The sequence below is a fragment of the Lontra canadensis genome, unplaced genomic scaffold (genome assembly GCF_010015895.1).
Source record: "Lontra canadensis isolate GAN:19392208 unplaced genomic scaffold, GSC_riverotter_1.0 scaffold5, whole genome shotgun sequence".
NCBI lineage: Eukaryota > Metazoa > Chordata > Mammalia > Carnivora > Mustelidae > Lontra > Lontra canadensis.
Genome location: NW_022630999.1, coordinates 18,546,224 through 18,690,402, shown reverse-complemented (window position 1 = coordinate 18,690,402; position 144,179 = coordinate 18,546,224).

Below are 144,179 nucleotides of genomic sequence, written 5' to 3'. Positions count from 1 at the left end.
GTGTATTTTTTTCCACATGGATTAAATGTCTCTATATTCTCTACCTTGTCAAAGTATACCTATCCCTAAAAAGCCCTATTACTAATCACCTTCTGCCATGAACTTTATTGATACTTGCTATCTGTGTAGTGTGTCACATGTCCTTATGGAGTCATGTTATGACAGATGGATTGTGTGAATAGTAATTGCCCTGGCCTAGTTTTTGGCTCTGAGATTTCTTCCAATGCTCACAACTATGTTGTGAGCATGTAGCATAGCATTTGTCATTCACTACTCCTTTACCTGAGGTTCAGCAGTCCCTGTTCTTAAATCTGTTGATATGGAAGATTTGAATTTTATGATAAAATATTCCAAGATTTCACAACACCAGGATGAAATTATAGGCATAAAATATTTGAGCTGAAAGGAACTTAGTTTATTGGAATTGGAGTCTAGTCTCTTGAATTTACAGAATGTTTATGTATTCCTGCAATTCCTTTATCCTTTCAGAATTTCCTCTGGCCAGCCAATCAACATTTATGCTTCCCCCCATCCACACAATTAAACATATTATTCATAATATATAGTTACTTTATTAATTGATACCTCCACTAAAATGTAAGCCCATGAGAATGAACATTTTTGTTCTGATTTCCTCCCTATTATGGGAGAAGACCATTTTGCATCCATTTACAGATTCATTTATATTTGATTGCTAAATGTGCCTGTTCTTAGGCTCTACCTTTGAAATGGTTTAATATATGCTTGGCTCTTCATTAATGAGTTAAATAAAATCCTTAATATATGCACATTTTATACCTATATATGAAAGTCCTAATTTTACCTTCTTTTGGTAAGTTATTGTTTCTTAATTTATTTTTTAAAGATTTATTTATTTTAGAGGGAGTGAGCAAGTGAGGGGAGGGGCAAAGGAAGAGGGAGGGAGAGAATCTCAAGGAGATTCTACACTGAATACAGAGCCTGACATGACCAATGGCTAGATCTCATGACAGATAACATGACCTGAATCAAAACCAAGAGTCAGATACTTAACTGACTGAGCTACCCAGGTGCCCTCGGAAGTTATTCTTTAAAATTCACTTCTGTGTCTTCAGAGTCAGAATCCTACTTGTTACATAGTAGGCCTAAATAAGTTATTTATAAAACATAGGAACATTTTTAATCAGCAACTTTGACTAAGAATGTACGTCCGTCCCAGGTGGGCTTAGGGCTGACCTGAGCCACATTGTGTGAAGCACAGATGTTCCTCTTTGAAACCTCTTTTCCTACCTTGCAAGTTCCCCTCCCATCAGTGTCTAGGAAGAAAACTTCCTTTTTTGGTCAATGGTTCAAACTCCCACTTAAATACATGCAAACTTTACATCAAGATATTAATAACTGATGAAAGGCTAATGTATTAACCTTCAAGGGGCTTTATATTTTTCAAAAAAAAAATGAAATCTGTGGATTTGTTAGATTATTCAGCACTTACCACCCTGAACTTGAAGCTGTTAATAGAAGGGAGAATTACTTCTGGGATGGACCAGCTGCTGCTAGAAAAGTTTTTGGTAAGCTCTTACTCCCTCACACTTCAGTAGCATTTTACAAAGGACTTGTATTTTAGATTTTTATGTTTTTAATCTCAAGACTCTTATGAGCTATCTGCTCTCAACCCCATTTCATAGATGAGAGAAATTATCCTGGGGGATAAATCATTTTTCCAAAGTGGTACAACTAGAATTTGAATCTTGGAATCACTTTATATTTGTACACACAACCAGCTTGTGACAAGCATGAGTTTTCTAATTTCTCGCCCAGAAATGGATGTCCAAAGCTCTTTCATGATAGTCCAAAGTACTTTCATGATCTTGACACTTCCTTTCAGGATGGTGCTTTTGGAAAAATAGAATTAAAGAACGAAATTTGGATCAAAGGCATACTTTGATATAACCTTAGCTGATATTGAGAAATTTTGTGAGTATAACCAAAGCACTAAAAAGTTATGTGGTCCTTCAAACATGAACTTCAAAGAGATGTCCTAAAGTAATTCAGTAGCCTTTTTATATCTGAGCATGTTAATAAATCTGGGTTCTGGCACATCCCGCCTTTTACATGATTCTAGAATTCCATCATTATGGGGATATCTCTTGTCTCTTCTATTACAAGCAAAAGAGTGATCTTCATGTGGTCATCCAGTTCTTCCAAACTGTAGAATTCTGCATAACTGAATGTTAATAGGGGCTCCTGCTTCCAGGAGGATAGAAGTAATTTCCTCTATCCCTCCCACTGTGTACAATAGAAAAACCTGGGCATTATATATAAGACAAACATAAGACTCTGAGATGTGGAGAGAAGCAGGCAGATCAGCTAGAGAGCCTGCTCAACAAATCAACAAATGGTGCTGGAATAATTAGACATCCATAGGCAAAATGACAAACAACAACAACAAAACTACTCTGTCACATACTGTAACACATTAAATCAAAATGGATCATAAAATTATTTGAAATACATAAAACAATGAAACTTTTAGAAACAAAGGAGAATCTTCAGTATCTAGGGCTGGCAAACAAATCCTCAGACTTACTACTGAAAGTGTAATCCCTAAAAGAAAAAAAAATGAGAATTGGACTTTATTGACCTTAAAACTTTTGCTCTTTGAAAGGCTGTTAAGAGGATGAAAATAAACTACAGATGAGGAGAAAACATTTGCAGACCATATACCAACAAGCAACTAGTCTCTAGAATATTTAAAGAATTCTTGAAACTCAACCTATGAAAGGAAACAATTTAATTAGACAGTGGGAAAAAGATAAAGAGAGTTTTCACTGAAGAGAGCATACAAATGGCAAATAAGCCCCGTGAAAAGATGTTTAATGTCAGCAGCCATAAGGGAAACACAAATAAATTCACAACGAGATGCCATTATACACTTACCAGGATGACTTAGAGAGAGAAAAGAGGCAGCACCAAGTGCTGATAACAATGTGGAGACATTGGATCACTCATACACTGCTGGTGGGAACGTAAAATAGCATAGCTACCCTGAGAAATAGTTTGGAGGAGTTTTGGTTTTGTTTTTAAATAATCATCCAACTACCGTATGACCCAACAGGTACACTCGTGGGGATTATCTCAGAGACATAAATAATTATGTTCATACAAAAACCTGTATACATTGCATTATTGCAGCTTTATTCAAGATAACCCCAAATTGGAAGCAACCCAGATTCAGTGGCTGAGTCAACTGTGGCATATACAGACCATGGACTGCTACTCAGCAATGAAAAGGAGCACATTATTGATACATGCAAAAATCTAGATGAATCTACAGAAATGTATTGACCTTGGGGGGGGATGGAAAAATCCCAACAACAATCCCAAGAGGTCACATTTTATATGGTTCCATTTATTATCACATTACTGAATGACACAATATTAGAAATAGAGAACACATAATTGGTTGCCAAGGCTTAAGGAGGAGTAGGGGTGGGAGGGAGTGGGTATGTCTATAAAAGTGTAACATGAGTGATCTTGTGATGAGGAAAGGTTTTATATCTTGATTTTTGTCAATGCCAATCTCTTAATTGATGTACTATAGTTTTGTGAGATGTTCTAATTAGAGAAAACTAGATAAAAGGTACATAGAATCTTTTTGTATTATTAAAATGCATGTAACTTAACAATGATCTAAATTTATCAAGTGTCTTATTCAGATGTTTAGAAACAAAGTAATGGTGCCAAATAAAGTGTTAAAGGATCATGAATGTTTGGTAAGTGGCAGGTTAAATAATAGTTTTTTGCATTACAGATCTTCTGAGAGAACTTAGGTGATTTGTGTGTCTCATGGAGGAAACCATCACGTGCGGCACTTCCCAAGTATATTTAACATGGAACATTTTATGTAAGAATATTATTGACATCTTGTTGAAACAGCATCCTGAGAAACCTACATCTGCATATATTAAGAGTTCCCATGTTCCATATATCCATGTTCTGCATATATTAAGAGTTCCCATGTTTCAGGGACCTGTGTAAGTGTGTTTTATATGGCAAGACCATGGAATGCTTACAAGAATTCTATGGTGAGGAAACTGGAATCCTGATGTCTGGATCCTACCCGGGGATTGTGATGCAATAAGTCTGGCATGTGGCCAGAGTACTGCAAGTTTTAGAAGCCTCCTTAGTGATGGCAATGTGAAGCCAAGGTTGAGTGAGGAAGGCTCTAGTGAAAGTCTTTGGTCTGTGGACTAGCAGTAGTGGCATCTCCTGACACAGGAAATGCAGAATATCAGGCCCTAATCCAGACCTACTGAATCATAACCTGTGCTTTAACAGGTCCTCCAGACCATTCATAGACCTATTAAAAAGTAGTGCTCAAAATAATAGCCAGTAAAGTGAGGAGATTTGCACTTAGATAGTCTCTATGGTACCTGTGGTCTTGAAACCATGGTATAGAACTTGTGTTTTTATCGAGTGCATTGGGAATAAATAAATGCAAAGCAAGTATACTAAGTATTGCACTGAATTGACATGGAATAGTAGCTCCAACGTGAGAACTGGTTTTCCTATTTGGTCCTGAGCTGTGGTGTCTTTATTGGATTGGTGCCTTTAGTGTGGGCACCATGCATAACAAAGACCCTTAATGACACGAGGGGTCTGCATGCCATCATTCTGAGAGGACAGTGGAGAAGGAAGCCAGGGAAGCTCTTTAAATGAGAAATGAGCAGAAGATGAGTATATAAAGGTTGCTACATAGGACAGGGTGTGGCCAGAACTCAGCACAGAGGACAGGAGAGAATACAGAGTAACTGCAGTGTTAGTGGTGACCCACATCATTATTGGATGGCCATACTGGCAGGTCATTACTGGAATATCAAGTACAGGCTGACTGGCACTTGGTGTGAAAACCTTTTGAGGAGAGTAAGAATTTGGTGACTATAGAGTCCTAACTATGATTCTTTGTGGCAAGTTAAATTAGATGGGGTCTCTGTCCACTAGGAGCCCATAACCGAAAAGAAAATTTCTGTCTCCTTGCCTTTCTTCCACTCTTCACATCTTCCCAACTTTGTATGGGATATTAAATTAGATATTTGCAAGATACAGAAATGAATGAGACCATTTCTATGCATCAGGAACATAAAACCAGTAGAGAAGACTGGTACAGAAAAACCATTGTGTAGATTATAAAGCCAAATAAAACAACTAGTAGAGATGGAAATTCTTTGAGAATGTAGGAAAAGGAATAATTTTTATATATATATATTGCATCTCCGCCTTCACGCAAGAATGGTGCAGTTGTTACGAGTCTTCCTAAGATTGCAGAGGGTTGGAAAGAGTGTTGTCCTATTGATGAGTGCACTTGACCAAAGCCAAAATTGAAGGCAGTGTCAAACACATGGGACATTTAATGAGGTTTGGGAAGGGTAGGAAGGAGCAACATTGTGGGAGCTTTTGGATGTTGAACGATGAACACACAACTTTCTGCCTGCACTGCAGGGGAAGGGGGGGCTGGATGATGAAAGCCATAAGTCAGCCCAGGACACACACTGCCTGTGCTGATATTCCAGCTCTGCCACTTGCTTGCCACAAGCCATGGAAAAAAGCCCTTACCTATCAAAGCCTCAGTTTAACCCATTTGTGAAGTAGGGATAACTCCCAGGGTTGCTGTAAGGTGTAAAAAAAAAAGAAAAAAGAAAAAAATGAAAATCCATGTAAAGCACTGAGCATGGCACTTGGCAGGTAGTAAACTCCTGATGAGCACTTCAGTGGTGGGGGAAGACATCTGTGGTAGTGGTGAAATAGGTATGAGGAAATAGAACTTGCAAGGAGGCACAAAGACAGTCAGGACCCTTGTCTGTCTGGCTTTCCAAGAACCTAAATAATGCCATCCATGAGCTTCAGGTTCACATCAGAAATTATTTTGTGCTATTCTGCTGTTATGCTGGCACCGTACATCAGTTAGGCTCCCAAGGGCTCATTGATTACGGTAGAGTGCAGATGTGATAGTGATAGAGCCTATTTTATTACATAAAAGAAATGAAAGATTTGCTACTTTAGCAATTCTGAAGTCGTGCAATCACAGCTTGTAGAGCAAGTGGGTTTACATGTAACGGGAGGTGTTTCTTTGTCAGAGAAAAGTAAAAACAGATTGAAATTTGGAGGTAAATCGGGATAAGGCTACTAGAGATTCTACAAGAAGATACTTTCTTATGTCAAAACTGAGTGTTTACGCACAGGGCTGCTGTTAGCCTTCTGGAAGGACCCTTTCGACCTTGGAGAACTGCACGAAGAGCTGAGATTATTTTGAGTCCTGCCAGGCTTATTAAATTCCAGGATCATTCCTGAGCCCTTTTGTTGACCAAATATGACCTCCCATCACTCTGAAACATAGAACACAAGTTTTCAAGGGTCCTTAGTCGGTGGCAGGTGGGTAGATGCATAACTGAGCCTTGTGATAAAGTGTTCACTTAGAGAAAAGGCTCAGTGTCCACTCTGCTTGACCATGGCTTATTCAGCAAGTAGCGGCTGAATTTAGCAGTCTGACCTTGAACAAGAAAGTTACTCCTCTGATGTCTCAGTCTCTAGTCTATGAAATTTTAAAAAAAAAAAAAAAAAAAAAAAGGAAGTACTTAATATAAACCTTTCCAGGTCTTACCATGCAGGGGCATAAGAAGTTTTTATGTGACAGCTGGCTCTTGGCATCCTTTCTGTTACGTGATAAGTGCCTAATAAATAGTAAGTGTATTTTACAAACTATAATGAAGTCTAAGATGCTATGGACTGTAAAATGCACCATCACTTCACATATATTACAAAAGAAAAGCTGTCAATTACATAGTCACACACTGCTCTCATTATTTAGAATATCTGTGTCATTATATATACTTAAGATTTACTTGGGATATTTTTATCCTATTTTACTTCTGCACATATTTAAAAAAAAATGGACAAATAAGCTCTTCCTAAAACTTGACAATCGGAATTAAGCTGTTATGACTCACCTTTAACTCAGCCATTACTGGTGCTTTACAATCTCTGTCAGCCAAGCCAGGCTTGTGTTTTACCAAATTTTTACTACCCCAAATCATCCTTTCTGCCACTAAGAGCAATTGAGATGAAGTGTTCTTGAAGAATATGTACCTGACTAAAAGCCATAGGTGCTGGACTCTGAGACGGCTTTGCAGCTATATACAGCAAGCCTACTTGTAAGAACTGCTTCAGGAATATTGAGAAACCACTGATTACCTCTGCTCCCACACCCCCACCCTGCCTCACCACCACTCCCCTGCTCCCCCCCCCCGCCACCCGCCATTTGCCTCCTTCTCCTCGAAAGAATTTCTCTCTCTTGCCTTCAGGATTGTCTTCTAAGCTGCTAATACCCATTCTGCCCTTTTGATGCTGCCCTCTTGATGTTTCCACATGCCCAGGCAGTGATAACTTGAGTCCAATCTCAAGCCTGGTTTGGTTGACAGAGATTATAGAGGAGTAAGGATTGCAAATTTCAGAGATGTTAAAAGATACAAGTTACATTTGTGAAAAGATGAAATATGTAATAAAAATACACATTAGTAGAGGGTGTTATGCTAAGCAAGATAGGTCAGTCAGAGAAAGACAGTTATCATATGATCTCACTGATACGTGGAATTTAAGAAACAAGGCAGAGGATCGTAGGGGAAGAGAAGAAAAAAATAAAACATGAAACCAGAGAGGGAGACAAAGCATAAGAGACTCTTGGTCATAGGAAGAGAGGGTTGCTGGGGGAGAGAGGGTGGAGGGATGGGGTAACTGTGTGATGGGCATTAAGGAGGGCATGTGCTGTAATGAGCACTCGGTATTATAGGACTGTTGAATCACTGACCTCTACCTCTGAAACCAATAATACATTATAGGTTAATTAAAAAATAGTAATAAAAAATCCTCATAATAACAAAATATGCATTTAGTGAAAGAAAAAGGCATGCATGAGTCCTCCTGCAAGTGAGAACTCGTCGTCTAACTCCCTGTTTCAGTGTCCCCTACAGACCAGCACCTGGGAACCTGTTAGAAATTGCAGACTCTGTCGCCATCCAGGTTTACTAAATTAGAACTTGAATTTTAACAAGAGCTCCAACTGATTGACACATTAAAGTAAAGAAATACTGCTCTTATTTGTAATATCAAATATATTACTTGACAGGTCTGCTTACATTGGGTTTCCCTGTATGCACAGGCTCCCCGTCCCAGCCTATGCTCCCTGTCCTACTCTGCTAATTCAGGTCACACCTAAGAACACATCTTACTGGAATATCCTTTTGTGTCAGTAACGAAAACTGAGATTTCATTACGTTTATCCTCTTCACCTGTCTTACCACACTTAATGGGGAAAGGCAGGAGGCACTGCTTTACCAAAAAGTCACCCACAGCTATATCCTTTTCTAGAAGGCACAAGACCAGCAGGAGGGCTAGATTCTTCAATAACCGCCTGCTTGAAGGCCTGCTTTTCTTTACCCCCCCCACCCTTCCAGTGTTTACAAACCTGTTCCAAACATACATCCTAACGACACTGGGCTTATAAATTGCTTTCCTGCTTCAGTGTTCACCGTTTGACAGTTGCATTGGCTTAAAATTGAAGGTTGGGAGGAAGTAGCTCCAGAGACACGTAGAGGAAAGCCTGAGAGCATCATTCCAGAAAGTGTGTATCTCTACCTCATTTAGCACCATGTTTGGAAACTCAACTCCATGCCCTGAAAACAGGCCGTGGCCTTCACTTATGCTTCTCTCCCTCTCCCAAGGCCAGTTTTCAGCTTAGTTAGTAGAATCAGAGGACTCAGCCCTTTTGTTTTGCAAATATCAAGTGTCAGCTAATGGCCCACTTAAGAGCCTTACCTCCGGGTTCTTCTGCAGGCAAAGTGGGGTCATGGTGGATCAGTCAGGCCCAGGAGAGGTGGAGGAAGGGTGGTGCTGGGGAGCAGGGAACAGAGCTTTGGCTTCTGAATTTCCCTAAGAATTTAGCTATCCGTCTAAGGCACTGAGCTTGTCATGTTGTTTGTGAAGCTATTTCTGGCATTTATCAACCTTCACTCTTCTAGAAAAGAATTCTCTTTGTAATATTTCTACTGCAATCACGTTTCCTCGGATAGTTGCCATATAGAATCTTCATTTTTCTTTTGTTCAGTCTTTTCATTCATGTTGGAGTATTTCTTGGGTGCCAAGTATTGGGACGGCAGAGAAGGAGACCAACTCCATCCTGACCCATAGAAGTGTTTTGATGAACTTTTGTGATCTGTCTAAACTTAGAAGCCCAAAGTGCCCAATATGTACTTAAAAGTGGAAGAACAATGGTTAAAACATCATGAATAGAGTTTTTGGGGGAGTAATATGATGAATGTTTTCTTCTCATTAAATGTGCAGTCTCTTTCAGAACTTAGGCTTGTGGTTGAACAGGCTTTCTGCAGTCCCCATACTTTACAACAGGCCAGGGAAGAGACTCTTTCTCTCTAACCCACTCGTGGATGGCAGCAAAGCCTCCCCAGAGGACATGATCTCCAGATGAGAATGCATGATGTGCACTTTCTACTGAAGCTAGGCCACAGGCAGAGGGAGATGGGCATGGGAGGATGCTCAATGGTGAAAGGAAAGGAATGGCTTTCACGGCTCCTAAAATGAGCATTAACAGCACCTGAGAGTTTAATGCATCTGCAAGTGTATCTGTTTCTTATGACTACTGTAACAAAGTAGCACACTGGGTAGCCTAAAACAGAAATGTATATTCTTTTGGTTGTGGAGGCTAGAATTCCAAAATCTTGCTCACTCTCCTGCTTCTGGTCATTGTTGCCAATCCTTGGCATTCCTTGATTTAGAGTTCATAACCTCCATGTCTGCGTCCATGGTCACATGGCCGTCTTTCTTCTGCCTGTGTATGTGTTTCCCATGGTGGTCTCTTCTGAGTGTGTCTGTCTCCGTGCCTTGTCTTATTCTCTTAATATGGTCACAAGTCATACTGGATTAAGGGCCCACCATACTGTAGTATGACCTCATTTTGCATCTTAATTACATCTGTAAGGACCCAATTTCTAAATAAGGCCACGTTCATCGGTACCAGAGTTTAGGATTTCACCATCTCTTTTGTGGGAATGCTATGCAACCTCCAGTAACAAGCTTCTGGTTAGACCTACTACATCAGTAGTTCTGCTAAGGATTCAAACATGTCCTGAGTACTGGGTATAAGATTTATGTTTTAAGAGAGGTGGGAGAAAGTGTTCAGAGTTCAAAGTCATGGACCCATGGACCCATGGATGGAGTGAATGGGAACAAGAAAAGGTCAAAGACATGCCATTACCAGAACTTAAATAGGGCTTAAAAGGAGGTAGAAATTTTGTTTCTTTTCCTTTCCTGTGTTTCACATGCTTCAGTTACAAGGTTCAGGAGTTTTTCAACTCTTATGACTGTTTTATAACATCTTGTAGAATAATTACTGTTGTACAAGGTGAAATACGAAATGTTTTATGTCAGCTATTATCCCTATTTTTAAGCTATGGAAATATCTACTGTTTATCTTTTTAATTCTATCTAACTCTTTACCTTACATGGTAAAATCATTTGCTCCAGCATTGTAGGCTCCCAAACTTAGTTGTTAAGAAAGACTTTGGTTTGACTCTAGACTCTGCCACTTACTGGTAAATATAGTCTTGAAGGCTGATTCTAGTCTTTAAAAATTAATGAAGAATAGTAATTAGGAAGAAATAACATCAGAAAGAAACCATGAACTTAAAATAGAGTCAAAAACATTTTAGATAGGGGCTCCTGGGTGGCTCAGTTGGTTAAGGAACTGCCTTAGGCTCAGGTCATGATCCTGGAGTCCCAGGATTGAGTCCCGCATCAGGCTCCCAGCTCCACAGGGAGTCTGCTTCTCCCTCGGACCTTCTCTCTTCTCATGCTCTGTCTCGCTGTCTCCTTCTCAAATAAATAAATAAAATCTTAAAAAAAAAAATTTTTAGATAAACTGTTTGAGGAGACATTTGTCTGTTAAGGGCAGTTGAGAATTTTACAATGATGCCACCAACACTTGCAGAGGCCAGTGCCCTACATAATACTTCCATTTGAATGGGACTTAGTACTTTATCCACAGATTATCTATTATTTTAGTGAAGATAATGCATTAGATTGTTCCCATGTATTTGGATTTCAAGAGGGAAAATTCAAAACTGAAGATAAAGGAAATCCCTGCTATGGAGTCACCAAATATTTTCCCCCAGAAATGAAAGTTTAACTAAAATAAAAACCTACCTCCTATAATCACTATGATTTTTATAAGAGGAAGGCTATTTTAACACCCCAAATATAGGAAGTACATGAGCTCAAAATGAAGGATACTAATTAAAAGGGAGTATTTAGTTTTCTGTTTAACTCTGTCATTATTTTCCAAGTTTTATTCCAGGGGATGAAAATTTTAGGATGGACCAACGTTGTCCCTGACCAAATTTTAGAAACCAATTAGCTCCCCTCCCCAGGGAACATGTTGCAGTAACCTGGTGAACTTTCCCCAAATCATATGCTTCTTCCTCCCTGGAAGGGAGTGTGCTTCCTTTTCTTTTTCTTCATATCACATGGAGTTTGTGACCCTTACGAACCACTCTACAGGCATGTGTCATATCTGCCAAGCAGTGTGTTGCTATAGCAAAAGAAAACAAGACCCTCAAAACAAATCTGTTGATGATCTAATCCAGGGGTTATGGGTAAAAATCCATTCCACTGGAGCCTATAGTTCTGTATAGAATTTGCCTGGTGCATTGATTGGATATTCTAAACAAGAATAGAATGGCAGGATGGGAAGGAAAAGCAATGGAGTCACTTAGTGCAGTCTTCCATCCCCTGCACACATTCCTTCTATCTTTAGGTACTAGACAGAATCCTAAAATCCTCCTCATCAGATTCAGGCTGAGTAGATTTACCAGGTACCTGCCTATGCCAGGAACTGTGCTAGGTGCTTCTTAGCTGCTCTTTCCTTATCATGCATGGAGCTATTGTGACCCTCTTCTCCCTGTCCCAGATGACATGAGAGAGGTTTTGAAAGGCTCATGACTGTGTCCACAGCCACTTTCCCCCTGCAGATTCTCTTAGCTTCTCTTTTTCTTGAGAAGATGTTGATACTTTGTAAGCCCGGGACCACATCAGTGCCCTTCTCTTACATGTGCCGAGCTTCTATTCATCCTATTGAAACATTCTTTTCCCTGTTTCTGCCGGTATTCATCATCAGTGTAGAGTACCTGGTGGCAAGCAGGGCACTCTGACACAGTGGTTCCTCCTGGAGGCTATGGAGTGGCCTTGGGCAGTTTCCTTCTCTGCGTCCTCATTTGCAGACTGTAAAATAAGTGTTGTGTTCGCACCGACCTCTTGAGAGGCAAAGCAAGTACAAACACTTAGTCCATTCCTTGACATGTCTTAATCATCTTTATTATAAGCTCTTAGTGTTACATAAAATAGGAATTAAAATACTAATTTATAGATTTATAGATCAATTAAATTAACTTACTGCATATTACATCCAATTTCCTCAAAACATCTGACAGCCTATCTTGTACTAGCCTCACTTCTCTTCAGAGAAGTGAGCATGGTGAGGTAGAGATAGTCGATGCTGTATGGCTGGCCAGGGCCTTGAGGATAGTAAGCACCTGGATTTTGAGTAAGTGGATAACAAAATTATGCACAAATGAGGAGGTCTGGTTCAAGGAATTGTACATGGAGCTCAGTGTATGCAACACAGTTCTTTTTGTTGTTGTTAGAACATGTTAATACTTGCTGATTAAAACTCTCGAAAGAGTGGCTAAAAACAGAAGTAAAAGCCATAGATTCCCTGCTTTTTTTTCCTTTGTATAAGTCCTTTCCTACTTAATAAATGTTTATAGAAATAAAATGTTACAGAAAATGTATCTACATACCTAAGTCATTTTCATTGGCAGAACTTTCAAAAGCATGAAAGATCGTTTCACATCTTCCCCCCACCCCATGGCTTCCAAAATGGAATGGGCCCATGGTAGTAGCTCAATATATGAGTAGAGGGAGATTTTCTCTGAAAACAAATGTTTATCCAACTGCAAAACTTTGTATCAAATGTTAAAATGCAGACTTCAGAGTGGGGCAGAAACTGCTCTGACAGTGACTAATTCTGTGATTGTGGTTCCATATTCTTTGAATCTCTTTTGTCCCATTTGCAAAACTCTAATAATCTATAGAGTTGATGTGAACACTAAATGGATGTAAAGATTATTTGAAGCATGTAGCACGATGCCAGAAACATAGAATATAGCTACTTCAGAGCATCTAATGAAAGGCATGCTTGCCCATCTTCCACTAGATTGATTCTTTTCCTGTCACTCTGAACCTACAACCATGACCAATGAAATTTAATGCGTTCTTAGTTCATCTGTTTTGAAACAGAGAAGCTAATATTTAATACTTCACAAATCTTATAGGAATTCTTTAGATAAAATGAAAGAACATTTTAAAAAGAAAAGTTAATTTGGAAATAATTTAGAGTTGTAGCCCAACTCCTAATGACTTGCAGGTGACAGTCATTCTCTATCAATTACAAAATCTCAGCATTCCTTTCTCAGCTTTTAATCCACATCTTGACTATCTCCCAGCTGCATAGTGGGTAGAAATTAATTTAAATCAAAGTTAAATAATTGGGAAAGACCACAAATAGGTCCCTAGAACTAATATTCCTTGGCAACTAATGCGGATTTGGTTTGAATTTAGAAGACTTGGTGGCAGAATAGATTCTTGGTTGTATGACGATGACTGCACTGAATGAATGAATGAATGAGTAAGAGGAGTTTCTTAGATCTTAGGTTAGTTGACAATTGAGGTCTCTACTAAGTCTGAGAATCTGAATTCTCTACTTTTTAAAAATTTGCTTAAGTTTCTGGAAAAAATAAAAAAAATCAATAGATGAAATAAAGAACATGTGATTTCCCTTTCTTTATCTAAAAGGTGGGAGCAATGTTTTCCTCCTTGCACCTGACAAAGTCAGAGGAAGAAGTAGTAAATTCTCTGCAGGGCAAATTGGTCTCACTTTTCTGTGCCAAGGCACATTAATTCCCCACAGGATCTCTGTTTTTTCCACTGGTGTACATTTGCACAGTTGGATTCATATTTTGCTTTCAAGTGCAATGGTGCACACAGCAATGCTAATACAGCTGGAACTGACATGCTGCTCCCTGGAACTTCCTTCCTATGTTTTGGCATTTATTTATCTCGAGTGCCTTCAACCTGTTACCCAGGTTGGACACAGAGGAACCCTGAGTCCACAGTTTACAAAAGGATATTTGCATATGAAGATAAGCTCTTGAATTTGTTTCTGGTCTTAAGATTCCTAACCCCAGTCCTGCCCATGTGTTTTTAATTACTCTTTTTTCTTGAGAAAGTTAGTGTTAACATTTTCTGTCACTGGCAACTCAAGCTTTCTGATAAAAGTGCTGTCTAGGTGTGGGGCCCTGGCTGAGGCTCTGAGAATTTTACGCAGAGCAACCACTGTTGCAGGTCTCCATGGAGTAGATGGCTTACAGAAGCAGGCACGTTAATTGGGGAAGCACATTAATGACTGAGAATTTCCAAAACAGATCTACTCTAACAAATAACACACAGTCCAATCAGAGCAGACAACAGATTGGAAGAGGACAGTGGAGAACAATTCCCTGAGAAGGAAATCTATGACCTTAAATATGGAGAATGACTAGAAAGTAAGTAGGGGAGCAGAAAAGGCAAAAGAATTCCAAAGAGGGGGAAAAAAAAAGATTTTTAAATAATAAATACTTTTGGTATTTATTGGTAAAAAAATGGTAAAAAGAAACAAAATTCCAAAGAGAGAAAATAGCACTGGTAAAAGAAAACATGGCATAAATGCCCTGTGGCAGGAGGAACAAGAAAAGAAAAGAAAGGAAAGAAAAGAGGTCCGAGTAGCAGGCTGTGAGAACAAGCAGGAGTGGCTAAGGTGATGGCTGGAGAGACAAGTCAGGCAAATTATGGAAGGGTCTTGAAAGCCATTTTAAGGAGTATTGTATTTTAGTGTAAAAATAATGAAAAGCCATGTAGTCAGTGGTCTTAGGGTATAAATTCAAGGCTCATCAAGGCAAAATAGATTTGTCTAAGGTTGCATATTGCCCATGAGGCAAAGTTGGGTCCAGAACCCATGCCTCGGATTCCTAGGTGACCTACAGAAACAATTTCTGGTAGTCCTTAGTGTTCTGAATATCCCAAAGAGACAAAGACCTTAAATGGACTTAGAAAATAATAAAGTTGCTATATTCCCAACATAGCACCAATTATACCTGTGAGAAGTTTATATGTGAACTTAATGTAATTACACATAGGATGTGCTATGACTTCAAGAAACACCTATCTACCAGCAGTTTAAAAAGTGATACCCTTACAACTTCACACCCATGAAGATGGTTATTAAGGAGAGAAAAAAACCAAACCAGAAAATAGGTGTTGAGAGAGATGTAGAGAAATGAGAACTCCAGTGCATTGCAGATGGGGATATAAAATGACGTAGCTGCTTTAGAAAAGAGTATGGTGGCCCATTGAAAATTAAACATAGAATTCCTTTGTGATACCCACAGGAAGTGAAAGCAGGGATTTTAATAGCTATGTATACACTAATGTTGATAATGACATTATTTAAAGTAGCCAAAAAGTGGGAATAATTCAGGGCACACCAGCAGATCAGTGAATAAACAGAATGGAATAATATTCAGGTTTATAAAGGAAAAAAATCTAATACATGCTACGACATGAATGAACCTTGAAAACATGCTAATTGGAATAAACGAGATTAAAAGGAAAAAAATAGTGTATAGTTCCACTTATGTAAGATACCTAGAGTGATCACATTCATAGAGACAGAAAGTAGGATGGTGGTTACTAGGGGCTGGGGGGAACTGGGAAGCTGTTGTTGAATGTTGAAACAGATTTTACTTTGGGATGATGAAAAAGTTCTGAATATAGACGGTTGTAATAGTTGTACAACGATGTGAATGTAACTTTAGGCTACTGAACTGTTAAAATATAAATTTTATACTAAGCCACCACACACACACAAATATTAAAAAGCTGTAATGTTAACTGTTGTCTCCTCATATTTTAATATTATAAGTGAATTTATAATACAGGTAAAATGATACTTTATTACTTGATAAAATATAAGGAACAATTATATATCATTTCTTCAGCTAGTTTTTGCATATAAAGGATGCCCTTTCTCCTGTAAAGAAGCCAGTACTATTAAAAGCTTTTTTTTTGTTTTAACAAGAGAAGGCTTGAAAGAATAAAAGCGGTCATGAACTTACATTAATGTGTGTTTAATCCAGCACAAAAAGAAGTTCTGCCTTAGGAATGTTTCTGCAGTTCTACATTTTTGTTAAAGAGTTTGTAAATAAGTATGGCATGTAATTTTAGATTTCTGTAACTCTGAGATCATCTTCATACAAATAACTTAAAATTAAAAGCTTTGTTTGAATACTTACCATTTCCCTAGGTCAGAAGTATGTTTTCAGTTTAAATTATTTAGATCACCAGATAAATTTCCAAAATAAGTCTTTTCTTAGAATGTTTCATACTGAGTCTTTGATTTTTGTGTCCTATACCTGAGGGTTAGACTCTTGGAGAGGAATAGACCCATGGAAGCAGCAAAATGCACAAATGGTATTTCTGGGCAGGGTGTCTGTCCTCTGAGATGACCAGAAATCTGGACAGTCCTTCAAATGTTAGAAGTTAATGATTGTGTTTCCCATGCACTTTCTTCCTTAGGAAATATTTTTTATTTGTTCAATTGTTTCTGATAGAACATGGGATCTAAACCTCTAACCAGACTGGACATTCTAGTCAACTCACATGCTATCCTGGTGCCCCTTAGGCCTCCCCTCTTGGAAACAAACACACCCCTCCAACTGTAATTGAGTAAGCATGGAGAACAGTTTTAACTTTCTTTGTTTCAGGCACTATATTTTTCTAAACAATAACCTTTAAGTTTTATGGAAGCCAGTGCTCATTGTGCTTATTTCTCACTTAAATTAAAACTTAAATTAGATCTTCTGATTCCCCTGCTGAAATCCCTTCCATTGTCTATCCATTGTTTTTGGGAAAAAAATAGAAAATGCTTAATGTAGTTTCCAGGGAAAGAATTTGGGATAATGGAAAAGATGGCATATATATATATATATATATATATATATATATATACACACACACACACACAATTTTTTTTTTTTTTTAACCATCTCCTTTACCCTTCCTACCCTACTTTATGTGCTTGGCATCTTTCAGCCTTCATTACTCTCTGTAAAATCTTTCACATTAAGATGCTGAAAATGTATATTTTGAATCAAAATCAAAATATGCCTAACAAAGCATTTCAGAATCTAATTTTGTCCTTAGGGGGCATTCCACCTCTGTGACTTAATTCTCTGTCTGAAGATTATAATATTGGGGAAAAATAGGATATTTTAACGAAGTACATTATATTCCTTTTCCCCTCTGTCCTTCTGTTAAAAATAGTTAAGCCCATTAATATCTCTGGGGATATCCATCTGATAATAAACATCTATGGCAATGAAAGAATTATGTGAACTCCCAGTGGAAACCATATCATTTAAAATTTTGAATTCAAGTACTGATTTGTTTTCAGAGTCTGTTGCCCAGATCTCTGTTAGATTCAGTAGTGAAATGGGACTTACCACACTATTTTTGCTCCCAGTAATAAATTCCCTGTTACATAACAAGAATATTACAGGTTTGTATATAGTTTAACAAGTTCTTTGGTGTACAATATATCTCTAATCCTTTCAGCCATTCTTTTGAGGCTATTAAGAATCAACACTGTCACTTTTTTCTTTCTTAATTTTACTTCTTTTCTTTTCATTAACATAAAATATTTGTTTCAGGGTTACATGTCTGTGATTCATCAGTCTTAACACAATTAACAAGACTCATCATAGCACGTACCCTCCCCAGTGTCCATCACCCAGCCACCCTATCCCTCCCCCCTACCCCCAGCAACCCTGTTTGTTTCCTGAGATTGAGTCTCTTATAATTTGTCTTCCTTCCTGGTGTCATCCTGTTTCATTTTTTCCCTCCCTTCCCCCCAGGAACCCCCACCCTGCCTCTCAAATTAGTCACATCAGAGAGATCATATGACAGTGGTCTTTCTCTGATTGACTTATTTATACATTCATCTGTTGACGGACATCTGTGTTCTTTCCAGAGTTTGGCTATTGTGGACAGTGCTGCTGTAAACATTTGGATGTACGTGCCCCTTCGGATCTCTGCATTTGTATCTTTAGGGTAAATAACCAGTAGTGCGATTGCTGGGTTGTAGGGTAGCTCTATTTTCAACTTTTGGAGGACCTCCATATGGCTTTCCAGAGTGGCTGCACCAGCTTGCATTCCCACCAACAGTGTAGGAGGGTTCCCTTTTGTCCGCATCCTCGCCAATACCCGTCATTTCCTGACCGGTTAATTTTAGCCATTCTGACTGGTGTGAGGTGGTATTTTATAGTTGAAGACTCTTAGAGTCATCAAAGTGGTTTGTTCCAAAATGTGTTGTGACAGCAGGAATAAGGGTAAGGACTTAGATCCAGCTCTTCTCAGTCCATTGTGATTTTTGGAAGTGGTATTTAATACTTTGTTTTTATCAGTTATGAAAGCACCATGTTCATTGTAGAAAATAAAGAGAAAATAGTAAAGTATAAAGATGAAAATTAGAAATACTTTCATTCCCACCATTTGGTTAGTCACTGTTCACATTTTATTGTATTTTCTTCCAGGTTTCTTATATGTGGATGCGTGTGTGTGTGTGTGTGTATCTGTGTGTGCACGCATACAGTTATATGTATGTGAATTCTCACAAAATAAGGATCCTATTGCATTGTAACTGACTTAGGACAGGTGTGCAGCAATGATAATGGAACTATTTCAGTGTGTATGTAATGTAACCTGGGTCTCATTTTCTCCTCCTATCTGCTAAGAATGAAGAGACAAAATAGTGCCAGAGGAAATGCCCCACTCCAAGTAAATCCCTTTTTATTTTCTTCAGTTTCAGATAACATATTCCTGGGGACCTGAAACCAGAGAGAGAAAGATCATATCTATCAGGGCCACATAGATATAATAGAAACCAGACAGATAGGTCTGACTTGGAACTATGAAATGTCACAGTTGGTGATTTCATATAGTCTTTCAGATGCTGCACAGTCTCCTGTCCAACTGAGGAGTAGACCACCCAGGCACAGAACAAGGAGAGGGAGGCAGTATTGTATAGACTTAAGTCATTGGCTATGGAGATGGACAGATGAGGGTCTGAAGCTCTGCTTTGCAGCCTAACTAGCCATGTGACATTACCAGAGGCTCTGGTCCTCAGCTATCTCCTCTGTTAAATGGAAATAAATACATAGTTTATGTAAAACATCTTTATAATACCTGGCATATAGAATGCACTTAACAGATGGAAACTTTACACACATGGGATCATCCTACTGCTTAGTGATATGACATGATCGGGCTCCCTTTTGGGGCACTTGGCAGAAGACCCTCCTCTTACTTGGTTTATTGGTGAAATTCCTGGATTCTGGCAGTGCCTGTTCTTATTATGCAGACTTTGCTCTCTTGGAGATGGTATTTGCCCCCACCACTCCCACATCTACCTGGCCACATCTGCTAATTCAGCTCAGAGCATCTTTATGTAGGCCCTATGGTGTGTTACTTGATGTGGTAGGCACTTTGGGTTCAAAAGGATAAATAAGAACATGACTTTCCCATCAGCAGTGCTAACAGAGAAGTAAACAAAAAAAAAAAAAAATGATGTGGTGTATACTCAAATGGAAGATCTGAAGTGTAGTGTGTGTGTCCACTGCAAGGTCACAAGATTTTATAAGGACTCAGACTTCATGCAAATGGGGCAGGAACATCCCTTCATGTCCCTCCAGAAATATTCAGAAAGTTTGGAAATAGGCATACTAACTATTCTCAAAAGCTGATTAAAAGCCTGAGCACAACATTTTTTTTCCCCTTGGGGGCAGGTGGGTGTTGGGGGTTAGGGAAAAAGCTTGTCTGCTATCCTACATTGATTCCTTCCTTCCACCCCAGAACCCCATGTAAACCAGATTCTGGTGGCACAGTGAGGACAGTACACATTTTGCCCTCCTCAAGTTTCTGGTCTACAATTAGATTCAGAGAAATAGTTACAAAGTAATAATCTTGCCTAGTTGAGGTTAAATACAGAGTCCCATGAGAGAACACAGAAGGGTCACCTCCCACCAACCTGGTGAGTCAGTGAGGGTTTCCCTGAGGACAGGACATCCAAGCTGAGAACTAAGCAGTGAGTAGGGCTTAACCACCATGGGGACAGAAAGAGAGCTATTCCAGTCTGGGGAACAGCATGTGCACAGGCCTGGAGCTGAGAGAGAATGACAGGCCATCTGTATGGTTAGACAGCGAGGTACTTCCAAGAATACAGGCTTGCGGTGTACTTTTTGTGGATGGAGCGCACTAAGTTGATGCAGTGCTAGGCTTTGGGTGAGCTGCACTTTCTGTTCTGGCTTTGCCTCACTCCATGAGTGTATCTGAGTCTGCCTTTATTTTCTAGTAGAAAATGAGTGGCATCAAAGCAGACTGAGAAGGACCCCATGGAAAGGTTTAGGCATAAAATCTTTTAGTATGTAATTACTAAGGGCTTCATTTTTATGCTAATGCAGGAACTTCCCTTACTTTGAAGCTCTTAAAAATAACGGGCCATATCATTTTTCCTCTGTGATGGTCCAGAGGAGACTGATTCCTCCCATTGGAGGGGACTTTCTCCAGAATCTAGTGTCAAATTAGCCAGAGAATTACGTCTGGAAGGAAGGATGGCTCCAGCTTTTGATAGACTGTGGAGTCACAATGTGGGAATGAATCCAGGCTCTGCCATTATCCAGCAGTATACCTTTAGGCAAGTTACGGAACCTTTCTGAGTCATCCTATAAATCATAAACCATTTCCCACAGTGTAGGTTTGTTGTGAGGCACAAGGAAGATGATGCTCTAGGTGAGTGGTGTATAGGAAGCTGCACAGAAGAGCTTGTTTTAGAGGAGGTGATTATTCAGTTCCATTGAGTTTCCAACCAATGGGCGGGTGGGGAAGACACTAGATTTCAGGTCTCTGTGTAAAGGGATATTTGAGTGTCTCAGCTCTCTGAGTAGGGAAGTTGAGGAAGAATATCTTCTTCTTTTGCATTTATTTGCTCGTCAGTGACCCCAAAATAAAAAGTGCCTCCTCGAATGGTCATGTGAGAGTATGTATCTTGGTCATTGAAAATCTCTATCAAAATCCTTTCATTTCCATGGGGCCCTCTCCGTTTGTAAGGGCAGCATTTAGCTACCAAGATCTGCACCATTGCATAGCTCAGCAGTTCTCAAAGTGCGGTTTGTAGTAACACCAGGAGCTTGTTTTTTGTTTTGTTTTGTTTTCTCTTTTTTCACCACGTTGATTTTGACTGATGATGGAAAAGCAATGATGCGAAAATCCTGTGGTACCTAAGCACATAAGTCAAGGCAATGGCAGCAAACCGTGCTAGAATTCATTGCAGTTCTCATTAGCACATGCTTGCAGTGTTAAAAAAAAAAAAAAAAAGGCTAATTTGACCTTGTAATGTCCTTCATGAAGTAGTAAAAATTGATATTATTCAATCTAGACCTTTGAGTACACATCTTTTTTATATTCTTTGTGATAGGATTGGGAGTATATATAAAACACCCGCACGGTTGTCTCAGGAAAAATAACTGACTGTTGCTTGAACTACAAGCCAGACTAGCAGCTTTTTTTTGTGGAACTCCATTTAATTGGGGGTGGGGGGAGCAAATTGTGGTTATGCAAACTAGGGTATTTGCTTGACCTTTGCTCAAAAATGAACAAAGCGAGCTTGTCACCTGAGGAAAACAATTTGATAGTATTTGTTCCCAATGATAAAATCTTGACCTTGAAGCAAAATGTAGTTTTAGAAAATTCAAACCTGCCCCTGCAGTAAGCTTAATAGTTTCTTTGATTTCAGATTGTTCTGATGAGATTGGTGGTAGTATTAACAAATGGTTTTCTTTTGTAACAAAACCTGCTGACATTTACAGGATTTGCATTCGTCAGATAAACATGACTTTTCAAATACTTGATGTTACAAAATCATGATGCATGAGTAAAAGATAATTCAAGGTATAATACGACCAAAGGACTTTAATAAAGTACCAATTTTCATTAATTTAGTTTCATACTTTACATTGCAATAACCCCTAAATATTTACCACTTGTTGAGTTTAGTGTCAGATTAAAGAATATCCATGATTACCTTGAAAAGGATCCCATAAAATATTGTTTCCTTTAACAACTATGTGTATTTGTGAGATAGGATTTTATTTATGTATTTCAATAAAAATAACTTATCACAACAAATAGAAAAATACAGCTGTTTTTCTTAAGCCTAACATTAAAGAGTCTGGCAAAAATGCAACTGACACATTCAGTAAAATTTTTTAATGTAGAAGTTTTTTTAAAAATTTGATATTGGCATATAACAGATTGAATATAATTTTAAATGAATTAATGTATAATTCTGTCTTAATTCCTAATACTGACCTATTAATATAACCCGCATAAACAAAAGGTATTTGGGATCCACATTGATTTTTGAGTATAAAATGGTCTTGAATCCACAGAGTTTGAAAATCACTAGTGTAGGGTGCCTGGGTGGCTCAGTTGGTTAGGCCCAATGCCTTTGTCTCAGGTCATGATCCCAGAGTTCCAGGATTGAGTCCCACATCTGGCTTCCAGCTCTGTAGGTAGTCTGCATCTCCCTCTGATCTTCTTCCCTCTCACGCTTTCTCTCTCTCTAATTAAAAAAAAAAAAAAATTACTAGTGTAGCTAAAGATACTTTCTCTATAAAAGGGATTCAGAAGTTCTTTCTCTTAAATGCATACCAGGATCAGAAAAACATGGATGGGGTGAGGTGGGGTAGACTTTTGTTAAGTGTATATGTTGTGTGGGGTTTTTTTAACTGCTAAGTTCCCTTCCAAACTTAATATCCTATAATTCTGAGGAACTCACTTTTAGGTATGATTTTGTGGATTGAGGAAAAAAACAACAACAACAAGACTACAGAGAAAGAAAGAAAATGAGAGAGGGTGGGAGTAGTGTGGGGAGGTAGGTTGAAGGATTACTAACTTAGACAAGTCTCAGTACCTACTGGAGCATTAATTTTTGTTTTTTTATGAGGTTTAGTGTAGATGGTGTATAATCCTCTTCCCCAACTTCTGATAATTCCTTAGATCAATGAAACTATTAAAATAAGAAGGAAACTCCAAGGAAAATGGCCCTCTAAATTCCTTTGGGGAAATTGGAAAGGAAAACTTCAACATCTGGACTAAAGCTTAGAAAAATCTGGTAAATTTTGATGAGCTTGAACTTAATAAATCTCTTAGTTTACCAAATAATTTAACAATTTGGTGAGTTTTCCCCTGGAAGGTGATAGTCCTTTCTGGTTGAACAAAACGCTGCTCTGGACCTTTGAAGGACCTGTGCTTGGATGATAACTTTCTGTGAATCCCTTCCTACATAGGTGTGTGTTCAAAACACTTTTCACCTTTAACATCAATTGTTATATCCATGCAGTCCTGTGTGGTGGAAGAGAGAGTATCATGCTCATATTACACTTGAGGAAATGCAAGTGCGGAATGGTTAAGTGACTTCCTCAAGGTCTCGATGTGGCCTAATGGCCTGCCTGCTAAGTTCTTTGATTCCTAACTTTGATGAGCTTGTATTTCACTGCGAAATAAACATTGCACATGTGATCCCTTTTGACAGTATGGCAGAAAAAAATGGGCACAAATAAGGACAGATTGTTTTCTATTTTCAGAGCTTTTGCTCAATTGGTGCACATCACTTATCTTCACTGAAAGTGTATATGTCCCCCCCCCACCACCACCGCTTCATAAAATAGTGCTGGTATCTCTCAGGTCGAAATGTGAGAATTAGAGGAATAAATAAGAGGTTAGCGGAGCACACACACAGCATGTCTTAGTTGGTCAGTCAGCATGCCTTGCTGTCCTCATTGGTAAGGGAGTTGGAGGCAGGGAAGCTAACTGTGAGTTGGTATCTGCCAGTTGCCTGTCTGCCCCTAAAATATTCATGGATTTGTGAAGGCTAGAAGCAATGTTTTGGGGAGGCAGGTGTTTGATGGACTAGGTCCAGGATGAGCAAAATGAAGTAAAAATGTGCATGGAACATGGAGGGAGGGGAACAAGCCTACTTCAGGCTCTAGCAGTTGTATTGGTATAACATGGGTATTCCTGCACAGGTCTCTTATCTAGGCTTTCTCCAGTTTTGTCTATGCTCTTTCTACGTGATTTCACCTAAACTTGTGGCTTGAACTACCCACATGCTGGTTCCCAACTTAACACCTACAAGCATGCTCTCCCCTTTCAACTCAGCACCTGTCTTTCCAATTGCCTTCTTGACATCCATTTTCCCTTGGAACTTTGATGGAGTCTTGGATTCAGCCTATGGAAAAGAGGACTCTTGATTTCTCCTTGCAAACCTGGTTCACTATTTCAATGAAGTGCACTACAACTCACCCTACTGTGCAATTCAAATGCCTAGATTTCTACCTTTCTTCTTCTTCCCCTTCCATCTAGCATCTAGACAACCATCAGGTTCATATAGCAAAACCTACAGAATATACCCAGGAACTGTTCACCTCTCTTCTCTGTGGCCTTCTGGTACAGGTCTCTATAGTATTTTACAAGGACTATGGTAATGGTCTCCTAAACTTTTCTCTCTTATTATACTCTTGTTCCCCAACCCAATCTATCTTCCACTCATCAGTCAGAGCATGCATTTGAAACATAAACCACATCCTGTCATTCCCATAGTTAAAATTACAGTCACCTTCCAATGACTTTGGACTAAAACTTAAGTTCTCTGTTGCCTCCTCCTGTAACCTGTATATAATTGATCCTTGCCCTCCTCTAGAATTTATCTCAAGACATGACCCATGCCTCCTCACCTACTGATCTCTAGCTCCACTACCTTCTTCCTGTTCTTAGAAAATGGCCAAGTTTAATCCTGCCTCAGGGCCTTTGCTTTTGTTGCTCCCCTTTTCTGAAATGCTCTTCTTACAAGAGCATTCCATGGATGTCTTCTAACCAGTAGAGCTGGTTAACTCACCCGTGTGGACGTCAGTGCTGGCATTGCTCTACTTCCATTACGTTCCCGCACAACATCCTAACACTAAATGAGGGCTTCCAAATACTTCTCTCTGTGCACACACAGGAGGATAGACCTGGCTCTGGAAAAAATCACAGTATGCATGCATTGCTGGTGCTCTTGCTGCTGGAACCCATTCTCTTCTCTTCCTCTTTATTCTATAGTTCTATGTGCCTGCTTGCTTGTTTAAGGAACTTTGATTTGTTCATCATCCCTTTTTAAAAGATAATATTTATTGAGCCTCACTATTTAGTGGACGCTTTATATGTGTTATGTTATTCAATCTCTACATCCAACCTGAGACCTGGGTACTAGGATTCTCCTCATTTTACAGTTGTGCCCAAAGCTACATAGCTAGGATTCAAACCCATGTCTAATTCTAAAGCCCATTATAATATCAGATTTAATATACTTATGAGGTAAACTGATTCTACAAGTAAACCCCCAAATCTCTTATCCCTTTTAATGAAAGTCTCCATCTCTACTGCCTAAATAAATAATCATATCAGTAAATGCAACACAAAAGATTGTTTTCATTGGGAGGGGGAAAAGGACTTGTCTCTTCCACATTCTTTTATTTTTTTTTCCCCTTGGGCTGCCTACTGCTAAATGGTTTTTAAATAGCAATTTAACCACCCACAGAGAGACCTTGGTTTATAAATTTTCTTAGTGCACATCAGTGCTGTTACTCTTCCCCTGGTTTTGGAGGTTTGGTTTAGTTTGTGCTTAAAATAATAAATGGATAGAATTTGTAAGCATAACACAAGTGACTAAATTTGAAAAGGAAAATGTGTTTATACACATATTTTCCTTTCAGTCTGTTTCTGTAGAGATGAAAAAATATCTGGCACCTGAAGCTGCAGTTGTAGCAGAGAGAAATCTCTTAAAATATATGGCATCACAGAATGCTGTAGCTGGAAGGGACGCTGTCTGGGAGTTGGTGACAGAGAACACAGGTCTCATTCTATCCGTGATCACGTAACAAGGGAGCGGCTGTGTGGTTTGTTATGAATCACAGTTTATTCGGTCAAGGGAGGGAGACTTACTTTCTCAGCCTAATTTTCCTTCATTTGTAAAATGTGAGCAGTAATAGTGCTTACCCCAGAGGGTAGTTGTTGCATGCTTCATGTATAAATTGTTTATCATTGTGCCTGACCCACATGTGCTCAAGACATGCCAGCTGTCCTGCTCTTCTCTTTCCTCCTTTCTCTGTTGTGTTGCATATCATTGTCTTCAATGACAGATTTTTTTTTTAAGCCTTCTGGATTTGTGTACTGTTTTCTCAATGCTAGAGAATTGTAATTTTTATTTGGAAAACAGATGATTATTGCTTTTTTTTCTAGGTTCCAATAGATGTCACTTGCCCCTTCACTTCCAAACAAAACTTTGTTCTGATACCTTCATGAATCCAGACTGTTCTTTCCTCCCATCATTCCCACAACAAACCATGGAATGTTTACTAGAGGTCAAATACTGCACTTGAAGTTTACGTGCACTTAATTACTTTATTCACCTCACGCAGAAAAGCTAAGGTCAGCAGTACCACTACTCTTCAGTAGAATACATTGACTGAGGGAGGCTAGGTAACTTATCCCAAGTTATGTGGCTTTTAAGAGAGCCATGATTTGAAATCAGGGCCATTTTAACTCCAAGCACAATTAACTTACCATCTGTCATTCATAACTATCATGGAGTTGGTTACCTGTTCATGACATAGATTTTAAAATCTTCCATGATTAAGGATTAATCCAATGGAGAAGACCCAGACCCATCCTCACTACTGGGCTGCCTCTTTCAATCAGAGCTGTCAAATTAGAACTATACAAAAGCCTATAGCCTATAATTACCTATATAATTCCTAATCAGACCCATGTACCATGAGTTCCTAGGTTCTACCTCTTGGGTGGAGATATTGTTGGATAGCAGTTGCTGTCAACCTCAAATGTTAAATATACTCTCAGAGTTATAGAATTCCAAGTTTTTATAACTAAACCTGAAGAGCAAGAATTCTCATTTCTATGAAGGAAGATTATGCTTTTTCAGTGTGAATATCTTTGTGCTCCTACTTGATAAGGTTAAATTATCCCTTTGGACAGCTAGTTTCTGTTCATTAAAGAAAAAAACTTAAAGTTTTTTTAGAAAATTAAAAAAATTCCTCAGTAATCCATTACATCTTTGTCATCCATGACTTTATTTCACAAGACTTACATTTTCTTATCTTTACATCTTGCTGCTTATTTATTATCTACCTACAACAAGTGCATCATCTTTGCCTGTTAAAATTTTACCCACCATTCAGATTTCATTTCAAAAGCTATCTCTCAGGCTTGAAGTCTTTCCTGATTCTTTCATTTACTCTGTCCCTCCACTTCCCCACCAAGATAGACAAAACAACTTGTTGTCTTGTGACAATGAACATTGCCTACTTCATCCAGTAAGTTTTTCTGTACCTATCTTCATTCTCTAGAGTCTGAGCTTTAGCAAGGTATGGATTATTGTGTAATTAAGATGCTTAGAGTTTACAAAAAAAAAAAAAAATACCCAACAAAAATTGACTTACATGGTAAATTTTTATCTCTTTTAACAGTCCTGAGTTCCAGAGTTCCAGAATTGCTTACTTTAACTACTCAACAATTCTGAGAGTGGAATTTTTTTTTTCTTTCTGTGAATCTCTTGGTTTTCTCCTCATGGGCACAGGATGGCTGCCACAGCTGCAAACAGCACCTCCTCAGAGGTCAGCATTTCAGGAGGGAAGGGAAAAAGTAGATCTATTGCCTCTACAAGCCTGCTTCTATCTAGGAAGAAAATATTTCCCCAAAGTTCTCCATTAGAATTCCTGTGTGTCTCATTAGCCAGAGCCGGTTCACACGCTTGCTCCAAATCAACGACTGACAAAGGGAAATGGGATTATCACCATTGGTTTATATCAATTTAAGTTTAGATCAGTCAAAATGTATCCTCTGGGGTTGGGGGAAGGGTCCATCTTTGCTGAGCATGCTGCCATCTGCCTGACTGATGAATAAAATTGGAGTTCTGTTAGTAATCAGGGAGGAAACGGCTTCATTAAATAGAATCAAGACTTTTGAATATACTGAATTTATACTCAGTAGGTAAAATAATATTTGCCATACCTTAGACTTAGCTATCACTGCATTTTTCACACAGACTGGCAAGATCTCAATAAATGTTTATTGGACATAGTTAATATTTGTTGGATTAAAAAAAAGTATTATCTACTATATGACAGGTATGGTTCTAGAGGTTAGATATACAATGGTAAGTAAAATCATATTGAATCTCTGCCATAAGTATAAAGATAATAACTAAGCTTACTATGTGGAAAGTATGGTGCTAAAATTTTTACATGTAATCACTTTACTTCTTAATCCTATGCTATAGGATTAAGTATAGGTTCTATTAAAATCACCATTTTTTTTTTCTGTCAAGAAAACTGTGGCACACAAAGTTAAGAATCTTGACAAAGGTAAAATTCAAGCCAAGTTTCATTTGAATCCTTTTTGTTTGTTTGTTTGTTTGTTTGTTTAAGAGAGGGAGAGAGTGTACCTGCAAGCCAGTGCAACCAGGGGGAGGGGCAAAGGGAGAGGAAGGGAAAACAATCTCAACAGACTCCCACAGAGCAAGGAACTGCCATGGAACTTGATCCCAAGACCTTGAGTTCATGACTTGAGCTGAAATCAAGAGTTGGAGTTTAATAGACAGAGCCACCCAGGTGCTCCTCATTTGAATCCTTTCAAATGGTGTGTGTGTTTGTGTGTGTGTACATGGTGTAATAAACTTAACTTACTTGTTAGAGTAGTAAGTTCTCTGACTTTATTCTTACTTGAAGGACAACTTTTATTATGTTCTCCAAGTATTTATTAAATTCCTTGAAAGACCTCTTCATCTTAAGTTCAGGATTCAGGGGACAAGACTACTTACCTGTGTGGCATTTTAGATGATGCTCCCCTTCTCTTATCCTGTGACTTTACCTGAAGACTAACCTCTGGCTTTTGAGGAAACCCACTTGTAGACTGGGAGAGTATAATATAGTGGTCTGTTCAACTCCTTCTAGCTTTGAGCCACCTTATGTATATATCAACAAACAGTACCAGAGGGGTGCCTGGGTGGCTTAGTGGGTTAAGCCTCTGCCTTCGGCTCAGGTCATGATATCATGGTCCTGGGATCAAGCTCTCTGCTCAGCAGGGAGCCTGCTTCCCCCTCTCTCTCTGCCTGCCTCTCTGCCTACTTGTAATCTCTCTCTCTCTCTCTCTGTCAAATAAACAAATAAACTCTTAAAAAAAAAAACAGAAAATAATAACCGTGTTTAATGATAAGCAAAGATTTAGACAATAGACATCTTTTATTTTCCTAGTATAATATCTTAAAAATTGTTACCCATGCTTTAAAATGGAGATGTCTTGTACAAAATGTGAATTTGTACCTAGTGTTGGAAAACAGGGAGACTGGAGGCACTGGGGATGCATGCTGGCAGGTGGGTGCATGCTCACAGGGCTATAGCTGGTAGGACTGAGTAACTGCTGCCTGTCTTGGATGGGGTCAAGGCCTCCAGTTTGACACAATAACTTACTAATTTTAGGTGTCTGCTGTATTATTCAGCATCTGCTACAGCAAGTGACTCCAAAATTTTAGTGATGGCTTGAAAACTTGAGTGCAACAGCAAGCATTTATTTCTTGTTCACATCATGCGAGACCGGTGGTTCAGCTGGAGCTCTGCCAACCAGGGCTGTCTTCATGGATGTGCGACCTGGATGGTCATATAGGGTCTTATGCTAAGAAAGGTCCCGACTTTGATTGAATGTTATATTGCCACTCTCTAAAAAATCTTAATTTTTGAACAAGGGGCACTAGATTTTCATTTTTCAGCATGTCTCATACATTACGTAGCTTGTTCCACGGCTAGGTTCTACCTGTCTTCTCATTTAGGGCTCAAACTGAAAGAATATCCACAACCAGAGCATGCTGTTCTCATGGCAGGGGACAGGAAATCATGGGGCTGGGTTAAGGCCCCAGGAAGTCTCTTAAAGACTCCACCATGAACTGGAACAAAGCTACTTTCTGTGAGTCAGGTAAATCCCATGGCTCAGCCCAAAGTCATAGTCATGAGGAAGTATGCATGCTTCCCCCCAAGAAAGCACTTACCACACCAGTCTCATCCTACACTGGAGTTTGTCACTCTTGAGGAAGTCACAAATTCCTTTCCTACATATCTGGTATTCTGTCTAGAGCCAATGTTCAAGATTTAGTTGGATGGAGTGGCCAGTTGATAATATCATGGGATCTGTAAGATAATATCAAATGGCAGGTAATCAGTTTCCCAAAAGTTAATTGTTTATTCTTTAAAAAGTATGAAACAAAATATGCTGGCTATATTTTTCCTAACTAATTTTTCCTTGTTCAAATTAAAGACCAATTTGAGTCTTACTTGAAATGTGCCTTGAGTCATTTTACTCTGTTTAAGTGTTAATTTGTCTTCATCACGGGTATAGTTTTTTTCCACTTGGTTTTTCAAGCAGAGATGATAAATAAATCAATAGACTATTTAGCTTTAATATTGAGATTTTTTGGTGGAATATTATTGCTCCCTAATTAATTGAGTATTCCCTGGTGACTTAGAGAAGCTTCAGTCATGACATATAACCCATCTGCAATGTCAGAACCGAATTTCAGGCTTCATTATTATGATTGAGATGAAGATTGTGGGTTTATGAATCTTTATAAAAAGAACATATAGAGATTTCTAAAATCCTGTGCCTGTCACATGGAAATTCTCTTAGAGATTGTCAAGTAATTCCTCTGTTACAGAAAAATCTATAGTTTACACGTGAGACATGTTTCTGAATCTGACTTTACATTGCTGTTGTCAGTAACTAAGCTCAGAATTGAGGTCTGTGGTTTGAGAACATGCATCTAGTGTATCACTTCTCCTATGACAGAGGAGAATGGGCCCTGATGGGGTTGGAGTGTATTGCTTCTCTTATGACAGAGGAGAATGGGCCTGATGGGGTTGGAGCCTGTGCAAAAGTGGCACAATAGCAGTAGGGTTAATGGATTGAAAATCCAGTTAGGAATTTGTACTGAACCATAATTCCATACATTTACCCTCTCATGTGCTCATTACACCAATGAGGTATCATAGATAGCCCCAGTATGACTATTACTGATATTTTACATGCAAGAAATGAGAACTGAGGTTCATATAGGAGGCAAGGACCAAAAAAGAACGGAGATAGACTTCCTGAATCATGACTTTTGCTTTTGTTCTGCTGAAGTCTAGATTATCGCTGGTAGAAACCAGAGAACTTCCTCTTCTGTACAACCAGTGCAGCTAGGTGTGTAGTTGTCAGATCTAGAAAGACATGGGTTTGACTCCTGTAACTCTGCCATTTACTAGCTGGGAGACCTTGAGTAGTTACATCAACTACCTCAATTTCTCCAATCCCATGAGATGATAATACATACTTTAGGGGTTGTTACGTGCATTACATGTAATAACTCATGAAAAATATTTAGTGTGGCTCCTAGAATGTATTAGTCATGGAGATCCTGGAGCAACCTCCTACATAATTTTGAATAGGTTGAGAAATGAAAGAAACAATAGAGACCAAAATGTCACCTTATTTACTGATACAGGCCAGGTTGGAGAATATGGCTTTAGATCCAATTGCCAAATGGACTTGCAAGCTCAGAATTAGTCCCCAGTCATGGCAGTGCTTGTCCAAGGCAGTTCCCTTCACAGGGGAGCCCCATGTACCAAGGATGACATGAGAGATCAGAGAGGGATTTCTGTTCTTTAAAAAGGGAAAGCGGGAGCTGGATGGAATATTCTTATTACTCTAGTCAAATTTGTCAATCAGAAAAATCTCTCCACTACCCCCAGGGACAAAAGTGAATCAAAGGAGTGAAGATAAAGCCACTAATTGAGCTTCCATTATAAGGAATGAATATTAAGAGTGGAGAAATATTCACCACTAACAGAATATCTCAATATGTCTTAGCAATTATTGGAGTTAAATTAGGTGATTTAGAAGTTTATTGAAAAATCCATGACCGGGGTGCCTGGGTGGCTCAGTGGGTTAAAGCCTCTGCCTTAGGCGTAGGTCATGATCCCAGGTTCCTGGGATCGAGCCCCGTATCAGGCTCTCTGCTCAGCGGGGAGCCTGCTTCCCCCTCTCTCTCCGCTGCCTCTCGGCCTACTTGTGATCTCTCTCTGTCAAATAAATAAATAAAATCTTTAAAAAAAAAAAAAAGAAAGAAAAATCCATGACCAAAATGTCTCAAGTTACACGATGCCCCCAGTCCTCTCTTGGGTGAGCAGTATTCCAAGATGAGGCTGCCTAGATGGTGTTTAGAATAAGCTTAGCACCAGGAAGGGACTACATGAACAAGCTAATCTGTGTCCACAACTTCACCTCTATCAAACTGTAGATTCCTTTAGAAGCAAAAGCTATGCCTTATATATTTCCCACACTACTTTGTGGAGTCTTTGACAATAATTATTACTTTTTGCTCATCTAGCTATGAATTTTACAGCTTACAAAGCACTTTTGTGTTGATGATCTCATTTGGTCTTTTCACCATTCCTGAGCGGGAGGGAGGAAGGGAGGAAAGGAAGAGGTTATTCACCTCATTTCACATCTGAGGGTGTTGAGGCTCAGAGCAGCTGTGTGAGCTGTCCAGCTAATGAAGCAGAGTGCCAACATTTGATTCTGGAACTGGAATGTAGATCACTGACTCTGGATGCAGTGTTCTTCCATTAATATTTGTAATTTTACCTGAATGAAGTTGGTTTCTCTGAAACTAGTTGACCTAAACTATGTCATCCTAGGAGTCCCAGCAGTGTTCATAAGGCAAGGTTAATGCCTCAGATTTGTAGCATTTGGAGGCTTGCTTCTCTCAGGGTTTTGCTGATACCTCTACCATCAGCAGGAGGCATAGGTGGTGGGAGTGGGAGAGGTTGGGCTGGAGGAGAATTACAAAAATGTTGTCTGATGGGATAGAATCAAATGTGGAGATGAATAAGATTGTTGTAATGGGAGAAGTCATTATAGAGTCAGTGACGTGTCTTTATGTGTCTGGGTACCTGAATTGTCTGCCAGAGATCCAAAGCCATTCCAAGGTGATTTTAGCAGTAAGACTAAATTATTACATTTATCATGGGCATCACTAATTAGAACCATATCACTCTCTCACCAATCAATATCATACTCTCTAACATAGTGGAAAAAGACAATATAGTAGGCTGAATAATGCACTCAATCCCACCTCCCCCCAAATTTGTCCACAGTCTAATCATTGGAACATGTGACTATGTTACCACCCATGACAAAAGGGACTTTGAAGATTTGAGTAAGGTAAAGGTCTTGAAAGGGGGAGATTATTTTAGATTATCTATGTGGGCCCAGTGTAGTAACAATTATATAAGTGAAAGGAGACAAGAGATTCCTAGAAGAAAGTTGTAATAAAAGTAGAGGTTGAAGTGATAGAGTTGCTGGCTAGGAGCCATGAGCCAAGGAATGTAGGCTACTTCTAGGATTAAGAAACAGCAAGAAAATAGATTCTTCCCTCAGCTCAACCAAAGAAAAACAGAAGGTATGCAGCACAGACTTCAATTTGATCTTAGCCTGGAGAGAGGCTCTTGAACTGTAAGCTACATTTGTGTTGTATTTGCTACTAAGTGTCCAGCAATTCTTCACAGCAGCAATAGGAAACTAACACAGATGGAGTAAGGTTTAAATTTTGGTTCCTGCATTTAGTTGCCTTGTACTTGGTACAAGTTATGCTTGAGCACCAGTTAACTAATACTTATTTATAAGCAGAGGCTTTAACCCACTGAGCCACCCAGGCGCCCCGGTTTTATTTCTCTTAAACATAAGCAGATGAGTAACTGATCTGATAGACCTCGGTAATGGGAAGGGGGTTTTAGGTACGGTTATGGGTTACTTAAGAGAATACAGGTCGGGCGTGGGGATGGATTAGTCAGTTAAGCATCTGCCTTCGGCTCAGGTCGTGGTCCCGGGGTCCTGGGATCGAGCCCCACATTGGGCTCCTTCCTCAGCTGGGAGACTGTTTATCCCTCTGCCTGCTGCTCCTCCTGCTTGTGTGCTCTGTTTCTCTCTCTCTGTCAAATAAATAAATAAAATCTTTAAAAAAGAGAATGCAGGAAGAGGCTCAGAAATATGATCAGGACTAACTGTAGGTTTGTGACAAGATGGTTAAACTTTTCCAGCAAAAACTTCATTTTGAGGAAATCCCCAATTTACTAATTTATATAAACATGATACTAAAAAATGTCTGAACTTTACTTGGAACCCTACCCCCTTCACACCTTCAGCTAGTGGACAACTACTACACATCCTTTAGGCCTCTACTCATTATCCTTTCTGAAAAGTGTGTCCTATCCCCCCACCTTCTACAACTTTTCCAGCCCTTTCTGGGCTATTTGGCTTGTCCTTCCCTTCTTAGAACATCTTGGAACCAATAACTACCACTTTGCTACCCAGGGATACAAATTCCTATGTGTGGATTAAAAAAATGGTATCCAGTGGGGTTTTTCCACCTTCTAATCATACAGGAAGATGTTGATAGAACCACATCATTTTGCTTTATGTTTTCCCCTCTCCTTAAATTCCACAAAAGAAGGGGCTGTGTCCTTTTGTTCACCATGATCCCATCTCAGCACGGTCTTCAGTATATATATGAGGAAAGGAAGGATGTAGCTGCTAGGGTGAGTGCTATCTTGGATATTATAAGCCTAGTGAATTGCTCAAACCTGTAAACCTCTGTTTCCTAATTTGTAAACTATAATGCCTTTTCTACCCATCTCACAGGGTGAGGTTCAAGGATGGGAAAGAAGATCCAAGAATGCATGGTGGGTTATGTAAGCAACATGGCTTTACTTCAGATCCACACCATGACCATATTTCATTCCCTGGATGTTTACTGGGCTACACCTACACTGAGTACTGCATTCAGACTTCAAGTTTACAGCATGAGCAGAACGGTCTTTGTTCTCGTATAAAAGTCTAGTGGCCAGTCCAACAAGATTACAGCAAAGACTACCTCCTTTATCTAAGTTAAAGGTCCTCTTTTCACTACCCAAGAAGAAACATTTCCAAAGGCTATGTGCCAGCCCGTATGAGGAGTCAGGGAGTGAAAGACAGCATTAGTACCCTACAGAAGTCCAATCCCAACAGTGGGTAAATCATATGCAAATAGCTCAGAGGTAAGGCCACCTCTCTCTACCATTGACTCCACCATTGCTTTTGGGAGTCTGAGAGAGTGGGAAGACTGTGGGATATTACTTTGTAGAAAGAGATGTAATCTGAGTTGAGTAGAGCTTTCTACATAATTTGGTTATCTTTATAAATTAAGCATTTTTGTATGCAATCTGTGTAGTTGCCTGAATGGAGGTTGGAAAGGAAACTTTACTGGGGAAACAGAAGCCTGGTGACATGATGTGGTATTTTTCACAAAGAAGGGTAGCAAAGAAGGGAAAATGGAAAAGAAAACTGTAAAATATATATTCCATATATATATATGGAGAGAGAGAGAGTATATATTCCCCATGTGTTAGAGCTTCTGAGCTTCTTCAAATACCCACTTAGGTGGAGACTTGATTTTCATGATAGAGAGCCAATACAGGATTGTGAATGGGTTTTGCCATGACACCTCCTCCCACCCACCCCCACCCCCATACAAATGTAGGGAATACAGGAAGGTAATGGTTTGTTGCTTCCAACCAGTTAGTGGCTCAAGTTGTCGTTCTATCATCTTCCTGTGTGATTTGAAGGTGGAAAAACCCTGCTGGATACCATTTTTTATCCACACATCGGAATTTTTATCCCTGGGTAGGCACATTTCTTTCTGCTGGTAGTGTTATTTTTCCTGTAGTTAACTTTAGAGTTGCTTGCAGTATTTCAATGAATTTTCTCCTCTCTCTCTTTCTTCTTCCCATCCTTCCTTCACTGAGCTGTAATTAACAAATAATAAACTGCACATATTTAAAGGATGCAATTGCACTTGGGATATGTATACCTATAAAATCTTCATCAAATCAAGATAATTAACCTATCCATCACCTACAAAGATTCCTCCCTGCCTTTGGTTATGTCTCCTTCCCTTCACTCACCATTCCCTGAAACCAGGCAACAACTCCTAAACTTTCTTCACTATAGATGCATTCATATTTTATAGAATAACATTAATGAAATTACACATTACGTACTTTTTTTACTTGCTTTCTGTAACTCGGCACTATCTTGAGGATTATTTCTTACATGTGTTAGTTTCTTCCTATTTATGCTCAGTGGTGTTCTGTGGTATGGGTATACTACAATTTGTTTATGCATTTGCTTTTGATATTTGAGTTGTTTTCAATTTTTGATGATTACAAATAAGCTGCTGTGAACATTTGTGTATAAGTCATTGTATGGCCTTAGGCTTTCTTTTCTCTTGGTCTTTTCATTTTTCTGCCTTCACTTATTTTCTCTGTAGAGTTACACTAATGTAAGTGGAAGCCACAGGTTGTGGGTAAGTACCAGAAGGATTTGATTCTATGTTTCCATAAATTTTCTTTCATGAGCAATCAAATAATAGGAAGAGGCTATCAGGAGCTTGCCTGGATGTTGTGGGGGTTCTAAATAATGAAACAAAGTAATGATACATAAAGATTGCAATACATGAGTCTAAAAAGTGAAAATTAGAACTATCTAAGTGTTTGAACTATTTGAGTGGATTTGGATTACATTAGAGCAAATGAGCTTCAAGTTAGGAAAGGCATGCAAAAAGAACCTGGGCAAATGCTCATAAGAGATATTAATCTTTAGTTCATCTCAGGCCGTAAGTATGTACTGAATGTGCACTGTGTGCCAGATACTAAGGCTATGATGTCAGGTAAATCACAATAAGCTTGCAGCCTAGTGGGGGAGACTGGCAGGTGAGCGGGCAATTGCAATACAGTGTAAAAAGCACTTGTAATCAATGTGTGCAAAAATGTTCTTAGAAACATTTGGCCCAGGGTGAGGGATGGAGCAGTCAGCGGAAGCTTCCAGGAGGAGGTGCTTCCAATATAAATGAGGGAAAGCTAGGAAAGAGAGGGATGAGGAACCACAGAGAGCTAGAAGGTACAGACAATGAGAGCAGCATGTACAAAGGTCTGGAGTTCCAAAAGAGTATGAAATGATGGAGAAATGAAGTTCAGTGTGCTGGGAACAGGTGAGGAGATAGCATTCCAGAGGATGAAATATGAAGAGTTGATGTGTTCTTGCTAAGAAGTTTGGCACTGGGCATCTATAGAAAGGGCTGTAGGTGGATCCAAACCTAGGTTGGTTTTAGAAAAGCAAATTCGCTGGGATGGTAGAGAACATAGCCTGTGGGAAAGACCTTGAGCAAGAGGGAGCAGGAGAGACTGAACTAATGGTAGCAGGAAAGAGAAACACGACAGTTTTGGGAGGTCTCTAACCTCCCAAAGGTTAACCTCTAACCTCCCACTGAGGTCCAGTGACCTCAACCCAAGTCTTTCACCTAGAGATTCAGTGAATCCATAAGCTGAATTTGCCACAGAAAATACCTGGATGGCAAATGAAGAATCCAGTCCACACTCCTATAGAGCGACCATAATAACTGAGGTGTTAGTAGACTGCAATAGCCAGACCTGGGGCTTCTAGGTGAGTGTTTTCCCTACTGGCTCCTAGACGCCAGGAGTCTTGGTGGTAGCCTCCTCTTTCAGGGAATTTTTGATAAATGCCAATCCCCCGTTGTTTACTTTCCATTTTTCTACCTTTAATGTAGCATACATAGATTTTTATGGGCCCCTATTTTATCCACGTAACTCTTTTGTTGCCATGGAAATCAGCTTCAATTTTCTCGCATTCTGGCAATTGTGTTTTTATAGTCTTCTGCTCTCAAAAAGATAAGCTGCCTTATATTTATTTCACATGGATGCCAAAAGTTGACCTCGCTCGAGACACAGCCAACCTTTACTTCAGGACTACACTGCAGTTATTTATTGTAGCTGATGTCATTTTGATTTCTGCCTGTGAGATCGGTTTCCAATAAAATTCTTTTGGCTTTTACATACCTCTGCTATCTGGGGGCTGGAGCTCTGCAAGCCTGCAAGATTAGATTCTAGGAGGACTCAGAGGCTATGAGTACTGAGACTAAGCCACAAACTGTCTATTAAAGATGAGGAAAACCTGTTTGGATCAAAGAAGGAAGCTGAAAGCACTGAGTTCTATTCCTAGGTCAGCTGCTAATTGGCTCTCTAACATTGGTCACATCAATTCCATCCAAATTTGCATTTCCTTATCTCTAAAACCAGGAAGGGAGAGTAGATTAGAAAAATTTAAGTGAAGCAGTACATTAAAAAGATAAATGTACAACTTGATTGAGGCAGAGAAGAAATTACTATTTTAAGTGATTTCTTATTTTTTAATTCAGTAGGATTTCCTATAGCTATGAAAAGCTTACAATTATGAGCATTTTTTTATTGTCTTATGTCTGGTTATCATACTAACAATTTTAAATAATTAACTCACTTCGGGAATTCTCCAATTTGGTATATCTTGAGTTACCTATGTCTGCGTCCGGTTCCTTCATCCATCAATTCTACCTTTTTAGTCTTTTAGTTTGGACTACAGGGCACAGAAAAATATCATGTTGGCCAAAGGGCTCCATCTACAAGGAAGCTGAAGTCTAAAAGGGTCAAAAACATGGAAGACCAATGTGATACAGTGTGATCAGTACACCTCTAACAGAAGGAAGTGCATTACCCAGACATGGTCTTTACCTAGCATGGTAGGGGTGATAATGGTCGTTGCAATGGCCCTCAGAGTTTCTCCAGAGAGAAGAATACTGAACTGAATCAGTGTTTGCCTGATGAAGAGGGTGGAATGGTATCCCAGGCCAGTGTAGGAGGGGATTAGGGAGGAGAAGACGCGACTGAGGTAGGTGAGGGACAAATCTTGAAAGGTCCTCTATGTGGCTTTGTATATGGGCAGTAATTCTTGTCTTTATTGCTGAGGCAGTAAGGAAATAGATCAGAGTTCTAAAGTGGCTATTAACAGTAATCAGCTCCTGATGGCTTATCTTAAATAGTTTGTTATTTTATTATAAAAGGGTATATCACTAAAACTTAAGAGTCAGGATGAAACTGGCCCTCAAAAAAGAGAATGAAAATAGGAAGATGTCAAGAGCTCAAATATTCCCTCTCTGTGCCTCTCAGGGCTCCCAGGATTCTCTCTGTCTGCCTCATTCTTCATTCCCATTGACGGCTGCTACTTCCAAATACACAATTTCTGATTCCAACTATTCAAAGACTCTCATATGTAATATCTCAGGCACATATGAGTTCACATTTACAAGGGAGAGAATCAGATCAGCCTAGGCCATGTCAAACAACTGCTTCTGGTCAGAGAAGCTATAGTCAAAAGTTCAGTCCCAAGGTACAAACACAATTTTAAAGACTATTCTGTTTGTCTTTGTCTATGAGAGAAAGGAGTGTGAGGAGGTAGACTAGTTAACTATGGAATGGAGAATATCATTGTAATGTTTAAAGGGACTTATAGAGCCTTTGAAGTGTATAATCATTTCAATTGTTTTTCTATTATTATTCTAAATTTAGTACACGCTTATGTTAACAAAATATAAATATAAAAATATAAAAATATAAAGAAAGCCTCCTGATGTTCCTCCCTTCTCATTTTTGCTCAATTACCTCTTCATTCATTTTCAAGAAATATTAAAATGGTGCATTATATATGCAAAGCAGACTGCTGGGCACAGCAAACAATTAGTATAAGACAGAGCCCCTGCTTTGTCAAAACTTAGCTTCTAAAGTATTTTTAAAACATTTTCTGTGCAACTTTCTAAAAATACTGTATGCATTTATAGGAAACATGTATATAGATTTATTTTTAATCTATAGTTAATTTCAAATCCATTACAGAGTGTGTTGAAACTAGCTTTTTAAAATCTAAAATACATATTTTGGATATATCTTTATATTAGTATGTGTAGAGCTGCTTCTTTTAAATACTTGATAGAATCATGGCAGTGTTGAAGATTTCTTTCTCCTAATGTCGGATGCATTGTATGTTGGAGCTGTTTTTAGTTTCCGTAAGCCATCTCATTTTCCAATACATTCTTTCCTGATTGTGCTTGGTAGATGGAGTGGTGGGGTTGGAGGAAAGGACAGAAAACTTAAACATTTGTCAATTCACTAATGAGCTGTCCCTTCCTGATTGAAGATATTTCTCTTAGTTTTAAAAAGTCTCTCTTTGATGAACCCTATTTCATTGGGTGGATGCTTAGTCTTTTAGGGTTTCTCCTTTTTGTTCCTCAGGATAGCTTCTGGTGTATCAGTGAGACAGAGGGGTCCTTCTGCTGTTTTCTGGATTCTTGTAGGCTACATTGTGAGGAGGTAGGCTAGTCTGGTTCCTGGGTATGTGCTGGTGTTGAAAAAGGTTCATCCAGCGATACCAAGACCCAGTTAGACATTCTTGCTATCTTGGACCATCTCCATTCTAGCTGGTACAATACATCTTATGTCTGGTTACATTCTCTAGCCAGCCCCTGAATTTGACTGCCTATTCCCCAGACCCCGCCTCAACCAAGACTCTGTGGCAGGGTCTATTCAACTCTCACAAAGAGTCGGTGGAGGAGCACAAGACCCGATGTAAAGGACCAATTGGCCCTCAGCTCAGTGATCCTCTGTATTCCTGTAAGTTATGTGGAAACTTGTTAATCTTGTCTGTGCTGCAGTCAGTTCTCATTACTTGCAGTGGTTATGATCTATAAAGTTGCCATGAGTAGTGACTTAGCAATGGAACCATTACTCCTAGGGGAACTACAGGGTTAAGTTCCTGAGAGCCTCTGCTCACATTTTCATCAACTGATCAATATATAACCTTGTTTTATGTGTGCTTCTGTTCAAAGACTTCTTATTTAATATATATTGTAAATTTATTAACTTTGAATTCACAGCCAACAGCACTGTAACTCAAGCCTGAACAAAACTTATCTTAGGCACTTATTTTCTCCATAAGGCACATCACAGCCTTTGTGTGCTTAGGAAAGGCAGACAGCACTTCAGGATTGTGCTTAGGGGGGCTATTTTAAACAGTAATATCCAACCCAAAGCACAAACATGTGGAAACGTGGCACTAAATAAGCTGCAAAAAGGAACTTGTTTACAGTATGAGAAGTGAAACAAGAAGGCAGAGTATTCTCATGGGTAGCATCAGCTGGGAGCATATGTGTTGGGGGTTCAAATTTTTACAGCTGTGTATGGTCCACAGATGACAATAAAACACCATCAGGCTTGATGTCGTTGTGGAAGAAACCAGGAGTGCTGAATGGCTCTCTAACTTACATCTCCAGAGTCATTCCTTTTATTTCTGTGTGGCCACTCCCATGCTGTGGCTCCACCTAACACTGTAGTCTCTGTCTGGAATTCCATAGGGAGCTGATGAGGAGGGACCTCCGCGCTGTGGGAAAACTTGAGAGCAGAGGTGGCTCCACAACTAGTTCAACCAGGAAAGAACCTGAATTGCCAGAGGAATGTTGAAAAAGGAAAACAAAGCTGCTGGCATCACAATTCTGGACTTCAAGCTCTATTACAAAGCTGTCGTCATCAAGACAGCATGGTACTGGCACAAAAACAGACACATAGATCAATGGAACAGAGTAGAGAACCCAGAAATGGACCCTCAACTCTATGCTCAACTAATCTTCGATAAAGCAGAAAAGAATGCCCAATGGAAAAAAGACAATCTCTTCAACAAATTGTGTTGGGAAAATTGGACAGCCACATGCGGAAGAATGAAACTGGACCATTTCCTTACACCACATACAAAAATGGACTCAAAATGGATGAAAGACCTCAATGTGAGTCAGGAATCCATCAAAATCCTTGAGGAAAACACAGGCAGCAACCTCTTTGACCTCAGCTGCAGCAACTTCTTCCTAGAAACATCACCAAAGGCAAGGGAAGCAAGGCCAAAAATGAACTATTGGCACTTCATCAAGATAAAAAGCTTTTGCACAGTAAAGGAAACAGTCAACAAAACCAAAAGACAACCGACAGAATGGGAGAAGATATTTGCAAATGTCTTTGCAAATGTCTTTGCAAATGTCTTATCAGATAAAGTGCTAAAATTTATAAAGAGCTTACCAAACTCAACACCCAAAGAACAAATAACCTAGTCACAAAACGGGCAGAAGACATGAACAGGCAATTTTGCAAATAAGACAGCCAAATGGCCAACAGACACATGAAAAAGTGCTCCACCTCACTTGGCATCAGGGAAATACAAATCAAAACCACAATGAGATACCGCCGCACACCAGTCAGAATGCCTAAAATTAATAAGTCAGGAAATGATAGATGTTGGCGAGGATGCAAAGAAAGTGGAACCCTCCTACACTGTTGGTGGGAATCCAAGCTGGTGCAGCCACTCTGGAAAACAGTATGGAGGTTCCTCAAAAAAAGTTGAAAATAGAGCTACCCTATGACTCAGCAATTGCACTACTCAGTATTTACCCCGAAAATACAAATGTAGTGATCCAAAGGGACATGTGTACCTGAATGTTTATAGCAGCATTGTCCACAATGGCCAAACTATGGAAAGAATATAGATGTCCATCAACAGATGAATGTATAAAGAATATGTGATAAAGAATATGTGGCGCATATATATATATATATATATATATATATATATATATATATATAATGGAATACTATGCAGTCATCAAAAAACAAAATCATGACATTTGCGACGATGTGGATGGAACTAGAGGGTATTAGGCTAAGCAAAATAAGTCAATCAGAGAAAGACAATTATCATATGATCTCTCTGATATGGGGAATTTGAGAGGGAAAAAAATGAAACAAAATGGGATTGGGAGGGAGATAAACCATAAAAGACTCAATCTCACAAAACAAACTGAGGGTTGCTGGGGGGTTGGGGGTAGGGATAGGGTGACTGGGTTATGGACATTGGGGAGGGTATGTGCTATGGTGAGTGCTGTGAAATGTATAAGCCTGATGATTCACAGACCTGTACCCCTGGGGCTAATAATACATTATATGTTAATTTTAAAAAGTTATCACCACAGGTACATATCACTATAATTATTCTAGGAATAGTTTTTTTATTTCCACCTTACAGATCAGAAAATGCTCAGAAGAAGGAACATATAAGACTCACTTAGTAAGGGGTGGAGTCTAGAGTCAACTTTTTTTGTTTTTTTTCAAATTTCCAAATCGAGTTGTTTGAACCAAAGTAGAGTATCTGATCTAACTAACCACATCGTAAATTTTCCAAGGCAGAGATATTCATTCTTTCTTTCTTTCTTTCTTTCTTTCTTTCTTTCTTTCTTTCTTTCTTTCTTTCTTTCACTTACTTTTTCCACTGCCACATCATTTGAGTCACCATCATAGGGCTAGCTTGCCCCTTGGTGGAAGCAGAAGCATTGTATTTCAGAGAATGGCTACATCTTTCTCTTATACTTTGAGCCATAGTTGATTAAATTCACAACTTTTCTAAACTTCAGCAACAAATGCAAAAATCAACCTACATCAGATTGACCAGACATTCTATTTTTATTCTTCATTGTTATATATAAGATGCTTCTCATTGTTGTATGTTTGGGGACTGACATTTGGATTTTTTAATATTTTAAGTGGTGTTCATATATTGTATTTGAGGCTTCAGGCTATGTTAACAACTGGTACAATTTTAGAAATCTGAAAAAAATATGTAATGCCATGTGGTAAGAGAATAAAATGTTAAAATATAGATTCTCAATATAGAAGTACTGTTTTTCTTCTAAAAAAAGCTACTGGTAACAATTATCACTATCAATAACCACTAATACTTATAAGGAGCTTAGTATCTTCTAAGAACTAGGCATTTTAATGCAATATCTCCTATAATTCTCACAGTAATCCTATGTTTATTTTTCCCATTTTATAGATGAAGAAAGCAACTTTCAGAGATTAAATTGCCCAAAGTGACAGAGTCTATAAATTACACCTCCAGGGGGGCGCCTGGGTGGCTCAGTGGGTTAAAGCCTCTGCCTTCGGCTCAGGTCATGATCCCAGAGTCCTGGGATCGAGCCTTGCATCGGGCTCTCTGCTCAGCGGGGAGCCTGCTTCCTCCTCTCTCTCTCTGCCTGCCTCTCTGCCTACTTGTGATCTCTGTCTGTCAAATAAATAAATAAAATCTTTAAAAAAAAAATTACACCTCCTACACTACTCCAGTGGTTGGATCTAAACCCTCATATGACATGGCTTCTCAAAGCAATGACTTCTATTGTCCTGTCCATGCCCTGATAGCTCCTCTTTGGAGCCCAAATATGTAGGCTAATAAAGTGAAGTCCCACAATCTGACCATACCATAAGACTTTCCAGATTTATTTCATGCATATTTCTTTTAGGCCATTGCTGTGCAAATCAACCCATCATTCCATACATATTAGTTATATCCCAACTCCAGGGAGTTTTCTTCTCCCATCTCAGCCTGCTACAGCCAGTTCTATTCAGTTCATGGAAGAATATTCAATTGTGATAACAATAATAAAAATAATCACCCTGAACTGTGGTGCTGTGGTGAGGATGTGAATGCATTCTCAGTAGTCTGAATTATATCTAGGAAAGCCAGCAGTGGCAGCATGGATTTTCACCAGCTGCCCTCTGGTTCCTGATCCTGGAGCTGCTTTTATGTGCCCCAAATGGTAGGAACTTTGTGGGATGGACATGACTGAGGTAGTCACACAGTATGGTAATGGTATAACAAAAGGGCTGCCAATGTAGGCAGACGATGGCGTACAAACCCAGTCTATAAAGAGTGGCACAAATTATATTTTCAGATTCTGTGCTGAAGTTTCTCTTGAATGTCCATAGTTCTGGTTTCTACCATTTAACCAATATTTATTATCTTGTGTGGTTGACATCTCCCCTCTTACATGTATATATTATAGCTCATTTTAAAATTTAGTTTCATAGATAGAATTTAGTGATTCATCAGTTGCATATAACACCCAGTGCTGATTTCATCTAGTTCTTTCTCAATGCCCATCACCCAATTATCCCTTCTCCATAGCCCACCTCCTCTCCAGCAACTCTCATTTGTTTCCTAGAGTTCAGCATCTCTTGTGCTTTGCCTCCCTCTCCGTTTTCACCTTATTTTATTTTTCCTTCCCTTCCTCTACATTCCTCTGTTTTGTTTCTTAAATTATTTGTCTATCTTTGACTTATTTTGCTTAGTATAATACCCTCTAGTTCCATCCATGTTTTGCAAATGGCAAGGTTTCATTGTTTTGATGGCTGAGTAATATTACACACACACACACACACCCATTCTTTATCCATTCAACTGTTGATGGACATCTGGGCTCTTTCCACAGTTTAGCTGTTGTGGACACTGCTACTATAAACATTGGGGTACATGTAACCCTTTGAATCACTGTGTATCCTTTGGATAAATAGGGCAATTGCTAGTAGGGCAATTGCTGGGTCATAGGGTGGCTCTATTTTCAACTTTTGGAGGAACCTCCATACTGTTTTCCAGCATGGCTGCACCAGCTTCCATTCCCACCAACAATATAAGAGGGTTCCTCTTTTTCTGCATAGCTAAGTTCTTAAACTAAATATGAGGAAAAAAAGAAATACTTTAATATAGAAAAAAGTCTCTTAGAAACTGGCAATTGGGCAAGTAGGAGAATGGGCAAATAGAGTTCAAAGAGAGCCAAATAACATGAAGAAAAAAATGCTCAACCTCCACTGAATTTGAAGAAAATTAGAAAGATGGCTTGACATGTTCCACCTATATAATTGGTAAAATAATTTAAAATTTAGAGTACTCACAGTTGGCAAAACTGTGAGATATGGAGATATATATATATATACATATACACACACACACACACACACACTCAGGATTAGAGTATATTAATATCACCCATAGGTAATATTAGTACATTTTTGCATTTTACTCTACATATTTTTATCCCAAAATAGACACAACAGTACAGAGGATGATTTCCCAATATTTGTCAAAATTTTAAATGCATGTATTCTTTAATCCAGTAGTTAATGTGCTAGTAATTTTCCTATGGTTCTCTTCCCACAAAGATGCTAAACCTTAAAAGAAATGCTCAGTGAAAAGTGTTTTTAATAGTTGAAACCTGGAAATAATCTATATATTCATCTATAGATAACTGATTATATACTAAGTACCTAGCTAAATCCCTCTTCCAGAAAAGTTTTTTCTGTAAAGATGAACATTTAAAAAGATTCTAAAAAAGGAATTGATAAGAAGTTGGTTGAAAAAAAAAAAAAAAAGAGGAAAGAATGTGATCAGGCTGGAGACTGGAACAAAGCCATGAGCTAGATTTAGGGTATATTTTGATCTATTAGAAGAAATATATCCTAAAATTTTAAAGAAAAAAACCTATATGTATACAAAAAGTAAGTTTAAATACAATGAAGGGATAAAATATGACTATAACAATGAAAATTTTAAAAGATTTTAAAAAAGGTTTTATAGTTTAAAAATGCTAAAATAGGAAAGAGGAAAAACTAAAAAAAATAGAGTAAGAAAAAAAATTTTAAATGTAACTTTGAAAGACTAAAGGATCATGGGGAAAAAGGCATGAATTCTATGTGTTGCTTTCCCCTAGCTCTGGAGTTCCACAGTTCTCACTGATTGGTGAAATTGGCCTTGGCTGGATGTTCTTGCTGATATTCTGGGGGAGAGGCCTGTTGCCGTAATTCTCAAATGTCTTTGCCTGAGGTGGAATTGCCTTGCCCTTGCCAGGGGTCAAGCTAAGTAATCTGGATTTGCTTTTAGGAGCTTTTGTTTCCTGAATGCTTTCTGTAGAGCTCTAGAGGACAGGAATGAAAATGGTGGCCTCCCAATCACCGGCCCAGAGGAGCCGAGAGCTCAGGCCCCACTCCTTAGGGTGCCCTCAGAGAAAAGCAGTCAATCCCTCCTGTCTCCCTGATCTCCAGCTGCACTCCATGCTCACCTGGCCTGTGACCGAGCATTTCTGTCTCTGGTGTATGGCCCTGTTTGGAGTCTCCAAACTCAGCAGATTTCTGCAGCACACCCTGTGCCACTCCCCTGGATCTGCCACTTATGGGGTTGCTGCTTGAAGAGCAGTGGCCCGACTGTGTCTCAGATCACAGTTTAAGGTAACCCCAAGCTGAGAGCCTCTCCTCGGCTCTGTCTTTGCAGCCAGCTTCCCTGCTCTGATACCTGGGAGCTCTGCCACACTCAGGCACTCCCAGTCTTTCTGTGACCCCACAGTCCTGAGACCACACTGTCCCTGTGAGGGCTCCACCCCCACTTAGCCTCTGGAGCAATGTCCCTCAGTGGAGCAGACTTCTAAAAGTTCTGATTTTGTGCTCCACTGCTCTACCACTTGCTGGGAGGCGGACCCTCCCACCACGGTCTATCTTCCTGTATATTGCCTTGGATTCACTTCTCCACACGTCCTACCTTCTGGAAGTGGTCAATTTTCTGTTCCTAGAGTTGCTGCTCCTCTTCTCTTCGATCCCTTTTGAGTTTATAGGTGTTCAGAATGGTTTGATAACTATCTAGCTGAACTTCTGGGACCTTATGATATTTCGGTCTCCTACTCCTCCACCATCTTCCTCCTCCTCGTGTGGTGATAATTAAATAGGTACCTGGTATAATTCTTGTGCCTCATGTAAATATAATATTTTTAGGATTGTATAAAGAATGGAAGAAATGCTGAATCAATCAGATGAATGTGTTTTGCCTATTCTTGGAGTTCAATAATAGCATCTCATTTTCTTCTCTGGGCCTGTTTATTCATCAGTAAAACAAGATTGAACTGAATCAATGGTTCTCACACTTCAGCATGCAACAGAATTACTTGGAATCTATTTCAAACATGGATTTCTGGGCTCTGACTCAGTAACCTGAGAATTTGCATTCCTGTCATTTTGACATGTTCTAACAAGACCCCAGGTGATCCTCTTGGTCCAGTGGCTTCTTTTTTTTTTGAGAATTACTGGACTAAATCACTTGTTGCCAATTTTTTTCATGTATGAAGGGACTTTTTTGTTTAACATCAAATTTGAGTTCCCGATCTTGTCTTTGTCATCACGATTATTGTACTTTTATTATCCTTTGACTAAGTAGACCTACAATGATAAAAATCAATGAATTTAGTAAAATGCAAATGAATTTTTATTTTATTTCAACACAGTCCACATGTGTTAAAAAGAGCTGCTGTGTCTTTGCATTGTACTGGTCAGCCTCTCGCTGATTGCTGTATTGTCAGACAGTACGTAGAAAAGCATTAGCAATTAGCAAAGCAAAATTGCAAATCTTGCAGAAGATGCAGGATTTTATTGTCTGCAAAAGTGATGCTGGAATATTTTGCAAATTCATGGACAAATAAAGGCTCCGACAGGGTGAGCCCAGTCAATTGAAGAGGGCGGAATCATCAAGGATGTTGAATAATAGGGCCTTTGGGAAAGGATCACTTGAGTATCAAAGGTAAAACAGAGGCTCTTAGATAAACTGATAAGGATCATAAGTAATGTTGCAAAAAACATGTTTAATTCTAAAATAGTAAGCATGAAGTAAAAGATGTTATTTTCATGCTATCTTACTCTTTTTCCTGAAAAATCCTACCATTTTCATCCCCAGTCTTTGACTCTTGCATTCATTACTCTAAACATTAATGGATAGCCGTAAAAATCTAAATGTTGATTAACATATAAAGTATGGGCATTGAGATAAATTCCCAATTATATGTATTGTTGTTTATAGTTTACTACAAAACTTTAGTCTTACTTTTTTTTCAAGATTTTATTCATTTATTGAGAGAGATCATGAGAAGAGGGGAAGGATAGAGGGTGAAGCAGGATGCCCACTGAGCAAGAAGCCTGATGTGGAGCTTGATCCCAAGACCCTGATCATGACCTTAGCCAAAGGCAGATGCTTAATCAACTGAGCCACCCAAGTGCCCACTTTAGTCTTATTTTTTTTATTTATATTTTTTAAATTTTTAAAAAATTTTTTTAGTCTTATTTTTAAACATAGCTTCTGATATATCCTTTTCTAAGATAATGATTTTTTTTTTTTAAATAGATGACAAAGGTATTCATTGCATGGGTGACAGATAAATCCTAAAAAGAATTCAGAATGAGGGGAGAAGCCACTAACAAGTGGAGTGGTCAAGGAAAAATAAGTTAGTAGATTGTTAACTGGGCCTTAAGGAATTTAATCAAAAGATTAAGAGAATAAGGGATGGTTTGGTGCTTCATGTTGACCTTATGAAGTATCCTGGTGAAGAGTTGGATGTGATGCCATTATCACTGGTTCTAATGAAAATGCACTCAGACAATTGAAAAGTCTTCATCTACAGCAGAATGAACTATAAGTTTAGATACCTATGTGCCTCCTATGATTCATCCAATAGATGGATATCCAAAGAATAATCAAATGGTTATTTTGAGAATAAAGAATAATCAATGGTTTGATAACTATCTAACTGTACCTAGTGTATTTAGACAAGCAAGTAATGCAGTGAAAACTTATTTGGTTCCAAATCAAATGCCTTAACCAGTGACTTTATTATCTGGTCCGAATGTTGAAAGGAAAGACCTCTGGGATCTTACTCATAAATGCCATTGGCACCCTTTTGCATAACCTTGCTGACAACAATCTGGCACTGTCTTAGTTGGGAAATAGCTTGTTAGTAGGGGATCTTTGAAAGAGATGCCATGTGTTACTTCTTCTAGCATGGAATTAGCACTATTAATATCTGCCCCAGTGATATGAATCTGTGCTCCTATAGGTATCTCCAGAGTTTGGTTGGGCACTTTTTGTGGTGAAATCAATGGACAAGATCCCCCTGATTAGATAAAAATCTTACCTCTTATTTTATCTGTTGGAATGACAGGTGACATGAAGCAAACAACTGCTCATAAGAATTAGATGCGTTTCTACAGGCCTATTTACTTGATCAAATAATTGTATGCATTTTCAGTACATAATCTCTTGAAGAATCCAAATAGGAATCAACATGCATAAGAAGCTCTGAGAAAGCTAGGGAAAAAATGCTAAAAGAAATTTTAAGTAATAGATTGAGATCAAAATAGAGAATCATGATGACTAATATGGACAAAGAGTAAAATGAAATAAAAATAATAGGTGCAAATACTTAAACAGCATTAATCAAAATATAAAAGCAGAGTACAGAAAATGTGAGTTAACTGAGAAAGGGCTGTAGTGCTTGCTTCGGCAGCACATATACTATGAAAGTGCTATAATTTGAGATACTAGGGAAAGAGTCCACATATCTAATACATTCAATAATATTTTGTGAATGCGTCAGCTCTGTCAGAATAGGGGTGATTCGCCTGGTGTAGCTACCTGTTACTGAGTTCAGGGTCACAAACTCAAAGACTTATTGGGTCCACACAGTTAACCAAGCTAAGGAATACGAGCTGGGGACTGGAGTGGACTGAAGTGGGCACATGCTTTTACATTGGGCAGCCACTATAGAGCTCCTTGGATTATCATGTGGGGTTATTAATCCAGTTGGTTAGGTCTTCCAGTTTTTAGAAGAAGTCAGAATATTTGTGTGAAGTCAGTTAATTATAAAGTTGGAAACTAATAAAGGCAAACTAACATTGTACAGGTAAGAGGAAATACTGTTTTTAGAGACAATAATATTGAGGCTTAGAGAGAAGGTATTTGCCTAAAGTGGCCAAGTCAACCAGAGTTGGCAGAACCACAGAGTGAAACATGGGGTCCTAAAACTCACGATTACCTCTTGTGAAGAGATAGTCCATGTTCCGCTTTCTCCCTTGCCCCATCAAAAATGTGGAGAGGTATTTAGATGCTAGATAAGGCCATGTAGGAAGACATCTATAGGTTCAAGAGCAGTCAGTATCAACATTATATACATACAATTTTGAGCCTAATTAAATGTTGGCTCAGTTATTTCTTATGTCTTTAAAGAAAGGATGCCACTTTTACTGCATCAACTTTCCAAGCAACAGAATGGGCTAGAGGTTGCTTGTCAAAGCAAAAACCTCATTTTCTAGACTGTCAGAGGACATAGAAAGGTTCAGGGAAATTTTGTCATAGTTTTCTCTCATCCCTTTTATTAAAGTTATCTTCTGAGGCACTGGATAAGTTCTAGAATGCATTTCAATGGCGAAAAGAAGCAGCCAGCAAGAAAAATTGAAAGCTTTGATGATTCTAAACCCCAGACACCCTCTCAGAGATGACATTGCTCTTGCTACTTGTTACCAGTTTGTTGTTGATGCCAGAGAAGAGATTTCCAGAGGTTTGGCAGAACCTGCTGTGAAGGGGCTCATGCCAGAGAATGTTGTTAATTATTCTGAGTATCTTTTTCTTTTTCCTTTATTCTGTGCCAACAACTACTAGCTCCTGAAGTAACATAATAGCGGTTACCTGTTGCCCAATGGCAGGGAAATAACTTGGGAAAAGAAAATGATTTGTGCAATGTGGATTCAAAAAAAGAAGATCCAAGAGAAGAAATCATAGATGGAAGATCTGGGTTCTGGTCTTGGATCTGTCACTCCCAGGATGTGTGACTTTGGACATGTCATTTCCTCTCTTTGGGTTTGAATTGCTTCAAAGATAAGCTCAGGTTGGAATAGGTCAAAGTTCTATTTAAATGAAAAAAATGTTTCTTTTCCTTTATGATCACTGAATGCTTAGTGTCAATTGCCAGATGTTTATAACTTAATTCTATTTGGGAGCACCTGGGTGGCTCAGGGGGTTAAGCCTCTGCCTTCAGCTCAGGTCATGATCTCAGGGTGCCGGGATTGAGCCCGGCATTGGGCTCTCTGCTTGGCGGGGAGCCTGCTTCGCCCTCTCTCTCTGCCTGCCTCTCTGCCTACTTGTGATCCCTTTCTCTCTGTCAAACAAACAAACAAATAAATAAATAAATAAATAAAATCTTTTTTAAAAAAGTTAACTCTTCTTAAGCCAAAGAATCCGTCATCTGTGGTGGCTTTTCAGGCATCAATATAAGAGTGAGAGTTGGCCAGAGACTTTTCTATTGTCACGTCTTTGGAAAAGGACAGTCCTTGGTTTGCCTCTGGGTTTTTTCTATTTGTGTCCTTTCTACCACTGGCCCCACCACTCAAAATCACTGACTTTCAGAGAATATGTTAGCTGTTCCTAAACAGAAGGCTAAACATCTTTTCAGCTGTAACCCTGCCAAGTGGTCATTGCACCCTTCCATAAATGGAACACTTGGGATCTTTTGAAGGGAGGCCGCTTTGCCATTGTTCCCACTTGAAGATGGGATGAGAGACCAAGATAGCCACTTTATAGACCTGATGCCAAATCCAAGGAAAGACTGAATAGTAACCAGGTTCTTCATATACTCTCATGTGAATTTCAGAAGTGTACTTCTAAAACAGAAAGTTGTGGAAATTTTTTTCTTCCAAGTAAGTTCAAAAAATAGTTACAGTACTTTGCCTTGAGTGGGTAGAGCTGATTTTTCACGGATTGTTACTTTTGTAATTATCTTTGCTGTAGCAATCTTAATTATTATCTTTGATATGTGAGTGTTGCCTTTGTGCCATGCCTTGTGCTCAGTAATTTAAATACATTTTTCCTTAATCTTCACTAATATAAACAAAATACATTCTTAAATGGTCTGTTTTTTCATCACTATATCTTCAAGACCTAGAGGATAGTCTGTCCCCATTAACTACTCATTCAGCCGAGTTTTTATGCATGTTCTCTCTAACATTCTTCATGCCATTCTTTGCTTTGCTACTCCTATTTATTCTTAAGGTCTAAGTTTAAATGTCACTCCTTTTGAAAGTCATTCCTTGATTCCCAATCCAAAATAAGTTCTCCCTCTATAGTCTCCAGACAATTTCTTATAACATCTCTCCTAATCTGTCATTCTATATTTATACTTACTTAATACTTCTGTTTGCTTGGAATTTAGCTCCATTAGGGAAAGGACAATATTTTTATGTTGATTATTGTGTTCCCAGTAATTACCACCATGCCAGAGGTGCTCTATAAATACTGGTTAAAAGAACAAATCCATGAGGTGGGTCATATTAGTCCCATTTTATTAATGATGAATTTGAGACTCAACTAAATGACTCAAGATTACATAAAAAAATCAGTATTGACCTAGCTATAACCTTCTATTGATTGCCAGTTATGGCTAGGTGTTTCGTATTTCCTCACTTAGCTTTGCCACAACCCTGACAGTAGCTTTTCATTATTCAAGTGAAGAATTTAATGCACATGAGGGCCCAGTGACTTGCCTACATTCATAAAGCTAGTGAGTAATGGAATCTGAAGTATGTTTGACCTCAGAGCCCATATTCTATTGTGTATGCCATTCTCCCAGGGGCATTGCTCTGGTGTGAGCTTGTGCAGACACATGGGTAGTAATCACATGTGTGTGCTTTTATGTATTTAAATTCTAAAGTTCAACTATTCAGTCTGGAGACTTGCCAATCATCAGCTCAGCAAGTGTCTTCTCTCTCCATAAACCTAATCAGAGGTGTGGAATAACACAGAGGAGTCTCTCTGCTAATGTTTCAGTCCCAAATGCTTTTGCTAGGCCATATGGCTTTTTAAGCGTCACTGGCAAATATTAGGTAAGACTTGAGAACAATAATTAAAAGTCACAGATCACAGGTTAATTAATCCCTAGCTTCACATAGCACCTGGCCACTGAAGCATTCAACTCCCATGAATGACCTGCAAATCACAGGCCAAATAAACAGACACCAGACAGGCTTCCTCGGCTGGGTAGTAATCCTGACAACCCACAATATATGCAGAGCAATTGAGTATATTGAAGGAACTTTTATATTCATAATCTTTTTTTTTTCTTATTTGTAAAAGAGTTGTGTGAGTTGGCCAGGCAGGTATTAACATCTTTTGTTTTATTTGTTTTCATTTAGTGACATTTAATAACCCATTTAAAAAGGCCAGGATCTTTGTTAAGTACTTTATCTTTCCTATGTCATTTAGTTCCGACTAAAGCTCTATAAGCTAGGGAATATTGTCATTCTTGCCATATAGACAAAGAAGCTGAGGTTCAGAGAGGGTCAGTGCCTTTCAGAGTCATCTGGTTGGAAGTGGTCAGAGCCAGAACCACTGTGACATCACTCACATTGACATCATTGGTTTCTTCTTTTATTAGCAAGTGCTTTTGTTCACAAGGGCCCTCATAAGTGCTCTATAAAAATTGCTGTAGTTTATTTGGTTCTCAGAGAATCCTGTGAAATATGTAATAGTCTTGCTCTATGTTATAGATGAAAGAGCTGTAGTTCAGACAGGTTGTGTGACTTGTCCAAGGTCACACAGCTGGTGAGTGGCAGAGGCAGGACTTGAACTCAGATGGTTGTATCTACAGAGTCCAAAATCTCACATATCTGTTCCACTGCATCCCTGGGCTAACTCTGACTTCTGACCCTTAGTCTGCTGTTAATGATGATACCTCATGGTTTTGCTTCTAATATGTTTCAGGATTTGAGAATATTGTTTCCTTGCTAAAGTATCCTAATAAGCACAAAGGAGCCATTAACCCCTCAGTTAGCCCCTGAGTGGTAGAACTGTTGCCTTCCCCATGTGATGGACTAGGTGGAAGAGGCATACATTGAGGGAGTTTTCAGAGGTCATAACATTGTATCTGTCCATGGAGCTTCCAGTGATTGCTGCTTGAGAATGTTAATTAACAAACACCCAGGAACCTTCCCTTTTGTCCCCCTGGGACTGAACACAGTTGTGGATGAACGCAACCAGGTGGTCTAGCAGAAGCAATTCCATATGGTGATTAATTAGGGTCGGGTGTTGGGGACTGGAGACTTGAGGTTTGGCTGAGATTTTGCTAATGACAAGAAAGAAGGTACCCTTCATGCTTTGGGTTGCGTATGGGCTGGCAGGTGGGCACTCCAAATTTGATTATGCCTCTGGCATTTTGGTGGGAAAAACCATCAAACTGAAAGTTGTGAGACACCTGAGTCTGGTTTGACCTCTTTTTTTTTTTTTTTAACCTATTTTAGGTCTTTATTTCCTTGTCTGTAAAGTGAGAGGGAAACACCTTTTTCACTATTTTATGTGTAAAAATCAAAACAGAACAAGAACAAAATAAGAAAACCAAAAACCCAAACCTTCAGACATCAGATTCATTCATTTACATTAAACCAATATTGAGTAAGTACCCAGTAGGTGCCTTCAACTACACTCTTGGTCTTGGAGACAGACGATGACTATGGACTTCCCACCATAAGTAGGCTTTCTAGTAGGTCCCACCCTACCAAATCTGCTGGAAAGCCCCACAGTATTATTTACTTAAATGTGCTTTATAACCTGTAAAGCAGGTATTGAGAAACTTCTTCTGTAAAGATCCAGATGGATAAAAGACCTCAATGTGAGGCAGGAATCCATCAGAATCCTAGAGGAGATCATAGGCAGTAACCTCTTCGACATTGGCCACAACAACTTCTTTCAAGATATGTCTCCAAAGGCAAAGGAAACAAAGGTGAAAATGAATTTGGGGGACTTCATCAAGATCAAAAGCTTCTGCACAGCAAAGGAAACAGCAAAACAAAGAGGCAACCCACGGAATGGGAGAAGATATTCACAAATGACAATACAGACAAAGGGCTGATATCCAGGATCTATAAAGAACTCCTCAAACTCAACACACACAAAACAGATGATCATGTCAAAAAATGGGCAGAAGACATGAACAGACACTTCTCCAATGAAGACATACTAATGGCTAACAGACACATGAAAAAATGTTCATCATCACTAGCCATCAGGGAGATTCAAATCAAAACCACATTAAGATACCACCTTACACCAATTAGAGTGGCCAAAATTAACAAGACAGTAAACAACATGTGTTGGAGAGGATATTTAGAAAGGGGAACCCTTTTACACTGTTGGTGTGAATGCAAGTTGGTGCAGCCACTTTGGAGAACAGTGTGGAGATTCCTCAAGAAATTAAAAATAGAGCTTCCCTATGACCCTGCAATGGTACTACTGGGTATTTACCCCAAAGATACAGATGTGAAAAGATACAGTGAAAAGAAGGGACATCTGTATCCCAATGTTCATAGCAACAATGGCCACAGTGCCAAACTGTGGAAAGAACCAAGATGCCCTTCAATGGACTAATGGATAAGGAAGATGTGGTCCATATCCACTATGGAGTATAATGCTTCCATCAGAAAGGATGAATACCCAACTTTTGTATCAACATGGATGGGACTAGAAGAGATTATGCTGAGTGAAATAAGTCAAGCAGAGAGAGTCAATTATCATATGGTTTCACTTGTTTGTGGAGCATAAGAAATAACACAGAGGACATGGGGAGATGGAGAGGAAAAGGGAGTTGGGGGAAATTGGAGGGGGAGACAAACCATGAGAGACTATGGACTCTGAAAAGCAATCAGGGTTTTGGAGGGGTTGGGGGTGGGAGATTGGGTGAGACTGGTGGTGGGTATTATGGAGGGCACATGTTGCATGGCATACTGGGTGTGGTGTATAAACAATGAATTCTGGGGGCACCTGGGTGGCTCAGTGGGTTAAAGCCTCTGCCTTCAGCTCAGGTCATGATCTCAGAGTCCTGAGGTCGAGCCCCACATCAGGCTTTCTGCTTAGCAGGGAGCCTGCTTCCCCCTCTTTCTCTGCTTCTCTGCCTACTTGTGATCTCTGTCTCTGTCAAATAAATAAAGAAAATCTTAAAAACAAAACAAAACAAACAAAAAAAAATGAATTCTGGAACACTGAAAAGAAATTAGTAAAATAAATAAAAATTTAAAAAAATCCAGATGTTAAATATTTTGGATGCTGTGGGCTAAATGAGCAGTCTCTGTCTTAACTATTAACCTCTACCATTGTGGTACAAAGGCAGTCATGGACAATAGGCAGACCAGTGGGAGTGACTTTAAGTTCCTCTGAGCCCTTGCTTGAAATGGTGTGTGAATTTATGGTGCTAGTGTTTTTGTATTTGGTGGTCTTTGTTAAATACTACTCAGTATCCAACTAAAACGCTTCTCTGCTCAGAACTCCCTGTTGTCTCCATCCCGCTCTGGCATATCACTTTGCTGAACTCCTTCCTCTCAAATAACCTGTAACTATGACATTTAGATCCAAGTTATGCTATTACTAGTAGCATTCAGCATTTATTTTTGTCACTCTAGCTGGGGTGGTTTTTGTTGTTGCTTTGTTTTTTCATTTTGTTGTTGTTGTTTTTCTAGTCCTTTGTTTGGCAGGCTTCTGCAAATTATGTAGGCCTCCTTTCAGATATCACCTTCCCCAAATAGACTATCAAGTCTTTAATAGTGAAGCTCTTAATTTTCCTCATAAATGTTATCAATGAGAAAATGCTGAGCTTACCTACTTAGCTTATTGTTGTACCTGGCCCACAGTGAGAACTCAGGTGGTGGTGTTAACCTCTTTCAAATCATTTGATCATTCTAGAAGGTAAGCTGGTGCTGTGTCTGTCCTGTTTTCAGAATCTAACAACTTGTGCAGTGTGCACGTTAAACATTCGCTGAGGGAATGGATACATTGAGTGCCTACTCTGTGTCAGCCACTACAATAAAGCATTTTATATATATTTAATCATTGAGTCCTTATAACAACTTTCTGGAATAAATCCTGCCATTAGCAGATGGGGAAATGGAAGATCAGGTAGGAGAAGTACTGCCCAAAGTCATAGTCAGATTCAAACTCTGGTCTATCTAGATCCCAAGTCTAGATTCTTCACCGTCTTATTATCTTTCCAGGGATTTGTATGGTCCTTTCTCATTTGCTTCTGAATATGTTTTGTTTATCCTAATGAAGGATATGATTCTTGAAGGGGGGGCATGTTTCACCCTTTTTTTTTTTTTTTTTAAACACTGCCCATCATAGTGTTTGGCACAAAGTGGAAGATTAATATCATTATTTTGCACATCACTTGACAGGCATTGAAGGATTTCTCTCCTGGGTATTTTAGTGCCACAAAGGATTTCTATCCTTCCCCAAATGGAGTCCCTTATAGTTCTATTATAAAACCATTTTCCCCATCCTCAGGGACTGAATGCACTTTAAATACCCTAAATCCAAAGACCTGACATCTCTAACTAGCAGAATAATTATAGGTGGTACCTGAGGGGGTTAAAGGGAGTGAGGCCTCCCATTTAATTAACCTGGGTCTGTAACCAGCCACAGACAGGCTTGTGAAGAGAGGTGAAACAGCTTGTACTCTGCATTACTGGGGTGAAGGCAGATGTAATTTTGTGCCTATGGTGCTTCTGATACAGAAAAGGACATTTGGTGCTTATCCCTGAAGGTCACTTGATCTGTTCCCATTGTCCAAGGAGCTCTCAGAATTAAGACTCTCAACTGTCAGGAGTCACTTTGCCCATGTTCTCACAGTGCTCTGTTGAATTTATGTTAAGGAAAAGGATGGTGCTAATCTAAATTCAAGATATTGGAGGTGTTTTACTTTCTTTCATTAAGTATCCATCCCAGATATGCAAGGTAGTAATTCACCTCTTTTTTGTTCTTGTTATGTGCTTTCTTAACTTGGCATAAGGTTAAAAGTACAATTCAGATGTGAACTAGACCTCCAACAGACCTCTCAAAGTGCTATTCCATCTTTTGCTAAGTAAGATCCCATGAAACTGGCAAAAAAGTTTGCTAATGTTTAAGTGTTTCTACAAATAACAAAGTGTTTATATTTTATAGCAACTCACTCACTGCTTTTAGCCTCAGGAACAATGTTCATTTGCCTTTGTCAGCAATTTTTGTTACTTACTTGTACAAGGCTTACTATTTAATTCTAGGTGGTACTTTAACAATTGCTATTGGTAATAGCAATAATGATAATTATGATAATTATTATTATCATTATTGCTATTACTATAACAAAAGTAACACGTTTGAGCACATTCTGTGGACCCAGGCATCGTTCTCTGATGAGAATGCATGATCTTCTATAATTCTCATAATATGAAGATCCAGTATCAATTCTGTTTTGCACAGACAAATGATTTCTGGCCTTAAGAAATCTGCTTGTCAAACAGGGGACTAAAGCATGGGCACATATGATCAAAATACAAAGCAGAGGGAACTAAGTCCTATCTAAGGTAAAATTAAATACCTTTGTGTAGGTGGAAGACTGAGCAAATACATCATATGCTCTGCTCCCATGCACACAATAGACATTGCTAATTAATCATGACACTCTTTCCTACTGGTCCCAAATATGGTCTAAGAATTTCTCTCCAAAGCTTTCCAGATAACCATGCCAAGTGATCAGTTTTTCTTTAGTATGACTGCTTTTCATTTATAACCAATGAACTTAAAAGGTGTGAGAGAACATTTCCCATTGGGGACACACAAACACACACACACACAAATCACAGTTGTCATTCGAAATCCATTCATTCAACAAATATTTATTGATAATCTATTCCATATTGTATTAGAAATGTTGACCCCCATGCCTAAAGCAATAGCCTGATCTTGAGAAGGGGAGTAGCTTGTTTTTAAAACAGATGGTAATACATTATTAGATCTAGTGATAATATGTGCTACTAAGAAAATAATGCCCTGTAAGGAAGCAGAGAATAAGAGGTAGTTGGGGAGGTCCTATTTTAGATAGAGAGGTTAAGGAGGTCCTATTTGATGAGATGACATTTGAGACCTGGTTGAGGAAAGGAGGGGGATATAAATACCTAGAACTTCAGACAGAGAACTCTCTGGCTTATTGTAGAGGAACAAGAACAGAGTCGTCATTTTAAAAGCACATTGTTTTCCTATGCATGAACTCTCTGCTATCTTCCGTTGCAGTAGAATACATCCAGAGTCCTCACCTCTGTTACAGGCCCTGCAGATCTGGCCCCTGGCTCTCTGAACTCCTCCACTACCTCCTTCACTTCAATGTAACTATCCTATCTTCCTGCTTTTTCAAACACTTCTACCTCAAGGAGGGCTTTGTACTTTTTCAATGCTGTTTCTCTCTTATCTTTGAGTTATTTCAGGTAGAGACACAGGTATAATTCATCTTCTGACTCCAAACCTTCCATGAGTCTTTTGTAAAGAGATACACATGCCAAGTTCACTACCAGGTGTTCTGAGCTAAGCAAACATCAAAGTTCTAGGTCTCAGTGAGTGTGACTCTTCCTTGTTGGCTCTGTCCCCTAAAAATCTGGTAGACAGAATTAGTAGAATGAGTTAAGTGGATTAGCATTATACACTTGGCTAATGCCATGAGTAGAGATCTGATGACTCTTGGAGGCAAAATTAATTTAAGAGCATGACCTGAGTGTCATGATACCTTCAAGCACTTGTAAAGATAGCATCAGTAGCTTATAGTTTACAAGTGTCTTCTAACATTGTAGTTATATTAGTAAAAATTGACTCGTAGTAAACTAATATTGACTCATCTACTTATCTTTATGAGCAAGAACATTCTTTAGTGAGTTAATAAGCCAGGATTTAGAGGGACATTTTTGGTCATCAGCCTCCAAGATGGTCTCTCCAAATCATCACTTCCTGGTATTTATAACCTTGTATTGTCCCATCACACACTGGCTCAAGGCTGTGACCAAAAGAATGCTATGGAGACTGTGCAACAGAGTTTGATTGTCAAGTCTAATGACCTAAGGCATTGAGCTTTTACCTTGACCACTTAGATAACTTGGTCTGGAAGAAGCCAGCCACCATGTTGTGAGGATGTTCAAGTAGCCCTGTGGAGAGCTTCACATGGAGAGGAACTGAGATTTTCCAAACAGCACCAGTCTGATAGCCATGTGAGTAAGCCACTTTGGAAGCAAATCCTCCAGACCATTGAAGCCTTCAGGTAACTGCAGCCCTGACAGACATTTAACTGTAGCCCATGAGGCACCGAAGCCACAGTTTCTAACCAAGGAATTCCTGAATTCTTGACCACAAAATCTCTGAGAGCAAATAGGTGATTCTTGTTATCATAAGCACTAAGTTTTAGGTGACTTTGTCACATAGAAGTAGATATGTGACAATATATTATTATTATAAATATATAATATAACATTGGTGATACTTTAGGACTAAACCCCTTTGTTCTTCCAATACAGTCCAAACTCTTTGCCATGATCCATGATGTCCTGGTGATGTGAATCCTGATGGATTCTCCAAATCCATCTCTTGAGAAACATTACATAGGAAATAGGTCTCGAGTGTCTATGATATCCTAATCCTGGGGAGATCACAGTAGGCATCCTCAATAGGATGACCAATTGTCCTTGCTTATCTTCAACTGAGTGTTCCTGGAATACAGGACTTTCAGTGTTGAAAATGGAAAGTCCTAGGAAACCCAGAATAAGCTGGTTTCCATATTTCCAGAAGACATCAGAAGGATCAGGATCATGAAGGATGAACAAAGAAATAAGGCAAGATTTGGTATCTTAGGAAAAGCCTGAAAAGGGGGCAGAGGATTAGGAATATGTGAAGGGAAAATGTTCTCTTATGTTCAAGAATGCATTCCCAGAAATTAAAGGAAGTAGGTGCTCAAAACTCCTTCTCTGGCTTCTCTGGTCCAACCTCATATTCTTTTCTTTTTTTTTTTTTTAAAGATTTTATTTATTTATTTGACAGAGATCATAAGTAGGCAGAGAGGCAGGCAGAGAGAGAGGAGGAAACAGGCTCCCCGCCAAGCAGAGAGCCCGATGCGGAGCTCCATCCCAGGACCCTGAGATCATGACCTGAGCCGAAGACAGAGGCTTAACCCACTGAGCCACCCAGGCTCCTCCCAACCTCATATTCTTATCTTTGCTATTTACATTGATGCTATTCCAATATTCTTTCTTTTCTTTAACATATCAGGTTGCTTTTTTTTTTTTAATAAAAAAAAAAATTTAAATTTCTTCTCCGTGTTCCAGAATTCATTGTTTATGTATCAGGTTGCTTTTTAATTCAGTTTCTTTTGCCCTTGCTGTTTCCTCTGTCTGAAACATCCTTCACCCAAATTTTCATGTAGCTGTCTTATCTTAAATATCTCTTCCTTGGAGAGGACTTTTCTGACTCCACTGTCAAAAACAGCCCTGTATGCTCAGCCTCAGCTTGTTCATGTCTATCACATTGTTCCATTTTATTATCTTCAAAGTAGATATTATGATCAGAAATTATATTTCATGTGTATTTATTTTTCCTGCTTTGTGAGAACATGGGCCTTTTCTGTTTGTTCATCACCATACCTGTCTGCTGATCGCGGTGCCATCAAACAGCAGATGCACGGTTAATCTCTGTTGAACGAATAATGAACAAAAGCATTTAGGATAGCACAATGCCTCAATGAAGGGTTTCATCTTAATATACTCAGATTTAAGATCCTTCAGGGTCTTCCTATTGTCATCAGGATAAAATGCCAACTCTTTAGCATAGTCTAAGAGACCTTTATTATCCAAACTCTGAGTATCTTTTTTAGCTTCAACTCTTGCTGCTGTCCATCTTTGCCTATATGCTTCATGCATACCGATATTGGTGAGGATATATAGGCTCTCTCAAATAGTGTTACTACTTCATATTCCATTTATGTTATATTTACATGTAATAGATGTATATTATATTATATTTTTCTATTTTATATTCTATAAGTCACATTCATCCTTTGGGTCTTAAAAACAAAAACAACTTCCTGGAGAATCCTTCCCCTATAGCACCCCACCCAGTCTCACTAAACAGCACTTCCTAGGTGCCCACAGAGCACCTGCTCTTCCTGCCGTAATATGTAGAACACTCTCAGTTGCCCAATTAATTGTTTTCCATGCTAGACTATAAACTGCATGAAAGCAGGGAACCCTGGATCTTAGTCACTACTACACAGGGCTTGACAAAAAGGAAACCTCTCAGTAAACCTCAGACTTAAAACGCAAAAGCTTGGAGAATATGTAAAGGAAGAAAAAATGTGTAAGAAATACATCTGAATATTCACATAATTCTCCAGTTGCATTAGTATGGTGCCTAGGAGTTAGGTTCTTGCCCGTGGCTAGTTAAGTAAGCTTTTGCCAGCTGCAGAAATACTTTCCAGGGGAATCACACAGCTAGAGCATTGGAGCCCCACCCTCGACTCTACTGTGATTTGTTACCTCTTTCTGTTCATTGCCTTGGGGAAATAGACAATGTTTTCCTATTGCCAATGCAAAGCTTAGCAGATGGTGAATGTCCTGTGTTCTGCCAACAAGAGTTAGGAGGAATAACTAGAATTCATTTGCTTGAGACAAACTCTAGCCAGGGATTTAACTGAGAGTTGGCAAAGGTAAGTTGATAGCTTATGATTGATTTCTGAGTTCCAAGTAAAAAATGTTGTCTATTTAGTGGCCCTAATAAGGAGATAGTTAGAATTCTTTTTTAAAAAGATTTATTAGGGAGAGAGTGATAGTGCAAGCAAGTTCATTATAAAAGAGGCAGAAGGAGAGAGAATCTCAAACCAAGTTCCTGCTGAGTATGGAGCCTGACACAGGAGCAATCTCAAGGCCCTGAGATCATGACCAGAGCTGAAACCAAGCAGCATTCAACACAGTAAGATACCCAGGGGCCCCTAGAATTCTTATAGTATCTCCCATCCCCAAATACCCACCTTTTCTTTCCATGATCCATCATTTGCTTCTCTTTCCTATCTCTCTACTTTGCCTTCTCTACTATGGATATTTCAAATGATCTTATAAAGGCTTCTTTAGCCAGGCATCAAAAAAAACATAGAATTATAGGAAAAAAAACTGTAAGGGTAATTTTGCTCTGTGATTTCCAAAGGCCAGTTGGTTCATGAATTTCTGTCAGGTTGGCTGGCTTTTTGAGGACCACTTAGAAAACTATGACAAATAGACATACCTAGGTCTCATCTGGAGGTCTGATTCAGCAGTTTGGGAGGAAGACAGTCATTGGTGTTTTTAACACTTCTTTAGGTGATTCCAAACCAGCTAGACTCAAGAATCATTGAATTAGAGGCTCTTCTATAATTTGATCTTGAATCTGGCCCCCAAATATTTGATAGTGCTCAAATTGCACCTGTTCAAACTCCAGAATATTTCAGAGTGCTCTTGCAAACTGATCTGAGTGAATTTGGTCATTTATGATTATTGGGTGCTATTTGTTAATTTCAGGGGCCTCCATGATTTAGAAGCAAGAGCTTATTAAGTTTCATCCTACACAACTTTGCAACTGAGCTACATACTATAAAAAAGCAGTTCACAGACTGCTTTCTGCCACAGATATGAGCAAGTAGACAAGACCTGACCATATGAAAAGTTCACTAGAGAAGAGCTACCTGAATCATGGGAATCTCTAACCTTCCTATTGAAAGGTGACACAAACCTTTTGCATCAATATCTGAACTAATGTATTTATAATGCCAATCCTAGGCGCTATTCTGAAGTATGTCTCTAGGCTTGCCAGATTCTTCTGTCTTTTCATATAAGGGTGTTTGTAATATCCTACACTAATTAACCAAACCTTTGATTTTGACAAGTGATAAAAGGAGCTAAACCTTGTGTGAGCTTCTAGCCCTGGAGTCAGTAGTCCCGATTAAGGTACTGAAAATGTTAACTAGCTATTTTCAGGTTATATACTAAAGCTAGTTCACACATGCATGTAGAAATCCCTGGTCTATTTTCAGGTATTTTGAAATAAATTGTAGATCCCATAAGAAATGAAGACTGCGATGAAAGAATATATTAAGTCTCTGGTGGTGAAAACATTGGCGAACATGATAAGAACATGCCAAACATTTATACTAAAAACACCAAAAGTGAGAAAATTGGAGCAATTGCTTCTACATAACATTGCCAAAACTTGTTATTCTCCTAGAGTTAGATAAATTGAGATTTTCTTTTTAAGGATTTTATTCATTTATTTGACAAAGCACACAAACAGGGGGAGCAACAGGCAGAGAGAGAAGCAGGTTTCCCACTGAGCAGGTAGCCTGATGTGGTGCTCTACCCAGGACTCTGGGATCATGACCTGAGCCGAAGACAAATGCTTCATTGACTGAGCCACCCAGGCACTGTAAATTGAACTTTTCTGGTATGTCCTTTTTTTTTTTTCTTTAAAGATTTTATTTATTTATTTGACACAGAGAGAGAAATCACAAATAGGCAGAGCAGCAGGCAGAGAGAGAGGGGGAAGCAGGCTCCTGCTGAGCAGAGAGCCTGATGCAGGGCTCGATCCCAGGACCCTGGGATCATGACCCAAGCCAAAGGCAGAGGCTTTAACCCACTGAGCCACCCAGGCGCCCCTTGGTATGTCCTTTTAAGCAGTAAGCTCACAAATGTCTTTGCCTCCCTGACCCTAATTTTTCTCACCTGAAAATGAAAGGCATTGGATTAAATTATTTCTGGTTGTTCATTTCCATTTAATATTTTCAAGATCAGGGTTATTTTTTCTTTCTTTATAAACACATGTGCAAACACATATAAGTCAATTCATTAACATTGAATTTGGATAAATTTCCAAATAAGTTGACAGAATTTGTTTAAAATGTCAGAGTAGCTAAACTGGGTGTATGAATTAGTTGGACAAAGTAAATTTGGTTAAATTCAGGATAATTGTGGCAGCTTTATTTTCATATGGTTATGATAATCAAAACCAAGTAAGCTAAATTAAAATATTATTTTTATGTGTTTAAAATCTGTAACTCAAAAGTTCATGTATATGTATGTTTTTGTGGTGTTTGTCTTTTTAATAGTGCAATCCAAAAGCAAACTAAGCTGTTGCCCATCCTGGGGTCCTGGTGTATACTAATTGTAAATAGCTTTTTTAATTCAAACAAAGGAAGCTGACAAGAGTGTGAGTGCAGCATGGGGAATGGTATATAATTGGTGGTAAAGAATAGGGGTTTGAGGTTGAGCCAAAAAATTCACTCTTCTTCCTGTTTTCTCCTTTATTTTCACATTGTTTCACACTCACATCTCTGACATTGGATGGGTGCTGTTTGGTTTTGTTTTTCTCATACCAAGCAATTCTGTGACACCAACTGGGGACCCTACAATTCAGTTAAATTCTAACAATTACTGGAGTTAGCACAGACCCTACAGGTCAAGGACTTGGTCCTATGATCCTATTGCCCACTTTGGGTTCCAGGTTACCCACAATTCTGTCTAAGTTGGCTACAGATCAGAGATTCCTATGACACTTTTCCCTTGGATTTATTTGCTAGGACAGCTCACAGAACTCAGGGAAGCGTTCACATTTATCAGTTCATTATAAAAGCATATGATAAAGGACACAGATGAACAATCAGATGAAGAGATACGTACAGTAAAATTTGGAAGGGACCCCAATGCAAGAGCTTCTGTCCCCTTGGATATGTGGATATGTTCATCCACCTAGAAACTCCCTGAAAGCTATGCTAATGGGACTTTTATGGAAGATTGCTCACATAGGTATGATCAATTATTAACTCAATTTCCAGCCTTTCTTCCCTCCCTGGATGGTGGGGGTGGGACTGAAAATTCCAAGCTTCCTATCATGGCCTGGCTTTTCTGATGACCAGCCTCTATCCAGCAGCTATCTAGGAGCCCATCAAAGGTTACCTCATTAGAACAAAACATGCTTCCATCACTGAAGAAATTCCAAGGGGCTTAGGAGTTCTGTGTCAATAACTAGGGGAAGAGATCACTATATACATTATTCTATGATTTCACAGACAGTTAGACATAGATTTGAGGACTATGTTGTTAACTAATTGTAAACAGTTACAAGCTGGTAGACAAGTAGTGGAAAAACTATTTAACCACTCTGAACTCTTTTTTTCTGAGAAATGGGAATAATAATAATAATGCCTGTCAACTTGTGATAATTAAATGAACAACATAAAATGTTTATCAAACTATTTGGCTTATAGTTTGTAATTCAAGCATAAATTGTGTGGTATCTCATTGCTTTCCTGCTCTATGTTTGTACAAGACTTGTGTAGATATGGACCAAGAGAACCAATCCTGGCCACTCTAATTATCTTTCCTTTTAACAGCTTTATTGAGAAATAATTCATATATCATACAGTTTGCCCATTTAAAGTGTAAAATTCACAGGTATGTGCAATCCTTGCCACTATCAATTTTAGAAAGTCTTTATTATCCCCCAATGAAGCCCTATACCTATAAACCTACACATTTTTGGTGATGCTCATAAATCTGAGATTTACTGTGATATCTTTGCTTAAGTACTTCCAGAGTTGTTTGGTGAGTCATTTTTCTGTGTAAGTCCACTTTCCTGATAGACACAATCAATTGTTCTGTTTTATGGATGGATTCTCATGTACCCACAAAGGCGGACAAAGTAAGTGGTCACCTATTCTGCTGGTTTGAGAGGTCCTGGGATAAATACACCACAGAAATATCTCTTTAGCACCTGTTTGTGCTGCAAAAATATCTCCATGTGGATTGCTTAGTCTGTTTGGGCATATAAAGCAAAATATCATAAATTGGGTGGCTTAAACAACCAATATGTATTTCTCATGGCTCTGGAGTCTGGAAAGTCCAAGATCAAGGCACTAGCACAATCAGTGTCTGGTTAGTGTCTGCTTCCTGGTTCATAGATGACCATCTTTTAGCTTTGTCCTCACATGGCAGAATGGCAAAGGAGCTCTGTATGTGTGTGTGTGTGTGTGTGTGTGTGTGTGTGTGTATGTATTTATAAGGGCACCAACCCCATTCATGAGGACCCCACATGTATGACCCTAATTACCTTCCCAAGGCCCCCACCTTCAAATACCACCTTCAAATACCATCATTTTTGGGAATAGGTTTCAACATACAAATTCTGGGGAACAACAGAAATTTAATCTATAGCATTCTGCCTCTGCCCCTCAAAATTCATGTCCTTCTTTTTATTTTTTTAAGATTTTTTTATTTATTTATTTGACAGAGAGAGAGAAAAAGAGAGAGAGAGAAATCACAAGTAGGCAGGCAGAGAGAGGGGGAAGCAGCCTCCCTGCTGAGCAGAGAGCCTGATGCAGACTTCAATCCCAGAACCCTGAGATCATGACCTAAGCTGAAGGCAGAGGCTTAACCCACTGGAACACCCAGGCGCCCCAATTCGTGTCCTTCTTTAATGAAAAATATATTCATTGCACACCAGTAACCCCAAAGGTCTTAACTTGTTTTAGTATGGACTTTGAAGTCTAAGTCCAGTCTCAAGTAAATATCATCTCAATCAAATATGAGTGAGACTCAGGTATGATTCATTCAGAGGCAAAGTTCTTTTCCCCCGTGTACCACAAAATCGAACAAGTTATGTGCTTCCAAAATACAATGGTGGGATAAACATACGATAGACATTCCTTTTCCCAAAGGGTTACACGAAAGAAGAAAGGCGTAACAGTTTTCAAATAAGTTAAAAACCTAATAGTACAAATTCTATGAGACCTTAAGCCTCAAGAATAATCTTCTTAGACTTGATATTCTACTTTCCAAGTCCCCTGGCTTGGCAGTGTCACTTTCATGACTTGCTGGGACTGCCCTCTGGCAGTGACCCTCTGCCTAGGCTTCATCCCCACCATGGTTCTCTGTTAACAGCCCCACACCAGCTACTAGAGCAGCTCTTCCAGGCTGGGGTTCCTGGAAGAATGGTTTCTGAGTGGCCCTGACCTTATGACAACACTAGGCACAGCCGTGCTGCAGTTTTCTATGAGGACCCCACCCCTGACACCCTGGGCTGGGGTATCTTGGCCCATTTGAATGAGAGAGGTGCCCCCACCCTTTGAAACTTCTGCCCTCAGTCACTTGTGCTCTGAGCCTGTGGTGGGATTGGCATTCTCTCAATCATCTTCAGTATCATTGTTCCTTTGTCTTGAAGAATAGCATTTATGATTGAGATGGCTAACTCACACTAATCTCCTTATCAGATGGCTCCTGGGCCATTTTCCGATAAGATAGAATGAGAATTTTTCAAATCTTTAAATTTCCTTTCTTTTTGATTAACAATTTCATTTTTAAGCTATATTTTACTTTTTGCATTTTACTATAAACAGTGAGGAGGAGCCAAGTTGCACCTTCAACACATTGCTTAGAAATTTCCTTAGCTAAATATCCCATTTCTTCACTTGGAAATTCTACTTTCCACAAAATATTGGAACACAAACACTGTTTAACCAAGTCCTTTGCCACTTTCTCACAAAGATCACCTTTCCTCCTGTTTCCAACAACTTGTTATATCCTCATTTCACTTTGAGAACTCCTCAGAATGGACTTTACTGTCCATATTTCTACCAAAATTCTTTTCAAGATTACTTAGGTGTCCTCTAAGAACATTGAGGCTTTCTCTGCAACTTTCCTGTTTTTGTTGAGTTATCACCAGTCATTTTTCAAGGTTTGTCGATGGAAGTTTAGGATTTTTCTAAGCATGCACCTCAAAATTTGCCCAGCCTTTGTTACCAGGTTCCAAAGCTACTTCCACATTGTTGGGTATTTGTCACAGTGGTCCCTGACCCCTGTAGAGAGATTGGATCACAAAATTATGAATGCTGAAAAGTCCTGTGATCTTCTGTCTCTAAACTGGAGACCAAGGAGTTTCCAGTCCAAGTCTGAAGGCCTGAGAACCAAAGGACCTAGTGATAAGTTTCCAATTTGGGTTTGAAGGCCTAAGAGCCAGGACTGTGGAGGGTGGAAGATCAATGTGTCAGCTGAAACAATCAGGCAGGAAGAGCCTTCCTTTCTTTGCCTTTTTGTTTGATTCTGACCCTTCAAAGAGTTAATGATGACCACCTGTATTGAGGAGGGTAAACCGTTTTTACTGAGCCCACTGATTCAAATACTAATTTTTTTCCAGAAACACCCTTATGGAAACACACACAGAAATAATATTTAGCCAAATATGATTAGCTCATGATCCAGTCATGTAAACACAAAAAATTAAACATCACATGGATGGTTTTCTCTCTTCTGTTAGGGCATCGACATTCATTCACATTTGACAAGAAGTTTTTAGGATTACAAAGGTTATTGGCTAAAGCCCCTGTAACTGCCCAGCTAAACTTCAGCAGACAGTGAGTAGGTAGATCTTTATTTAATACCTCAGAGAGAAGCAACACAGTTTAAGGTAGAACATTATGAGAAAAACAATCATATCAAGTCTGTCTAGCCTCGTTTTGGAGGGCACAGACTTACTTAGGTTCACACCCAATTTATTGGTGATGACATCAGTAAGAATCTGTGCCAGAAAACATGCTAAATTCTTTACATATGATATCTAACTTGATCCTCGCAATGCTCTGAGTTGTGACAGTTGTTGATAATTTACAACTGAACAACCAGAAATTAAAGGGGCTAATTAAATTATTCAAGAATGCAGAGATAAAAAGGGCAAAGCTAGTATTTAAAATCTGATCAGTCTGTTTTCTGGGCCTGTCCTTCTGCTCTTTTGTCTCTTTTCTTTCCTATACTCTTGAGTTTCTTGGGCAAGTCCTTTTTCTCTTTTCTAAGCCACTACTTTTTAAAACATCATATGGAGATAAGCTTTTTATAGCATCTACCTTGCTGGAAAAAATAAGAAATGGATGACAGTAAATATTTATATGAGGAAAAGAGATTATTTCTGCCTTAATCCTATTCCCTTAAAGAATATCCTTTCAAAAAATGTTCCTTTATTATGTAGGACAGGGTCAACTTATAAATTAGTCATCTGTGACAGCCAGAGTTTTTCAGAAATCCTTAAGACCATGGCATAGCATGGGCATGAGATAAATATTTTCTCAGTGAATGAACTCAATTAAATTATGCTATTACTTCATGCCTGTAACAGCATTTCTTATGTTCACGAAGTTAGTCAGGACTCTCTTGTTTGAAAATGACTGAATCCCAACTCAAAGTGGCTTACAAAATTGGAGATGTATTGGCCTATGTGCCTGAAAAATCCCACAGTAAACAGCTTTAGGTACAAGTGGACTCAGGGTTCTTTTATTGGTAATCTGTCTCTGCCCTTCTGTCTTTCCTCTGTAGTGGCTTCACGGCCAAAAAAAAAAAAAAAAATTCCATGTCTTTCCCAAAAGACCCAGGAGAGCCCCACAAATTGTTGAATTGACTATGTGTGGGTCCATTCCTAAGCCAATCAATGAAAAAGGGGGTTCAGTACTCTGATTGGTCAGGTCATGTGTCTGCTCCATCCCCAGAGCTAATGTGTGGGGTCAGTCCCCCATGAACTATGCAGACTGACAGTGAGGTAAGGGTAGTTTTCCAAAGGAGAATTAGAGCATTATTTTCAATTGGAGGGGACTGGGTGCTGCATAAGCAGGGTGAAAAGTTTACTTGCTTGACTTTGAGTCATCTGTTCTATAGGATGGAGCTTTAGTTTTTGAAATGTTCTTCAAAGGACAAGATCCAGAGTCCTCTTAATAACCTGGTTATTCTTCTCTGACTTTCATGATCAAGCTGTTGAGTGATGTATAGACTATGTGAGAAAAGGCTGACGGGAATTTCCTTAGGGGGTATGTGTTTATACTACCTATATAGAGGAAGTAATGGGGTTATTGTTATGATCTTGGAGCAGAGACAAAATGGAGAGGTGAGTGCTTCTTTCTTATGCTAGCATAATTGAAAGCTGACTCTCTCCTCAATGATATTTCTAGCCTTTATGAGTTAATAAGAACAAAAGGAACAAAAAAAGCCCAAACAAAAACTAAGAGGAGGAATTAAGGAAAACAAAACTTGGTTTTCTAGTTGGTGCTTGCTTTGTTGGTGAGTAAACCATCTGCCTGAATGCCCTGTTAGGTAGCATTGGGTGATTAATAGTGTAGCTCATCTGTGAACCAGCATGGAGATCTCTCCAAGAAGTGTCAGGCTGTAAACAACAGCAACTGATCAATGCCATTTTGATGAAGTACTGAGACTCCTTTTTATACAAAGGCTTTTTATGATTCTTTCTAACACTTAGCAGATCATGGAAAAGACATTTCAAATTCACAGGCCAGTGAGTGTTCTGTTAGTCTCTTTTCTCATTTTACTCCCTATAGGGTTTTTGTTTTTGTTTTTTGAAGTAGTAGTTGTTTATATTTTTGAAAGAGTGATGTGCTTTATACTTTTTCATGAAAATTACCAGAACTATGATAGATTTTTTCTTTTTCTAGTTTGTGTATTATGATTAATGATAAATAACACAATTTCAGGAATCATAATCAGTGAGGCAAAGCATGACATGTAATTTTAAATTATAGTTCTGAGTTGCAAGTTTTAAATTGATCCTGTATTTGAATCGATATCTTTTATAATCCAAAGTAATTCTCTTTATGGAATGCTGTTTTAAACGGGATGTTGGGAAGGATAAAACCACTGTATATTTTTACTTTGCCTTTCCTGTTAGACACTCTTGATTTTTATAAAACTTTCTATTATGAAAAATTTCAAGCATATGCAGAAGGATATCCTGTATTATACCAAACATGCCCGTGTCCATCAGCCAGCTCCAACAGTTACTCAGAGCCAATCTTGTTTCAATTATCTCAATTCATTTGTCCCCACCCCCCTGGATTATTTTGAGGTGAAGTTCTAGTTCCAAAATTCTGTTTGGACATGGGTTTTAGAAAAGTGGTAAGAGTTAAGGCCAGAGAACTGAACAGGGAGTTTTGATTCTGTCTAAAGCTTGGGAAGAGTCTTAAAGGGTTTTATTTAGGGGGCTGCCAAGGTGAATCAGATAGATTCCAATCTAATCATGAGGAAAATTGTTCTGGGGGATTTAATCACTAATGTAAAGACAATAGACAATTAGTCACACCCATGTCTGGGTCCCTGACCTTCTGACTTCTGGTCCAAGGCATTGCATCTCCCTCTGTTTTTTGTTTTGTTTTTGTTTAAATTTTTAATCAATAAAGACTGCCAGTAATTCCCTTGGTGGCAATCAGCTTGTCTTTGGTCATTAACCCCTAGCATAATAGGACATAAAGCTAAGGAGTAAGACTTGAGTCCAATCTCCTCAGTAGTAATCACTGCAGAACTATTCAAACCCATTGATAATCTGCTGGTTAGTCTATAATTCTTTCCCCCCTCTGCCATTATCTGCTAGTTTACATCTTCAAATTAAAATACTAAATGACTAAAGCCCAAGGATTTGGGTGCAATGATGTTCTACTGGGGGAAGAAGTAAGTGTGACCCGGGGGTCTGGAGGACTCACGGGCATAGGGGAGGCAAACCAGGTCCATGAGTCAGGGCTTTCAGACTTCCTTCCCACTAGAGTACCAGTTTTGAACAAATGAGAACAGAGGTATTGACTCTTTTTCTTGGTACTGCTACACAGCAGGAGTTAGTAAACTCAAGTCCATGGGTCGGTTTACTGCCTGCCTTTTTAAATAAAGTTTTTTTGGAACACAACCATTCTCATTCATTTACATATTGCCTATGGCTGCTTTTATGCCATAATGGCAGAGTTGAGTGGTTACAACATAGAAAGTGGAGCCTGCATAGCTTGACATATTTATTCTATGGTCTTTTACAGAAACGGTTTGCCAACCCATGCTGTAGAGGGTGAGTCACTGAGGGTGAATCTTGGATTCAATTCTGTTCTGGAATCTGAAGAAGTACTCATCAGGGATACGGCCCATCGGAAGGAGAGTCTAGAGCCTTAATTACTATGGGGCAAGGTGTTCCTTGGACCCTATAAGGACTTGCTTCGGATGAGATGTTTGAAGAGGCTGCTTTCCAGTTCCTTGAACCCCCAAAGAGCTTTCATTTAAGACTCCCTAATACAAACTCAGTGGTGGTGCAAGGACACTTCTTACCATCTGGGGACTGGTGAATTTCCACTGCTGTGTGGCATTTGTTTTATGGCGTTCAAGCAATGAACAGAGATTTCACTTCCAGCTGTGAGGCATCTGGCTTGGATCCCTCCTCTCCTCTTTGCCACAGTATTCCCGATGTTCCCGCTGTGTGTTCTGAACTGGATTGGCGTCTATCTTTCCCTCTGCAGTGCCCTTGCAGGGTATGCCAGACCCACACCAGCCCAATCCATCTTTCTCTTGACTCAGCAGGCTTGCCCTCTGGGTGCCTTTCTACCCTTGGGGAAACAGCAGAGTTTGAGTTTTGACTGTGAAGACTCTCAGAGATGTATATCAAGTGGATTTTATTAATTCACTTACTGTAGTGCCTGTTCTCAGTATCAACTGTATGTATGGGTAGATGTCTGCATGAAATACCACTTGAATCACTGAATCATTGGCCCCATGAAATACCACTTGAACCACTGAATCATTGGCCCCAAATATTTTCTCTATTGACCCTGCTTGTGGTGCTTGAACTATCCCAATTTGGGTTAAGAAGCCAAGAGCACTTACTGAAATAATGTTTCCTGTACAGAGCAACTCACCCAGCAACTAGCTGCCACTTAAGTTAAAAATGAATGAGTTTAATGGAGTAACTGTAGGAGAAATCAGAATCTCTAAGTAAAAGGGACAAGGGAGAGGAATCTTGGGAATGCTGGGAACAGACCAGTCTCATCAGCACATTTACAAGGAAATGTATAGATATTGTGTGCCTGGGAGAAAAGGTTGGAGGAAAGGGCATATCAAACGTATTCTGACATAGAGATGATAGAGTAGTAGAGGTGGAAGAGGCTAACCTCTTGATAGGTGAGACCATAGAGGAACAAGAAAGAGCTGAGACTTCAGAGTTAATTCTAGGTCTGCTAACACCTAGGTCCATGCCCTTTCCATATCCTGGCCTTATCCAAAGTGTGCTCTGGACAGTACTACTTCTGCAAATACTAACAGAAATGTACATGGAGAAAAAGACATGATGGTTAAATAACTTTAAGAAACATGGTTATACGCCACAATGAATTTTGGAACACTGGAAAAAAAACAAACATGGTTATAAAGAGACCTTTCAGGTCAAGGTATTCATCTAGAAGTCTTGGGTTAAGATCTCTAGACAATAGAAGATATATGTTGATCAAATTTAATCATACAAATGCAAATATATTTACAAAATGACCAGTGCTCTATGAGGATGTAATTCAGTTCTCTAGAAGCATATGTCAAAGGGTCCTAGTGGTATAGTGGTGCATAGATGACTTGTGGGATGAAAGGGTTCCTGAGCTGGTAACTGAAGGGTAAGCATAGTCTAACTAGGTGAAGAGCAGTCCAGGCACATGCATGTAGTATAGAGAGCATGGTGCATTAGAGCAGAAAGTTCTAGTTAGGATCCCTGATAGCTGGGGGAAGGAGGGACAGGTGCACTGAGATGCTAGCCTTCATCCTCTATAAGTAAAAAGCCTTGCACATTTCCTCCAGTGTGTCTTACAAATATACTCTTTGCTTTGGAAAAGGTTGAGAAGTGTTGCACGAGGGAAACTAAAAGGTAGAATTTAGTGAGTTAGGACAGTGGTGAGAGATGAGATTGTAAGATCATGGTGGAGCCTTAAGATACTCCCTGAGTGACCTTGCCTGGGTCCCATACTCCTTTTGGACCTCAGTTTCTTCTTCCACTACTGGATAAAATACTCTGTTTTTTGCTCTGATCAATTCTTATTTCACATTCCTGTAACTGTGATTTAAAATAAAAAATCAAACTAGAGTATTTGGCTCTGAAAAGCTGAAACTTCGCACTGCCCTCTAAGCCAGGTTTGTCCTTAAGGGCTATTGAGTTACTTATGCCTTGGTCCAGCATGAACAGTGTGTCAACATGGGGGCTGAGCAGTCCTGCCTGCTGAAACAATTGTGATTTCACATGACTTATTACTGCTGTTCTCCATCCACCTCCTGCCATCGGCTCAGGAGCCTGAGTCCCCTGTGCCTTTCCATTCTAAATATAGCAACTCCCCTGGTCACAGACTTCTTTTTGCCATCACAGGAAGGGAAATGACAAAACCTAGGCCTGATTGTCTGGTGGTTAGGGACCCAGAGCTCTGTTTTGCATTGCCACTTCCCTCAGCCCATTTTGGACCATTGTTGACAAACACCCTCATCAAAAGAACAAACAAACAAAAAACCCCAAAACTAAAACTAAACCATCTTTCTGAAGTCTGCATTTCTTCTAAGACTTCCAGCACATGTGGTAGCCATTCAGAGCTATTTTCCTTCCTCCCACCACCATTTCTGACTTTGTGGCCTGCACATTTCATACATCACACACAGATAACAACAGCTGTGGTACTTTAAGATGTGATGCTGGAGTTCCTAGCAAAACCTGTGGGGTGTCCAGGCAATTTTTGAGCAGTAGATATAAATGCAAATAGACTAAAATACTCTACTTTCTGGTAACCCTGAGAACTGGCTGTTTAATGGATAGAGAGAGTTTACAGCAGGACTGGCCTATACACAGAACTCTGAATGAAGAAGGGGGCAGGGTTGGGGAGAAATGAGAACACTTGAGCCCCATATTAGAGAAATTAGCTTCAAAGCCCAGTTCTGTTATTTACAAGTTTTGTGCCTGGAGCAAGTTACTTACATTCTCTGGGCCCCCATTCTCTCATCTGTTAAATGCAGATTTTAATAAAGTTATAATGCAAATTAAAAGGGGGAATGCATGAAAGAACTTAGCATAGTCAGGCATATAGTAAAGATTCTAGCAATACTGGTAATTAAATTAAATACACAATCAGTATTCCATAGTCTTTAGTCTAGGATTGAGCAGTCCAGATATTCCTTATGAGTTCTCCCATCTGTGGACCACAGGTACTAACATAAGATGGCAGTGGTTCATGGGATCTTCTTAATGGAGAGCAGAAAGTAGATGAGCCAATCTTTCTCAAAGGGTTTTGGAAGCCCTCAGGTAGCAGTTGCCTCCAACAGGCTTCTAGGGCTGTTCTGGCCACATTCTCAGTTGAGTTTTGTGCTAACTACCCTCTAGCCCAGAGGGCCATAATTTCTGTCCTCGGATTGTAATGGCCATCAAATTCCACCAGACTGCATGTCTGTGTACCTGTCTTGTCTTCACTTCTTCAATCCTTGGGACCCAAGAGGGCAGCCTTGATCCTGAGTACTCCTTAGCCACAACACCTCAAAATTGCACTTGGGTCTAGATGTACCAGGGGTTCCTTGCTGGGCATACATCATGTGTACTGATTCTTGATTCTCTGTTTCTGCAGTCCATGTTCACCCAGCAATAAAGACAGGGCTTGCTGAAGAGGATCAGTGCCTCTTCCTTTGGTGTAAAATGGAAAGTGGAAAAGTTATTCCAATTTAGTACAGGTGGACTCTGAGAGAAGTTCCTACTTGTCACTAAAGGGTCTTTAGAAATAGCTATTTTGGTCGCCAAACTGTGGAAAGAACCAAGATGCCCTTCAACGGACGAATGGATAAGGAAGATGGGGTCCATATACATTATGGAGTATTATGCCTCCATCAGAAGGGATGAATACCCAACTTTTGTAGCAACATGGACGGGACTGGAAGAGATTATGCTGAGTGACATAAGTCAAGCAGAGAGAGTCAATTATCATATGGTTTCACTTATTTGTGGAGCATAACAAATAGCATGGAGGACAAGGGTAGTTAGAGAGGAGAAGGGAGTTGAGGGAAATTGGAAGGGGAGGTGAACCATGAGAGACTATGGACTCTGAAAAACAATCTGAGGGTTTTGAAGGGGTGGGGAGTGGGAGGTTGGGGGAACCAGGTGGTGGGTATTAGAGAGGGCACAGATTGCATGGAGCACTGGGTGTGGTGCAAAAACAATGAATACTGTTACGCTGAAAATAAATTTAAAAATTTAAAAAAAATCACAAAAACAAAGAAATAGCTATTTTGGGGCAGGATGTTCATTATTTGGTCTTCCTGCATAAATTTCATTAGTAGCTCTCTCCTCCCTTCCCTACCTCTAACAATTTTTGAATTATTTACTTAACCTCTGGGAAACTGGTCTAGGTACTGGGAATATGGAATGTATACACATGTTGTCCCCCCTTCATGGCATTTGCAATGTAGGAAGAGAGACGAAATCATAAGACTTTATAACACTACATATCTGACGGAGGAAATTGAAGGTGTTAAGAGAGCACAGAGGGAGCACTTCACAGCATAGAGTGATCACTAACCAGAGGAATGAAAAGTGAATAAAAGTTATCTAGGCAAGGAGGGATTAGTTAGGATATTTTAGTGGGGAGGAAATATGCCAATTGATACAAAATCATTCATGTAAGTTTGACCTTTACTGTGAGAATAGCAGGGATCCATAGAAGGTTACTGAACAGAAAGATACTATGATAAGAGAAACAATTTAGAGTTATCAGTCAGGATGCAATGAATAAGAGAGCACAAAGCCCGAGGAAATTACATCACTGTGTGAGCTCCTGCCATAGACTAGAGAGCTAGTAGGACTTGAAATAGAAGTCACAGGATTTGGTGGCTGGATGTGAAAGTGGAGGCAGCATAAGCAAGAGTGAAACATGAATACTGACCACCATGTTTCTGGGTTCCTTTGTTGGGTGAATGATAGTCCTTTTTCATAAGATAGGGATCCTGAAGAAGAAGCAAGTTATGGGGCGGGGGGGAATAAAGATCATAGCTTTAGATATTGAACTTGAAGTGCCAGTAAGACTTCATGTGTGGATATTTTCAGTGGGAATGAAGTATTGGTAGTAAGCATCAGGAAGGTGATCTAAAGTCAGATTTTTGGAGTCACCAGCAGGTAGAAGATATTTCAAATGGTATGAATGTGAAAGATCATTTACATAAGCAAAGTATGGAAGTTGAGAGGGAGGCTAAGAATGGGACCCTAAGTGTTTTTATCATATAAGACAATGAAAAGAAAAATTAGAAGAATAACTCAGAGAAGAAAGAGAATTCAAGGACTTGTTGCCACAGAATCTTAGGGAATAGGCTTCTTTTAGGATGGATAGTCTAACTGGAATATTCTAATAATTGATTGGTCTAAATCTAAAGATATCTACTGGTCTGAAAGAGAGATTTGCTGGTCTGTCAGTCACAGGTCTTGCGTTTTGGGTAGAGCATAGTTACTTTGCGCTGACCAGAGTGTATGCTAAACTGAAGCTCAACACAAAGCTGCCATTATTTTCACACAGTGGTTAAGGACAAATGTGAGTACTAAAGCCTTGGAAGTCAATTGACTGGAAGATTTTGGCTGTATTTATATGATTTAATGCTGACGGTGTTAATTTCCATTGTAGCTTAGTGTTTATGTGGCCCAGTTTTCTCCATCTCCTAGTTAGTAGGTTGAGCTGCTAACAAGCACCCTCCCATTCCAACTTTAAGTCCTTGATGGGTTTGGGAATATGTTTTTTTTTAATCATTTTAATTATGTAAATATAGGGTTATATCAATGAGGAGAAAGACTACATGCATTTATTAGGTATCAGATATGGAGGAAGAGTGATGAGGCTCTGAAGCATTAAGTAGAATAAATCTATAGTGTGATTTAGGAGAATTAGTTTCAAATTCTGACCCTGCTATTAACTTGTTCTGTGGGAAATAGAGAACCACTGTGGTGTCAGTTTACCTATCTGTAAATGTAAAAGATTGGATTCAAGGATCCATTTTTGCCATGAAGATTTTGTGCGCTCTGAATGTGCTTACATTACTCAGTGTAGAGAGATGGAAAGGCAGTATATTTCGAATTCTGTGTAGTTCCTATCCCTACCTAAGCTTATGGTTGTCAGTCCTGGGCATTAGAGCTGGACAGCATGTGCATTCATAATCTCCTAAACTTCTGACTCTTGGAGATAATACATTTTTTAAATTGATTATTTAAAAATCACAGTCATCTTAGTCTATAGAAAAGGGGAGTATGTGGTATTTCCCAAGTAAAACAAAGTGATAAATCCCAGCTACTCTACGCTGACCAGAGCATATGCTCATAATGTCTCCTCTACTTTCTTTTCTTCAAATAAACAAATGAATATAGAGCACTTAATATATACCAAGTATTTTCTAGGCACATGGATATGGACATGATTAAGACATGGATCTTGAGATTATTGCAATTTGGTGAGAGAAAAAATAACCAGTAATATAGCATGTTTTCTGGTGGATGTGTAAATTACTGTGTTAGAGAAATTATGGGGTATTTAGCCATCCATCCATTCAACAAATATTTAATGCCTATTATGTATCAGATCTTGCTCTAGGAATCTTGATAAAGTAGCTATCAAAATAGGCAAGGTTACCCACTTTAATAGGGCTCAAAGTCTAGTATAAGAAGAGAGAAAATGAATCAATAACAAAGAAATGAAGACTTGAATATAGTTATAAGTACTATAGGGAAACAATATTAAGTAGGGAATAGGGAATGGTGATGAGTACTGTAATTTTCTGGAAGATGGTCAGAAAAAGCTTTGTGCCTAAGAGGTTTGAGTAGAGAGCTAAGGAAAGTAAGAGAGTGATGTGAGGTCCAGGAGAACATTGATCCAGGTAAGAGGAAGAGCAAGTGCACAGGCATTAAGGCACAAATATGTGTGACTTGTATGAGTAACAATAAGGATGCCAGACTGGGTAGAACAGAGTCAGAACAACTAGAGGGCTCAATTTTCCATTGACTGTGAGAATAGCAATTATGTCAGGGAGGAGAAATCAGGAGTTTGACTTTGAACATGTTAAATTTAAGATGCCTATTAAACATCTAAGAGAGATGATATAAGAGCATATAAATATATGATTCTGCAGTTCAGGTGATGGGTCCAGGCTGGAGATATAAATGTGGGTGTTATCAGCATGTGAATATACTTAATATTTAAATATTTATTATGACTGAAAGAGCTCTTCCCCAGGGAATGATTATCAATAGACAATCTAGGAGAAGCAAAAGAACCAGGTAAAGGAAAATGGAGACCATCTTCTCAGCAATGTAGGAGGGGAATAAAGACTGTTGACCTAAAAGCCAAGTGAAGAAAGAAAGGGTTTCAAGAAGGAGGAAATAATCAACTGTCTCAGTGCTTCTGATGGTTCAAAACTGACACACAGAGCCTAGAATTTCTGAGGAGCAGTGGAGAAAACCTTGAGGGGTTTAATGCTGAGGGCTGGACGGGTAAGAGAAAGGTGGCTTGAGATAAGTTGCCAGGAGGATGGGGAAAAGAAACTTGAACAGGAAGCCACCATGATGGGGTTGACTGATGGACTAGATACTGCAGGAGAGTTTTTTAAGGCCTGGAGAGGAAGTGTGGAAGATTTTTAAGCTTCAGATCTGAGTAACAGAAAGAATCAAATGATGAGGCCATTGATTAATGTAGGAAGCAGTGGCAGAGAATCAGCCTTGGGGGAAGGAGATGGTAAGATTTTAGGACAAACTGATCTTGATATGCATCTAGGACATCCAAGTGAATATAGCCATTGGGAAGTTGCCTATGAAGCTAAAATTCAGGAGACAGGAGTTTCTGAGGTGTTTCATGTATACTTTATGTTTCCATATTATTACTGAAATACAAGAAAATAGATGGATGTTTGGAGAAAGGCTGCAGAAGAGCATGTGATCTGGAAAACCCGTTATGAGAGGGAGGTGTAGGGAAGCTAGGAGTCCACCATCCTGAATTCTAAGCCCAGCATATAATGGGCTAGTTGTATGAGTTTGGGCAATGGTGTGGTCAGCGAGTTCTCTCCCCTGTGAAATATGGAGAACAGCAAATGTGAAGTTGCTTGAGGATCCAGGCTACTAGAAGATGGAGAAAGTATTCGAGTTTATTCTACATGTTTATGTCATTATGACTACTTCTGCCATGAATGATGAGACTGCCACTACTACAAACACAACTATTAATTTTATTACCAATAAGAGATGTCCTAGTATATGTCATAAATGAGGGGGAACAGGTCTTTTGAGATAAGATTTTTAAAAGGGATCTCTTCTACTCCCTGCCATTAAAATACGTGCTTTTTTTCCTTTCTCACTGTCATTAGTCTCCCATTAAAACTCAGGGCAGATGGACTATTATTTCAGTGTATCCAAGAAACTAAGCACATTCCCATTTACTCATCTGAATCATTTTGGGAGAAAAGAAGACTGTTTGTAAGATTACTTTAATAAGCAATGGCTGCATTTCCATTTGCTCGTGTCACTCCTTGTCATATAGGACACCTTTTAAACCTCTGCTTTTGACAAACATTTGATTTTCATTTCCTCAGTTTTCATAACAACTTTTTCTCCCTGATACATGCTGTCTTGCTGTGGCCAGAGGAGCAAAGACAGGGGATTATGGAAGTGACTGTGCTTTCACTGCTCAGCAGCCTGTCTTCCTTCCCTGTCCCTTGTCATCCCATCACAGCCAGGCTAGCCTGAACATACTCAGCAGCTATTCCCAGGAATGAGCAGGGATACCCTGCAGGGGAGAACTGAAGGCTGGGCCAGTTCCTCTTGTGATTATGTGGACCTTGTTTATTGATTGACTTTATCATTTGTTCAGTGGACAAAGGTAACATGATGTGAATGTGAATGATGTGATGATGTGAATGAGGATGATGGTCACTAGCATTTAGTACCAATGGCAGGCACTTTGCTAAGAGGTTTAAATACATTTTATCAACTAAACTTCACAAGAGTAATATGTAGTTAGATGCATGAGTACTGCTTTCAGCTGAGAAAAATGAGAATTAAAAAAAATAAAATATTTTCAGGTTCATTCTATAGTTGGTAGAGCTGAATCTTAAATTCAGGTCTTTTAAAAATGTGGTTTTTGTTTTGTTTTGTTTTTTATTTTTGCTCTTACAAAAGCAGTAAATGTAAATAGAAAATACAGATCTAGGGTTACCTGAGTGGCTCAGTGAGTTGAGTGTTTTCCTTTGGCTCAGGTCATAATCTCAGGGGTCCTGGGATGGAGCCTTGTATCCAGCTCTCTGCTCAACAGGGAGTCTGTATCTCCCTCCCCCACTGCACTTCTACTCTTCCACCTGGCTTGTGCTCTGTCTCTATCTCAAATAAATAAATAAAATCTTTAAAAAAATAAAAAAAGAAAACAGAGAGCTAAAATAAAATAAAACACCATATCCCTACTATGCAGATATGACCTTATATTTTCTTAGACTACATTCTTCTGTATCTTTATACCAACCCCCCCCCATACACACACATGCAGATTTTCCACTGCTTTGCAAATACTGACATCCATGTTTTGACACCTCAGTACAGAAAACTTTGGCTTATTGGGTGAGTTCCATCTACTTCCTACCTTACAGACAGCTAAGTGCTCTCAGGGCAAAATCTTGTAATTGCACCTATGAATAAGTGAATTTCCCTTCTCTCAAGGTTGACCTCCCTTGTGCTTCTGCCTGCCCTGCTTGCATTCTAATGCCTTCAAATAGTCACTTTTTAAAAAATTTCTTTTCAGCATAACAGAATTCATTGTTTATGCACCACACCCAGTGCTCCATGCAATAGGTAACCTCCATAATGCCCACCACCTGGCTCCCCCAACCTCCCACCCCCAACCCCCTCAAAACCCTCAGGTTGTTTTTCAGAGTCCATAGTCTTTCATGGTTCATCTCCCCTTCCAATTTCCCTCAACTCCCTTCTCCTCTCCATCTCCCCATGTCCTCCATGTTATTTGTTATGCTCCACAAATAAGTGAAACCATATGATAATTGACTCTCTCTGCTTGACTTATTTCACTCAGCATAATCTCTTTCACTCCTGTCCATGTTGATACAAAAGTTGGGTATTCATCCTTTCCGTTGGAGGCATAGTATTCCATAGTGGATATGGACCACATCTTCCTTATCCATTTGTCTGTTGAAGGGCATCTTGGTTCTTTCCACAGTTTGGCAACTATGGCCATTGCTGCTATGAACATTGGGGTACAGATGGCCCTTCTTTTCACTACATCTGTATCTTTGGGATAAATACCCAGTAGTGCATTTGCAGGGTCATAGGGAAGCTCTATTTTTAATTTCTTGAGGAATCTCCACACTGTTTTCCAAAGTGGCTGTACCAACTTGCATTCCCACCAACAGTGTAAGAGGGTTCCCCTTTCTCCACATCCTCTCCAACACACGTTGTTTCCTGTCTTGCTAATTTTGGCCATTCTAACTGGTGTAAGGTGGTATCTCAATGTGGTTTTAATTTGAATCTCCCTGATGGCTAGTGATGATGAACATTTTTTCATGTGTCTGATAGCCATTTGTATGTCTTCATTGGAGAAGTGTCTGTCCATGTCTTCTGCCCATTTTTTGACATGATTATCTGTTTGTGTGTGTTGAGTTTGAGAAGTTCTTTATAGATCAAATAGTCACTTTTTATATATTGTTCAGTGTTTATAACTTATTTTGCAAGAGTGCCAATCAAATACACACTCCTCTGCCTTTTCTGGCACCAAAACTCTCGTTTTTGTTTTTTTTTTTTCCAGGCCTCTACAGGAGAAATTTATTATATACATCCTGTGAGATCATATAGATTCCATTCTTATGCTCTGCTTTTACATTTAAAAAAAGATATTGTGGTAAAACATATTAACATAAAATCTGTATTAACCATTTAAGATTTTTATCATTGTGGTAAATATGCATACTATAAATTACCATTGTAACCATATGTATTTTTTTAGATTTTTTTTTATTTTTTAAACTTTTTTATTGTGCTATGTTAGTCATCATAAACTACATCATTAGTTTTTGATGCAGTGTTCCAAGATTCACTGTTTATGTACAACACCCAGTGCTCCATGCAAAACTCTATTTTAGTTTTTGTTTCTCTTATGACTGAGGCTGTCTGTTTTATAAAGGGTCATAGTCTATTTTACGTGAATTCTCTATTCCTTTTTCTATTTTTTTCTATTGTGTTCTTTGTCTTTCCCCTTTGTTTTCTGATTGTTCTTTATATATTAAAGAGATTATTTTTCTGTCAATGATATTGATTGGAAATACCTTCCCTTTTTAAAAATTTTTATCAAACTTTTTTGTAAAGCTATTTTAATTATCTACTAAAACTTACAGACATTTTATATGTAGATTTTATATTTTGGATTTCAACATTTTCCTGGCAACTTTTTCTTGATAGATCAAGTTTTTCTGTTACTAAATTCCATACTTTCATCTACTGTATTTTATTGGCAGGTACTGTGTCCATCCAGGTATTACATGATTACAGAGAAATTTATTGCAGACCTTTTCTATGCTGGCTTTTGTGTTAAGTATAAGAAAAAAAGATGTTGGGAGTCCTGTATTCACTGAACTTCTGATATATCCCTGGTAGTTTTAAAAGTGTGGAATATGCAGGGAATACAAATATTGTGACCTCTATCCTGTACATGTATAGTTTTGGAAATTCCAAGGATGATTGTGAAGAGCCATTATGCTTGAAACCAATGGCCTCTGAGGAAAACCAACAAACTGTGGCCTCTTTTTGCCTAGCTGGAAAATGTCTGGTCATTTCCCCTCAGTTTCCATGATGTCATAAATCAATATGGTCAACATTAGAAGGGGCCTTACAGATCCCAATCTAGTCTGCTTACTTATGGAGAAACTTAAGCCCAGATGTGATGTGATCTACTTAAAACTGTGTCAGTGATTTATTTGGTCTGAGAGTCAACATTTATCTTCAGTTCCATTTTTTCCCTCCATTACACCATGCAGAGACCTCACTGAACAAGCCAGTATCTCATGATTGAAAGGTGTGAAATTAATTTAATTCATATATAAACATTTTAAATCATTCATTAGGCTAGAATTGCTTTCACTCAATATTTTGAACTCCTAAATTTATTCATAATCTATTTATTCATATATTTATTCATTTATTGATTCAACACATTTTCTGAGTATTATGTGTTCTGCTTGATATAATGAAACATCAAACATTGAATCTGTATTCGGATGATTTTTATTTGACTCTATATGTAAGATATATGCACATGAGCTATTAAACATAGACTTTGGATGGAGTACGAGACAATTTAAGGAATGTTACAAAACTGTTAGATGCTACATGAGTGAACTAGAGAAAGTCAGTGTAGGTTGGGAGTACAGAATGTGCTGTATAGGAGGTGATTATTTTGTTTGGCTAGATATGGAGTAATAGAGAAGGGCACTGATACCAGGAGATATTATACATATAAACCTAGCAATTATGGGAAACAATGAAAGCTTTTTCTCACCACATCTGTTTTTCAACAGATCTTTTCTTTTTGTAACTAGTACATTTGTTTTGTAACATCTTTTGTCTTCCCAAACAGTGAAAAATTATGTGATAGAAAGTTATTGATAAATATACTACACAAATGGGAAAACCTCCCTAAAGAACTGACATCACTGAGGCATGTAGTGTTTGATAAAAAGTTAACTTTCCAGATTATTGAAGCTTACCTTCTAAATGTCAAAACCATTTTTTAAAAATTTTACCATTTTGGACACAGTTCTTGTATAATAAAATTGAGACTTCCCTAACTTTTTATAGAAATTTTATCATGCAATTTTGAACTGCTCCTGGAGATGAGAGTTAGAAGAAATAGGTTTTCTGTGTTCTGGTCATCTAATAGCTCTGCTTGTTCTTAATTTCCATCATTGTCAATATAAATTAATTTTTCTTATCTTTTAAGTTTCTCCGTCCCCTCCCTCACTACGTCCCCTTATATATTTCTATATTTTGGGCATCTCTTTCTAATAGTCTGGTTTCTCCTCTAAACTGTTACTTTTGTCCCCCTGTTAGCTATAAAAATAAATGGGAAGTGGATCAGGAAAGTTTTGCAGTGTAAAGGGAAAGGGGCTGGACTGGGAGTTTGGAGTACTGGGTTTTATTTAAGGCTGTGCCAGCAAATAAACTGGGGATATATAACCTTGGGGGAAGTTACTATCTTTTTTTCATGCCTGGGTTTCTTAGCCGAGAAAAAGACCCTGGATTTTATTATGCATGGTTTTCAAATTCTTCAGGGATCACATTGGATAGGACACATGGGCTCAGTGAAAGGGCTCTCAACTTTTCATGTTCTCTCACACCATATTTTAGTATGTCTGTTCTAGTTTATCTTTTTTATCTTGGGTATTTTTATAGAAAGGATTCCATAACTTTTTTTAAAAAGTGTGAATGTCACTGAATTAGAAAGGTAATGGCTATGATTTAGTCATATATTGAAAACCCCCATATTCTTCAATTTATCATAGGCTTTTATATATAGTATCCCTAATTTTTACAAACTCTTAAAAGATGGTAAAATACTGATATTTTTATGTGAGAAAACTGAGCCTCAGCACTTAAAAAAACTTTCCTAAGATCATATAGCCAATAAATGAGAGAAATAAAATTCTAGCTCCATGCTACAGACTCAAGAGCTAGGGGAAATTTCACATTGTCTCTGAGTATGACCTTTTTCACTTCCACATAACTACTATGACCAGATATGGTATAATTGTATTGATATTAAGCATAAGAAAAACCTTCAGAGTGAATTGGTCTCCTACAAGAAAATCATGTTAAGTATAATGGCTTTTGTCCATGCTTCTCTTTGACCTTTTCTTGTCTTTTTCCTGGTTCATGACCATGTTCTGAATGTAGTTCCCCCCACAGTGTCTAACACTGCATTACATTTACAGTTTAAAACATTGATAGATACATCAATTGACTATGTGGGAGAATATGAAATGACAGAGGAAGAATAGAGGTTTGAAGGAAAAACGTCTCAAAGTATGTACTTAAAATAAAATGAATATTACTTTTGTGAAATAGAAGTCATTTTGTACTCTGGAAACTAGATCTTTTATGTAGTTGGTAAATTTCTACCCCACAGTGAACTTTGATGTCTTTTCTGTTTTGTAACTTGGCTTTGCCAGTGTCTCAGGAGAAAATTACCTCTGTTGGTAGGAAGGAAGAATTTAACTAATGAACTGAAGCCAGAGAATGGCGAACACACTAGTGTGCACACACACATGCCTTTGTCTCTGAATAGCAGTAATTACTAGTTCCCTGTACCTCTTATTCTTTCTACTTTGAGCTGTCAAACTTCTTACCTACCTTTAAATAAAGTCAACAGTGGCTAATATTCTTGCCTTTCCAATGAAAAGGCTCCAATTTAAGAGAGCACCCAAGAAACGCCCAGATACTTTGTCCCTAGTCACCCGGCTTTCAGCCTAAAGCTACATTTTTTTTTCTTCCTTGTGATCAGATAGTGGGAAGACATGACTTGACCTTCAGTGCTTTAATAGAATATCTTACTGCTCTTTCTTGTTTTTTTTTTCCTGAACTCCGATTTCCGCAACTAAGCCTGATTATGGCCTCCCTTGCAAGGTTTCTTGACTACTCAGAAAGAAAATATACCCTTGGGTGAGCCATATCCTCTCCATTCTGCTTTGTTTCAGGGAGTCATGACCTGGAATTTCTTTTACAGTTCTCTAAGGTTCCTGTGCTCCATAAAGTACCACTTTCTTTAAAAGTTCATGGAGGCTGAAAATATAGTATGACCATACTAAATACTTTATCCTACTCAAGTCCTCTAGGCAGAGTTTAAAAACCTAGGAAGTACTATGGTATAATAATCACAGAATTTAGAGTTATATAAGCTTATTTGAAATCCAAAATTAATCTTCACTACTAGCTGTATGTTCTTGAAAAAAGTCTTCTTACTCTTAAATAAAAGCTTAACTGAAACATAATTCATATATCATAAGTTTATTTTTAAAAGTGTACTACTTAGTGGTCTTTAAGATACTTAAAAGGGACTTCTGCGAAATGGCAGTGTAAGATCCTGAACTAACCTCCTCCCTACAGACATACAGTTACATTTGGATCATTTATTTCTGAAAAGATCTGAAAACTAGATGAACTTCTTATCCAAAACAAAGGATAAAATGATCATATCAAATGGATTAAACAGGCAGACACATGGGCTCATCCAAAACCCCACTTCCAGTACATCCATGCATAATAGGGAGGATTTCATCAGTCCATTGATTCTCTCTGAGTAATGAGAAGTTGGTGTCTCAGATGAGGCACCATAACCCCTGGGATATGCTCAGACAGACAAGCCCCCAAACATCTGCCTTAGAAAACAAATGGGGCTGATGTCAATGGGACCCTAAGTGCTATAAGAAACTGAAATTCTTCTTTGGAAGGGCTTCCCATGTGGTCTCACTCACCCCAGGCTCAGTGAAAAACCAGCAGTTTGATAAGCACCTATACAATACTTGAAGGAGATTCATTTGCTAATCTAAAAGCATCTGAGGGGGAAGGAGGAGACAACTGAAACTCTCCATGGAGATGGAGGTACTGATGGATGCCAATTTTATACTTTCCACCTACTCATCTAGCACAGGTGGGCAAGTTTGGATGCAGAACCCTCTTGTCAACTTCCTAAGACAAATGGAGACAAGTAGTTGCAGCACTTCCAGCTACCTTGGTGAAGCTGGAGAGAGTGGTAGGTTGCAGGACTCCCCCACTCCCTACCTAAAGTCCAGGATGAGACAGTTACAGCATTCCCCTACTCCCCACCTGGGACTGGTAAGCCTTAGCAGTGGTACCATTCTCCTGCTCCCAGCCTCAAGCTGACGTGCATGTGCAGACAAAGCACTCTCCCACTTCATTTCTGAAGTCCACAATCACATGTAATCAGGATAATTTGCTGCAGCCTTTCTGAAGTCTATGAGTGTATCCCACCCCCTACATTCTGTAGCTGCCTAGCTAAAGCCCACAGGCATGCACAATCAACATGGGGATATACTTTGATCATCTGGCCCTGGAGGCCAAGGAAACTGGTGTTCTTGAGATCCATGAGAAAGTAACAAATGGAAAGACAATTGTTCACAGGCCAAGGCACTGCACACACACACTGCATTCTGAAACACAACCCCAGTCTCCTGTGAATATGGCCTATTTACTAAGTCTGAAGCTTCAGCCTAAAGAACAGGCTTCCCCACATATCTAGAGGCTAAGAAGGCATTCTCAGGGAATGTAAGCAGAGAGACAAAATCCTCGCATGCTCCTTTGGCTTCACTACAGCTTGATGAGACCTCCCAGAAGGAAACTTATACACTTGTCTGGAGTACCAATACTTCCAAGTGTCATCTGGGGGATGCCTCCACAACTCCTGGTTTGGAAGCCAGCAGTGTTTATAATTGTATTCCATAGGCCTGTGTTTCATAGTGCCACAGAACTGTCTATATTTACCTACTTCAAAAAGCTGCCACCTGAGGCTCTGGCTTCCAGTCAACCTGAGACTAGGTGCTAAATGAGATTCCTCCCCTTGGAACACTGACAGGTTTTGGCACATCCTCAACAACAGGGGCACATCAAGAATAAACCAGGTGATTTAGAGACTTAAAAAGATTTGAGAGACAGCCAAGAGCTAAGACAAGGTTAAATGGGGTGGTGAGTTACCTATATAAGACCATTTCTTAAAGACTGAGAGAGGTAGCTGCTTTACCTAATACATGGAAGCAAACACAGAAAGTCACAAAAAATGAAGAAACCAAGAAAAGTACTCCAAATCAAGAGACATTAATAGTACAAAGATAAATATCCACCTGATAAATAATTCTAAGTAGTGGTCATAAAGATGTTCACTGAACTCAGGAAAAGAATGGATAGACACAGCGAGAAATTCAAGAGATAAAAATATAAGAAAGTGCCAAATAGAAGTTACAGAGCTGAAGAATACAATAACTAAACTGAAAAATACACAGAAGGGTTTAATAGGAGACTGAATGTAACAGAAAAATGGATCAGTGACCTGGAAAATAAGGCAATTGAACTCACCCAGGCAGTGCAGCAAAAAGAAAAAAAGATAACCAAGGTAAATTATGGGATCTATGTTAAAACTTCCAGCAGAATAACTTTTGCATTATAGAGATCCCAGTTGGAGATGAGAGGGACAGAAAATATATTTAAAGAAATAATGGTTGAAAACTACCTTAAACTAAGGAAAGGAGCAGGTATCCATCCAGGCCCAGAAAGCCCAGGGAGTTTCAAGTAAGATGAACCCTAAGAGAGCTACACCAAGACACATAATAATTGTCAAAAGTTAGAGAATCTTAAAAGCAGCAAAAACAAAAACAAATGGGTATGTGCAAGAGAAACCCCAGATGCAATTAGCATATTTCTCAGCAGAAACTTTGCAGACGAGAAGAGAGTGGAATGATACATTCAAAGCACTGATAGGAAAAACAAAAACAAAAACAAAACCCTTAAAACTAAGAATACTCCACCCAGAAAGGTAAACATTCAAAATTGAAGGTGAGATAGTTTTCCATACAAGCAAAAGCTAGAATTCATCACTACTCAACTGGCATTACAAGAAATGTTAAAGGGACTTCTTTAAGCTGTTCAAGAATCTTGTTTAAGAAAACATATGAAAGTAAAAATCTCATGGGAAAAGATAAATATATAGTAAAGGTAGTGGATTAATGACTTACTAAACTACTATATAGGTTAAAGATAAAAGTAGTGAAATTAACGAAAACCACACACACATCTTTATCCATTTATCTATCAGTGGACACTTGGGTTGCTTCTGTATCTTGGCTATCATAAATAATGACACAATAAACATAGAGATGTAACCCTATGAGGGTAAATCTCCACAGTGCATAAAGAACTTATACAATTCAACACCAAAGAAACCCTAAATAATTCAAATTAAATTGAGTGGAGAACCTAAATAGACATTTTTCCAAAGAAGACAAACAGCCAACAAACAAATGATAAGATACTCACCATCACTCATCATCAGGGAAATGCAAATCAAAATCACAATGAAATAAACATAACACCTGTCAGAAAGACAAGAATCAAAGATAAGAAATAAATATTGAAGTGGATGTGGAGAAAAGGGAAGCCTTGCACATTCTTAGTGGGAATGTATATTAGGTTCAGCCACTACGGAAAACATTATGAAGGTTCTTCAAAAAATTTAAGATACCATACGATCCAATAATTCCACTAGTGAATATTTACACAAAGAAATTTCAAATATTGATGATATATATATTCAAATGCTCTGGCATTTAAAAGCAAAAAAACTTAAAAATTTTAGTGAAGGCTGTTTTATATTTCATTTTGTTACTTGTGTTGTTTATATTTCAGAAACTATTGCCTATCCAATACCATGAAAGTTTCCCCTAAATTTTTTTCTACCAGTTTTATAGTTTTAGGTCTGTGATTTACTTGAGGTATTTTTTGTGGATGGGATGATAAATTTCTTTCTATATGGCTATCCAGTTGTTCCAGCATTATTGGTTCAAAACTACTCTTTTAACATTGAATTGTCTTGGCATTCTTTCCAAAAATCAGTTGACCAGAATGTGAGATTTCATTTATGAACTCTAAATTCTATTCCATTCACCTATATGTCAGTTCTTATGCCAGTACTATGCTGTTTTGCTTTGTAGTAAATTCTGCCAGATTATATTGGCTTTTCAGGGTCCTTTGCATTTCCGTATGTGTTTTAGAGTCATCTTGTCAATTCTGAGGAAAAAAGGCAGGTAAAATTTTCATTGAGATCACACTGAAATGTAGATCAAATTGTGGAGTATTGCCATCCTAACCATATTGAGTCTTTGACTCATGAACGTGAGATGTCTCTCCATTTGTTTAGGTCTTTGAAAGTTTATTCAATCATGTTATATAGTTTGAGTGTAAAAATTTTATACTTCTTTTGTTCAGTTTATTCCTGAATACTGTATTTTTTTTGTGCCATTATGAATGGAATTGTTTCTTTTTCAGTTTCATTTTTAGATTATTCATTATCATAAAGACATACAACTGTCATAGATACCTATCGTATTTTGAAACCTTACTAAACATGTATATTAGCAATAATACTTTTTGTTGATTCCTTAGAATTTTCTATATGCAAAATCATACCATCTGCAAAGAAAAATATATTTTTACTTCCTTTTTCCTAATCTAGAATCTCTTATTTATTTTTCTTAAATTCTCTGTTAAGAACCTCCATTACACTTTGAATAGAAATGGTAAGAATGGATATTCTTGTCTTGCTCTTGATCTTAGGGAGAGAATTTATAACATTCAGTATTAAATATGATTTTAGCGTGGGATTTTGCAGATACCTGTGTTTATTTCTAGAGGTCACTATTACCACAGATGTAGTAGCTTAAACAATGGAAGTATAATCTCTCATTGATCTGGAGGCTAAAAGTTCAAAATATGGTAAAGCTGCAGTCCTTCACAGGCTCCAAAGGAAAAATCAGTTCGTTGCATTTTCCAGCTCCTGGTGATTGCTCTGGCATTCCTGGGCTGTGGCCACTTAGATCTAATCTCTGCCTCTGTCCCTTTGCTATGAATCTGTATTTTATAAAGATCTGCATGATTGTAGTAGGGCCTACTGGATAATCCAGGATAAACTCTTCTCAAGATTCTTAACTTAATTACATATTTCACAATATAAGATAATATTTTCACTCTTTGACTGTACCAGGTAAAATGTTCAGGTTCTGATATTGGTATATGAAAATACCATTTCAAGTGCCACCATTCAACCCACTATAATGTCTTTTGTTAGATTGAGTAAGTGCCTTTCTGTTCCACAGTTATTAGGTTTGTGTTTTATTTCTTATCATGAAAGAAAGTTTGATTTTGTTAAACACTGTTTCTGCATCAAGATGATCATGGTGACTTTACTGTCTCTATTGTGTTTTGTATTACATTGGTTAACTTTGGTATGTTAAAGCAAACTTTGCACTACTAAGATAAACCTCACTTCATTGTACTATATAATCCTTTCTGTATGTGGCTGAATTCAGTTTAATAGTATTATATTGAACATCTGTTTGTGCATCTATATTCATAAAGGATATTGGTCTATAGCTTTCTTTCTTCCTTTCTTTTTTGTTTTTTTGGTCATTTTCTGGTTTTGGTATCAGAGTAATACCGTCTCAAGTAATGATGTAGAGAATGTTCAGTCCTCTTATTTTTGGAAGAGTTTGTATAAGATTTGTATTAGTTATTCTTTCAACATCTGGTAGAATTCATCCATGAAACCATCTAGTCCTGGACTTTTCTTTGTGGGCAGCTTTTTATTTACTAATTCAATGTCTTTACTTATTACTGGTCTTTATATTTTTTTTTTTTTAAAGATTTTATTTATTTATTTGACAGACAGAGATCACAAGTAGGCAGAGAGGCAGGCAGAGAGAGGAGGAAGCAGGCTCCCTGCTGAGCAGAGAGCCTGATGTGGGGCTCGATCCCAGGACCCTGGGATCATGACCTGAGCTGAAGGCAGAGGCTTTAACCCACTGAGCCACCCAGGTGCCCCTGGTCTTTATATTTTTAAATTATTAATTCACTTTCAGTAGTTCATGTCCTCCAAGAAAAGGTCCTTTTCACTTAAGTTGTTTAATTTGCTGGCATATAATATTTACAGTATTTCATTATATACATACATATATAGTTAATTTCTAAAAAGTTAGTAATGATAGCCTCTGTTCAATTCCTTATTTTAGCAAACTTTGTTTCCTTTCCTTCTTTCCTGCCACTCCTCCTTGATTTGTCTAGCTAGAGTTTGGTCAGTTTTGTTGATTTAACCAAAAAAAAAAAATCTTTTTAAAGAAATCTTTTTAAGTTTTTATTTAAATTTCAATTATTTAACATACAGTGTGGATTATTTTTAGGTGTTCAACTTAGAGATTCAACACTTACATACAGTACTCAGTGCTCATCACAAGTGCAAAGAAAAAAATTGATTCAGTATTTACCTATTGTTTTTCTATTTCATTTATTTTATCCTTTATTTTTTATTACTTCCTTCCATTTCCGATGGGTTTAGTTTCCTTTTCTTTTTACTTAAAGTGTTTTTAAAGTAACAAGTTTTTATTTTTTAAGATTTTATTTATTGATTTGAGAGAGAATTAGAGTGAGAGAGAGAGCATGAGAGGGGAGAGGGTCAGAAGGAGAAGCAGACTCCCCACTGAGCAGGCAGCCTGTCGCGGCCCGGCGGGACAAATCGACCAGGGTCGAGAGGGTAAGAGGATGCTGAAAAGAAATTAAGAGACAAAGAGATGGGGGCAGGAGGAGCACCAAGGAGGATGTCCAATAGTGCCAATTTTATTCAAGGCAGCAAGGCATTATATAGCTAACAGAAACAATCATAAGAAAGTATCTATTTTTAGCTGATTACTAAAGAGTTTGCAACATGCACAGAAAATCCTTCAAGCTTTCCCATTATCTATTTCCCAAGCACCAATAGCAGACCTTCTAGCACCAGATGTACTGACTTCAAGGCTACTCAAGACATAGTTTATGTAAGCTGATATCAGGTCTTTCCTTGGCATGCCCATATCTCTATGTTTGTGCATGAACTTCTAGATTCCCAAGAGTATGTGAGGACCTTACAAAGTCCATTAGGAACAAGTTATTGCTCCTTTTTTAAGATTTTTGACCAGTGTCTTGTTACATGCTGGTAAGGCCACCTCAGATAGTTGCAGTGTTGAATAATTATAACTACCTGTGTTGAGGGCCCTACCCACAGGGTATATGTTAAAAACAAAGTGAGCTATGAGTGAGGTAAAAAAAGACAAGCCCTGAGAATAGAACTTTTCAGTATAATAGCTGCCAGGCAGGTCAAATAGCAAGAAAAATTTCTGGAGATTAGTTTTTTAGGAATCTTCAAGTCCATTTTGGCTCTTCTAATGCCTTCTATGTTGCTGGTTCTCATACCTACTACAGTTTTCCAAGCTACTCTGGTGCTGGGAAAATGGGATGGGATTAGGGCAAGCTAAAATGTCATGAAGCTTGCTGTTCTTAACAATATCCAGCCCTTTTCTTGTATGAATACTCCTCAAATCATTGCATAACTTTGTTTAATTTCCAGAGTTCTGAATCTGATTTTTGACAGTTTTTGCTGATGTCTTCATTGGCTTTATGGAGGATCAAATTATTCAGAGGTTCCTATTCTGCCATTCTGGAGGTCACCTCTTTAAGAAAGTCTTCTGAACTTATTGAGGCTTAGTTCTTCTGTAAAATAAGAATAATAATACCTACATTGTAAAAATCATTGTAAGTACTTAATGAGATAATGTGAATAAAGGCTCAATGAAACCCTGGCACATCATTGGCATATTACAAACACTACTGCTTTTCTTCTTTCCTCAATTAAGAGATCTAGAGAGTGATAACACAATTGGATTATCATGACCTAACATCTTATTTTTGTCCAGAAACTTCTTTCTGCCTCTATATTAGTCAGAAACTTACCCATCAGTGGTGAATGATAGAAACTTGATTCAAACTGATCAAAGTCAAAGGAAAAGAAAGGGAAGGATTTATTACTTTACATGTCTGAAAAATTCATTGGTATACTGACCTTAGGTGCTACTGGATTCAGATATTCTGTATTGTTACAAATACCATCTCTAAGCAACTTTACTTTCTTCTCTCTGATAGATTTATTTTTGGCGAGACTCTTATTCTGTGGTGTCATTTTTGCTAGCCATCAGTAAGGGTCCAGCATTCTTTAAGATTGGTAGCTCCATTCAAAAGGAATAACCTCTTTCTCATTATTTCTAGCCTACATTAGAAATTATTTTGGGGGAGTATATTTAGGACACATGTCTATTGCTATAAACATCACTGTTGCAGGGAAGAAGTTATATATGTTAATTAGCTCAACTTGACTTATAACCTATTCTTGGAGCTAGGAGTGAAGTCAGTCAAATATACATGTAGTATCTCAGGTTGGAAGAGGAATACTTTATCAAAGGATTAGTTAATTCTGGCAAGGAACATACAAGTCTTCGAGCAAAGCTAGCCATGTCTTACATAATACCTGGTTGTCTTTCTTCTCCATTCCCATTCTGTCATCTCCAAACAAGTTAAGTGAAGAAGTTTTCAGAAGTGTATAATTCATCAGAGCTTTATGTCTATTGTACATGCATGTGATGTGGTTTGGAGTGTTGGGGAATAGGGCTGACAGCCAAGAAAGAATTCTTGAGATGTCTATGGTGCAAAAAGGTGGTTTTATTAAAGCACAGGGACAAGTCAATGGGCAGAAAGAGCTGTTCTGGGCAGGTGAGGAGTGACTGATTATACAAGATTTCTCTATCCTATGAGGGGAGGATGATGTTAGGGCTCCATGAAATTGAGTCTATAGGTTTCTGGAGATTACTTTTTTTCTTGTAAATCGTTAAGACAGTTGCAAACTGATGGAGACTCCTGTTCTGCATGACTGTGATCTCTATCAGTTAGTTATTTGTTTTTCCCTTTTCTTTATTCTGGGGCAGCCAGAAGTGCCTGAAGAATGTCACACATATCCCACCTGGGGGAGGGGGACTTGAGAGGTGTTAGCTTGTGCTTTTGCCCTCAGTTTATATTCTGCTCCCTCATGGAACATTGTACAGCAATAACACATAATACAAGATATATTAGAAATCCAAGTGTACAGTGTTGCCATCAATGCCGTAGTAGGTTAAAAATGAAAAGAGATAAAAAGCAAAGCCATCATGAATCTTTGTGAATGGAGGAGGTAGGACTTCAGCTGACTTCTTGAAGGATGGTGGTTTAACAATGCATAGAGGAAGAGAAAACTTGGTCCATGTAGTTGTATGGATGATAATAGTGATCATTAGTTTCATTTACTGTGTTTTGAGTCTATGCCAAGCAGTGCCATTATGTTAAGTGTTTTACTTGCATTCTCTCCTATTTTGACAGTGTGTCTGCTATTATTTCTGCTTAATAGATGACAAAAATGAGACTTGGATAGTTTTTTAAGTACCCCAGATTGCTAAACTATTAAATGATAAACATATTTCTAAACCAGGTGATGCAAATCCAGTCTTACTTCTCAACTACTATTTACTTTGGTTCACCGAACACAGATTCACACATTCACTTGAATATACCCTTCTCACTGGTTCCCAACCACCTCATTTCAAACACTGTTGCTTTGAGATTGAATAAAATCTTGGTCATTGATACTTTAATTTCTCTACTCTCATTGTAATCTTGCCCCACAGTAAGAGAGGCCACAAAATGATGACTTAAAAAAGCTTAAAATGTCTTAGAAGACTATCTAACCCAAGTATACTTAGATTTTTTTTGTCTATAAACCTCCCCCCACCCAGGGAATACATAAAAATGTAAATTCTTCATTCTCATTATAATTCCTGAATCTGTATGGGATCATAGCACATTAAGCTTTTGTAAAATTCCTCAGTTGACTTTGATAGATTCCCAGTTTTGAGGGTTGATGATTGACCCCACCTGGTTTTCAAGACTGCCTGTATCTGGGAAGCTTTTAAGAATTCTGGTACTTCAACCTTATCTCTAGGATTCAAATTTAATTGATCTGGTGTGGGACCAGTCACTGTTTTTGTTTGTTTGGTTGGTTGGTTTGGTTTTGCTTTCTTTCTTGCTTGTTTCTTTATTTTGAAACTACTTAGGTAATTTAGTGTACATCCATCTAGGATTAAGAACCATTAATCTGGGGACACCTGGGTGGCTCAGTTGGTTAAGCGGCTACCTTTGGCTCAGGTCATGATCCCAGCGTCCTGGAATCGAGTCCCACATTGGGCTCCTTGCTCGGCAGGGAGCCTGCTTCTCCCTCTGCCTCTGCTGCCACTCTGCCTGCCTGTGCTTGCTCGCTCTCTCGCTCTCTCTTTCTCTCTGGCAAATAAATAAATAAAATATTTAAAAAAAAAAAAAGGAACCATTAATCTGTTTCTTTTACAGATGTAAAGGCTGAGGATAAGCAAGAGGGTAAAAAACAAACAAACAAACAAACAAAAAACCCAGCTCCAAGTCATAAAGTCTATTGGTGGTAGAAACAGAATATGAACCTGAGTTTCCTGCCTCTTTGCCATGAACTCTTTGTTAAAACTCTCTTACATCAGTAATTTCCCTGAAACCTTTCCATTTGCATTGTTCCTACATTCATGTGGGTATAATAATTACATGATTACTGTCCCCAGTTATCAGCAGAGCTTGATTCAAGAGGGACTGGAGAGGCAAGGGAAAAGCCCCTCAAAGTGTATTCCAGGCCAGTCTGTCAAAGCTGAGATTCCTTCCCACCCATTGTGCCTCCTCACTTACTCTAATGGCATCCCTGAAGCCTTTGTGGAGTTCTGGCTTTCCCTAGGAAGTAGCTTGAAATGTAGTTTCTTGAGCTCCCGTAATTTTTCCCAGTTACTGTGCTAGACTTAGAAAAGTACCTCTGGGTGCCTGGGAAGTGGACAATTTAAAAAAAATCTGTTTGATTTCATTGTGTTTTCTATATTTTACTTTTATGAATTCAGAGTCCTCAACCAGTCTGTGGCTCTGTCCAACTTCTGAAGGGGCTTACACTTTGAATCTCAGTAGTCCATGCTGCGTGCTTCTCAGTTGTGAATGGAAGGAAGGAAGAAAGGAAGGTTCCTTTAATATCACTTAAAAAAATATTCCCTTTTCCCAAGGGAAAAATTGAGAGTGATCTTGAATAAGAGAAAGAAAACCCTGTGCTGTTTACTGGATGATTAGTCGAATTTCTTTTTGCTTGCTGCTTGAGTGAGGAAGAAAAAAAAAAAAAATAGAAAGAGAGACCAAAGTGGACCTTATTATTTTCCTTCAGCTCCTAGACTTGTTTTGAACATTTACTTCTAAAACAACTTGTGTCTACCTTGGGGAGGGAGTAGTCAGAAAGCAACATGGTGATGGCAAGTTGGCAGTGAATGATGAAGGGATGAATATATAATGCCTAGAGTTCCATCAAGTATTAAATTATTAATCCTTTCCAAAAAAATATTTTAGAGGGACTGACGTGAACATGGATCACAGAGACCCACAAGAGTCAGTGTCTGGTGAAAGGAAGGTAGAATGTGAAGCTGGCATGGTGGTGGGATAAAATTAGAGTAAAGGACTGCTAGTCAGGAGACTTTGATTCATTTACTGTGAGGAGTCACTTTAGGTGGGGAGTGAATTTAGACTAATTCTAAAGTTCTTCCCAGCTTTGACACTGAGTGATTTGAGGCACACTATCTATTCCCAAGAAACTTCTGAGCCATTCCCACATCCTCAGTGACATCTGAGTGACTACCTGAGTTAGGTGATTAAACTTTGGCACTCTAAATAAATTTTTTTCTTTATATCGTCACATCCTTATAACATTATATCATTTCCTAGGTAAGAAAGCATGGCTTAGAAAAGTTTAGCCAGAGTTCATTTACGAATGGAATCACATGGTATCTGATGGTTGCCAAAGAAGGGGTGGGAGGATGGACAAAATGTATAAAGAAGAGTGGGAGATACAGGCCTCCAGTTATGGAATAAACAAGTCATGAGAATAAAAAAGTACAACATAGAGAATATAGTCAATGGTATTGTAATAGTAAAATAATGGGACAGATGGTAGCTAAGCTTGTGGTGAACACAGCGTAATGCAAAAACTCATTACATCACTAAGTCGTGTACCTAAAACTAATGTAACACTGTGTTTCAGCTATACTAAAAAAAAAAAAAGAAAAAAAAAAAGAAAGAAAAAAAGAAAAAAAAAAGTTTTGCCAGGAACCAATAATCCTGAGTATCTCCAAAATAAGTATATTCCAGTGGAACAGTTGTAAAAGTTTCTTAGAGGAGGTATCAGAATGGAACAAAATAAAAAATTGTTCTGGACAGACCAGCAATAGTTAATGATGTTTTCAAAGAAAATAACATATAGACTCAAAATATATGTTGGCATACAGCAGTGGAAATATGTTAATGAGGAGGGGAAAGAGATGGGAAAGTAGGATGGCTAACTTAGTGAATATTTACTTCTTGTCAGGTATTATGGGTTATATCTCCAGTGGATCAACTCCTTTAATCTCTTCCTCACAAAAAGTCCTATGAAGGTGGTACTTTTATTAACCTCATTTTCAGGTGAAGAAACTGAGGACTAGAACGATGTAAGTGGATTGTCCAGTTTGCACAACAGATGGTGGAACTGAGTCAACCCCAAGGAATCTGACTTTGAAATGTGTGTAACTTGTCACCTCCTGTACTATATAAAAGTATGCCTATATTGATAAAGAATCAAGGAACGCTTCATAGAGGAAGTGGTATCGCAGTTTTGTTGAAGGATGAATAAGGTTTTGTCTAGAGAAAATGGAACAAGTCTGCCACCTGAAGGAGAGGCATGAGCTAAAATATGGAAAGGTATTTCCTGGAGATGATCTTGCGGTCTTTATAGGAGCAATGAGTATGTGAGGAAGGAAAAGGTATCAAAGGCTAAAATATAATTTGGACCTTGATATTAAGCAGCCTTGAATAATAGGTTCAAGTGTTTGAACATTGGGAGGTGATTGAAAGTCTATGATGACAGCTGTGACATGTTCAGATCTGTGTTTGGCGAGGACTCTGACTACAAGATATATAACTTCCAACCTTTCTCTACCTTTGTTCCCAGCCCATTGTGGCTGCTGCTTAGTGCCAGTAATCTCTGTGTGCATGTTCTCCAGTTTGAATGGACATCTGAGGTTTTGAACTACAATTGGTATCAGTAGAGCATGCATAAAAGTTTGCTGTACTTTGATCACTAGTTCATTTATAGATTCATTCACTTGTTGTTTCATGGACTTGTTCATTTATATGATTATTTGTTCATAAATATTTATTGAGCAACTTTCTTATGTCAGGTGCAATGCTTTGTATTGGGAATTCAAAATGGTATGAAACGCAGTCCCTGCTTTCTGATGTGTCATTGTGTCATAGCAGAGATAGATACTTCAGCTAAAAATTGCAATATCATGAGTTCAGTACAGTTAGAGAAGTGTGTAAAGAGCTTAACAGGTAGAAGCAGTATGCTCTGCTTTAGGCACGTCAAAGGACATGATATGCTGGGGAGAGTCTCAAAAACATAGAAAGTAGACAAGGAAGGAATATGCTCAAAACACTTGAACTAGTACTTGAATGGTTTGGTGATGGGAAGAAGGCAAAGGGATAAAGAAAGAGGAAGTCCTTCTAAGCAGGAGAATTAATGTATTTTTCGATGCGGAGCCTTGAAATTGCCTTGCAGTTTATTCACTTATGTAACAAAAATTTTAAGAGTGTTTATATAAGCCCAGGCAATGCATTAGAGACTCAGTTCAATGAGATACGGCCCAACCCTCACAGGGCTTACCGAGTAGAGTGGAGACTGACTTTTGTTAAGTAATCATTCACCAGTATAATCACACAGGGTGATGTAATAGTACAGGAACACAGAGCTATGAATAAGATTCCTTAGACTATATGCAATTTATGATGCCTGGAGCAGAGAGTGAAGTGGGGAGGATAATTCCCAAACAGGGTGGAATAAGAAAACAAAACCAGAACCGAAACAAGAAACAGAAGCCAGATCATGAAGGGGCTTGGATGCCAGGCATAGAAATAGGGACTTTGTTCTATAGGTGTGGAGAATCAAAGACGAAGTGTAAACCAGCAAGAGGCATGCTTAGTTGTGCATATGTGAAATACTTCATTTTTATAACAACAGCTTGAACAACTGGTTGGACTCAGGTAAGACTGAAGACGGGGAGACTAATTAGCAGGCTTTTTCAGAAATTCTAGTAGGCAATGGAATTAGTCTTAGGCTATGAACCTGGGGAGGGAGAGATTAAAGAAGAATTATAGATATTAAGGTTGTAGAGGTGGGACTCGCTGAGCAGTTTGATTTATGGCATATTTCTCAAGGTGCGACTGAGAGGTCACTTGTGTTAGAAGCTCCACCCTAGAGCAGCATAATCAGGCTCTCAGAAGCAGAGCCCTGGAGTCTGCATTTTCGTCACTCCCCTCCCACCCCCTACTCCAGCTGACTCTGAAAGGACATAATATTTGCTGTCCGCTGTTCTAAAGGATGTGGAGAATACAGGGAAGATGACCTGTGGTTTCTGGCTGAGGAGTCACAGGATAGGGGTGTGATTGGTTCTCAAGTTTGAATAGGCTCAAAGGTCACTTAGGGCATTTGTTAAAATGCAGATTCCCAGGTTGCCCTACCGGGGATTCTGTTTCCGTCTGGCCTGGGTGTGAATCCAGGGCATCTCACGCAAAAAGGCTTATGATAGGTTATTGCAAAGCATGAGCCATCATTTGAAGAGAAATCATGCCTAATCCCATAACCCAGCTCACCTTGCCATGTTGCTTCCTTGCCCTGTTCCCTCCAACCACTCCACATTCCTTGACAATGTAAAGACTAAGAAGTGAGACCCAAGTGGACGGATCATGCCACAAGGTCCTGTTTTCTGTCACTGGACTTGGAACCTTTTGTGTGCAGCAGCCAAGTACTAGTCAGTCTCACCCTAATCCGAACACAGTGCTCTGCATATAATAGGCTCTTAACACAGGTGTTACACAAAATGCCAACATGGGAAAGCAACACATGTTTGTTATACAAAATTGCAGCTAGGAAAAGCAAAGCCTCATATCAGAGAAATTATTTGAACAGTCCACATTGATGAATATCGTCAGTTGGAGCGAAAGAGATTGTCATTAGGGAATGCAATATTGCCGGTATAAACAGCTGTGTTCAGGTTGGCCCCTCTAATGCTAGCTGAATGGGCTCAAGTACCTTTATTATGGTAGCTTAGGCTGACAGCATCCTTTTAGAATTTTTTTTTTCCTTTTTAAAGATTTTATTTATTTATCTATCTATTTCTTAATTTAGAGAGCCTGCAGTTGCAGTTCGGGGGAGGGGTAGGAGGAAACAGAGAGAGAGAGATCTCAAGCAGTCTCCTTCTGAGTGTGGGGCCGATGCAGGGCCCGGTCTCATGACACGGAGATCACAACCTGAGCTGAAATGGAGATTTGGAAGCTTTGACAGAGCTACCCAGGTGTCCCAATTTTTAGAACCTTCAAAATTATCATTATAATTGTTCATATAAAACACTGCTTGGCATGAAGTACTATACTAATTTAAATTTACACCACAGTATGGCAAGACTTCCAAAGTAGGCATTATGGCTGCCTCTTAGTTAAAATAGCCTTAACATGGTACCTTTTCAGGACAAATGTAAAATTTTAAACTGCTTTTGTCAGAGGCTGCATCTATCTATTTTTTTATCCCCACCCCCACATAATTCCATAATCACATATACATACTGCTTACTTGACAGTTAGATCAGAAAATGTTTACTGGTGTGATATATCTCTTTCATTTCCTTTTCCTGATGCTTCTAGAAGCTGCAGAATCTGTTGTTCAATTAACTAAAGGTCAGAGAGCTTCCATCCTTTTCACACTGCTCCCTCACTGTCAGTTCAGTGAGAAAGGGAAGAACAGAAGCCTCCAAGACAGGCGAGGGCCACCAGAAGTAGTCTCTGGGGAGTGTTGTGTGGGCACACTTCTGCGAAGGCATCAGATCCCTGTGACTCACTAGGTCCTCAAGCTTGCACACATTCCCTCCAAGGTTCATAGAGAACCAGAGATGAGTAGATAAAATAGTCTAGATGCCAAAGACTTCACATTTAATTACTGAAACAGCATCTAAAGTTACCCGGAGAGTAGAAACCCCCACCAAAAAATCCAAGTTCTTGGACTGAATTTCCAACTCTGTGAATTTGGTGAGACCAGCAGCAACTTCTCCAGACCTCTGTACTCCAAGGTAATTCTCAAAGGAATTTGTCTATTTACCCATTCATTCATTCATTTGTTTATCAGGTGGGGCTGGATGTTTTGTAAAGGGAATTATCTGCCTTTGGAATTATTTGCAATTCATTCATTTAACCAAGATGGCAAGCACCTACACATTTTTTCTGGAAATTGCCATACAGTAAATATTTTAGGCTATGCAGCCATACAGTCGCTGTTGCAACTATTGAAGTAATTCCCTATGTAAAGAAACTATAGACAGGGGCACCTGGGTGGCTTAGTGGGTTAAAGCCTCTGCCTTCCGCTCAGGTCATGGTCTCAGCGTCCTGGGATCTAGCCGCATCGGGCTCTCTGCTCAGCAGGGAGCCTGCTTCCTCCTCTCTCTCTGCCTGCCTCTCTGACTACTTGTGATCTTTGTCTATCATATAAATAAATAAAATCTTAAAAAAAAAAAAAAGAAACTAGAGACAGTATATAAACTAATGAGCATGGCTGTGTACCAATAAAACGTTATTTATAAAGAGAAATGACAGGCCAGATTTGACCCATATGCTCTAGGTTGCTGATTCCTGAACTAGGCTATCCTAGAATTGATGTGAATCTTAGATATTTCAGAACATTCCTGGTTAAAGTTGCTGTGAGTGGCTTGCTTAATAGCCTTGAGAGTCTTTTTACATTATAATGGAGTAGAAGTACTCTTAAGTAAGCGTGGGGCTGAATTTCAGCCCTGGGGCAGCCTCTTGCTAATTATGACCAGGGATAATTAATTAGTTAACCTCTCTCTGGTCCTATATCTTAACCTAGTTTTCCTTTTCCTGGACTTACAGCCTAGCAAGGAACTGCTCAAGGAATGATCCAGATACCGGGTATTTAAACCCTAGTTACAGGATGAACAAGCAGAGACGTTTAGTGAAAGCTAATGGATAATGTGTGATCACTGAGATACAAATCAGAACTACTAAAAGCTTTACTTACCGCTGATGTGTACAAGATAAAATTGATGTGTCTGTTTCTCAGGGAAAGATTCTGTCTCTGTTGAAAGCACAAATCATGAGAAATACTCTTCAGCCTGCCAGGGAGCTTGGGAAAACTTAAGATTACAAATTCGCCCCGGAACTAAGCTCTTTTTTATAGTTTCAATGGGAAAGTGTAATAAACAAAACTCTTGTAATCATGGCACTCGTTTATTTGAAAAGGGCCTTGGCAATTATCAAAGCAATGCTTCCTGCATTAGGAAGCTGTTCCCTACCTGTCACTTTAGTAACTTTCTGGCAACTGTCCAGTCAACCCATCCATCACCAAGATCGTGCTGTCTATATTTGACTGCTCTCTGCTTTGTGGTTGATATGTGACTGAAACTAGTCCAGATGAGAAAAGCAGACACAGATTACCCAATTTGTATATCCATCAGTCAACAAAAATTAGTTGAGTATTACACCCTGTTCTCTGAGGAATGCAGAGTTAATTGGGGAAAGGACTTACTGAGTGTCAGAACACATGCACACAGTAATTCAGGGTTGTCAAATGAAAGATATGAACGCTAATTTCTAACCAAATCTAGAGAAGGAATAGTTAACTTTGCATATTGGTGGGAAAATTCAGAGAACACTGTAGAAAATTTATACCTAACTCTTAACTGTTGTCTTCAAGATAGGAAAGCAGGATATGGAGCATGGAAAAGAGAAAAGTACATTGAGGGTACCCAGAGAACAAATCAGTGGAAAGAGTGAAATGGGAAGTAATTCTAGGAAAGTAGGCTAGGCTTTGTTGGAAAGGGCCCCAAATTGCACCATAAAAGGCTGGTAGATTCTGTCCCTGCAGTGATAAAGTGGGTGATATAAATGAGTGAAAAAACTGAGAGAGAGGAAGAGAAAAAGGGAGGAAGAAAACGCAAGCAAGAAGCAAGTCATCAAGGCCCCTCCTCCCACTGATAATGAACAGGTGCAATTCGCTTCTAAAATATTTTGTGTCCTGTGGATGTGTGCTCAGTGTCTCTCATTGTGTAATTATTCAGGAGCAAAAGATCTGCATATGGCTTTATGTGAAATATTGTACATTTTAAGGGTGACAACTAATTATTTTTTAAACAGCAAGAACAAAAACTCAAACAATCGAGTGGCCACACATTTGTAACCTCTGGGCTATCCAGAAAGCCTGGGCAACATTTGATGTCTTGGAGTCAGGGAAGGACAGCACCCAGTAGGTACTGAGTGGGAGATTTGAGCTGGTGTGAGACCATCAGGGTAGTCCAAAAGGGAGGCGGATCATATAAATTGAGGGAGTGTGAGAAAGGAGTAGATGGGGCATAGTGCATGTTACAGAGGATAGTACAGTAAGCTTGGATCCTTCTCTTTCTTCTCAGAGAGCCAAGAGACACCCTGTGTTCTGTTTTTCCCTGTTGAAAGGACGTGCCAATGTTTTGTCCTTTGTATGACACACCCTCAGTTGACCTTTCTCGGAGCTACTTTTATGTTTTAATTGCTCTACTATTATTTTATTTCCCAGTTCAACACTTTCATTCTTCCCCCAGGTAAACTTGAGTGCATGGCTGGCTGAAGGCTGTAATCTTTAGACTTGTCAAATAGGAACTCATTTTACAGCCCATTTTTGACGTGGCTTTTTTTCCCCTCTAAATTTCAAGTTAACAAAGATCAAAGGCTTGCAACTAAATCACTTTAGAGATAAATGAGATATAGGAAAATTTACTTTTGATGAAGAATATTCCCCTTGCATTCTCTTATGTCATTGCTCTTCTCATCGAAGAAGGTTTCCTAACCACCACTGCCTATAATTTTCCTTTTTTACACTATTTTTTTTATTATTCTGAAGGTTTCCAGGGCATAGTTCTTTTCAAAATTCAGAGATTGTTTGTTCTGATTAAAAGAGTGTTTGCTCACTAAGATAATATTATTTCCAAAAAAGTAGAGGGCAGAATTTAAGTATCTCCACTTGTCATGTGTGTGTTTTAAATGGTGTCTTCTGTATATTGTTCCAAAATATATAGACTGACTTTTCTTACTTAATAATAAATACACACATATATATTCCAATAAATATAAAATTACATTGGCATTTTTTATGGCTGCATAATATTCTATTCAGTACATCTGTGCACATCTACAATATATTTAATTATCACTTTCTTAGTCGCTATTTAGATTGTTCCCAAATTTTCAGTAGTCTCAGTCAAGTAGGCATCCTTCATGTTCATTTTTATTTCCTTATCCAATAATTTCCTCTGTATATGGAATTAAAATGGTTGTGTTGAAAGATAAAATTTTTAAGGATATTTGACAAATTTTTGTCATAAATTTGTGTCAGTTTTACCTGCAGTGTCATGTCGGGGGGGAATGTAGGCTCCTTTCCCCTTTCCTCCAGCCATGAATATCAGCAATCTTTATAGCGTTTCAACTTCTGAGAGGTAGAATTTGTCCCTTATAGTTCTATAAAATATACTATTTGTTTTATCTCATTTTGTTATTACATATTGACATATAAAGATCTCTGAAAACATTTGCCCTACCTACCCTGATCGATCATATATACTTCAGAAATTATTATTTCCATTTATAATGATTATCGCTATTATGGACTCTCATCGTTATTCCTTTATAGGGCAGTCCCGTTCCAGTATTATTTTCCACCCCCCAAAAATAATTTAAGAAATCATCACGTTTTTGAAATAAGTAGTTAACGTGCTTCTTTATCTTCAGCACAACATGTATGGATAGCCCATTACTTGTTAACATTTTATTTCTGCTGGAAAAAGCCTCCATATACCATACTGATAAAATACATGTTGAACAAATAAAGGTATCCAGGGTCTAGAACTGCACTGTCCAAAACAGCAACCACTAACACATGCATCTACTGAAAGTTTGAATAACAGCTAGTCTGAATTGAGATATGCTATATGAAATCCACGATGATTTTGTAGACTTAGGAAAACTATCACACATATGATTTCATATTGAATTTATAATACTGTGCATATATTGGGTTAAATGTAATATGCTAATTAATTTCACCTGTCTTTTCTTAGTCTTATAACGTTATAACATTATAACCTTAGTCTTATAACGTGGTTACTAGAAAATTTAACATGTGAGGCTCACATTTGTGACTTACACTATATTTCTCTTGGATATTGCCGTTCTAGAGATTTTTACAATGTAAATATTAAGGCCATAACAGGCCAACTTGAAGTGTCCTGTCAGATGGTCTCAGATCAGAATTTGATCATTCTTTTGCAACAAGAAAGCAAGCAAAGCGCCCAGATACCATTGTCCTGCTGGCTGGTGTTTGCCTTGTCTTTCATCTGAGGGAGGCTTGATGAAAGAAAATAGCTTCAACCAGAATAGTTTATAGCCCCTTTGGAAAGAAGCTTAAATTGAAAAGGAAGAGATAAATTGAAACAGCTCTGACTTTGAACAACTGCTCATGTCACCTCAAAGCCACGGTCACTGTGTGATCTGTCGGCTGGCTGCAGAAAAAGGGTGAATCACTGGTCTCCTCAAAACTTTGGATATTGAAAAATCCCAAAGGCAGCAGAGAATTGATGAAAGCAAGTTTGGCCTGAGCTGCAAAGCAGGAGCTTCATCTGGTCCCCTGATCCTCCCCTCTGTGGGGGCAGAGGGAAGAAAATGGCTGTTCACACTGGGTTCTCATTATCGTCCCTAGTAATCATGTTTCTTTAGTGGGAATGTGGCTTCCTTCCCGATAAAATGAGCACTTTGCAGTCAACTTCCTCATTTTGTAGAAGGGGTAAATGATTTAGAGTGATGAAATTAGTGTCCCAGGGCTCTAGAACAATTAATTATTCGTTGAAACAGAATTCAAATGCAAGTCTTCACATTTAGGAAACAAAGCTCTTTTGTATTAATCTTCAACCTCCTATCACAATCCTTTTAAGACTGATATATCTTAGTTTTTACCCCCAAAAGTTTTCAATTCTAATTTCTCCTATAATGAGCTTACTCAATTAGCTCTGGACAAAGCCTGTTCTGCATCAGATATTTTGAACTCAAGTTCTCTGTTAACTAACTAAGCTTTTGTCTTCAGTCATTAATGTTTGAAATTACATTATTATTATTTCTTTTCTATGTTAATGTATTCATTGGGAGGAGCTTATTGAAATTAGATTGGGTCCTCATACCCACTTCTAATTTACATATTAGAAGACAACAGTCAGATACTTACATGACACACATCCAGTCCTTGCCAGATATGTGAATTGTGTGGCTGCCTACAGAGTATTTCTGGAAGAAATGAGAAAAAAAATACTTGCCCCACATATCATCTGTAGCAATACTGCAATTAGAGGGGAAAAAATCCTCTAAAAAGAAAGGACCAATGAGAGACCTTCTCTATTGGCCATAACATAACTTATTTTGTATAGATTCTTCCTTTCTCACATTTAGTGAATTTCTTTATTTTTCTATTCATCTTCACACCTACCAAATATGTATTGACTTTCATACTATATGCCTTCTTCTTGCTATTTTCGGAGAAACATATGCATAAGACAAGGCCCTACTGTCAAGAATCTTACAGTACGGTTATGGTTCTCACATTAAGAGAATCAGAATTTTGAGGGAAAATAATGAATGTTGGGCTCTGGCAAACTAACTGGGATAGAAAACAGTCTTCCAGGGAAGGCTTTGGCCAATCATAGGGTGGCATGTGATGTGAAAGCCAGCCCCAGTAAGGATGATGAGTGAATACGTGAGATGGGAGGAAAGTAGAAATGATACACAGGTATAGAATGGTAAACTTCACTTCTTCTTAACTTTGGTTATGGCAGTCCCATAAAAGAAAAGTTACAAATTTAGATTATACAGTTCTGAGGGATTCATCAGACCCTGCCTGTGTCATTGGACATTAGGGAGGAAACAGTTTGTCATGGTCCACAAGTCTGTGGAAAGTTTGTCTTGGGTTAGATGAGATATTTTGACAAAAATAAATGATTTTGTTCTCTCCTCAATTTGCATTTTCTTTGAAACCTAGAAACATAAGGCGTAGCAGGCTCTGGATTAGGGAAACAAAGTCTCTTCATCTCTCAGTAAATAGCCATTTCCTATAGCAAGTCTGATTCCTTCCCCAGATGCTTGGAATTTGCAAGTCTAGTGATTCTATTTCTAGGATTATTCATAATGGGTCTCTCTTTCCTCATTCCCTCCTCCTTTCTTTCTCCTCCCTTTTGAATATACTGCTGCTACTATGTAGAGCTAGTCTCCATCTCAAAAGAAGCTGACGCAATGGCAGGAAAAAATACCATCGCATGTTAAGTCTTAGCTAAAAATGATAGTCTTCTAGAAACTCTGCAGTTCATTACTTGGGGAATTTTTAATGATGGTTGTTTAGGAACAGTGAAGAATAGGAAAGAAGATTAAGAATAAGTGTTCATACTCCGAAGCCTCATATCCTTGTTGGATACAGATAGTTACATAAATAAATCCTTGAGGTTGGAAGTCATGAAGACTTGTATGGGACTCTTAGTTGAACAGTGTGACTTTGAATCACTAGCTTTCCCCTGTTTCTCTGTTTATAAACTCAAGGACATAGTCCATTTTGGTATTGAAAATCTCCTGTGAATGAGATGATAATATGAGGTACCATATATTGAGTCCTTAAAACGAAGAGGAAGCTATGCTAACGACTGCAGTGAATTCTCGGCTTTAGTTCTTAGAGTGAGACTGTGAGATCAGGTACTGTTATTATCCTCACTCCGCAGAGAAGGAAATCGAGGCTTAAGTATTGGCCCAAACTCAACCTTCAATAGCCAATGAAAGGTAGACCTGGTACTTGAACTGAGGCAGTTGGACTCTAAAGCTGATCTGCCACTAATTTCTTCCTGTACAATCTGTTGCTTGATTGCATGCTAAAGATGTACCAAGATTTACCAGATAGTGATATTGCATTTAGAAGTTGGCTAGCGTTCTCCAGTTTGAGGTTCTAAAATAAACCTGGGATTTGAGGGGCCATTTTTATAGGCAGGGAAGAAAAGTGCCAACTTTTCAAGTTGGGTGTGCCAAGTGTGAGGGGTGAGCAGGATAAGTTGGGGAGTAGAAAAGCATTATTTCGGATTGCTGGAAGAGTCTTTGGATAGATGAATTGAGTAAGGCGGTAACACTGGCTTATGGATGACCTCAAATAGCAGGCTCAGTAAACAGAAATAAATTCACTGGTTCAACAGACATTGACATAAACAAAACACAGCATTTCCATGGGTATGTAGCCTAAAGAAGAAGGAGCATTACCTTTGTGTTTGAATTGTTGCTCTGCTATTGACTAGTTCTGGGCCTTGAATAAACCATTTATCATCTCTGACCTTTAGTTTTTCACCCGTGCAATGGGAGTAATGATACATATTATATACTTTTGTGGGAATTCAGTGTTACGTATCCAAAATAATACACTCAACTGAGCAAATAATATGTTCAGTATATACTGAATAATAGTATTGCTAGCATTAAAAGAGATAATAGATGTGAAGTGTCCCATATAATGCCTAGCACTTCGTACACATTGCATAAACGTCAACTCTTTCTGCTACTGCTGCTGCTACTTCTGTCATAAGACACTGCCTCAAATTGCTGGTAATCTAGAAGAGACAAAAATACAAGTATTCATTAAAATACAGTGGAGTTATTAGGGAGATATTACAAGGTACACTGTAATCATAGATAAAAAGTCTGCCAACAGAATGTGGATGATCAGGGAATACTTGACAGAAAAAGCCACATTTAGGAATAAAAAAATCTTACAGAGAAATTAAACCAGATGAAGTTATAGTTGGAGGGTATTTTGACAGAAAAGCAAAGCAAGACGGTGTTAGAGATCATTGAGGACTAACTGAAAATAAAATAGGAATGCACTGCTGAGACATGAGAAGGGGTGATGGCAGGAATTGGGGTGAAGAAGTAGGCAACAACCAGATCATGTTGGACTTTCTAGGCCATGCGAGGCTCTGTAACAATATAACAGAAGAATAGCATCTGACTGACGTGATCACGAAGAGAAGACTTTCAAACTGTCCAAAGGAAGGGGACCGCTTTTTGCATTTTTAAAAATTCCAACTGAGGGCATGAGTCCTCCAGACCTAGATGGCAGACTCCTGACTGCAGTAGGGAATTAATGGTTAGCTATCTTCATTCTGAATTCTCTTCTCACTCAAGTGGAAGCTGACAGTCTTTGGTGTGGATCAAAGGAGGCAGAGTTACATGGGAATAATATGTCAGATAGGTGGCAAAAATTACAGCTTGACATGCAGAAGTATTGATTCCAACTGTCAGCAAGATATTTTCAAAAGGTCAGACTCAGGAGTCACAGAATATGGGGCTCACTTGGTTGAGTAAGAGGTTGATGTACATGGAATCTGTATGATGGAATGAAATAAACATGGACTTTGGAACTTTAGTGACTTAGTAGATCGGCCATGTTTTTGTACTCTTCTTCCCACTTGCTGCGTAACTTTGGACAAGTGACTCCATCTCTCTGAGGCTTTTTCGACTTGCAGATTGGGGATTAGTAATGCCTCCTTCAAAACTTTTGGCAAAAATCAAAAGAAACGATGTATTTGAAAGCACTCAGTACAGTGCCAGCCACATGGTATGTGTTCAATAAACACATTTCCCTCTTCCATTCATTATTCATAGAACTTTATTGAGTGCCTTCTGTGTTCCAGGCACTAGTATGAACACCAGCCAGGAATAGAACAAACTCTCTTAAGGCTTAGATTCAGTAGGGAAACAGGAAAGAAAAAGAAAAAAACAAAAAACAGTGATGAATGAACAGATAAGAAAGGCAATTCCTGGTAGTGATGAATGCCATAAAGATAAGAACAGTGAGGTAAAGCAGGGTACCTTAGAGGGAGTGATGATTTTATAGGATGGCAAGGTGTGTCCTCTTGGAGAAAGTGACACTGAAGTTGAAATATGAATTAGAAACAGAGTCTAATGTGCAAAGATTTGGGAACATGCTCTTCAGGCAAAGGGAACTGTGTGTTGAAATCTGCTGTAGTGGAAACAACCCTGGAGTGTAAGTAGTAAGTGTAGTAGAAGTAGAACGAAGGCCAGGTTCCTAGGGTCTAATATGGGAGGGGGGAAATAATGCATGACAAGTTTGGAGTGATAGTCACTAGCCTTCTGCAGACAAGTGTCCTGCTAGTGGAGCAAGACACGGCTGCAAGAGAGATGAGGCACAGTTAGAAGATCAGCATCTTCCAAAGCAGCCCTCTTCCTGTGCGTGGTTACCCTCTTACATGACCCTGCCAGGTGAGCATTTAAGAGCTGCTTGGGCATCCGTGCTAGATGGATAATTTTGCTGTTTCCTTCAACCCAGCAGTTCTAAAAAGCAGTAGTTTAGATCTTCAATCTTTTTAATCTCTCAGTTTGTGGCATATGTCACTTTTGAAGATACAGATTTTACGACAGAATCACAGAGCTTACAAGCTAATGGTGGAGTAAGAAGTGCACATGACAGAAGTGCTATAGCAGTTAGAAAATTCCTGCGAGAGTGCAGAAGACGGATGAATTCTAAATGTGTGGTCTGGGAAGGCTTCATGAAGGAAGTCACAAGTCAAATGTTGTTGGTCTCCCCATGTGGAGACCAAATAAAAATGAGAAGGTTTTTTACCAGTGTAAATGTATTCACATTCCCTCTAACTCATTTTTCTTTCCTTCTTTTCTTTACAATTTGTAAAGAAATTTACAAAATGTAATTTACAGATTACAAATTACAAAAGTAATTTCCAAATGTAAATTTAAATTTACATTTACAAAATGATATTTCTTAATTTGCCTCAATTTCAGGATTAGGTATATCTATGTCCTCCATTTGACCATTCTGGTTTGTATTTCTTTTATAATCTCCTATAAGGTGACACGATTTCAGTTTCAAAAGAAAATACTAATTCCTGGGGCACCTGGGTGGCTCAGTGGCTTAAGCCTCTGCCTTCAGCTCAGGTCATGATCTCAGAGTCCTGGGATCGAGCCCCACATCGGGCTCTCTGCTCAGTGGGGAGCCTGCTTCTCCCTCTCTCTCTGCCTGCCTCTCTGCCTACTTGTGATCTCTCTCTCTGTTCAATAAATAAATAAATAAAATCTTAAAAAAAATACTAATTCCCAACATTTTCAATAATTAAACATTGTCGGGGATTTGTAACTATATTAGAACCCAGGACCTTCTGGCCTCTTTTCTAGTTGCCATCCCCAAATTACCCACCCCAAAATGATCACCCTTATTAAAAGCAAAGACATGTAGGGGAAGTTTTCTCATCTCATCAAGCACAAATCAAAAAACCCCAAAAATAAAACAAAACAAAAAACCACCCTTTTCCTCTTTTTGTCCTTCACAGATATATTATTACTTATGTAATAGATGTAAGGCTTGGTAATAAGGAATCACATTTGCAACATAAAGTATCTTATCCTGGGGCAAAATTTGGGGGAAGGTGGAAGAAAAGGTGTAGTACAGAAAGAACAGCATGGCCACTTCTGGGTTGCTTGAGAAACTTCTGAGAATGGAATATTGCACCAGGCTGTGTTCTGGGTGGAGAGGTCATTTCACAGGAAGCAGATCTGAAAATAATAGGTACTATCTCCCAAGTTTCTAGAGAAAAGCTTATCTTCTTCTTTTTTAAACATTTTATTTATTTAGAGAGAATGAAAGACAGGGTGCATGAGCCGGGGATGGGGCAGAGTGAGAGAGAGAGAGAGTCCCAAGCAGACTCCATGCTGAGTGTGGAGCCAGTCAGAGGGCTTGATCCCATTATCCTGAGATCAGGGTCTGAGCTGAAATCAAGAGTGTATGCTCAAACGACTGAGCCACCATGTACCCTGAGAAAGTTTTGTTTTTGTTTTTTTTTTTTCCCCTTGATTCACTTGTAGACTGAGTGGTCACAATTACCTGTGCTGGAGATAGAAGCCAGGGAAATACCCGGAGATATGTGAATTTTTCAGGTAGTCATTACCATAATTCTGGGTGTTAGCCTCTATATTAGTAATAAAGGTCTAACTTATAATTAATCCTCTTCCAAACCATTTGCCACCAAAAGGAAAAAAAAAATTAAGATCCTGGAATCTGAGCAACTTTTGCAGAAACTTGTAGATAGGCACCTTCATACCATTTGCTAGTCAGTCTCTAGCTCACTCATGATGGAGGCATGGGAAAATTAATCTTCTGAGATACAGCAGCAACATTTTTTTTTTCTGGAATGTAACTTCTTATTTTTTCTGAAAGTAAAAGCTCATTATATATAAATTGGGAAAATGAGAATAATAAAATACAAAAAAATAATAAAACATTAATAATAGGACAGCTTATAACTTTTGCGGGAAAAATGTACTTTATTACCCGTGTTTTTCTTCTCTTATATACCTGCTTATGCTAAGGGCACCTTGTTCCTCATAAACTTTTAAAAAATGTTGGGTGACTAAATGTCTCATGGTGAGGCAGAGCCATGTTGCTTTCATATGGCAGGGATATATCCACCATTCATTGTGGTTGTTTCTTGGTTCTCCAGTTGGGTTCTTGTGATAGAACCAGGATAGGAGAAAGATTCTGGCTAGATTCTGGGGCCAGAATACTTGGGTTTGAGTCCAGGCTCACAATAGCTGTGACCCTGGTCATTATTTACAGTCTTAGCACCTTGGTTTCTTTCCTTCTATAAAATGGAGATAATAATACTAATGTATAGTAGCTAGGTACTTTGTCCAGGGAGTAAACATGTAGAGACGAGAAGGATCCCTGTCACATACAGAGTGTTAATAATGCAAGCAATTATTATATGGGGCATAAGCTCTCTCATAGGGGCCAGGCAGAGCACATAAATGAGTAAGGTATAAATAATGAAGCTCTTTCTTTTGGTCTTTCATTTCACCATATTGTATTAAAAGTAAAAAGATAAAGAATGTTTCTGAACTGTGAAGGAACAAAAGCCCAGTGCAAGCACGATAAATGCAAATGACCTTGACAAACTGTGGGAGAACAATAGGAAGGATGAGGTCTATGGAAGGGGGAAGAGGACTCGGGAGACTGTCCTCAGTTCCACACAGCTGCTGCCAAGGGAAGCTGGAAAACTAGATTTAATATGTGAAATTTCCCGAGATTTAAATGTTGACACCTAAGGCAAACTTTTTTTTTTTTTGGAAAATTTTGTGTGATTTAGGCAGTGTATTTGGTCAGAGGTTGCTGATCTGAGACCCCTGAAATGTCTGCTAAGTGGTGGATTCTGAATTCTAGTCCAAGAGACTTGGCTCTGGCTCCTGAATTCCTTCTGTGACACCTGGCTATAATGTCATAAGTTTGTTGACCTCTCTAGCTCTCTTGGTTTAAAGAGACCAAAAGATGCACCTTTCACCCCTACTTTACCCATTTTCAATATCATTTAGAGGCTGCAGGAAGGAATAGTCAATCAGAGAAAATAACACTGGCTCCTTGTTCCTGTCCCTTGCCCACCCAACAATTGCTTTGTCTTAGTTTGGAATTCCAGCCTCTCCCTAATTGCTGTCTGCTGACTGATAATGGAGACCCTCCAAGAGTCTTCCATCTGACTTTCCAAATGTCTTCTTGCCACTCATCCTGTTTAATTGCTCCCTCCTGTGGAAACACTGGGCTGTTCTTGATGCTCATTAGAGAAGGCAATAACAAATCTTTGGTTTTTTTTTTTTTTTTTCCTGGCTCTTACTTGCTAAGGAAGGAGATGATAAATGTTTGGTGCTTTGGGGACTGCTTTCCAAACCACCCTGAGGCAACAATTGCTTATTCAGGCCTAAGGAAAAGAGGCAAACATTCAAGGAATAGCTTTTAATAAAGCACTTTATGATCAGGGAAGGCAAGAGAGGAAAGCAAACTCTCCTTGACCTCTTGGGAATGTCCTTTCACCAAGATGAAGAGCAGAGAGAAAGGAGAAGCAGGAAACCAGAGCACAACATTTAGACTCAGCCAAAGGGCTGCCTTGAAGCAGTCAGGTTGACTATCACTGCTATTGTAGCTGGTCAAATAGAATAAAATAGGGGAGTTTTGACAACCCAGTTATGCTCCAAATCTCAGATTCTCTTTTTCCGCACACTTTGAATTGGATTTGTAGAGATAAATCTTATGTAGTTGTTCCTCATCCCATCCTCTCTAATGAGGCTCCGTTCTGTTTTCCTTCCTGCTTTATCTTGTAATACGACCCTATATGCACACTTGATTCTTCTATCTGACCTCCAGTTCCTTTGTCTTCGTATGTGCCTTTCCTGTCTGACATACCCATCTCTTATCTCAACCTGCACAAATCCTGGGCTCACTTTCAATTTTGTCTTTGCCAGGAAAACTTTCTGGATTTTCCCAATGCATTGGGATTTGTAGGTGTCTAGAAGAAAAAAAGAGATCTTTTTCTTCCCACCCCATTCTTCCATCCTGTACCCAATCATCAGAAAAAAAATATATATATCCAATTGGCCAAATTCTAGGTTATGTATTGGAGAAGTTTTGCTGAGGATGGAAGCCTTTTACTTTCAGAGGCATAGATCTAGATGAACCTCTCTCTCTACACTATCTTTTATTCTTCAGCAACAGGGGTGGAATTGAGGTCTTTTCTCCTGGAAATGCACAAGTGGTTTTCCAGGATCCCTTCTCTGCTGTCTGGAATCATTCCTTGCATGTGATGCAGTTGTGAATCTAAGGAGGATGGGTATGCAGGGTATAGTTTAGGAGTAGGGTGAGGTCCTTAGAACCCCATTTCAGTGCATGTTTTCCATCCCCACTCATAAGGACTTTTTTTTGCATAGTGGTTAGGTTTCCAAGATCACTAAATAGCACAGAGGTATTTGTTTTATGTTTACGCCCTGTGTCTCTTTCTACTATGGGAATTCTGTGGGAATGGGAGCTTTGCTCCATATATCCTCCTAATACCATCAAAACCCTCCCATTGTTTCAAATACCACCTACCTCTAAAGAGGGAGAAAGTCAGCCTGGTGAAGATAGCAGTATTTGAAGCTAAATTCCCTGGATTCAAATCCAGGTTCTACCACTCTACTGCTGTGTGGTTTTAAGAATGTTATCTCTCTGGGGCACCTGGGTGGCTCAGAGGGTTAAAGCCTCTACCTTCAGCTCAGGTCATGATCCTAGGGTCCTGGAATCGAGCCCCGCATCGGGTTCTCTGCTCAGCAGGGATCCTGCTTTCTCTCTCTCTCTCTCTGCCTGCCTCTCTGCCTACTTGTGATCTCTGTCAAATAAATAAATAAATAAAATCTTCAAAAAAAAAAAAAAGAATGTTATCTTTCAGCATACCTGGGTGGCTCAGTTGGTTAAGCATCCAAATCTCAGTTTTGACTCAGGTCATGATCTCAGGGTTGTGGGATTGAGCCCCAGGTCTGGCTCCATGCTCAGTGTGGAGTCTGCTTGAGATTCTCTCTCCCTCTGTACCTCTCCCCTTGCTTTCAGGCATGCTCTCTCCTGCACTCTCAAATAAATAAATAAATCTTTTTAAAAAATGTTATCTTTCTTCCTTGTGCTTCAGTTCCTTCATCTGTATTATGGGTGGTTATAGTGCTAGGATACTCGTAAGATTTTCTGGAAGATTAATTAAGATAATATCTCCAAAATGCTGACAGCATTGCCTGGAATAGTAAACAAGCATTTAGCAAATGTTAGTCTTCTTCATTGTCATTTACATCGTCATTGTCATCACTTGTACCCCCAAGCATATCACTCCTAATTCCATCACAGTCCTAGGCAATTTGCCTTGTTATCATACAGTTTACATATGCACATAGTCCTCTGCCTATTTTCAGCTCTGCCTCAAGGCTATTTGCTTAGTCACAAAAGGGGTCTGAAGTTTATTATAAGAAGAGTTTATCATAAGAAGAATAATAAAAGAATCGCCTATTGATGAAAATGCTCCATGAAAAAGTTTATCACACATTTTAGAGCTGAAATGAGCCTGAGAGATTATCAGGTTCAAAATTCTTTTTATAGATGAAGAAACTAAGTCCCAGAATGGAGAATAAACCTCTGAGTCCCCCAGTCTGTAGAATAACAAATGAGCAATGCAGCTCAGTTGTTGGGACACATCACCAGGGCCTTATACTGTGCAGTGCATTCCTGGAGGGTAAGCAAATGCTTTATTCCTCCAGAGTCTCACTGGACAATTTAAAAACTAGAGGTGGTAGTTACCTTTGCATCCGAGATATGATCAGTGTGTTCACCTAAATGTCTCTCCAAATGGCTATATTTCCAATTTAATAGGCACATTGCTGTCATATGTTAATTAGAGACCAAGTTCATATTTTAAAGGACACCTCATAAGGTTTTATAAATAAGTTTAGAGGCCAGTCCGCTATGTCTCCCTACTGGGTAATTAGTTTGACCTGTTTATGATGAGAACTACCAGCAGGATTAACCTAATGATGTGTACAAGGTAACAAGTGAAGCAACAGATCATAATGATCATTTTGCAATTCTCCCAGTCCGTGTTCTGACCTAAATTCTTTATTTGCTGGCTAGCTACGCATCTTCTCATAGCACTCCCCCCATCATAAAACCAAGTGATTTGGCCAGTTACTAAACATTTCTTAAAGACTTAAAGTGTACAACTAATTGTTTACTGAAAGGGTGAGCTTAAATTGTTTTTCTCTCATTCATTAAATACCAGCAATGTTCTTGTAAGTTTCATGGGCCCTTTCCAAGTGCCCAATAACCAATGGCAGTGTCTTTGCAATTTCTAGATCATTATTTGCTAATCACGGCTTATCTCACAATCAGTAATTAAAACATCACTGAAGGTCCTTTCAGAAATCAATGGACATCAAGCTAATATGGAACATCTCACCAAGAGTAATGAAGTACAGAAAGCACTTAAGCAGAGAAAATATTAAACACTGATAAAGAATCTCAAAAAAGCCGAATTCTAGTCCTTGAGAAAATCATCTCCTTGTATTCAGCAGTCTATCCAGTCATCACAAGACAGATTGTGCACTTAACTATGTATAGACATCATGCTAGTCTTATTGCCTGGGAAGTAATCCTATTTCCCAAGGTGTTTATTATATAGTGGGGGACATGTCTCAAAATAATACTCTTATAAGAGAAAAGTGAAAAGAGCCTCAGGAAGTACATACACAATGCATTTATATACAGAGATAAGAGATAAATAAAAGATAGTGGTTAGGAGCACAGGCTTTTGAGGCAGAGTAAGAGTCAAATCCTGCCTGGACCAGATACCAGTTTGGCGTTAATAAATTAACTCATCAGAGCATCAATGTCCTCACTGGAAAATAATAAATTTGCGTTATCGGGGATATGAGCCAAGTGTCTGGTGCTTCACACACTGGAAGACTTAGGGAGGTGGTATTTTTACTGGTACTTTTACTGAGAAAATTTTTGGATATGCCAAAATAAGTGGAATATAAATATAATTAGAAGAAACTAAAGCAGACACCAGTTCAGGTAACCGTGGCATTGTAAAGAAAAGAATGCTAGAAATATAGGGTTTGTTAAGAGGATTTTTAAAAGCAAGACCAAAAACATTTAGGATCAGATAGTAGAGTGGCATATGGAGGCATTCTGTATAATAGAGCAATTTTTATACCTCTGTCTTAAGGGGACCCCAAAATATCATGGCCTTGTCATGGTTAAGAGTGTGGGCCCAGGGACAGTCAGCCTGCACTTCCACTGTCTTTACTGTTCAAGAGCTGGCTGATTTCAGGAGCTTAGCTTAACTTCTCTGTTAAGCTCTGTTAAGCATCCATAAAATGTAGTGAGTACCAGTGCAGTGAATTCAAAACGTGGAAAATGCTTTCCATGTTTACTGTTCTTAATGCTTTTGTTTATAAAAATGAACCTGTTGAGTAGGATGGAGAAAAATCTTCTCTAACTGTCACTGAATGATTTGTAGGTCCATTGTCGAAACCTCTGGGGAAGAGGAAGCAAGAGGAAACTCAAAACCAGTCCAAGGTGAGCAGTCTGATAAGCACTCTTGGCACATGAATCTAGGTGAGGGCAAACCAGAGTAAGTCATTCTCCTCTGCTTACCCTCTTGGAGCTGGGGTGACCATTGCCCTACATGAGCAGATTCAGGATGGGTATGAGCAGGAAGACAACCCATTTCTGGTCCTCTAGTGAAATTTCAGTCCATTTGTCCATTATAAATGTGACTCCCAAATCCCTCAAACCTTGCATTTAAGTGGTTTTACATGATCTGTATCCCGGTTTCAGAGAAAGGGAAATGAAAACTCTCTGGAAGAATATTTCCTAATTTTAGGTCCTGAGAAATCCCCCCAAAGTAATTTTCAAAGCCAGTAACCAGCCCATAGTCTCAGATAAACAAATGCCCCAAACAACAAGCAGCTGAGAGTAGAAGCAGACAGAAACCTTAGCTGTAGAGACGGACTCCCCATGACTTCAGGGCATAAAATTATCAAATACAGATTACACAACAAGTAGACTTAGTATATTTAATTTTTTTTGAAAAAGGACAAACTTGAAAGTATCTAGAAAGAAGAAGAAACTTTCTTCTTAAAAACGTGCTGTTGCGTGTTTTTAAAAATTAAATAAATAAAAGCTAAAATAGCAACTATAGCTGACATTTAAAATTCAGGGGTGGGTTTGGCAGCTGATTAGATGCAACTGAAACGAGAATTAATAAGAGGTAGATGAGAAGAAATTGTGCAGGATGCAGCAGAGAGAGACAACGTTTAGGATAACCAATTGTCAAGAGCTGGAGAACACAGAGGCGGAAGTCTGCTAGTAGTTTACTTGAACTTGGAGGGAGGGAAGAAATGGGGCAAGGGCATATCTGAAAATGTACTGGCTTGAAAATTACATGCAGGCCATGCAAAACATCAAATTCAGAGATTTAAGGATCACAGTGAATCTAGGTTTTTGTTTGTTTGTTTGTTTTTTGTTGTTTTTTTTTTTTTTAAGAAAATAAATACAGGGGCGCCTGGGTGGCTCAGTGGGTTAAGCCTCTGCCTTCAGCTCAGGTCATGGTCTCAGGATCGTGGGATCAAGTCCCCACATCAGGCTCCCTGCTCAGTCGGGAGCCTGCTTCTCTGTCTCTCTCTGTCTGCCTCTCTGCCTACTTGTGATCTTTCTCTCTCTCTGTTAGATAAATAAAGTTTTTAAAAAAAAGAAAATAAATACATATCTAAACTTACCATAATGAAATTCAAAAATAAAAATGTCTTAAAACCAGCCAGAAAAAAAACAATGACAGCTTGACCCCCACCATCCTTCTACCAGCCACCAGGCAGTGGCTGTTGATTCTTCTGCTCTCTCTCTCCTATCCTTTTGATGCTTCTCCCTATTTTCTCATTGTAAACATGTCAGCCACCCACAAAGGAAAGCCCCCTGCTCGCATATTCTGGGAGCAGGACAGCCTGAGGTATTCCCTGTGACCAGGTCATGCCTTGTGCATTTCCGGCCCTGATGACTTGGGTATGATCCTTCTTTCCAAATTCCCTTCCTAAACAAACAAACAAACAAAATACCCTGTGTATCAGGAAGAACCCAGGATCTCTGTAATCATTAAGAGGGGCTTTTACATCTAGCTCCTCAAAATAAAATTTCTAGCAGAGCATTGCAGTATCCTAAGAAAACCACACACATGGTGTTCAGGTTCCTGTTGTGCTGCTCACTAAGTGCACACTTGGGCAAGTCCCTTAACCTTTCTGCATTCTGATTTCATCATTATTAAGTGGAAATGACAATAGCACCTACAAAATAATCTCTGGGAATATTAAGCAGGGTCGTGCATGTAAAATGTTTTGCCCCAGTGTTCAGCTCAATCCATAATATGTTTTCTGAGTAAGTGAAATGGATTCTAGCTATGCCCTTTAATTCTGAGGCCAGTTAAGAACCATGCAGGACTAGCAACAGAGATCATCAAATACATTGAAAACTGTAGCGCTCTTCATTAACATTCAATAATTTTAATATATAAGAACAGTTTCCAAGTGGTATTGACAAGTCGGGGTTGAGGGGAATAATGCTGGTAATGGGGACCCACCTGCATGTATGTTTCTACCACTCTTTGGCAGGTCTCCTGCATACACTGTGCAAGCGATTACTACCCATGTGCAGGGGGTGTGGGAGGGGGTGCTCAGCTCCAGTCCTGTGTCCCAGAGAAAGGGTGTGTTTTCTTATATGCCCAGAGGCATCTGCAGTTCTGTCCTTGAATTTATTTACCTGACAGTGCTCAAGCTGACTTGGAATTGAGTGAAAGGGTGTTGAATTTGGTGATGGGATCCGTGAGATTGAGTTTAGTGGGAAAAAGGGTGAATGGATAATGACCAATGAGATGTTAGGCCAAGTCCTTCCAAAACTTTAACAGATGTAATTTCAAACAACTGGAATCATTGGTACATAAGAGTAAGGTCTGAAAGGGCCTAGAAAAACGTCTGGTCCAGGCCCTTCAGGATAAAATCTCCAAGAAGAAAAAGTGACATTTTCCCAGTTGAAGGAGCAAACCAGGCATTCTGGAGGCCAAGTTCTTCCCATGTGGACAGGGCTGAGTACAGGCTGGGGGGTGGGTGGGGGGCAAAGGCCGTTTTGGGCACAGACCTGATCTATGCTTTTGTTTCAGTTCACAGGGGCAAGTAGATTGTTTGCTGATGTTTCAAGTGGATTAGAGACACATTGTGTAGTTTCAGTTTTGAAACTAAGAACAGACTCTTTCCCTAACTGAATGGTCCCTCACATGGAAGACGGTATTCTCCAGATGAGAAATTAAAAAACAAAACCAAAAACCCTTAATGACAATTTCTGCCAGTTCCAGACCTGGCAGAAAGAAGAAGAGGGCTTTGAGCTCAGGGGAGGGAAGGGTCATGTTGTTACCACTCCAAGCAGAGTGGTTTGTGCAGGAGGAGTAGGCATCGTCCCCAAAACACAGGTCCACTGAGGAGTTGGGCCATCTGGTCCAGTCGTGGCAAAGAGAGCATTTGGGGCTCTAGACAGACTAAAGCATGCATCTTGCTCTTTCAGGGTGCTGGAGGGTGAAAAACTCTCTTTCTTAAGGGACTTTACAACTCTTGTCAAGAGAAGCTGGGCGCTTTAGATATTATAGCACGAGTACCTTGCAGTTTTCCCCATTGCATTGAAAACCAAAACACTCTTAGGTTCAAATGGCATTTGTACCTAAATTCAGATCCTCATATGCACCATCTTGCCTATAATTCAAGGACTAGAGGACCAGTCAGCTGGCCTAAGATAGGAACCTCCTTACAAGGAAACACTGACTTGGGGAATTTCTCCCATTTTCCTATTAATACAACAAAAATGGGGAATTAGAAAAATGAGATTTGCTGAACACTAACAATGTGCCAAGTACTGTGCCAGATACATAAATTATCTGTGATACTCAGACCATTTATTTGAGGAAGAACTACCACCCTAATTTCCCAGAGAATTTAAGGAACTTGTCCTAGTTTAATAGTTAATAGGTGATGGAACTCTTAATAAACTGAGGTCTTTTTAAAATGTTTATATTCTTTCCACTATTCTACTATACCTGTTTTCAATAAGCAGTTATTAAGGTGGTGATATTGATGATCTTGAACTAGTAAGACAAGAAAAAAAAGGTAAGATTTATCTAGAGAAATACAGTCTACCCATGAGGAGAAAATGAAAGTAGTCACAGGTGATGATTATTTAGACTATTAAATCATTTTCATTTTTAAAATATATTAGGTGTTAGCATGTTATTTCTCAATTCAGGAAGCGTTTCAGCATAGTGCACTGAACTGACTTGTGCACTTAGGGCTTTAAACTGACTCTATTTTTAAGTTTGTGTGAATTTTCATCTTTTCTTCATTAGTATATTGAGACATCTCAGCAGTCAGACAAAATTCAAAGTCTACAGTTATTTTTCTATGTGCATTTGTTGCATAATTGCTGGCTAATGAGCTTTATGAGAATAAAGAAAACGGAAAACAAATGAAAGCAACTCTATTTGTCTCTTTTTGGACAGCTAATGCATTTAGGAACATGTTTTCTTAGAGAAAATGTTGGGCTCTGTGCATTTATTTTTATTTTTATTTTCATTGTCATTATTATTCAAAACACCTCCTGCTTCCCTACAAGAAGATAAAAGTGTTTCATTTTTTTAAAGTGCCTAGTGATATCCCTAGGGAACAGCAAGGTATAACTGCTCCCATTTTTCAGATAAAGAAGCACAGAGCTATTTACTACTTTTCCTGGGTCACATGGCCAATTTCATAGAAAATCTAGAATCTGAGGGCCCTTCTGTGTTCCACTACTGTATTCTGGAATTGTGGGAAATCCACAGCTCGGTCCTGGATGCCTTCTTTTAGTAACAACCAGGGATGGATATGGGAATACTAATGGCTGTGTAATAGATCCCATTCCCCAAGTCCCACATCTGTGTTAAATTAGACTAGGGGGAGCACAAAAGAATAGATTATCCCAGATGTCAAAAGAGGCATATTTTCTAATCTCCTCCTGTCTCCCAACCAAAATACAACAGACTTTTCAGGAATCAGGCTCTAGAATCTAGATCTCCACAAAAGTACTTAGGATGGCTCTGATATTTAGCAAGGAAGGTTTGGGAAGTATTAAATTGTTTCTAGTTTATGTGATACTTGAAGACCCTCTTAAGTATCTCCCATATTGGAGATCATTATGGAAGTAGCATGGCTTGAGTTTGAATGCTGGTTCTGCCACTTGCTAATTGGGTGAACTTGGACAAATTATTTAATATCTCTGAATTGTTCAAATTGACAATAGGTTAAAAAGATGAATAATATAAGGGTAAAATACCTTAAAATAAAAGCAAACAAAAACTGTTTGAACAGAATAAGCATACAATTAATAGTTCCTGCTGGTAGAAATGGTAATGGCAGTGGTAGAAGTAATATTGGCCTTCTTGTAGTTCTTGTCCTTGATACCTACTTGTAAGAAAATTCTTATATTGAGAGAACCGTTCCTCTTACTTCTGTTTCCAGCCATCAGTGTTAGGTTTGACTGTCTTAAGGATAGACTACTTTGACTTCTTCCATGTGAAAAACCTGCTCATTGGGGCACCTGGGTGGCCCATGGCTCAGTTGGCTGAGCGACTGCCTTCAGCTCAGGTTATGATCCCAGGGTCCTGGGATAGTGCCCGTGTCAGGCTTCCCACTCAGCAGGGAGTCTGGTTCTCCCTCTCCTTCAGCCCTTCTACTTTGCTCATTCTCTCTCTTTCTTTCTTTCTTTCTCAAATAAATAAATAAAAACCAAAAAAAAAAAAAAAGAAGCCTGCTCAAATATTTCCTAATATCTCTTGTCCCTGTAACCCAATTCTTCTTTTCTCTAGAATTGTTATCTGACTTTTCTCTAGATCAGTTCCTTCAACAGTTTCCCATAAGAAGTGAGCCTGGTCCAGGGTCTGTAGAGGGATAGGAGTCTTTAGGTGTTTTCTCCATTAATGAATCCCTCTGACCCACGGTTGACCAGTGTTCCCATACAGTTGTAAAACAAGAGCTGAAGACATCATGTCTACTACATCATTGCTTCTCTAACATTTGAATCACCTGGGAATATGTTCAGAATGAAGATTCTGAGTCAGGAGGTCTGAGATGAGGCCCCATACAAGTTCCCAGGTGACACTACACTGTTACATGGGCTGCACTTTGAGGAGTGAGGCACTATATCACTACATGTCCTTCATACCTACATTTATATGGTAAATTCTTGCTTTAGTTAATCCTACAAAAAATAAAATGGTCTCTGTAGTTGGATATATATAATTTCTACTGTCAGAAAATGACAATTCTCTAATTGAAAGTGCCTTCCTTTTTGGCCTTAGCTGTCAAAAAAAATACTGCCTGTCTACTGGTTCCTATAAAAATGTATAGTGCCAGATTCTTTTAGATGGGCGTTTTCTCTGTTAATGCCCTCTCTTGAAATTTTGTATTAGTTCATGTTTAAATCTCTTTAACAATAAGGCTTCCCATCATTCAGGATTAATAGTGGCAGTATTTGTCTGATGAGGGACTTACCTAGGAGCTAATTTTGGCTTCTACAACTGGATGTTCCCCTGGCCACTTGTGTCTTGTTACCGTGAAAAGACAAGCCAAACAGATTGGAATTGATGTCATAAATTGAAAAAATAACACCCCTTCAGCTTCCTATGGTATTAGTTGGGCTAGGTGTCACTCTACAAAAAGGGCAGTGGTGTGGGATCTTCATTTCAAGTCCAGGGATTTGGGTAGGGAAGAACAATTTGGAGGTATTTTTGTATTATCTTTCTTTCTTTCTTTCTGTATGTATGTATATATGTATTCAGGTATGTAGGGAATTGGTACTTTTGTACCCAGCATGGAGCCCAATATAGGGCTTGAACTCACAACCCTGAAATCAAAACCAGAGCTGAAATCAAGGATCATTTAACTGACTGAGCCACCCAGGTGCCCTTTCGTTGTTTATTTTTTAAAATATTTTAAGATAAGATTAAAACTTATGGGAGTGGTGCCTGGGTGGCTCAGTCAGTTAAGCATCTACCTTGGGTTCAGGTCATGATCCCAGAATCCTAGCATTGAACCCTACCTCGGGCTCTCTGCTCAGTGGGAAGACTGCGTCTCCCTCTGTCTGCTGCTCTACCTACTTGTGCTCTCTCTCTCTCTGTGTGAAATAAATAAATAAAATCTTTAAAAAAATAATAAGTAAGTAAATAAAACTTACAGGAAATTACAGCCACTCTGAAAAATGGGATGGAGTTTCCTCAAGAAGTTAAAAATAGAGCTACCCTACAACCCAGCAATAGAGCTACTGGGTATTTACCCCAAAGATACAAATGTAGTGATGTGAAGGGGCACCTGCTTTATAGTGGCTGTGTAGGGACGCCTGGGTGGCTCAGTTGGTTAAGCAGCTGCCTTCGGCTCAGGTCATGATCCCAGCGTCCTGGGATCGAGTCCCACATCGGGCTCCTTGCTCGGCAGGGAGCCTGCTTCTCCCTCTGCCTCTGCCTGCCATTCTGTCTGCCTGTGCTCGCTCGCTCTCCCTCTCTCTCTGACAAATAAAATCTTAAAAAAAAAAAAAAAAAAAAATATATATAGTGGCTGTGTCCACAGTAGCCAAATTATGGAAAGAGCCAAGATGTCCAATTGACAGAAGGATGGATAAAGAATATATAGTGTGTATTTATACATGCACACAATGGAATATTACTCAGCCGTCAGAAAAGATGGAATTTACCAGTTACATTGACAGGGATGGAACTGGGGGGGGTATTATGCTGAGTGAAATAAGTCAATCAGAGAAAGACAATTATATTATTTCACCCATATGAGGAATATAAGAAACAACATAAAGGATCATAGGGGAATGGGGGGAAAACAGAATGGGAAGAAATCAGGTAGTTAAACCATGAGAAAATCTTAATTATGGGAAAGAAATAGGGTTGCTGGAGGGGAGGTGGGTGAGGAGATGGGGTAACTAGGTGATGGGATTAAGGAGGGCACATGATGTGATGAGCACTGGGCATTATATGTAACTGATGAATTACTGAACTCTACATTTGAAACAAATGATTTACTACTATATTATTGGCTAATTGAATTTAAATTAAAATAATAAAACTTCTAGGAATTTATAAATATAGAAAAAAAATAAGGGTCAAAAATTCCATATGCCAGCCAGTTAGAGACATATATTTTTTTCCTTTCAGAACTTTATATTTTATTTCTGTATACGCATGTATAATTTACAAAACACTCAAAATAAATTATTATTGGCTAGAGCATATAAAATTGCTACTTTTGTAGGCCAAAGCAGTTGAATTTACCAGTTTTTTATAATTCAAACTGTGTGTATACATGTTTCTGTGTCTGTGTGTATATAAAACCTGATTTTAAGGTTAAAGTCTACTATAAACATTATCCTGTTTTATCTACAACAACATAACTAAAGATGGTAATATTAATGTCCCAGTGTACATTTTACCAAACTTCAGCTGGACACTTTGTTTCAGACTTCTTCATTATTTTAAGCAGTGCTCAGTAAATATCCTTATGAAGAAAGGTCTGTATATACCCACAATAATTTTCCTAGGGAAACCCCTACAGTTGGATCAGTGAGCTGAAGATTACACATATTTTAAATGTTTTTGATGCAATTTAAAATGCCAACATATGTGTCAGCTCACAGTCTTGATATATTTTAATTCTTTCTAGTTTGATAGATGAAAACTGGATGTTCTTTGATCTACATTTTTAGGTGATGACTTCTGTTAGTATTTTTATCTTTTATAAATTGCCTACAATGTAATTGTCTTTTGTGTATTTTACTGGTTTTACTGGCCATCTTTAATTTCAAGTTATAAATTTCTTTTATATTTTTGATGTTGCCTGTTCTGTCATGGATGCTGCAAACATTGCACATTTTCAGTTATCTTTTATTATTCTTCAAGGCAGATTTTTAAAAATTGTGTGGTATCAAATTCCTAAGGAGCCTATATTTTATTCTTGTCAAGTATAGTTTTCGCATTTTGTGCTTAGAAATTCCTTACACCCTCAAATTATTGAAAGTGTTTTCTAGGGTTTTGGCTTTGTTTATTTTTTTTCCCCCTAGTTCCTTGTTCCTTTTTTTGTTTGTTTTTTTAAGATTTATTTATTTTAGAGAGAGTGCATGCATCCTTGAGTGGGGAGGAATAGGAGAAGGAGAGAGAATCTTAAGCAGAATTTTAATCTTAAACCCATTAAGTGTGGAGACCAATACAAGGCTCAATCCCATGACCCTGACATCATGACCTGAGCCAAAACCAGGAGTCAGATGCGTAACTGACTCAGAGACCCAGGTCCCTCTCTAGTTCCTTTTAACTATTCAGTTAGTCCAAGATTACTTTAGGGGATTATTTGAGACAAAGATCCAGCTTTCTGTTTCTCTGAGCACAACTTATATATTTTTATTTTATCTTTTATAAATTTCCTACAATGTACTGGTTTGGCCATTTTTAAATTTTCAAGTTATACATTTCTTTTATATTTATTTACATCTTAAAATTGCTGCTATAAAATGATATGTTATCCTAAACTAAATTGTGGGATGTACATATGTCTGTTTCTGGAATTTCACTTCCATGTCATTCATCTGCCTCTTCTGCAGCCATTAATGGGATTGTGATAACTAAATTATTATACAAATTCTGAATGGCTGGTGAGGTAAGTCACCCACTGTTCTTTATCTTGGAACTTCCTCTGGCTATTCTTTCTTATTATTTTTTTTTAATAATCATTACTCCACTTATGATGAAAGCAATTCCACGGAGATACAATAAGAATATCAAATTTAAAAATTTACAGGAAATTAAAATATTTGAAATTTTGAACTTTGTTACTCAAAAACATGGTAACCCTCTTTACTTCTATGAGGTGTTCTTTTATGTCTGTAACTAAAGGCTTATTTCAAATAGGTCCTACACATTCCTAATTAAGTTTAGTTCAATACATTTTCTATTTTTAATTATTATATGAAAAGATTAAAAAATTGTTGAAAAAATCAAATTTGTTAGTGATTTTTAAAGACTTCAAGGTAAGTTATCATTGTCTTTTCTTAATAAGTCATCTTACTAAATTCTAATAGGATTGAATAATTATTCTATTTTCCCTTAGGCTCATTATTGCTAGTACTCCTGTAGTTAATACAAATTTAGCTTGTCTTTTCTAATAAGTTTTATATTTTTATTCCATTTATCTTACATGATTTTACTGATCTTAAAGTCTATAATTTTATAATCTTGTGGATGACAGAATTATTTTCTTCATTCAGATTATAGTTGGTAGGTCATTGGATTTTTACCTTGAGTACAATGCCAAAAGTTGATTTTAGATATATATTTTTTTCCAAGTTAAGATAGTGGCATTCCTTTCATGGATTAGCAAGAGCTTCTAGCTGTAATATGTGTTCAGTTTTGTCATTTGGATTTTGACCTCTACTGAGATAATTCTTCTTTGATCTATTTATTGACAAGTTGCAGTCATAGGTTTCCTAATATTGTACTATTATTTTATGCCTGAATAGTCCATTTGTTTATGCTATATTCCTTTAAAATGGCTTTAGGTTATTTTTATTTTCAATTTTAGTACTGCTACATATTATTGACAGGATTCATGTTTAGAGGTGTTTATCTTTTTGATATTTTCATTAGGTTTTATCATGAGAGTTGTGTTAGCTTGATGAACATAATTGGGGAGGTTTATTACTGGTTAATGTTTTTGAGCCAGGGTACAGGAGATAAAACATCTTGTGTCCACAGTTTAATCTGCTTCCTACTTTCCATATGTTATTAGCTATTTGTACTCCTTACTATTAGAGTCATCCATTATGAGGCTATACCTCTGAAACAACACTTAGGAAATAGAAAAGTTTGTGTCTCTGGTCCGTTCTTTTTTATCTGACTCGCAGTAGCTTTCTAGGTGTTCGAAAATTTTTCTCTCTTTTCTCATCTTTCCAAAATGAGTCTTACGCTCAGCTACTTAACATTAGCTCGCTTAGACTATGTGCAGTTCTGCATTTAAATCTTATAAATTCAGATTAAAAAAAATAAACCAAACCAAGCCCACAAACATTTAACTACAGTGTTACCTGACAATTAGGAGATCCATCAGCCTGCACAAGGAGAGGTTGTTGGGTGATAGTTGAGTGAGAGGGCGCTGACATGGTCAGAAATTCCTTCTTTGTGTTTGTTGGCATAGCCCAAAATTAACTGGAGCAATATATCTCTATCAGAGGAGTGGTCTTTGGGTGGAGAATGCTACTATTGTGCCCATATTTTTTGGATAGAACATAGAAAAAGCTCCAATATGCCATATGAGGTGCTGCCCAGAGTTGCTACTAGAATAAAAACGACATTTGTTAATTACTCTTTTCCTCTAGTCCCTTTGTGAATTTGAGAATATAGATATGTGAGTGCCCACTGGAGATTCTTTTCATGTGAAAATTAAGGGTCAGTTTGTCTATCTCTCTTTCTGGTGTCCTCTGTGTTTTTTTCTTGTAAAATATTCCAACTTTTTAAAATAAACCCAATCTTACCCTCATTTCCATTACTGGTATGGATTGTTGTATTCTTTTGGTCATTTGAGTGGGAAGGCAGAACAAAGGGACGGAAGTTCACAAAGCTAAAAGCATGTCCCCAGTTCCTGAGCTTTTCTCATAGATACACGTTGTCCTTTGACCTTACCCTAAGGAAACTTGTCTAAGTGAGTCAAACAGAAGTTTTCACACAAATATTACATGATTCTAAGGGTGGGCCTTTCCTGTTTTAGAGACTTAGAAAAGGTTTATTATAAGAGTTTTTGGAGCAAAGAGCGAGTCAAGAACATTGTGTGAGAGTTGTCAGCATCAGTGACCCCATGGTCTATGAAGGGGGTGGGGGGATGACTGTCAACACCAAGGAAATAGGGTCCCCAAAGTTAAGTGTGCGAGTACTGGGCGTTTTCCTAATGGGTGATTGGAGCAAAAACATTTTTGCTGCTATTGTGTACTTTATATAGATTTACCCCTATTCTATACCAATTTAAAAATCAACTTATTCTTGATTTTACCCATCTAGGCTATAAGGCCTGAGGTACTAGGGTCACCTTTTATATACACAAGGCTGTGATAATGCCCACCATTTTATAGAGTAGGAAAGTGAAGTTCACAAAGGTAGGTGATCTCTCTGGGTCATTTGGCTAATATGAAATAAGACAAGAAACCCAGGTCTTCAGATGACTGGTGTGCAATCCTTCCCATCCCACCATTTTGAAACCTGTTTCAGGATTTTGGTGTCATTTTTTTATAAGGAGATTTCTCAGAGGCCATTTCTATTTCTGACCCAGATCTAAAAACCAAACTGAAGCAATTCATACTCTACTAACTGAAGTGTTTTCCCTTAGATTCTTCAGAGGAATTAGTCAAAGGAAAATCCGATAATGTTTCTAGAAAATTGGATGCTACTGTACTATTCTGTAGGCAGTACATTCTTTGACCCCAGCTTGAGCTCAGTGCATACCCTGACACCGGGGGACTAATTGGCCATGTAATTGTTATCCTTGCCAGTAACTGCACAAGCTGTTCTTATTCATATAAGCACCTAATCTTTTTCCAAATTCTTCTTGCTTCAATTTGCCTCAATAATATCCTGCAGTAATGGATAATTGCACATTGTGTAGAGAAGGATTTCCTTTGATCTTCTCTAAATTTAGATTCTGCTAATTTCATTTACTGTCCCCTTCTGGGTAGGCAATAGGACCAGGTAGCAAGGAACACTAAACTAGATACCCTACAGCATTTCATTCATATTCCTCTATCATATATCAGGTAACTCTTCACTATCTCCATTTCCCCTGCTAAAGAGATAGACTCTTTGTCCTTGCCTGGAATCCTCCCTGTTATACTTACCCAGTCATTCTAATTATTTCTGCTGCAATCAGATAGACCTGGCAGCATTGCTCAGGTTCAAAGGAAGAATAAATGGAGATTAGATCACTGACTTTGAGTGTCTAGAGGCATGTCAGGAGGATAAAGGGTAAGACTTATCCTGAATGGTTTAAGAATTTTAACTAGAAACTGCACAAGTTGTTGAAAAGTGGACTTGAACTCAGTGAAAGGTGGGGGGTTACATATTAAATAGAGTTATCCATCTAAGAAGTGGTCAGAACAAGCTCTTCTTATGGGAGTCCTCGAAGCTGTTAAAGCCTGAGCTGAAAATCACTCAATTCTGGGTGGGTGACCCTGCGTGGGCCACTTCACTTCTTTCAACCCTTCTAATTTATTTTGTGTAAATGGGTATGACTACCTGTTTGGGAGACCTTATATGACCGCTACTTAACATCATAATTAGTCCTCTCAGTGGAGGCTGAGAGCCAAGAGGCAGGATTTTGGATATATTTGAGAGATAAAATAAAATATACTTTATGGTGAACTGTTTTGGAGATTAGAGACAAAGAGCTATCAGGCAACAATTTACTTGCTAAGGATCTCACATACGTGGAGAAAATGTATAAAGCATAAAATATTTTTACATATAAAAAACATAAAGTTGTCATTTTGCAATATATTAAATGTTATAATCACTTAAATAAAGAAGTAGAAAAGCACAGAAAGGGCTCCCTGGAGGAGGCAGTAATTGATCTGCATTGTAACCTGTGAGTGGGCATGAGAAGCAGGGCAAAGGCATGCTGAGCCAAGGATGATGATGATGACAGGGATGACATTTATTGACTATTAATAGCCAAGGAATTGTGCTAAGTAAGTACATGCATGATTTGATTTAACTTCATTTTAAATATAAAGGGACTGAGGTTCAGAAAGCTTAAGTAATTATTGCGCAGTTGCACATCCAGTCATCGGTTGAGCTGGGATTCAAACCCAGAGCCTGTGTCCTTAATAATTTTGGGACACTGGTGGAGATAGCTATATTAGAAAGGATTCTTAGAAATGCATCAGTCTGAAGGGGTCACCCCGAGGGCCTGAGAGTTAAGTTTGCATTCTTAAACTTGTTGGAAAAATAATTCTAGTATAGGGCAGCAAAGAGGTAAAAGAGACAGGCACAGAGGAGACTGATGATTCTGAGAAAATGGGATCATAGGAAACCTCGTAAAGGACTGAGTGATGGGTGTTCACGCAGCACTCAACTATATTGCCTGAAAATTGAATGGATGAGAAGAAGGAGGCTGTGGACAAGGAAAGTTCCCTCAAGAAACCAGTTGGCTGACCCCACAGTAACTTCAGGGTGGAGACTGAGTTACTGGATGTGGAAAGAAACAAGTATAGATTCATGAACGTGACTTCAGAGATCTCTTAGTCCAAACCTCTTCTTCATAATACCCCCCCTCATTGAACAGAATCAGGTTTGGCTACAGGACCAGAAACCTGTTCAAGCTGGCAGCAGCAAAAGACAATTTGTGGTAAGAATAGGGAGAGCTCAGAGGATCTAGGACAGTTGACCATGCCCCCTCAGAGCCTCAATTAAACTAGAAATAAAAGCTATATGCTTGGAACCTGGGCAGATAGCTCCATCTCTGAAGGGCCCTCTGCTTTGTGCTCTCTTGAACACTTATCTCTGCCTCCTCACCTTGATCAAAAGCAGCATTGCTGCCCAAATCCTGTCTCTGTGAAACATCTCCACCCAAGAGACTTCCATGGATTGGCTCCAGTTCCACAAGTCATAGTTTAGGTTGACAAGAGGGAAACAGATTGGTTGTTCATTGGTTTTATGGCATGCTACAATATCCCTTTTAGGAGCTGGCAGTATGGAACACAGATGCAGATATATTTGGAATAAGTAGCATCCTAGAGGAGAAAATGTTGTTATAAAATCACACAGCTAGTGAAGAGCAAAACCGAGGTTCTTCCGATTTGCTCAGGATCCCTTGCTTCCTTCTGCAATGCCCAAGAAGAACTCTCTCTAACAATGTTTCAGTGGCTAGACTTAAGCAGGCTAGAATGGGAAAGAAGGCTGGTGATAACAATTTTTAGTTGCTATTATTTCTGCTTCTATTTGACTCTACAAATTTTTTTAAAAATTTTATTTATTTATTTGACAAAGAGAGAGCAAGAGAGAGAACATAAACATGAGGAGCAGCAGAGGGAGAGGGAGAAGCAGACTTCCCACTGAGCAGGGAGCCTGAAGCAGGGCTCCATCCCAGGACATTGGGATCATGACCTAAGGCAAAGGCAGATGCTTAACCAACTGAGCCACCCAGGCACCCCTGACTATACAAATTTAAAATAACTTTACAAAGGCATCAGGGAAATACTCACCCTTTTATCCCCAACATGCACACCATTTCTTCAGATGTCTTGGCAGGCATAGCTTATCTGTAAGTTTGATTCCAGAAATGATTCCAAGGCAGTAATTCCAACATAGGCAATATTGAAGTTTTTGTTGAATTCACAGGTGGGACAGCTGGTATCAAGAAAAGTAAAAAAAAAAAAAAATTGTCCATAGTACAGAGTAGGTCACTGACCAAGCCGGGACTAGAACACCCATGTTCTAGTGTTCTAGGTGTCTTACTTATCAGTGCATTCTTAGTTCCTAATATTCTGCCAGTAGGTCTTATCTCATAGTTCAAGTTCAGCTGGCTATTTTAGCAGCTTGGATTATTTTTGGGCAAGGTTTCTGAGACCACATCAATTCTTAACAGAAAAGAGTACTATGATTAATTTGTAATGTCTGCTTTGTGTTTGGGAGATGGGTATGGTGGCATGTTAGCCTATGTGCTTACCATCATAATTTGCCTTATCTTCTCCTCCCTGCCTCATTGTGGTGGGGTTACTCCCAGTAAGCAGTAGACTATATTTCATGTATGGTGTCTTCACATGATGGAAGTCTTTCCTTTGCTTGCATTCTGATTTAATTCCATCCTCTCTGACCAGAAAAGGATTGATTAAAATTAAATTTGTTTCAGCTAAATTGATCAGATGGAATAGTTGCTCAGTTTCCAGATAAATATCCACCTTCTCCTAGTTTATTTGCCTGGACTCTTGAAAGTAACTCAGAATTTTAAAGGTATACTCAGACTACTGGTGGTAATAATCGCTTATGTTATACAGTACTTTAATTTGTAAAACATTCTGTTATTTCTTTATTCTTATGCTTAAAAGAACCATATAGATCAACTAACCAATGAAAAAAAATATTATTGTGTGTTCTATACTAACTCCCTCCATGAAATTCATTTAAATTCAAACAGGCAAAAATGAAAGAGAATACTATCATTTAAAATTGTGCCTTTGTTTTGCTTCTTATAGCTGATCTAGTTTGTTCTAACTGTAATGCGTTACAAGGTAATGCAAGGGGCACTGAACCATAGGTAAAGGAAGCCCAGATTTTGTGTCTAATTGAGTGACTTTGTTCCAATATCCCCATGTCATATATCTCTTCTTATTGTGTCTGTTAGAGGGGGCTATGCTTGGAAAAAATCTGATTACTGAACCCAGACCGTATTCTGAATCGCTTTTGCCCTCTGATGAGGAAGTCTGAGGGCAGAGATATAAAATATTTTTGTTGGCATGAGCTAGCACTCATTTTGTGACTGTGGCTGCTATATCACTCTGATGAGAGAGATTCTCAGGCTACCTCTGAACTTAGCAGAAGGAGTGACATTTTAGCATTATGATCCATAATGTAGTGTCTGACAATGACATGGGCCAAGCTGTTTGTTTTAATCATTCTTTTAGATGAGATATGCCCCCACCAGAAGTCTTCTTAATTCTTTTCCCCAGAATGTGTTTCTGCCCTGTTTAGGTGGATCTGATTCATAACCGCTGAAAGTCTACAATCTGAGAGTACCACCTACCTACCCCTACTCATCATGGGAATGACCTTCCAGAAATTCTTTTCTCATTCACTAGTTCTTCATCCAGTCAGTCTCCAAGATCTATCCCCAGTGAATAATCTCACAGAAACTCCAAGGGTGGTAAAAAAAAATGTTTACATCTCTCATACCTGGCTGTCCATGCTTCTTCTTTAGAAGGTGATACCTACTTTGAATGGTTCATGAGGGATGGAGTTGGGGACTGGTATAATAAAATGACACTGGATTATGAATCAGGAGACCAATGTTATTGTCCTACTTCTACTTCATTTCTGTGAGCCCTGGGGGAGACACTTCCACTTTCTAATGAAGATGGCCTGAGGAGAATCATTGTCCTTATTTCACATAACAGAAGGTCAGAGCGGTGCCTGGATCAGGACTTCTCAACTTTGGCAGCAGCCACACACCTAGTAGTCTTCCTACCACATTTATACTGCAGTCATAGTTCCATCTTCCGAATTCTGGGACCAGTCCTGTAGAAAGAGAGACATTCAGCATTTTGGAAAGAAACAAGAAAAATGGTTCCTTTAGAAAAACAGAAGCCTTCAGGAGCCATTCATCTACAGTTCAGTCTCTCTCTCTCTCTCCCCGCATTAACCCATCTGTCCACTGAGCCATTGTACTCCCACATGATCTGGCTTTAAGGACAAAGACAGATTGTTCTCTTGGGAATAGTCAGGATCAGGAAAATGTGTGCCTTGTCAAACCCTCTCTTCCTCTGCAACCTACTCAGATCTCCTAAGGATCATATCCCTTAAGCTGATTTAAATTCCCAGAGAAGGAAGAGCCCCTATTTCTGGCTACTTACCTTTCTCCTTGTTGCTAGAATCCTTAGTGCTCATCTATAGACTAGGAATTTAGTGTAAGGAACCAAAGAATTTATGTAGTCCTATCATTTCAATGTACATGGAGAAACTTGAGATCTAGAGATGGAAGGATTTTCTCAGGGTCAGGTAATACATGAGTGGCAGAGCTTGGACTAGAAGTCAGGTTTCTAGATTAGTGTTTCTACAAGGAAGGGTGTTCAATCTCATTCAACAAATATTCTTGAATATTTTATGGGGGCTATTGTTCTATTAAAAGACATCCTAAAATTTAGTGGGGTAAAACAACCATTTAATTATGCTAAATGATTTCACACATTAGGAATCAGGGTATCAATAGGAAGGACAGATTTTTCTTCACTGTATGATTTTATAATTTGCAGGACCTCACCTGGAATGGCTTGAATATCTGAAGTCTGGTTCATCCGAGGCTGGAGGATCTACTTGCAAGATAGATTCTTTATTCACATATATGGATCCTGGATTGAAGTAGCTACAGAAGGGTATTAGCCTAGACTGTTTACTAAAGAACCTATGTATGACCTTTGTAGCATGGACATCTCAGAGAAATGGAGTTCTTCTGTAGCAGTTCAGGACTCCCTGAGTGAGCATTCCCAGCAAACAAGGCAGAGTCTGCCTGATATCTTATATTCCTCTCAAAAGTCGCAAAGCATCACTTCCACTGAATCATATTTGTGAAAGCTTTCCCAAATTCAAGGGCAAGAAACATACATCCTGCCTCTCAATGGAAAGAGTATCAAAAAATTCACAGTAAGGTTTTTAACCTGCCATAACCAGTCACCTCCTAAGTCAGTGTCTCAGGTAGATGTAACCATTAAGATTTCTCCCTGGATGGAGTTGATCTTGTTGATAAAGAGACAGACCTAAACAAACACATACAAATAATAGAATATAATTAGATTTTGACAGTAACAATAAAGGACATGACATGATCAATGTTTAATAGGGCAAAGTAAAATGATGAAATGAGAGAGGAAGTGGTCAAGAATGAGAGAAGAAGTGGTCAAGAAATATTTCTCCAAGGAGGTAATACTAAGCTGAAACCTGAAGGATGAGGACTCATCCATGAAGCGCCAAGGGAAAAGCATTCTAGGTAGAAAGGAAAGTGCAAAGGTCCTGGGCAGAAGTAAACTTAAGCAGACAAATTAAAATACCCCAGTGTGGCTGAGAAAGAACAAGTGTGAGAAACAGAGAAGAGGCTGCATAGGTGGATGGCAGGTAATGTTGAGACTGTGTGTCCTGATAAGATACACAGCTTCTATCCCAAACGTGATGGAAAGTCATTAAAAGTTTTAAAGTTATCTCTTTGGCATGGATGAGCACAACTAGAGTGGGATATTAGTGATAATGGGAGATCATTTGGGTGGATATGGTCATGTGCCAGACACAAAACACAGAATACATATGCAAGGATGGAGTTCAAGGAAAGTAGATGGAATGCAAAATATCTTGAGGGCAAAAAGACACAAGTTTCCAATTAGTTTTGAAGTGAGAAATAATAAAAAGAAACAAAGATAATTTTCAGATTTTTGGCTTGACTGGTTGGGTCGATTTTGCTGCCGGTCAGTAACACTGTTTCACCTTCCACATTACCTCTGATCACCATTTATGCCTCCCCAAACACTGAATCCATGTGCCTACTTTTGGAATGCAAGAAACAAAATCTTTTATTCAAATCTACATAAACAATGTTATGTTTATTATGTCTGTAACTGAAATTCAGAGGAAGTTTAGGCTTACTAATACTGCCATAGACCTAAGATTTTTCCTTATCTCCATTCTACCTTCCTTAGTATTCACTTCATTGTAATGCTGAGTACTTAGTGGTGACAGTATGGCTGTTACTGGTATTTGGGGCTATGTAGTGTGTTGTTTATGTCCTGCAGAGAAGAGACAGGCAAGACACACAGATTGAGAGAGAACCCAGTCAACCAAGCATGGACTGAAACCTTCCATTTGTTCCAAATGAGGTTACCTCTGACCCCTATCAGTTATCCAAAAAACACCATGGGCTGCTTACTTGGACCAATTAAATGTGTACCTAAATTAAGTAAGGTCACCCTTCCTTGAGTCATATATAAAAAGCACAGCTTCCTGAACATATGTGGAGTTCTATAAAGAGCAAATAAAAGTGAGATAGATGCTGGGTGCCTAATAAAAACTGTTAAAAGTTCTTACCGGGCCACATTTGGACCTAGAGGGACAAAAATGTCTTTGTCCAAAGGAGTAATTCCGTTACAAAAAAAATTCAGAAATTGTGATTGGCCAGACATGTTGTTGATAAGAGACATTTTGCTGATAGATGAACAATTTACAGCCACCTCTCCTTATTGGTGGTAGCCCACATCCTTCTCTTCCCAAGAAGGCTGATGCAGTAGGAACCAATGTGTTGTCATAGGAAAGGCTTAGTCTTCCCAAAACGTCTCCTTCCAAAGTGTCACAGTTTCAAGTAGGGAAGACAGATCTGGAGGGGTGCAAAGCACAACACTGGATTACTCAGTGCTCTGAAGAAGACATCACACTGTAAGGTGATATTTGGGAGTTAAAATGTTGCTTCAAGGAGAAAACTCTACCAATATAGTAACATGCCATGAGCACTCACTTTTAATCCTGTCAGAATATCCATCACGCTCTCTTCAATCCTCACTGGAGTCTGAATTAATACATTTTTGTGGGTCAAGTTAGCAAGTGCTCTCAGGAGGAGGACCTCTGGTAGAAGGAGGTAGTCATCATCTTACACTTACCTTCTAAGCTTCTGCAACTCCTTGGTGCTTGTTAATGAGTGAAATATGATAAACATCTCTACTAGTACATATGAGGAAATTGCCATTTAAAGGAATCTGATGAATAAAAAGTATTTAATGGTTTATAATTGGCAGGGCTAGAATAAAAAGTCAAGGCTCCTTGAGTATTATTAGGGTGACTATAATTTACTGTCCAAATTGGGAAAAATTTGAGGATACTGATAATTGCTTTGGGACAGCTGGCAAAAGCCAGCACCATCTTGGGCAAATAAGGACTCAGGGTTGCTCTAGACTTTGTCAGAAGAAAGTGTGTGATTGAAGATATTTTATGGATTTAACAAGGAAGTGATTTAAACTTAGTCAATATAAGATATAAATACTAGCCAATTATTGTTTGTTTATCCTACTTTTGTAGCTTTTCTTTATTCTTTCTTTTTCTTTCTTTCTTTCTTTCTTTCTTTCTTTCTTTTGCTATATCTTTAAATTTCTATCATTTACTGTTTTTACCCCAGAACTTTTTTTTACAACCACATGGTTTAAAAGATGAAACTTTCCATTTTGAACTGTGACCCAATAAAATTTTTCGACTATAGATTTTAATGAACTTTTGTCTTTAATATTTAAAAATATAGAGAATAGGGATGCCTGGGTGGCTCAGTAGGTTAAAGCCTCTGACTCTGGCTCGGGTCAGGTCCCAGGGTCCTGGGATCGAGCTCCACATCAGGCTCTCTGCTCAGCAGGGAGGCTGCTTCCCTTCCTCTCTCTCTGCCTGCCTCTCTGCCTACTTGTGATCTCTGTCAAATAAATAAATAAAATCTTTTAAAAACATTTTAAAAATATAGAGAATAAATTTATTAAATACATTCTTTATAATATGAATCTTGTTTTCCATTGTATACTGTGTTCCATTTAGCCCAAAGTACATCTTAAAATGTATACTCTTCACTGATTGAAAAATAATGTTAAGGCATACAATGTATACTTTTTTTTTTTTTTAAAGATTTTATTTTTATTTATTTGACAGAGATTGCAAGTAGGCAGAGAAGCAGGCAGAGAGAGAGGAAGAAGCAGGCTCCCCGCTGAGCAGAGAGCCCGATGTGGGGCTCGATCCCAGGACTCTGGGATCATGACCCGAGCCGAACGCAGAGGCTTTAACCCACTGAGCCACCCAGGCGCCCCTACAATGTATACTTTTATTTTGATAACTTTCTTTCTCTGGAGCTACTTTGACAACACCCTCCTCTGCTTTTCACTATGCCCTCTCTCTGAGGTTTTCTCTATGGGAGCTATGGTATTGCTTTCCTTGTTGAAGCCATTTTCTTATCACCAAGGAACTTTGGTCATGCTCAGGAATCACAGCTTTGGAGTCAGACCTAAATTTGACCCCCTTTTCAGATGCTGTAAACTAGAGCCACGTAACTGCACTGATCTGCACCTCAGTGTTTTCATCAAAGCCTCTATATCCTCCCCTTTAAGTTCCTCCACCTCTAGAGCTGTGAGTAGTAAAGTAAAATGATGTTTACAAGGCCTTTGGCACTGTACTTGGAACATAGCAAGTGATCAGAAAATAGTAGTTAGAAGTAGGAATGTAGTAAAGAATCAAGGTGAAAGAGACTCAAGGACATAGTAAAAATTCAAAGAAAAAATTGGTGACACCTGGGACAATCAACTAGGTCTTTTAGGCTTCTGAGAGCCTAGCTGTGTTCATCTCTTAGAGGAAATGATACATTTTTAATAATACTATTTCCCTTAATTATGTAATTAAAACACCATTGATTACAAGACACCTATGGCTTTCAATACAAATTTTCAAGAGAAAATAGTTGCATGTTAAATGTAAGCATCAATTTTAAAACTCATTTCAGGAATAGTACACATTTATTAAAACTAACATTAGAATTGTTGGGTCCCCAATGTTGGGTCCCCCAATAATGGGTCCGTGATTAAAGGAGCGAGACTGATACAAAGCGAAGGTCAAGCAAAGCTTTATTTCGCGCCAAGCATCAAGAATCAAACGGACCGTCAAACAGACTGGTCGGGGCCGCCCCTTACAGAGAGGGCGACCTCTCTCCCTCACAGACTAACTTTTATAGAGCAAAGTCCAGGTGGTTGGGCCTGGCCACACATAGGTGGCCAATGAAATTGTAATACACAGAGAAAGCTGCACAGTCATGTTAGGTGACCAATTGAATTACAATTTACCCTAGTAGACATTTGAACCAGTTTATCACCTTGGTCAGAATTGGCGCCCAAAAGGTGCCCGAAGGGTGGGGCCCATACTCTTTGGTAGCTAGGAGACAGTATGGGCCCCCACTGATTGAATACCTCCACCTGGCCTGACCCACCCTTGTACTTGAACTTTGTTAACTGGGACTGGTTTCTGGGATTTGTTTTTAAGTAAGTTCCCCTGGGGGGGGCAGAGTCAATTTAAGTTTTACAGCAAAATGGCAGTTCAACCGGGGTGGGGCCGCTCTGGCTGAAAAGGCCCTTACAGAATTGAGAAAATAGGAATTTATTGAATATGAGATTTGTGTAAAACCTTTACCTTTATTATATCCCATGAGAAAATTTGAGATCTACTGTAATTCTGCTAATGTGTCTAGGCATTACTGTTCCTTTGACACACCTAGTTAACCAGAGAAACTTGTCATCTCTTTATTTGAAGTTGCATGTTGATATAATTTGATACAAATTTATT